The sequence below is a fragment of the Sorex fumeus genome, unplaced genomic scaffold (assembly GCF_029834395.1).
Source record: "Sorex fumeus unplaced genomic scaffold, SorFum_2.1 ptg000098l, whole genome shotgun sequence".
NCBI lineage: Eukaryota > Metazoa > Chordata > Mammalia > Eulipotyphla > Soricidae > Sorex > Sorex fumeus.
The window spans coordinates 14,200,574-14,344,752 of NW_026606155.1; positions in this window are offsets into that span (position 1 = coordinate 14,200,574).

Consider the following 144,179-nt stretch of genomic DNA (forward strand, 5'->3'; position numbering starts at 1 on the left):
ACACACACACACACACACACACACATATATATATATATAGATTATGAAATTAAACTCCTGAAATTTTCAGGTCTATAGCACAGCAGGTAGGGTGTTTGCCTTGCATGTGGCTGACCTAGGTTCAATTACTCCATCCCTCTCAGAGAGCCGGGCAAGCTACCAAGTGTATCCTGCCTGCACAGCAGAGCCTAGCAAGCTCCCCGTGGAGTATTCAATATGCCAAAAACAGTAACAGCAAGTCTCACAATGGAGATGTTACTGGTGCCCGCTCAAGCAAATCAATGAACAATGGGAGGACAGTGCTACAGTGCAATGCTGTAACAATATTTTTAAAATTTAAATAACAATGATCCTATGCCAAAGGATTGTGTTTTGAGGTAGGATCTTCTGATTCCCTTCATGTCTATATCACAACTCACCCTTGAAAGGTGCCACATAGACTTTCCATGTGAAACTACAGTCATGATGACAGCATTTTTCTAAATCTTAGATCTTGGAGTCATATTGTAAAAGTCATTTGTTCTATCTGTCCTCTACATCCCAACATATCTGGAATTTATTGTTTGTTGTTCGATTCTGGTGGGTGTAGGGGAACATATGGAGTTCCTGAAATCAAACCCAAAACACAGTGTGCAAGTCAAATGGCCTGCTGTACAATCTCTTTGGCACTCGAATGTGTATTGAGGTATGTTCTATACTATGGTGGCTCAGGAACTACTCTAGACTCAGATTCTTGAGGACATTCCCAGAATACTGCTCATTTCCCAGAATCCATATTTTGACTTCTACTATCTCAAATATGCCTTATCACTTTGACAAAATTTCATCCAACCATTTTCATCAGTTACAATAATGTTAAAATAGAAATCCAAGTTTTTACTGCTCATCTCACGCCTAGTTCCAGATATTTATAATTAACTACAATTAAGCTTAATATTTTGATAAATGATAAAATTGATAAAAAAAAGAATTTCAGGACTTGGGCTACATTTGTTCCTGTGAAGCCTATGTTGACCCTGGCCCCCAACACAAACACATACCCCAGGCCAAAGCCAAAGACTTTTGGTGATTTGCCCTACTGTCTTTTCAGAGTTGAGATCAGCATCTATTAACCAGGATTTTTTTTTTTTTTACATTTTCATCAATTTTTTTTTTTTTGTGAAAACACCATGAGGTACAGTTGTAGATTTACAAATTTTTGTGCTTGGGTTTGATTATACAATGATCAGATACCCATCCCTCCACCAGTGCCCATTTTCCACCACCATGGATAATATCCCCCCCACCCCCATCCCCGTATCACCCCCTGCCTCTGTGGCATGGCAATCCCCTGTGTTCTCTCTCTCCTTTTGGGTGTTGTGGTCTGCAAAAGAGGCATTGAGTGGCAAACATGTTCAGTCCATAGTCCACTTTCGACATGCATCTCCCCTCCCTCCTGGGAGGGACCTCCAAACACCCTTTATTTGGTGTTCCCTTCTCTATCTGAGCTGCCCTTTCCTCTAGAATGCCCAGCTGGCCACTAAGTTATGGAGTAATCCTCCTGGTGCTGATCTCAGCTATTCTTGGGTATTAATCTCATATTTTGTTACTTTATATCCCCCAGATGAATGCAATCTTTCTATGTCTATCCCTCTCTTTCTGACTCATTTCGCTTAGCATGATACTTTCCATGTTGTACCACTTGTACGTAAATTTCATGACTTCATCTTTTCTAAGAGCTACATAGTACTCCATTGTGTAGATGTACCAAAGTTTCTTTAACCAGTCATCTGTTCTTGGGCATTCAGGTTTCTTCCAGTTTCTGGCTATTGTAAAGAGTGCTGCAATGAACAAACAAGTGCAGATGTCACTTCGACTATACATTTTTGCCTCTCTGGGATATATTCCCAGGAGTGGTATTGCTGGGTCAAATGGGAGCTCAATTTCTAATTTTTTGAGAATTGTCCATACTGTTTTTTCCAGAAGGGCTGAACCAGTGGACATTCCCACCAACAGTGAAGGAGTGTCCCTTTCTCGCCACATCCACGCCAGCATCGGTTGCTTTTGTTCTTTTGAATGTGGGCCAGTCTCTGAGGTGTGAGATGGTATCTCATTGTGGTTTTGATCTGCATCTCCCTGATGATTAATGATGTAGAGCATTTTCTCATGTGCTTTTTTGCCATTCGGATTTCTTCTTTGAGAAAGTTTCTGTTCATTTCATTGCCCCATTTTTGGATGGGGTTGGATGTTTTCTTCTTGTGGAGTTTAACCAGTATTTTGTATATCCTAACCAGAATTTTTTTAAGTAAATAAAAAATAAGTCAGACATGATTTCCTTGTGCAATTGGGAAATATTCTCAGGCTGTGGTGTATTTGGATATGACTGAGAAATTTCACTGTCTTTAACCTCAATTTGCATAACAAAGCGAATGTTGGCTGCATAGCATAATAGGAAGATGTTCAGAATACCACCCACACTTGGGATGCTTAACAAAATACAGGCAGCACAGCTCTGAATCAGAAAACTTAGGATAAAGGAGGAATTCACCCTCCCTTGCCTCTTCCCACTGTGTGGAGGGCAGCCAGCCAGGGACACAGGTGTGCAGCTCATTAAGAACAGAATTAAACCCAACGGGAAAGGTAACAGCCGCATGAAGAATGCTCAGCAAAGAACAGACACTCTCCTCCCACTCTGACCTTGGGAAGAGAATGGGGAGGGGGAAATTCTGCCTCCTTCATTTACCTATTCTCCACTAGGCTATCAACCTCGCAAGAAGAGCCATAAAACTATTTTACCTCTCCATCTCGCTGCAAGTCCCAAGATAAGAGTTGTTTTTAATAATATTTTGTAGGAAATCTGCTGAGTGTCTATAGTATGTCAGGAACTGTCCTGAGAACTGAGAAGGCTAATGAAAATAGCAGAGAGCCTGCATTCATTCCGAAGGAATTCCAAACGACATGAAAACACTAAAGCGTTTCTTTTATAATAATGTTTCCAGCCAATAAATAAAGCACGGTGAGGATCGAATGACTTAATTTCTCATTTTCGCCTACATCAGTATCATAGAATATAAGCTTCAAATCAGGACCATAGCAAAATTAGAGCTGACTTCATGCAATAAACAGGGATTGCCATCAAGCGATAGAAACCCGAAACAAATCCTTAGTGTCAAATATCTATTCTATAGCATCGAGCTCAAGAAAAAGATGGGCAAAAGGAATACTAGCCTAAAGTAGCAAGCCCACCAGGGGCTACAGTTGAGAGTTCCTAAAAACAAACTATAGGAGGAACTAGAGTTTTGTTAACCTATTATCTGTATTCTAGAACACTGAAAACAGAAAGAATGTCTAATTCATTTTCCTCGAGAATTTTAGGAAGTTTTTTTTAAATTTCAATGAGAGCCTCGGGATAGGGTATCTAACAAGTAATGTCAAATAAAAACAAATTTGGACTTGGCAAAGAGAAACTTTAGTCGAGAGGATGACTGCAAGGAAAAAGGGTAGGATAGGGGAAAAATTCATAACAGGATATAATCATAATAGGAAATTTGAAGTTTAGTTTTGTTTAATTTAAAATAATTACAGTAGGAAGAATACCTTGACCAGAAGATCTTTGCAAGTACTATAAGCTCTACAAAAAGGATTATTTTTAAAGAGAGGATGCTTGAGCTCACAAGTGGTGCATGATGCATATAGGACTACACTGTCTAGGTGTGATTGATCATTTACAGTGGTAAAGCATTTTGATAGAGGTAATTATCTTGGAGGTATAAACTCAAGAAGATGCTCTGTCTCCCAGGGACTATCCAGAGAGATTCGTCCAGGGGAAACAAGCATTATATTGTTTTTCTCTTCTTCTAGTGATTAGTAAATAATTGAACAATTAAGTTTACTTCTTATTAATATTTGCAGTTATTTGGATAAACACACTAAGAGATATTGATTCCAAAACTTAGTTCTCTGGGCTTCGAGGACAAGCAAGGCTTTAACTGTAAATCCCAGAGTAAGTCCTCAGGTCAGTTCATCTTGTCTTTCCCAAGGCGATCCTGTCTCTAAAGTCCTGTTGGCTTGCATCAAGACCATGCTTTTATGCTTTTGAGCCTGTCCCATTTCAATGCCAGGTAGCTTTGCTGCTCGCCCTGGGTACCTCCAGGTCCCATAGTAGGAACCCTCTTTGGGGGCATTAGGAACTACAAGCCTGAGTCATGTAATTATGATAGATGCCAAGGAGCAGATATATTTCAAAGTCAACCAACACCCAAATATTAGGAGCATAGCATTAACAGTATTTCTGTGTTTAACCAAAGAACATTGCTCTGTAGTAAAACATGAAGCAGTTATAAGGGAAACAGGAAAACAAGTAATTCACTACAAAGACAAAGTCCTGAGTTACCTGAGGGTTTGACTCATAAGTAACCAATCCTGACTTGGGGCATTGTGACAATGAGAGGTAAAACACAAAGGCAAGGTTAAAGATGAACTCGGGGCATTAGGGGTATTTGTCAAAGCACTATAAACTTCTTTGTGTGGGGGGAGGAGGAAAAGAGGGAATTCACTGATGAAGCCCAAAATACTTAGGGTTAATCACTTAGGGTTCATATCAAACAACAATGGAGTAGACTCCAAAGAACAGAGTAAAAGTGGCATGGAATAGTGGTATAAAGTGGTAAGAGACGATAGAACGTTTCATCATACTCAGGGCAGGCCGTGTCTTGTCTTAGTCAGCTTAGGCTATTATAACAAAAAAAGTACAGACAGGGTGGTTTATACCCGATAAAAATTTACCACATTCTGGTGACCGGAAGGGCAGGGTACCTGAGGTCAGGGTACAGCATGTTGCAGTTCTGAAGAAATCCTCTTCTGTTCTGACAGTGGAGAAAGGAAGGAAACTCCATCTCACTCTTAGATACTCATTGCAATCATGACGATTTCACTCTCGGGACGTCATCCATAGGCTTCACCAGCTAATGCCTGATACGAAAGGGCAGGTTTCAATATTATAAATTTTGGGAGACACCATCATCCTGTTCACAAAAGTCTGTAAAGAAGGGGTTGTGTGTGAGGTAGGCAGCAAATTTCAGGAAGTCATAACACCAAGAAATATTTTTAAAAATAAGATAAAATCTGAAAAGGAATCATACTCTTGTCAGATTAGGACTAAACCCAGAACCATTCCAAGGATAATTCATAGGCAGGGACAGGGATGAGAGTGAGAGAAAAGACCATTAGAGTTCAAAGTTCTTTTTCTTGGCAATTTCCTAGCAGTTACTTACTTGCACGGAATCCAACCTTAGGAGGTTTAAGAAGAATCCTTTTATAATAAGGTTCCTAAAGCAACTCAGAACACTCCAGCTTTTGAAATGGCCTTTCTTGGCTATGCAATCTATTTCACTTTGTGGTGCTCGCCTTACTCGCTGGAGAAATCTGTGATCTCCCTCAAACTTGTACTCTTCTTTAACCAAACATTTTTTTACATTATTATCTAACTCATCCTGAAATTCTTTCCTGCAACAGGAGACAAGGATCTGTACCCTGTGTGGAGGTTGGGACTGACTTCTTCTTTTCAGGCAAAGAGTAACCATCTTACTCTGAGAACCATGGTTTCCTGCAAATCCAGATGTTAGGAATAAACACATAGGCCAAACAGATCAAGTGAGTCCAGTGAGGGCTCCCATAAAAAGGCTGACAGCACTTTCATGTCTACACTGTGGAAGATCCTGTGTAGACTATGACACAGCTACCCCGGAGAGAGATAACTCTGTTTTGCAGCCCCCACTGAGGCACTCTGACTCCTCTTTGCACTCTCCTTGTACAATCCACTAATAACATACACTCATGCTATCAGGTGGGAAATAGTTCTATGACCTGGAAAAGGAGAGAATAATATAAAAGTTTAGCTTATAAGCATTTTGCTTTGATTGATGAGAGGAACAAAATAATCCAGTTTATCTTTTACAATATGATGAAAGGTACTGGAGTGTGACAGTCTAGCCAAATCATGTGGGCTATCTGAGAGTATATCCTCTCATAAAGGGAAGAAGAGAGGGTGGATCTCTTTACCCAACAATTTTCAGGAACACAGGAACATAGTCAGGAGTATGAGGGGAAGGGATGTGTGTGTGTGTTGTGTGTGTGTGGTGTGTGAGTGGTGTTTGTGTGTGTGTGTGTGTGTGTGTGTGTGTGTGTGTGGTGTGGTGGGGGGGCCAGGAGGGAATAGGTTTTGTTATTTTCCTAAGGTTTTTTTTTTTAGCTCAACATTGTAAGGCTAATTATAGATGTTATAGAGTTGTAGCCCTAAAACCACATCAATCCAGAAATATCCTTCTTGAATGAAATCACTTTTAGTGTTTGGATATGGTAATTTGGTTCTTAAGCAACTGGCCATTTGCTTATTTATTTATTTATTTGTTTATTTATTTTTAAAGAAACCCACAATACAAGAACTCTTCCAGGGTGCCTTTGGAATACTTCATCAATCTAAAAAAGCTTTCAATTTAGATATATTATAGTGTAAAAAGTAATTGTCATGGTGAAGAAACCTCTCATTTCTCTCATTTATGACCAATTCAGTAAATATCTATTAAGTACCTTCAAAGGTCTTCCTGCTTATTATGTACATTTTAATGCAGACTAATTCTACCACTGCTAATTTCCAAACCCAACTTTTCAGTATAATCCAGCTTAAACAACTAATTCAAGTACTTGTATAATAAAATTGGAATTTATATATGTAAGGAACTCTATGAAGGAAAACTATCCCTCCCCCCCATTACCATATTCTTATCTGGACTGGTGCTACATAACATTTGCCAAGAAATATTTCTTAGCTACTGGATAATAATACTCAACTATCTTTAGAAAATTCTCTTTTAGAGAATACTGCAGGCTAAGTGGCATAGGGAACACATAAGAAATTTAAGCTATATAAAAATAATTACAAGTTAATCTCTAAAATGCTTTACAACATATATATATATATATACAATGTACTGAGCCAATATAATAAGCAGTGTACATTCAGATAATCCATTTTTAAATATTACTTCTTAACTGTAATCTCCCTGAATTATGGAACAAAAATAAAGCATCGTTTAACATGTAACAATGGAAGCGTGAACTGACTGGATTACATGTTAAAGAAGCAAATTCCCCTCCTCCAAGTAAACACTTTGCAAGGCCCTCCTGCCTCTCCACCTACCCCCTAATTATCTTTCTCCTTCTGCTCTTTCCACCTACCACCTAGAATTATTTCAAAGGAACTAAAGCTCTTATTTACTGAGTTGCCAGAGTGTTAATCATGTCTAATGGTTTTAACACAAAAGCAGCCAACCTTTAAATGTGTTACTTAAAGGCTATTAATGCCTTCAATTCCTTTTGTCCACTAGGATTTCTCCTATCCCTATATTCTTTCATGATTCCAGTAAACCTCCCTCTCTCCACTAAAATCAGCACCTCTCTTTTCAATGAACTCACGATGGTATGAAGAGAGCTATTTGTAGAATGAACAGCAACAGAGCAGACTATTGGCTTCAAAAGGCACTTTACCGCTCTCTATTATTAACCTCTATAGCCCCTCTCCCCATCCCCACTACAGGAAAAGCAAAAATTCCCCTCTACTCTTCCTGCTGGGCTTGAAAATGAAGTGATGTAAGAGCTATTAACAGAAGGGAAGGATAAGGAATCTTGCAAGTTTAAAGTGAGACAGGGATCCACCTAAGAAAATATAGGTCCAAAGAAGAGACAAAACCTAAATGTTTTTTATACTAGATTGAAAGAGACGCAACCATGGAAAAGTAACTAAAATATTACAAGGAGGCTAAAGGAAAGTAAAAAATATTTTGGTAAGTCTATTTGTTCAGAAAGCATTCAGTTTCTACTGCCTACCAAAATACACTTCTTTTGTCTTGGTACCTACAGGGAAAGCATCTTTAATGAGAGCTTTGATTCCCTGTTTTCAGTAAGCAAAGGGAAGATTAGAATGCCCTCCTCAAATCTGCTGATTTCAGTTCCTTTAGCTCAAAATAATTCCTATGGCCAAGTGGCAAATGCTGCCACCTTTTACCTATAGTAAGTTCTCAGTAAAATGGGGTGGGAGGGATACTGGGATCCGTGGTGGTGGGAAATGGACACTGGTGGAGGGATGGGTATTTGATCATTGTATAATTGAAACCCAAGCACAAAAATTTGTAAGTCTACAACTGTACCTCATGATGTCTCACTAATAAAAATTAAAAAATAAAAAATAAATAAAAAGAAAATAAAAGTGGGTAAAGAACCAAAAAAAAATTATGAACTGAATGGGGAAGGTAGAACTGAGGGAGAAGAAAGGAAGAAAGAAGTCAGGAAGGCAGGTGGAATGAGGGATGGAGGGAGGTGGTCATGAGGCAAAGGGAATGAAAGAGAGAAGGAAAGAGGGAGAGATAAAGGAAGAAAAAAATGAAGAAAAGGACAAAGGAAGAAGATATGCTCTCTTATAGGATGTTACACTCCCATTGGTTTTATCTGTTTAATTTTTGTTTGGGAGCCACACCCGGTGGTGCTTGGGAACTACTCCTGGCTCTGTGCTCATCTCTGGCAAGGACCATATGAGGTGCTGGAGTTTCAGGCCCTACATAGCAAGGATGTTTGCATCCCACCAACCCTACAAAGGCATCCATCGAGCTGCATCTGAAGTCCACTTCTGCATGGCACGAAGCCTGGGAGATATTCCCTGCCACCTTGGTTTCTCAGAGAGCTCTGAACTCAGGCTGGAGTGAGGAATTTCTCTTTGCAGGAAAAGAAAGTCAGTGCTAAATCTTATCCAGGATTTTTAAGTCTGTCACCTTTCCCTCACAGAGAAGAATCTCAGGAGGAGTCAGCAGTGAAGTGTAATAAGTTTATTAGGAATTAAAGGGAGGGAAGGAGAGAAGTAGATTTAGATCCATGCCCAAGAAAGAACACACACAGGCTTCTCCAGAATAGAGACAGCCAGCACACATACTCAGCAGAGATGTGTGGACATTTCCCCAGGATGGGAAAGTGGGTGTTAAAGTACGAAACTACACATCACAAGAGAAGAGATCTAGGTGGCATGTGCACGCATGGCATGTGTGGGGAGGCATGTGCGAGCTCTCTTCTGCCAAGCTAGTTTATATACAGTTTTCTCAAGCTGCTCCCCCTACTAAGTCTGTCGCTATAGTGCTGCCAAGGGGAAGAGCTGGGAGCAGTTGATGGTCTTCTTTCGATATTCCTTCCAGTTGGTAAAGCCTCCATCCCACGGATCCACCTTGGTGTTTGAACTTGGTATTCTGCATTTCAGAATTTTCTGGATGGGTCTTTTGTATAAACTGCCTACATGTCTCAAGGCTTCTGACATCATTTTCCCCAACAAGGACCCCTAACTTCCTGCCTAAAATAGGGTCTTGCAAAACCAGTGCTCTGCCCACTGTTCTATCTCTCTGGCCCCAGAATACTCCAGCTGTTATGGGCACAGGTTGTCTCTGGTGTATTATAGAAATCTACAAGTGGCCAAGGATTTGTTCCCAAACAAGGCTATTTTGAGGGATTATGCTTGAACACAAAGAAGACAGCATGGAAAACAATAATCTTCCAGCTGATCTCTCACAAGGAGCCTGATCAGGGACTTTAAACTTGCTAGCACAGAATTAAAGAACATCATTCCAATCCAGCAACTCTGCAATCCGTTGACAGAAGATGCTATGTTGATCTCCAGGAACTGCACACAGCCCTCTGGTCTGTACAGGGCTACTTGAGGTTCACTACACATCTAAAAACTGGTACATGCTGTTCTCACTTGGAGCTGGAGTGGTAGCACAGTGGATAGGGCATTTGCCTTGCATGCAGCTGACCTGGGTTTGATCCCTGGTGTCCCATATAGTCCCCTGAGCACTGCCAGGAGTAATTCCTGAGCGTAGAGCCAGGAGTAGCACTAATTGTCAGGTGAGACCCAAAAAAGAAAAAAAATAGCTGCTCACACTAAGGAGCATCAGACCAGCAGCACATGGAAATAGTCTAGAAGATCACGTAAGAGGTAAAATACCTAAAACTTATCAAGTACCAAGGGTAGGAACTGCCTCTCTGCCTTGCAATTGTTGGAGAAAAGGGATCATAGCCGAAGCCTTTTCAGCTTGTCCTGAGGAATACTGTAGGCTATTTAAGATTTTGGCATCATATATCAGGAAAGTTGTTGAACTTGGCTCTGAAGAATTCGTAGGTTAGGCTTTTGTGGGGCAGGATTGTGGGGGTAGGGAAAAGGTGCTTATACCAGGTGGTACTTGGAGGTTTTTCCCAGTGACACTTAGGGAACCATGCTGTGATCAAACCATGTTTTCTTCATGCTTTGCATGTGCTCAGACTCAGCCATTTGAGCTATTTCTCCTCGCTTTGGTTACTTGAGTGGTGTGAGAAGCCGATTCCAATCAGTATTCTATCTCACCACTGTCTTAGAGGTGTTCACTAACGGCATTAAGTAGATGGCAAGCAGAATAAAATAAAGACATGGGGTAGCCACAATAATTATCCACATTCCTGAATTTCCTCCCATTCTATACATTTTTCCTTTCAAGGAGAGCCAAGGGTAGATATATGATGGTTGGTTTAGGACACAAAAGTCAGCTCCAAAAGCCTCTGCTGCCAAGTCGGAATAGAATTAATTGTCTCCCTTAAACAAGTTCAGGGTCCATTAGCGCAGTGATGCGGCAAAGAGCCTCAGGCTTCCTTTCTCTGGACTCCTATACTGTCGTCCATCATCACTGGCTGGGGAAAGTTAAGCAACACAGGCATAAAGGGAACCCGGGTACAGCATTTGTGCATTTGTTAGTTACAAACACTAGAAACCACCCACAGGTCAGGCGGGCTTTATTTCCTGTTCTCCATAATTTTCTGAGAAGGTATGGGGTAATCAGTAATTAGAATACAATGGCCAGAGTTAATTGTTACTCTTCCAACTGTGTCAAAAAGAAAAAAACAAAAACAGGGACTTTGAGCCTATAAATGTTCTAGGTGTAGCAGGATGCAAATAACAGTACTTTTCTTAGGAGTTATTTTTAAAACAAAACCAAAAATACTTGACCGTTTACTGATGTGTTATTCCCACTGAAAACCCTGAGGAGATTGGTCTGGTCTTTTAGTAAGCCCTTCAAGTCTTTGCGGGAAGGAAACAGAAAAGATGAGAGAGTGTGGGGAATCCCAGACTCATCACTGTCACAGAATGAGTTATCTGTGCTTGTCATGGCAGTCTAATCTCCACTTCAACAAAGAAGCTGCATCTCGGAGCATCGATGGCAAGGGTTGCTCCACAGACAGGCCTGAAAATGCAGGGTTTCATTTGGGAATGCATGAGCCATACATTTTTGAAGGTTAGAATTGAGTTTTCCCCATGCTCTCATTCCACAGCTTCAGAACAGTTAAATCTTGGAGCTGCTCTTAGTTTTCTTATTGTTAGAGTTAATAATTTACAAGAAAATGTGGAATAGAAACATACGACATTGTAGATACTGATTTACAAATATATTATTCTATGTGCTTTTGCATAAACAAACATGCGCACACACACACACACACACACACACATACACGTGCATGCGCGCTTGTGCTTCTAAGGGACATGCCAATCTCGTAGCCTAAACTACAATGTCGAGTGTGTAAATACAAACCAAATCTTTCCAATATGCCCCTATGTAAAAATCTTTCTATATTAATTGTATCAGGCCTCAGTAAAGCATTAATCTCTCTTTATTACAGTCTGTGGCTGCAACCATTAAATAATTTATTTTTAAAATGTGTTCCTGTCGTAAGCATTAATTTCTTGTTAACATCTTGTACTTTTCTAATTGAAGATATTTTTCTACTTCTCCAGACTGCATCCAGTCCCTGAAACTTCAAAAACTCCTCCCTCACAAACTGGAAGGGTGATGGTTGGCTTGGAGAAGGGGGAGTGTGATATGATGAACAGACATGCTGTAAAAGAGAATGAAATCTCCCCTGAATCCGTTTAGCAAATTGTAGGCATCCATTCTTGGAGTGCCTTTTCCTGAGCATGTACTGAACCTTAAAATTTTTTATTCTAGGAAGTATGAAGAATACAAAGTAGAATACATATGTATATATGTATATACATATGACCTTTTTTTGTTGTTTTTTTTTTGTTTGGGGGCTACATCTGACAGTGTCCAGGAGTTACTCCTGGCTCAGTACTCAGGAATTACTTCTGGCACTGCCTGAGGGACCATATGGGATGTTGGGGATTAAACTCAAGTCGGCTGCATGCAAGGCTAGTGCCCTATACATTGTACTACACTCTGACATATTTTAAACCTCTTCATTAAAAGATAAATTGGTGTGGGGCTAGAGAGATAGTATAGCAGGTAGGACACTTGCCTTGCATGTAGCCAACCAACTTTCAAACCTTAGCATCAGAAATGGACCCCTGAGCCCCACCAAAATTGTAACCCCCATCCACAATAGAGATATCCTAGATTAAAAGAGCTATGCTAATTTCTTTTTAATCTCATTATACAATCACAAATTTTCTAATGCTCAAATAGAATATTCAAGGGAAAATACCTTAAATGTTGTTGATTACTGTATCACTGTCATCCCATTGTTCATCGATTTCCTCGAGCAGGCACCAGTAATGTCTCCATTCGTCCTAGCTCTGAGATTTTAGCAAGTGCCACATTGTAGACTTTTTCAGGGTCAGGGGAATGAGACCCATCACTGTTACTGGGTTTTGGCATATCAAATATGCCACGGGGAGCTTGCCAGACTCTGCTAAGCGAGCATGATACTTTCGGTAGCCTGCTGGGTTCTCCAAGAGCAAGAACTAGACAATAAGAAGTCGACGCTGTGCGCTTCTGGGAGCTGGGTTTTATAGTCTCTGGCTCTTAGTTGTTGATGGGATTACATGGTGGAGCCAGGGGAAGTTGGTGGGTGTAACGCCTAGCTACAGGAAGATGGGGGATCTGGGAGGAGGAGGCCCAGTCCTGATCCGAGCGGTCTTGGAGATAAAAAGTCCAAATTCTAAAATTGAGTTGTACTTGAGATCAGAGAGATAGTAAAGCAGGTAGAGCACTTGCCTTGCATGCAGCAGACCCAGATTTTATCCCAGCACCCCATCTAACCCCCTGCAATCCCACCAGAAGTGATCCCTGAGCACAGATCTAGAAGTAAGCCCTGAGCATCACCAGGTGTGGTCTCTCCCAAATAAAACAAAATAAGTGATCCAATATGAGAGCTACTAGCATCATGTGACTGGAGTTAGTTTAACTATACTACAAATCAGTAGTAATTTTAAAAATATGGTGCTAGAATAAAGACAGACTTCTAATCAGTGAAATAGAGTTGAAAATTCTGAGACAGACACTTAGTTATGTTATCAATTCATCTTTGATGAAGGAGCAAGGAACAAGGAAAGTTTTTTCAACAAGTGGTGCTGGAAAAACGGGTTGACGCCATGCAGGAAAAAAAAAAATAATAACTTCAACCTCTTCCTGAAGCCATGCACAAAAGCCAAATTAAAGTGGATTAAGGACCTCAATACCAGACCTGAATCTAAAAGGTAGAGAGAGCAAAAAATAAGAGATCTTGGGCTGCAGAGATAGCACAGCGGGTAGGGCATTTGCCTTGCACGCGGCCAACCTGGGTTCGATTCCCAGCATCCCATATGGTCCCCTGAGCACCGCCAGGAGTAACTCCTGAGTGCAGAGCCAGGAGTAACCCCGTGCATCGCCAGGTGTGACCCAAAAAGCAAAATAAAATAAAATAAAATAAAATAAGAGATCTCTATATGACACTGAAACTAGAAGTAAAGATGAAGTGTCACCAGCCAAGTAAGTGGAAGCAAACAAACAAATGGAGACTACATTAAATTAAGAAGTTTCTGCACCTCAAAGGAAATGAAGATCTGAGTACATACAGCTCATTGTCTGGGAGAAATTATTTGCCCACCACTCATCTGATGCAGGATATATAATTCACTGATAGAACATCATAAGAAAAATGACCCAACCCCATCAAAAAATGGGAAGAAGATATTAACAAAAAATTTCCCCAAAGAAGAAATCCAAACGGCCAAAAGGCACATGGGAACAAAATGCTCTACAACATTAATTATCAGGGAAATGTAAATCAAGACAAAGGGATATCATCTCACAACAAAGAGGCTGATATTAATTACAATGAACAAAACAACCAGTGCTGGTGTGGATGGGGGCTGAGAGAAGTGACCCTCTCTCATTGAGAATTGGAATGTTGACTGATCTGGTCTTTTTGGTAAACAATATGGACATTCCTCAAAAGACTAGAAACTGAGCTTCCAAACAGCCTAGAAATTCTGCTCCTACGAATATATTCTAATGGCTCCAAAGCACAATACTGCTCTCATTGCACTATTTACAACAGCCAAAATCTGGAAATAATCCATGTGCCCAAGAACAGACAAGTGAATAAAGAAGCTATAGTACATCTACACAATGAAATACTATGCAGCCTTTAGGAAAAAATGAAGTCATGAAATTTACTGGTACATGGATAGACATGCTAATTGAAATGAATCAGAAGGAGAGGGATAGACATAGAATGATCCTATTTATTTGCCAGATATAGAGAAACATAGTTGGATAATAATACCCAAAGGCAATAGAAAGGAAAGCCAGGAGGATTGTCCTTAGTGAAAAGTTTGCCACAGTTGGGGGAGGGCGATTAGGTTAAAGAAGGGACAATGAGAGTGGGAAGTGATCACTCTGGACAAGAACTCAGTATTAAAAGGAAATAAATGGATATTCATGAAACCCTTCTGGTAACAGTATTGCAATGCAGTATGTAAAAGTAAAAAATGAAAAGGGTCTGCCATAGAGGCAGGCGGGGTGAAAGTGGGTGGGGGCGGGGGGAGGAGAAATTGGGAACATTGGTGGAGGTAAGTAGACACTAATGAAGAGCTGGGAGCTCCAACATCATATGATGGAAACTCAATTGTGAAGAACTTTGTAACATTATATTCCTGGGAGTTTAAAGTTGATTAAAGATTCAATGTACCCTAGTTGCAATAACCATATTTAAAGTACCTAACAGTGATATGGGCTTAGTGGTTTTTATTTGGGATGGTGGTATACATAATATTTTCCATATCATAGAAAGTGATATTAGAGAGCACTGTTCTAGAACAGAGAGGTTTTTCTAGAAATACTTTGTTGTTTTATTTGTTTTGCTGGCAGAGGATGGGGGAATGACAGTTCAAGTGGTACTCACAAAACCATATGATTGTGGAGAGCAAATCTGGGACTCATTCATGAAAGCTGTGCTCCAGCCCTTTGAACTGTATCCGAGACCCCATTCTAGACCTTCTTTTCAATCTGGATAGATCACAAAGGGTTAAAGAAAACAATTTCAACTTGCTATGGATACTGATATGATCATGATTCTGATAAAATGAAAAGTAGGTGTAACTGAAGTGGATTGGCTTAATAACTTAACATGAAAAGGACAAATTGTTTACTAGGACACTGATAAGTAGATATTCTGGAAGAGATAAGTAAAAGTCTAACTGCACTGATAGAAAAAGTTCATGACATGAATAGAGGCTTTGAAAAGACACCTCTGCAGCAGCACAGATACAGAGCTGAATTAATCTGAATTAAGGATTTTGATTTCTTTCCTGTAGCTTTCCAAAACTTCTACGGAACCTCAGCACCTGCTGTCAGAGGCTTTGCCCAGAAAAGCTGAAACTTTAAAAGAAATTCTGGACCAACACTCTATAACTTTTTAGCTGGTCTCCCAAAGCTGGTCTTAGTCGTTAGCATCTTTTCATTGCCCATTGAATTTTATCCTTATATTTTTATACATCTTAGTGTAGAGTTTTCCCACAATAAATTTAATTCTAATTAGATTCAATAGACTTGAATTGTTTAACTTTGAGATGGGGAAGTTTGAGCTACATTCAGCAAAACTGGGGGTTCCTGCTGACTCTGTGCCCAATGAGCTGCATATAAAGTTGCTCAGAAGATCACGTGGTGGTGGGGATCTAAACTAGTACAGCAGAATGCAAGGTGAAGTGCCTTAATCCCTGTACTATGTCTTCAGCCTTAGACCTGAATTATTGAAACTTTTTCACCTCAGTGGAAATTATCACATTGAGATCCAAACCTTATTTTATACTAGCACTGTAGCACTGTAAGCACTGTCATCCCGTTGTTCATCAACTTGCTCGAGCGGGCACCAGTAACATCTCCATCGTGAGACATGTTGTTACCGTTTTTGGCATATCGAATATGCCACGGGGAGCTCCCGTGTGGGCGCGATAGTCTGGGTAGCTTGCCAAGCTCTTCGAGAGGGATGGAGGAATCGAACCCAAGTTGGCTGCAAGCAAGACAAACACCCTATCTGCTGTGCTATATCACTCCAGCCCAATAAATTAAGTCACGACACTTAAAGAACACTAAGTTATCCTAAAGTCAGAACCATTGAGACATTCATAAGACAAAATTATAGCAAAATTAAAAAATTTTTTTTCTTTTCTTTGAAACCATACATGGTGGTGCTCCGGGCTGACTCACTTATTTACATGGCAAGATGAATTCACCAGAGGATTGGTCTTGGGAAGATCCAGACCGTCAACAACATTCTTATGAACATATAGGATCATCTATATTGACAAACTGAAAAAAGAATTCAGGAACATCTCATGGAAGGCTTGAAATACAGGATTTTGGGGATTGAACTCAGATTGGTCACATGCAAGGAAAGCATGCTACCCACTCTACTACTGCTTTGGTCCCCTAAAAATAAAATTTCACAATAAAGTTAACATTAAAGAAATTATAGGCCAAAAAATCATGTGTTTAATTCTCACACCTATACTAATAGAGAGAATGTTGGTATACACATAAAGAGAAAGAATGTCATGATTTATAGGACTCAGTATAAGTGCAAATTCCCTTTCTCATTTTATATTTGTATTTGTGGGTGGGTGGGGGATTGTGGAGATTCAAACCCAAGGTTGCACCTACCACTTCTCTTTTCGATTAAAAAAAAAAAAAGGATGGTGCTGGAGCAATAGCACAGTGGGTAGGGCCTTCTCCTTACTCGTGGCCGACCTGGGTTTGATTCTCAGCATCCCATACCCTGAGCAATGCCAGGAGTAATTCCTGAGTGCAAAGCCAGGAGTAACCCCTGAGCATCACCGGATATGACCCAAAAAGAAAAAAAAAATTGGTAAGGCAATGCCACATTCACATCAAAGCAACTCAGAATTCAAAGTTTATAAGTCTGTAACTATCTCACATTGATTCATTAAAAAAAAAATTAAATAAAAACTAAAAAAAAGAGTTGTGATAATAATTTTACAACATGCTATGAGAAGAATGAAGAAATGTGAGTTGAAAAATTGTAATCTACAAACTCTCTCCCAGTGTCATCTGAACATTGCTCCCTCTAATTTTTTCATAATCTTAATACCCTAATTAGATATGTTTTCCCTTACAATAATCTCGAAGGGATTCCCTTTAAAAAATCCATTATTTCTTCAGTTCCCTTTCTCTTTTGGAAGTCAGGAAAGTGCCTGCCATCAGAGGCAGGGGTGGGAGGGAGAGAAACTGGGGGTATTGAAGGTGATTTGAAGTGTACACTGGTGAAGAGAATGATGCTGGAACATTATATGACTAAAACCCAATCGTGAACAACGTTGTAACTGTTTATCTCATCGTGAGATGAGTCCATTAAAAATAAGTAAATAAATGATGATATTCAGAGTAAAAGATTTAGAGAGGCACACAGAGGGTGATTCTTACCTGAGCACAGGAAAAAGAAGAGGAAAAAGAGCTCTGATGTAAAAAAAATGTGTTAATTGGTATGATTTAAATTCCAAATGCAAGAAGCAAATAAAGTGCTTGACAATTGAAGTTTATATATGGAATAGAGATTTTCATTTACCCCAGAAAAGACTGATAGAGGACATAATGTTGAGTTTCAGCTATTTAGAAGGCAATTATAAGAAAGATGAATTAAATCTATTCTGTATTACTCCAGAGGACAGAATGAAGGCCACTGGGTAAAAGTTATGGGAAGCATATTTCAACTCAATAGAAAGAAGGATTTCCTAATAATTAGCTCTGTCCTAAAGTGAAATGAGATCCCTCAACAGAGCAATGATCATTCTCGACGGGATATTCAATAGAAGCCATATGTCGGTGACATTTGGGAAGGATTTCTGCTACTAGCAGGAAATTGAACCAAAATGACCTCTAAAAACATTTCTATTTCTGAAAGTCTACGACTCTATTTCCTATTTCTCACCTGCACTGATTCCACTCTGTAGTTGATAACTAGGGAGTGGCCAGTCTACTCAGTAAGGATCTAAATCAGACTTGCTTTTGTAATCTGCCCCCTCACTGCCTCCAAGCAAGAAAATGTAGCTACCCTCTTAAAGCCTTGCAATGGTGTGGGAGTTCCTGATATATTAGACATTTCTATATTTTATATTTCTTTGGTTTATATGTGAACAACTGAATGTGTCTCTCTCTCCCTCCTCCCATGGACCATTGGTTTAACCCCTTTTTAAACATTAAAAGTACCCTGGAAAGCACAAGAAGACCTTATAGGACAACATGAATTTAATCTGTGATTGTTTATTCAATTGAAGCATTTGAAAAGCAATTGCTTAGGAATTTATGTTCAATAACTTATAAAATATATTTTCTGAAAAAACAAACAAAAAAATAGCCAGTTAAGGATTTACTTGAGGTTTCTTTTCCTCCACCCCTCTAGGAGAGCCCAGCAAACTACTGAGAGTATCTCGCCTGCACAGCAAGGCCTGGCAAGCTACCCGTGACTATTCGATATGACAAACACAGTAACAACAAGTCTCAAAATGGAAACGTTACTGGGCCGACTTGAGCAAATCAATGAACAACAGGAGAATAGTGCTACAGTGCTACTATGTTTCTCAATGTGATGTACAGAAATTATATTCCATTAAAAGTAATCTAATTGATAAGGTTTATTATAAAAGAGAACAGAAAAGTATAAATGAGATAAAGACTGCCACAAAGAAGCATATAATTTAAAACATACAAACAATTTAAGTAAGAGAAAATGAAAGTGACTCCACAGTGTTCTGTATTCCTTTAGAGAAAAAGTCCATGGGAAAATAAAAGTAGACTTGATCAAAGAGAAGAACAAAACAGCCATGCAATGAAAAGTGATTAAACCTAAAATGCTTGTCCCTCATTCAGTGAATATACAGAAGCAAATGAAAGAGGTATCATATAAGAGAATCTCATAACAGGAGTTATATTTAGAGATTAATTCAAAAGCAATGTGTTCAGAAACTAGAGAGTGGAAGGAATAAGCTTGTTTGTCCTGGCTTATTGGAAGCAGCCAAATCTATAAATGAAATGATGGAAGTAGAAATAAAAGCCATAGGGGGTGGTTAACCTGAAGACTTTATGTGTATCAATTAATGGCATTTGGAATTTGATAGGAAAGGGTGCAAAAATCTACTCACTCAAAATGAAAAGGACAGATTGAAATTCCAGGCATAATAGGCCTAAGAATAAGGAATGTACTGGGTGGAGCAGATGGTGATAAAGATTAAATTGCAAATACCAAGATTTAAAGAAATAAATCAGAAATGAGTGCGAAGTAGCACTAATCTAATGAATTGCTTCATATTGATAACGAAGTAAAGATATTAACCATTGAAACTAGAGGATGAAGAGTATTGGTAGAAACTTATATTTTCAATATGAAATAAGAATATCAAGATAACTGGATAGGAAATAAAAGGAGATAATTAAGTTAGAAAGAGAGAAATCTAATCCAAGAATCTAAAAAGAATCTTGGTGACTAAAGAAAGTAATGATGCATCTGTATTTTCTGATGCTTTGATATCTGGGGTCTTGCTAATCTTGAGATACTTAATCTCCCAGGGCAAGCTAATTTCTAGGGCACCTCTGCCAAGTGTTCATTTCACATTCAAAATATCTGATCCAAGGTTTGGGCAGAGAGAGAGTTCAACGTGTCAGAGTATATGCAGTGACCTGGGTTTGATTCCCAGCACTATAAGGTTCTGAGAGTACTGCAGGAGCAACCATCAGACATGGAGTTGGATGGAGCTCTAAATTATCACTGTATCACTGTGTCACTGTCATCCTATTGTCCATCAATTTACTGGAGTGGGTGCCAATAATGTCTACATTCATCCCACCCCTGAGATTTTAGCAGTCTCTCCTTACTCGCCTTTCCCAATGTATTGGAGGCTCTTTCAGGGTCAGGGGAATGAGACCCGTTATTGTTACTGTTTTTGGCATATTGAATACATCACTGCTAGCTTGCCAGACTCTGCTATGTGGGCGGGATACTCTCCGTAGCTTGCCAGGCTCTCTGAGAGGTGTATATATGTACATATATGTGTATATATGTATGATTTAGCCCTAAATTATAACCCACCAAAATCCAAAACCTTTTGCACTTCTACTCATCTACCTCTTGCATTCTAGAGAGACACTACCTAACTGCCTAATTATCCCAAGCCTCATTTGATATCGCTCAGGTGCACACACCCTCACTGACTCCAGAGCCCACTGAAATTATTCAAATCAGTGATTCTAAACTGCTCACTATCTAACAATAAAGGTTCCTGCCCCAGCATTCCCTTGCTCCCTCTGCCTCCTAATTAATTAAAGCTTCCCTGTATAAAGCTGGAAGTATGGTATACCCTTTAACCTTGGGAACTGTAACTATTTTCATTGGCAGTTTCTACTGATTTGATGGCTTCATCATACCTGAGTAATAAAAACTACATTTTAAAACACTGGAGATGAATAAAATGAGAAGAGAATGTAAAGTAGATGTCAAAGAAAGGTAAAATTTTAAATGAAGATATTATACTAAGGAGAGCCCATAGGTTTCCAGGAAGTCTTTTTAGAAAAATGGCATTTGAGAAGTACTGGAAGGGTAAAACAGATAATTGACACTGTAAGAAATATGCCAAACTTGAAGCCAGCCCTTAAAGTTCTGGTCAACATCAAGGGATTATTGAGAGAAATAAGAAATCAAATACTTACCTAGCATCTGCCATGTGGAGGAAATCTGATGTTTAAACTAAACTGCAGTAGAAATTTCAACAATGTGTGTTAGATTAAACAAGATTTAAGGGTTACCAGTAAAAATGGTAGGAGGAAATGGAAATTTAGTTTATTATAACCAGAGTGAAGAATTATTAGAAAAAAGGTTTCTGACTCAGGTAAAATAAAGCAGCAAATACTGCTGCATGTGTAGGATAAGAGTATGGAAGGAAATGTCTGGGAACAGAAAATGGGTTGGTAACTGTACTTAACTAAGTGGGATTACAGAAGTGAAGTAAGGGTGGCTGGGGCAATTGGCTGCAAAGTGCTTTGAATACAAAGCAAAAGTTTTGACCCTCAAAGAATTTGTGGGCAATTGTTTTTAATAAAATAAAACATGTACTACTTAGAATCCCTGTGGTACAAACATTCTAACTCTCCAAATGACAGACCAAGACCGAGAAGAGAGATTACGAACATCTTTGATTCAGTTGAGGCCCCAAGACTATTCATTTATGTATATAAATATAATGTGGGTATAATAAGTGTTTAGTGGTAACCACAGTTAGGTTCAAAGAAATTAAACTTGGGGGAGGAAGAATTAAAGGCATTATAATGTCACTAGATATTTATCTGGTATTTATTTACCCTGTGGAAGCAGTTTGAAGTTTAAATTAAAGTTCTGTAGTAGCTTCAACTATGATGCTATAGGAATGTACTTAGCTTGAAGGATTTTATTTGTTTTTAATCTGTGAAAGGAAAAAAAGCCAAAATTTTCATGGAGAGTGTCTCTGACATTTTCAGGCCGTACTCTTTCTCCAAAATACAAACTAATTTGCAAAGCAAATGTACTATATCAGAATTTTTGTGATCTACTAGGTTTTGCCATTGCTCTCTAGATGTATAATACCACACTCACCATCAAAGATCATCAAAGTTGGTTACTTCCACCAAAAAGATCCCTATGTTCATTTCTCCCACACTCTACTATTCCTCCAGTACCCACTATAGCTTTCATTGAATCTGGTGCAACGTTTTGAGCTCTGTCAGTTAATTTGGGTTAGCTATTTAAATTTTTCATATGAGTGAAACCATCTAGCAATTGTCTTTCACTTCCTTATTTATTTTATTTAGCATAATTCAGTGAAGTTCAATCCATTTTGTCCCTATTGGCACAATTCTATGTGTTTTGATGAGAAAGTGTATTCTTTTGAGTACATATAATACAGCTTCTTAATCCAATCAATTTTCAAATGGCATTTAAGTTGATTCTATGTTTTTACTATTGTGAATAGCACTGCTATGAAGAAAATGGTGCAGGTATTCTTTCACAATTTGTTTTCGTATCATTTAGATAAGTGGTTAGCTTGGAGTATCACGTTTTACTCAAATGAAAGAAAGAATCCGGAGTACCGACCTTCGTCGATGATCAAGAATCAGGGACACTGTCTCGTTTGCCAAAGCGTCACAAATCAGATGGGATGGACATGTAATGAGATTTAGAGATGACCAATGGACTAGAGCTGTTACTGAAGGGATTCCACAGGAGGTCAAAAGACCATGTGGCCGCCCACCTACCAGATAGTCAGACATCTTCATCAAGATCATGAACGATCGGTTTGAGGCTCTTTGCGTTTCTAGAACAAACAGATGCCATTGGGCTACACTAGACGCAACAGGGACAAATGAAGATGTTACTGGCACCCACTCAAATCAACGATTAACAGGAAGTCAAGTGATCAAGGGATCTCATTAGGATTGCCTCCATGTCCCTCTGGGACTCCAATGATTATCTTTATCTCTTGAATTCATTCCATACATCTTTTACCCAATGTTGAGCTATTTTTAGGTCTTTTTCCATCTTCAGATGCTGCCTATATGCTTTCTGGAGTGTGTCTTCAAGCTCACTGATTCTGTCTTTGGCTGTTGTCACTCTATTGTTGAGGGCACCCACTGAGTTTTTCATTTCATCTATCGAATTTTTTTATTGATGACATTCTGTTTGTAGTTTTCTTATTTCTGCTCTCATATCCACCTGTATTTTATTGGACATCTGTTCCACTGCTTCTTTGAGCTCAATGAACATTCTCAATGTTTGAGAATGTTTCATCTCTGAATTCTTTCATTTTATCTCTGAATTCTTTATGAGAAAGACTTTGTATGTGAATATTCCATTTCAGTACTCCTATATTCCTCCCCTTCCTGTGGTAAGGTTCTGTGCTGTCTTCCCATAGTGTTTGTGGCAGTCTGGCGTTGGCGATCTCTTTTTTCCCCTTCTAGAATATTCCCTTCCTTTTTGATGCTCCTTTGTAACTATGTGAAAATGGGTCTCATGGGTTTTACTAAGGGAGTGTAACTGGCTTTGGAAATGGGTCTTATGGATTATACTGGGAGAGTGTAACTGGAGGCCACATTAGCAGTTCCCTACTCCTTACCCCACTGGAAAAGCCACACCCTTCACCTTTATATCCTGTGCGAGGGGTTTAGCAGGGTTCCATAGGTTTGAGTCCTGCTCAGTCACCTCCCTAGGAACTCACCCAGACTCCTGCAAAATGCTGCTTCTGACCCCACAGCCACTCCTGCCGCCCTCCAACTTTTTTTATTTTTGTATTTTTTAAATATTTTAATTTTATAAAGTAGTTCACAATATTTGATTCCCCCAACTTTTAAACTTTATCTATTCCCTTTTTGTATATTTTTGAAGTCAAACCCAGAGTTTATACGTGGGAAGGATGCACTATGTTACTAACCTACATCCCTAACCTATACCTCATTTTATTTTGTTTTGTTTTTGTTCCCAAAAGGTAATTGGAGTTCAGTCTCTAGAGTTCTGGAGTTTACTATGTTTTCTTTATGATTTTAATGTTTTAGGTTTGAGAGTCATATCTATAATGCATTTTTAGCTAATTTTTGTGTATGGTGATAGTCTTTTTTCTTTATATGCATATGTGTGTCCAATTATCTCTACAACCTCTCTCCCTACCTCCCTCCCACCTTCCTTTTCTCTCTTCCCTTCTGTGCTGTCTTCCCATAATGTTTGTGGCAGTCTGAGGTTGGCGATCTCTTTTTTTCCCCTTCTAGAATATTCCCTTCCTTTTTTTGGTTTTTTTTTAAATTTAATTTTTATTTTTTTTATTTTTTAAATTTTTTTCTTGAGATAAATCCCTGCCTTTACTAATTTATAGATAACACTGTACATGACAAACTGGCAGGCTACCAAATGTAGCCTGCCCACACGGCAGAGTCTGGCAAACTCCCTGTGTCGTACCCAATATGCCAAATACCAGTAACAATGATGGGTCTCATTCTCCTAAAGAGCCTTGAATATAATCTCAGGGCTAGGATGAAGGAGACGTTACTGGGGCCTGCTTGAGGCAATCGACAATTAACAGGATGATTTGTGATTTGTGATTGTACATGAAGTAGACGAAGTGCATGATATTAATATCCTAGTTATATTTCTTTTTTTTCTTTTTTTTCTTTTTTTATTAGTGAAACACCATGAGGTAGTTATAGACTTACAAATTTTGTGCTTGGGTTTCAGTTATACAATGATCAAGTACCCATCCCTCCACCAGTGCCCATCATCCACCTCCACGGGTCCCAGCATCCCCCCCACCCCCAGGGTTCAATTCCTCTATCCCTCTCGTAGAGCCCAGCAAGCTACTGAGAGTATTTTGGCCACCAGGCAGAGCCTGGCAAACTCCCTGTGGTATATTTAATATGCCAAAATATCCCCCCTGTCCCACCCTGCCTCTGTGGCAGGGCATTCCACCCTGTTCTATCTCTCTTCTTTTTGGGTACTGTGTTTTGCAAGAGAGGCATTGAGTGGCAATCATGTTTGGTCTATAGACTACTTTCAGCATGCTTCTCCCACCCTGGGAGGGTCCTCACAACACTCTTTATTTGGTGCTCTCTTCTCTATCTGAGCTTCCTTTTCACCTAGCACGCGTGGCTGGCCTTCAAGTAATGAAGCAAAAATCCCTTCCTTTTTGATGCTCCTTTGTAACTATGTGGAAATGGGTCTCATGGGTTTTACTAAGGGAGTGTAACTGGCTTTGGAAATGGGTCTTCCCTCCCTCCCTCCCTCCCTCCCACCCTCTCTCCCTCCTTCCCTCTTCTATTCCTTCCATCCTTCCTTCCTTTTTTATTTTATGCCACACTTGGTGGTGCTCAGAGCTTTCTCCTGGCTTTGCATCACTCCTAGTGATGATCATATAGTGTATGGGGATTGAACCTGGATTGGCTTCATGAAAGACAAGCATAGTATTCACAATACTGCCTTTCCAGCTCCATCTTCTTTACATTTTGATTTCTTTATACCATTTTATTACCTTGTTGCCCTGACTCAGACTTCTCAAGTCTATTAAAAACAGGGCTGGAGTGATAGCACAGCAGGTAGAGCGTTTGCCTTACACATGGTCGACCCAGGTTCAATTCCCAGTATCCCATATGGTCCCCTGAGCCCCACCAGGAGTAATTCCTGAGTGCATGAGTCAGGAGTACCCTGTGTGCATTACCAGGTGTGACCCAAAAACAAACAAACAAAAAAGTGGTACGAAGCGGGTGGGTGGAGCAATAGCACAGCAAAAAGGGAGTTTGCCTTGCATGCAGCTGACCAGGGTTCAATTCCTCTATCCCTCTCGTAGAGCCCAGCAAGCTACTGAGAGTATTTTGGCCACCAGGCAGAGCCTGGCAAACTCCCTGTGGTATATTTAATATGCCAAAAACAGTAATAACAAGTCTCACAATGGAGACATTACTGGTGTCCACTCGAGAAAATCAATAAACAACAGGAGGACAGTGCTACAGTGCTACAGGAAGTGGATATGAATATGCTGTTCTAGAACTTAAATAAAAGACCATCCGTTTTTCATCAGTGAGTATAACATTAGCTGTCAGTCTCCCATATGTGGCTTTCATTAGATTGAGATATTTTCCTTCTATTCCAAATTTACTGAGTGCTTTTTTAAGAAGTGAATGTTAAATTGTAAAAAATGCTTTCTCAGCATCTATTAATAAGATCGTATTTTTAATCCTCTTGTTAATGTAGTGAATTACTTTAATTTATTCTTGTATGTTGAATCTTTTCCACATCGCCAGGATAAATTCCACTTGGTAAATAATTCTTCTGATGTACTATTGGATTAGGTGTGCTCAGATTTGGTTGAGAGTTTTATGTGTACGTTTATAATAAATACTTATGGAATTCTTTGGGAGTTCCCTTTTATAATTTGTCCCCATAGAATGTGTTTGGCCGTATCGTCCTTTTCAATTGTTTGGAAAGAGTTTGAACAGGAGAGGTATTCAGTGTTCTTTGAAAGTTGTGTGGAATTCATGGGTAAAGGAATGATCCTGAGTTTTTGTTCTCGGGGAAATTTTTTTCTACTCTATGATTTCTGTATTTGTGATTGGTTTCTTCAATGTTTAAACAAAACCTACAGAATGACAGAAAAACAACCAGGGCTAGACAAGTGGGTCTGAATTGACAAATGGATGGTGGTGGAGAGCAGGTTCCTGAGGTGTGAATCAGGAGCTGCAGGGAAATAAAAAAACAACACTTAAAGTAGATGAGGGTATGGGTCAAGTACATACAGGAAAAAAGCACTTTTTAGTGCAGACTCTGTGAAAAATTATCTCTAGGCATTATCTTCCTTTTATTCCTTGAAACATTTACGTGCATTATCAATACTTGATAGATGAGGCTAACTAATCTGACCAATTCGTTTAGCTAATTAGGCGAATTGGGGCAAAATGAGAATGCAGACTCAAGTAGCTTGATTACTAAGGATCATGATCTTTTCAATACTCTTTCGTGTTATTTAAATTCAGACCTAAACTTTATAATCTGGGTCTTACTACATGGACATGGGCAAGTGAAACCTCAGAGAAGAGAGTATTAAGTATTAGTGAGCTGTTTAGGAATGTTATTCCTGTGTCAGTTCACAGCTTGTATTGTAGGGAAAGAAAGGCCCAAGCACCAGAAAGAGACTCCCATAGCCAGGCTGTAGACTTCAGTTTACCATGATATCACCAGTGTAAATGTGACCATGCAGTGTCCTGGAAACCAACAATGGAGATTAGGGAGTGCCTTTTCCCTGGGATGAGGTAGAGAGGAGAGGAGCACAGGAGAGGATATTCTCTTCATCTTTCAAAATACCCCATTTTTCTACTCTAACATGCTTTTTATTCATTACTTTATTGGTTCTATAATGTTTGCTTCCTATCTCCACTGCACTAATTCTATGTGTGCACAATAAACATGGTCCCTGAGTCCAGGTTACTTCCGATATTGACGGAAGAAGAGGGTAATGAAGTTATGTCTAATGGAGAAGATGAAATCAGCAGAGACATTTGGGAACTATTTATTTGTAGCCATTGTGTGTGTTTGTTTGTATGTGGATTTTGTTTTGGTGGTAGGGGGTTTCAAATAGTATCACTTAAGTGTATGCAAGGACAGGTGAATACATTATGACTCTGAAAACTGCAAAATTAATCATTCATTTTAGACCAGAAACATTGTATATTAGTCACTTTCAAAATCTGACCATAGACTATAATGTACAACCTGGATATTAGTTTCCCTGAGTGGAAGTCCTACTGTCATCTATCCCTTAATGAAGGTCTTATATTGTGCTGGAAATAATAAGGGTAGAAAAGTGACACTCCTACTATGCCCAGTAGATTATCCAATAAGCTTAGAAGAATCATAAGAGCCTATAAAGCCAGAATTTACTTCCAGATGAGGGTAAGAAAGTGAAACAAAAGGGATTCAAAACAAGAGAAAAACCTGGTATGCTGTTGCTGGCTTTATGATGTAGGAGCAATGCTATGGGAATGCTGGAGACTTCAAGGTGTTGAGGAGGTTTCCTGACCTATCACCAGCAAGAAAATTGGGAAAAAATACATCCTGTGACCGCAGTAACTAAACACAGCAAGATAATGTGAAGGAACTTAGAAGTATATCCATCCACAGGCTCTAAAAATAAAGACAGTATCTTGACTTTAGTACTGTGAGACTCTATACTAAAGGTCTAGCTGAGTCAAATTGTACCTAGACAACTTACTGGTATACAGAATAGTGATAGAAGACATGGATATTGTTTTAAACTGCTAACGTCATAATAATTCATTATAGCAGCATCCATAGAAAGTTGATACATAAGTTATTGTAGGACTGTGAAAAATTCGCTTCTAAGTTCTCATAGGGTCTTAAGCTCATAAGCTCAAAGTGTTTGACAAGACAAGAAACAACTCCTCTATAAGCAGATTCAGGATATTAACCCCTGGTAATTTCCTTAAACGAGTATGGCTTCACTATGAGAATTAAATTAGTGAGATGTAAGAAACGGATTACTGTACCATAAGCTATGTTTTAATTAACTAAAGTTAACAGTTTATTTGAATTTATTTGGCTTTTATCCAACAACCCTTTCAGTTCTAGAGTCTCATCCAGGATTTTACAGTGCATTCAGCTATTGAGGTTTTTTTTTTGTTTGGTTCGGTTTGGTTTTGTTTTAGTTTTTCAGAACACACCCAGTGATGTCGATGGATTACTACTGACTCTCTGCTCAGGGGTCACTCCTGACAGTAGTCAGAAAACTATATATGATACCATGGATTCAAACTGGGGTTGTACATACGCATGGCAAGTATCTTACCCCCTGTACTCTCTCTCTGACCCATCAGATGTTGGGTTTTTCTTAGCAATTTTTATGAGTGGCAGTTTCTTAGACTTTCCTTGATTTTGAAGATCTAGACAGTTTTGAGAACTCATTAGGTATTTTGTAGGCTGCTTCTCTTGGAATTGTCTCATATTTTTCTAATGACTACTGGAATAATGAGGATTAAGGAGAATTTCACTTTCATAATTATATCAAGAGCACATGCTAGCAACATGATTTAAGATGGTAGATTTTGACTTTATTCTCCTAGCTGAAGCAGTGTTTTTGTGTCCTGTAAGGTTACTCTTCTTTCTCCTCTCTCCATTTAGTTCTCTATAATATCTCTCTGTGCATAGCTCAAACTTCAGGATTAGAGAATTATAGTCCAGTCCTTGAAGGTAATGCATCTACATAAATTGTTCTCACATAATCATGAGATATTTTATTATAAACTTTTTTGATTTCACATTTAGGTCTTAAGGGCCTCCAAATTCTGATTCACAATTTTCATTATCTTTCCTTTAAATAAAAAACAAAACTCTTGCAGGAAGCAAGTTTAATATTGAAGGGTAGAGTTCATTAGACTTCTTGGGAGTTGGAAAGAGTATTGTGTAGACATCATTTTCAGATGACACTTTTGCTCTCTTCATTACATTTCTCCCATCAAAAGTACATATGATTCAGCTCATGCTTTGAAGAACAGGTGACTCGACTGTCTCTCACCATTCAGTACACCTATTTCTCATGCTCAGCTTGCAGAGATGTCATCAGTATATAAAGATAAGAATTCTCAAGATTTCTTGAGAATTCAGCTATAAAGACAAGAATTCTCAAGATTGCTTCAAAGCCACACCCCTGTGACTTAAATAGGACAATAAATAGCCACAGTTCTTGGTTCTCTCTGTGTATTAGTTTAGAATACAGTGGCCATTCTTGGCACAACTGCAACAAGCAGGGAAAAGAGTAAAATTAGAGATGGATGGAAAAGTGTAATTAAATTCCCAATTAGAGGGCAAGATGGGTAAATGATCATTGTACTGATTTCTACATATCAAGCTACTATTCCAAGTCACCACCCAGAGAATAAAGTATGAAAATCCCACAAGGGAGGTAACTACTGTGGTAATTCTAGTACTAGAACTCTAGTTCTGGAACACTAGAAAGACTGGTAGACTTTTGAAGCCTACAAAATTATTTTAGCCTACTATTATATTGGCAGAACACTAGATGAAGGACAACCATGCGAGTAAGCCGGGTTCCGCAAAGGATTCAACACTAACGACCATATCCACATGATAACCAAGCTCATTGAGGTTTCTCGGGAGTTCAAGTTGCCGCTCTGTCTAATGTTCATTGATTTAAAGAAGGCCTTTGATTCTGTTGAGACAGAAGCGGTCATTGAAGCCCTAGCCAATCAGGGCATTCAAACCCAATACATCAAGATCCTCCGTGAGTTGCATTGCGGATTCACTACCAGGATCTCACCATTCTACAAAGAAACAATCATCTATATCAAGAGAGGGGTTCAGCAGGGTGATACCATTTCACCAAAACTCGTCAGTGCCACCCTTGAGAATGTCATGCAATGACTGGAATGGGAAGGAATGGGAATGAAGATAGATGGTCGGCAACTCCACCACCTCCGCTTTGCTGATGACATCATTCTAATAACACCAAACATTAGCCAAGCAGCACAAATGCTGGCTGACTTCGACCATGAGTGTGGAAAGGTTGGACTACAGCTGAATCTTACGAAGACAATGTTTATGAGAAACAGTCTCATTCCTGATGTTCCATTCACTCTCACTGGAACAAACATCTCTAAATGCAACAGTTATGTGTACCTAGGTCGAGAAGTCAACATGACGAGTGACCTAGCACCTGAGTTGTGCAGAAGGAAGAGAGTGGCTTAGAATGCCTTCAAGAGCTTCAAAGAAATAGCTAAGAGGATGAAGAACCTCCAGCTCCAGGCACATCTCTTCAACTCCACTGTTCTTCCTGCATTAACATATGTCTCAGAGACCTGGACCCTACGAAAACATGATGAGAATGCTATTCAGGTCTCCCAAAGAGGAATCGAAAGAGTTATGCTTGGAGTATCACACTTCACTCAAAAAAAAGAAATAATCTGGAGTTCCAACCTCTGTGGACGGTCAAGAATCAGGGACACAGTCTCATTTGCCAAGTTATCGAAAATCAGATGGGCTGGACACATAATGAGATTTGAAGAAGACCACTGGACTAGAGCTGTTACTGACTGGTTTCCAGAGGACGTCAAAAGATCGTGTGGGCGCCCACCTACAAGATGATCAGACCTCTTTGTCAAGACCCTGAACGATTGGTTTGAGGCTCTTCATATTCCTAGAACAAGCGGACACCACTGGGCTACACTAGCTCGCAACAAAAAGGGGACGTTACTGGCACCTGCACAAGCAAATCGATGAGTAACGGAATGTCAAGTGATCATGTGATAAATTTTATATTACAGAGTCCAGTCAGCTTCAGCAAACTCCTAGAGGAACATCTGAGCTTCAAAGACTCAGCTGAGCAGATCCCAAACCCCACATTCATGGTGTTAGTAAGCCAGGATGCAGACCAGCATCAAGTGTTGACAGCCTCCAAGATTTTACCACCACAAAGAAAACATGGAAGCAAACTTGGCAGAGTATAGGAAATAAAAGAGTGGTGTTGAATAATGGAACATGCAATATAAACAATCCCAAATATCAAGTAGAGAAAATTGACATTGAATGCTACTCTGGGAATGAAAACCTATTAATGGGTAGAGCAGAGGAGAAAGAAAAGTGTGCAGACCAACATTACCAAATCATCCTCAGAAGTATACCAACAATTATCCCCTTGTTTCCAAAAATCATAGGAAGTACTTTCAAAGGCCATCTAAATACTTGTCACCAGAGAGTGAGCCAAGACTGATTCTGTGAACACATTATTAGTATCAGAGTTTTGTTAGAGACCTTTTAAGTCCCAGGAAAATATAAAGAAGAACAATGTGACTTACTGATTTACAACTTTTCTTGAGTGGAATAGCAGAAGATAAAGCATGTGGGTAACAAGTAGCAAGGATTTACATAGATATATAACATAGTATAAGAAACTTTTTCATCCAGTACAACATTACTTACTCATCTACAAAATCCAACCCTCCACAATAAAGTAATCAATCAATTATAACATGTTGTGAGGAAGGTGGAGAAAAATATAATAAATGGGTTCAACTGTCAGCTCTGTACTACAAAAACTCTTTACCTTTATTCTAGAAAGTTGCTTTCAAGTCCTTGTGGGACTCCTGATATCTTGAGAGATGCAACCACATTAATAATTAAATACAAAATGGAATACTATGCAGCTGTTAAGAAAAAGAAATCATGATAATTTGCCCATAAATGAATGGACATGGAGAATATCATGCTGAGTGAAATGAGTCAGAAGGAGAGGGACAGATATAGAATGACTCATTCATTTGTGGTATAAAATATATATAGTAGAATATTAATATCCATGATCAGGGAAAACATGGGCTAGGAGGACTGGTCAGTGGTTGGAATCAACCAAAAGTGTGTGTGTGTGGAGAGGGAGGCAGAGGGTAGGTAAGATAAAGAAGAGGTCAGTATGACAATAATTGTTAGGAATGATCGCGCTGGACAAGAACTGTTAAAAGTAGGTGAAGGAATATTCTTGACAATAAGATAATAACCTTTCTATATCAATATTGAAAACCACAATGCTCCAAAGAAGAGAGACAGAGAGAATAAAATCGCCTGCCATAGAGACTAAGGGTTGGGGGCTCGGGGGTGATGGGAGGGAACCTGGGAACACTGGTGCTGGGAAATGTACACTGGTGAAGGGATGGATGTTGGAATATTAAAGGTAAAGGCCCTCCCGTTGATCATCGATTTGCTCGAGCGGGCCCAGTAATGTCTCCATTGGAGACTTTGTTGTTACTGTGTCTGGCATATCGAATACGTCACGGGGAGCTTGCCAGGCTCTGCCGTGTGGGCGAGATACTCTCGGTAGCTTGCTGGGCTCTCCGAGAGGGGCAGAGGAATCGAACTCGGGTCGGCCATGTGGGCTGCGTGCAAGGCAAACGCCCTACCGCTGTGCTTGTATGACTGAAACCTAATCATAAACATCTTTGTAAGGGGCTATCTCACAGTGATTCAATCAAGAAAAATTAAACAAAAAAATAAATAATTAAAATACAATAAAGAAAAATTACAATATCACAATGCTTTTTTATTTTGGGGTAAGGCCACACCCAGAGAGATGCTGAGGATCAAACCTGGGTTAGCCACATACACGCAAGCACCCTACTCACTATCACTCTGGCCCCAATGTCACAATATTTTCACAAACATAGTGTTTGTATGAGTTAATTCATTTAAACTTTATGCAACAATCTTAAAGGAAAAAAGTCACTAGTTAGCTTTGTTTTACAAAGGAAAAAAGTAAGGCTAAAGAGTTAATTAACTTGAGCAAGATTATGTAACTAGTAATTGAACAGACTAGGTTTCCACTTTGACAATCTGGTGTGAGATTCTATGTTCTTAGCCATTATATTATCCTTTCCCAAGAGCTAATATTATTGGTCATCTGATATGAAAATGAATCCATGAAAAAAATTAAACATACATCACTGTATCACTGTATTACTGTATCACTGTCATCCCATTGTTCATCGATTTATATCTGATAACATCTTATTTGTCCCAGCCCTGAGATCTTAGCAGCCTCTTCTTACTTGTCTTTCCCAATGCTGCCATATTGGAGGCTCTTTCAGGGTCAGGGGAATGAGATCGTTTATCATTATTATTTTTGGCATATCGAATATGCCATGGGTAGCTTGCCAGGCTCTACATTCATATGAATATATAACAATACCAGTGAATATATGGAAATATGGACTTTAAGTAAATAATTTAATTTTCAGCTGAAGACATTCTAAAACTCCACAGTCAATGATAAGTAATAATCTCAATCTCACTTGAACATAGTCATGTGCAATATAACTATTCTGTATTTTCTCCTCGGGCTGGAGCAATAGCACAGTGGGTAGAGTGTTTGCCTTGCACGTGGCTGACCCGAGTTTGATTCCTTTTCCCCTCTTGGAGAGCCCGGCAAGCTACTGAGAGTATCTCGCCTGCACAGCAGAGCCTGGCAAGCTACCCATGACGTATTCGATATGCCAAACACAGTAACAAATCTCACCATGTTACTGGGCCCGCTTGAGCAAATTGATGAACAACGGGAGTACAGTGACAATGGCAGTGACAGTATTTTATTCCTCAGATTTTATTTTTCATGTATATCATATATTACATGAGTAATAGACTCTCTGTACAAATATACAACAGACAGACACAGTTTCCCAAATTGTGTATTGATGAGAGAGAGGCAATCATCTTCTGTTGGGTAGAGAAATTCTGTTAAAAGATGTATTTACCTAAATGAATTAACCAGAAAATATTTTAGACAGTGCCTGCAAGTCTGGATAATGCAGGCCTTAATGAGTATATAGCAACTGAGAGCACTGGTCATGGATTCTGGAGATAGAAACTTTTGTCATCACTTAGACAACAGAATCTGTAAAATAAGAAGTGACAGAGAAAACATAAGGCTGTCCTATGCATCCATTTTCTTCTGTATAGCAAGTAAATGTTTGTTTTGTTTACTAATTTATCTACTTGGACTGGAGCGATGGCACAGCAGGTAGGGCTTGCATGCAGCCAACCCAAGTTCGATTCCTCCATCCCTCTCAGAGAGCCTGGCAAGCTACCAAGAGTATCCTGCCCGCACAGCAGAGCCTGGTAAGCTCCCCGTGGCGTATTTGATATGCCAAAAACAGTAACAACAATCCTACAATGTAGACATTACTGGTGCCCACTCAAGCAAATCTATGAACAATGGGAGGACAGTGCTACAGTGCTAAAATCCTCTTACCAAGTATCTAAATCATACCTTAAAGTCCTACCACTGCCTGAGACTGATAAGAAGTTTCAGTCTTGTCTCAAAGCTGTTCTTTGTCTTTTCCTCTACTACATATACCTTTTTCCAGATTGAGTTCAAGATTAAATATCAGTTCTATTTTCATAGAACCACTCTTCTTTATGGTTTTAGTGGAACAATGAATGTTGGTTCACTATAAACAACGTATGGATGGGAGATGACAAAACTCAGCCTGCAAATTTGGACTGCTGGTTCCACAGTCAGATAGAAAGTGAGCATGGGACATTTTGTATAATTGAGAGAAGTGTGTTTTCTAACATGGAGAACCCTGAGCACATCTGCAGTGAGAGAAAGCTGGGGTCCATTTGTTGGAAAAGAAAAGGATATCAAGGACAATCAAAGAAAAGTTTGGTGACTACTCAAAGAATTGAAGAAAGAACGAAGAGTTAACTTTTGAAAGCAGAAGATAGTATTGCTATAATCTTGAAGTGAAGATCCACAATCAATTAAACAAATAGCAAATACCCAAGTAGTAAACTTTGATACCCTCTCTGACATCCCAAACCAGAACTTCTAAGAAAATGTTATTTTCTCACTTTCATTGCAGGAAGAGGTAAAGGTAAAGGTAAAAGTCCTCCCGTTGTTCATCGATTTGCTCGAGCGGGCCCAGTAACGTCTCCATTGGAAACTTCGTTGTTACTGTGTTTGGCATATCAAATACATCACGGGGAGCTTGCCAGGCTCTGCCGTGCGGGCGAGATACTCTCGGTAGCTTGCCGGGCTCTCCGAGAGGGGCGGAGGAATCAAACTCGGGTTGGCCATGTTGGCTGCATGCAAGGCAAACGCCCTACCGCTGTGCTATTGCTCCAGCCCGCACGGCAGATCCTGGAAAGCTCCCCGTGACGTATTCGATATGCCAAACACAGTAACATTGCAGGAAGAGTAAAAGGTAAAAGATAAAGGTACTGGTTGGCAGATACACCTCAGGGGGAGAGCACTTGGCTGCCTAAATGAGACCTTGGGCTCAATCTGCAAGAGAAATAGATATTCATTCTTACCTCGGGGGTTAAAGATTAAAATTATGCTAAATTAAACCAGGTTATTTAAAATGCTTAACTGAAAGCTTCATAGACTTGAGCAGAAATGTAAAATGCTCCGGAAAGAAAAGATACAAATGTTTTCTCTTTAAAAAAAAAACATAAATAAGGTATAGATGCCTTTAAATGTATATAAATCAAGGTAGGAACAATACAAATAAGAAGTATAGACTTTTGTTTGTTTGTTTGTTTGGAGACCACATCCAGCAATGCTCAGATGTTACTCCTGTCTCTGTGTTCAGGAATTACTTCTGGTGATACTCAGTGAACCATATGGTATGCCAGAGACTGGACCCAATTTGACTGCATGCAAAGCAAATGCCTTACCCACTGTACTATCTCTCCAGCCCCAAAGCATAGAGTTAGGCATCATATTCATTGATTTTTTGCAGTGGTCTAAAAATATCTGTGAACTGCCCTCATAAGCCTGTGAATATTTTCATTTGCCATAATAAGGAAAGCAAGTTATTGGAATTTTTAAAAACCTAAACCCTGAATACATAATATATATCCTATCCTAAGTAGTAAAACTGCACAATTTCACAGAAGGGAAAATTCTGACCTTAGCAATATGTGATATCCCAGTGGACACGAGGATTAAGTGTCTGAACAGTCTGTTGTAATACAGCAAGGAACTTAAAACAGCCACTGAGGCATGAAATGTGAGAGGAATAACAAAGCGTGTTTGGGTTATAAAAGGCAGCATTAAATGTTTGCTGATGCGATTGTAAGAGCAGAAGGTTTAGTCGTATATACTCGACAGATATAAAAGAAAAGTAAGGATGAAATGCTATTGAGTGTGACACAGCTCAAATATGAGTCAAAGAGAACAAGGGGAGACAGAGGCACAATATGCTGAATAGGAAAAAAAGCAGCAATGGTGGGATTCATTTGGTAGCAACAGGAAAGAACCCAGATGGCAATTTGAGGATTTGTAAGGCTCTAATGGAGCCAAATGGAACTGCCAGAGGAGAACATGCCCATCTGGCAAGACAAAGCAGAACGATGGGAGACATGACTCAAGCTCCATGGTACCCTAAGCCAGATGCTATTGCTAGTGCCTGACTGGTGTTCCTGACCTGATCCAGTTCTAGAATGCATCCACGGACTGACTGCATAATGCTGAAGTTGGACTTGGAAACACACCAGATCATTCTATGAGCAGTGCAGTTCAATGCAGGCAGGAGATCGGCAGTATAGAGCTAGGCTCTTGGAGCCAGTAAAACAGAAAACTTTGAGTTTAGTTCTATCTAGTCAGCCTACTTATCTTTGCTTTTTTCGCTAAGGACAAAGAGGATTGGTAATGTGTTCCTGCAGAACAAAGACTAAACTGAGGTGGTTGAAAAAACATTGCCTACCCAACTATTTTATTCCTTGTTTAAAGCAGGCAAAATAGAAGAGTGAAGAACTCCAGCAATACCACTTGAAAAGTGAGTATGACAAGATTTCAAGATTAAGAGGAAAAAAGTAGTCCTAGTCCTCCTCTCTGAATATGGGGACCATGTGAGTCAAAGGAAGTAAATTTTAACAATGTAGAAATTTTGAAAGTAGTTTTGCTACATTATTCTGTCTCAGTGGTTGTCCAGGCTTCTGATGAACAGTTAATCCTGTGGGAAATCTATCTCAGCAGCCAATATAAAACAGTTGTTCATTCTTACTGAGAAAAGACACAAAAGGGAGAATCACATAGTACTTCTCCATTGGAAAGGATACTTCTTTTATAAGCCACTAAAACAAATATGGATAACTTAAAAAGAAAATGCATTAGAAGGATGTTGATAGGGATTAGTGAACAAGGTTTATGTTGAAACAACTGTGAACTTTTGTTACTTAATCAATATCAAGGGAGTTGGATATATCTACTGTTGTGGTTCACTTTATAATCAATTTGACTACGCAATGTCTAGAAATCTGGTCAAGCATTATTTTCGCTATGACCATGGGATGTGACTTGGTGAAATTAATTGTTAACTAACTTGCATTCATTTGTGTGGGTGGGACTCCTTTAATAAGTGTGAACCTGATTGCAACCAAAAGGCAGAGGAAGTTCTATCTTGAGCTGAGATATAGGTTCTTGCCTGTCTTAAGATTTGAACTGGGGGGCTGGAATGATAGCATAGCGGGTAGGGCATTTGCCTTGCAAGCGGCCGACCTGGGTTCGATTCCCAGCATCCCATATGGTCCCCTGAGCACTGCCAGGAGTAATTCCTGGGTGCAGAGCCAGGAGTAACCCCTGTGCATTGCCAGATTGCCAAGTGTGACCCAAAAAGCAAATAAAAAGAAAAAAATTGAACTGAAGCATCAACTCGTACTTATTCTTTAGATAGATAGGATGCCAGAAGTCAGACAGGAATTCACATCATGTCTTCTAACTCACTAGACTTGTTCATAATTACATAAGACAATTCCTTATCAGTGATAAACTATCTGTTCTGTTTCTCTAAAGGATCCTAACGTACCTATCTCCTCAAACTGGAGATATAAAGTGCATATATCTCCTTTTCTTTCTATTTAGAGTAGCTTAACTTGTCTATGGTCACTTCATTAATGTGCCTCACTGTGTTTTTTTCCCTAGACACAAGCAATTGAAATCAGGAAACTAATTGCAAGTACTAACTATGACATAAATTGAATCTTGGGGAAATTGCAAGAACCTTCAGTCTTAAGTTTTCCCATATACAAGTTTTGTACACTAACACCTATTAAGCCTGAAGACATTTAGGAACAAATGGTATAATTAAAGTCAAAGTAGCTGATGCCTTTGTAAACAGTAGGGGATTAATGAATGTTCATAACCTCCATTATGAAATATAAATCAGGGCAGAGTCCATGTTATGTACTTTTTTTTTGTCTATAATCCCCCAAATACTGGGCCTAGCAGACATTTGATAAATGTTTGTAGGCAAAAATTAAATATGCTAATTTAACTTTCTTTGGCTTCTGAAATTGAGATTATATACACTGCGATATACAGGGTCTGAAGAGTTTGAAAAATTAAATTTGACCAAATAATGTTAGCCACCAAGATATCAAGATATTGCATATGTTCTCAGCACAAAATGAGCAACGGGCAAGACAACTAGTTTTTTAAGAAAAGGACTTCAAATACTGCTGATGAAGTATAATGTCAAGATAAATGACAGGGCTGATTCTATGTGGGATGATATGTCTTAAGAGAGAATTTTCTATCGTCGTCAAAAAGAGGAAATCCAAGCCAAAGCTGATGACTTTTTAAATGTTTTTGACAAACCCTAGTGAGCATGTCATATTTCACTATCATCACTAAGAATCACTTCTCAATGGAAAAATAATCTGCTGACAACTGGAAAAGTAATATTTGTCTCTCTTATCTCAGGATGTTAAGGGTCAGGATGTTAATTTAATCTCTTCTTTATTCATTTGCATCAAGTCAAAATCACCTGAAAATAAACTTTTTGTGATGTCAACTAACTGAAGGAATCATTTAGTTATTATGACCTTGTGAGGACACTTACATTGAAAAAGTGCTAAACATTCCCTTCAATTCCAATATTATGATTTTTTGGTATGTCTAGCAAAGTATGAAGTCAGTAGAAAAATCCTATAGATAAAGCACAAAAATATTTTTAAGTTTCTATAATCCTTCCTTTTTAAGAACTCTGAAGCCCAGAAAAAATAAAACAATTTCCAATTTTTACAGAGCTTATTTTGAACATGATGTAGATTATCTGACTCATTCTTTAATTTATTCTTTCAGAAAATACCAATTAAGTTCCATCATGTGCTAAGCATTGTATGAAAGCTTTTGACAGGAAGAACGGTACAGTACTCTCATAAAACATATTTTAAAAGTCAAAGAATAAGCAGTATAAAATACTAAAAGTCCTAGATAATAAAAATGCTACAAAAATAATTGAGGAAAGTTTATCAGAGATCGATACAGAAACCTCTCAAAAATCTGTCAGAAAATAACTCACCAAGAAAAAGATACTCAGACTTAATCATTGTTCACAAAGAATCAGTCTTTTAAAAACTTGAATAAAGAGCATTCAATGAGGAAGTAGATGGAAGGTCCTAGGAAAGGTTATACTTGACAATGACTCAAGGTACAAAATAAAAATTAATTTAGCTAGACTTTACGGATGAAAGAGAACACAGAATGAGAGAGAGAGAGATGTTTACAGTCATGCCAAGAAACTGAAATCTTATTCACAAAGCTAAAGGATATCCTCAGTCCTGTGTTCTCACACTCCAGTACTGTCATAAAGCTGAACTTTTTCTGGCAACAAATGTTTCTATTTCTGGAAAAATAACTACAAAACAGGTTTGGCTCCTTTGCTGTAGGATTTCATTTATCTGTAACATGAGGCTGTTCAGTAAGCCAAACGATACCATAAAACAGATTCCCTTGGATGGCCCAATACATTTAATCTACCAAAGGGGTGTCATTTGTTTCCCCTGGGCTGATGTGGAGTTGTGTGTCCAACTTGGACATTATGTAGTTGTCTAGGAAGCAGAGGCCCAGTGAGAAAGTAATGATGGATGGCTTGCCTCTGAGGAGTACACTTCCTCAATGAATCCGCATTAGCAACAGCAAGCCTTCCAGCTTCTTCTCTGGAACAGGGGCCAACTCCACAGGCTCCTTAGAGACAAGAATAATTTTTGCTTGCATTTTTTTTTCTTGCCTGAGAAACACAGAGAGACAGCTCTGCTTTAAATCAACCCCAATTCAAGGCTTGCTCCATCCTATAGTGGAAACTACATGAAACCAATTCAAGTTGTTTTGAGTCACACCCAGTGGACTTAGAAACTCATTCAGGCATCCAAGGAGCAGTTGAGGCAGGAGGTGGTCATGCAAGTGACCATGTTAAGATCATCCTTTTTCTGATCATTCATTTTTTTACCAGCTGGAAATTCTCTCTTAAAGCAAACAGAATCCACATACATGTCATGTATCAATTTTCTATTAGATTCCCATCCTGTTTTAGTCCTCATAGCACCAATTCCAAAAATGTACATGAAGATCTATTTTTTCAGTCTTCATTGCATATATCTCTGCTGGGCAAGAAAATAGGTGACTAGGAAATCAAAATCATGTATTTTAGTATTTTGGGCCAATTTGATTTAAGAAAACAAGAACATTCCTTGCATATCTACTTGCATATCATATCTACTCTAAAAAAACTAATTTTCAATGACATAATGTCTCAGAAGTAAATCATACACCAAATAAAGAGAGTGTTAATGCCAAGGAAAGATAATCATAAGACAATTCAACAGAGAAGAATAATATCCTTTATTAAGTACTTTCAAGATGCCACTCACCATAGTATTCGTATATTTCAACATAATTTTAAATTTATTTCTCATGAGGATCCTGTGAAATGAATAGCCTGAAAAGTGTCAAAATGAGGGCTGGTCTTTGTGAGAGCAAGATCTATATTCTAAACCTGAAGTGGAAAATATGTTACCTATAAAATTTTTGAGGTTAAAATAATTAATGAAAATTTAAGAATAGCAATAAACTGAGTACACAGATTGGTCTTTTCTGTTTTATCCCTTATACCAAAGTATAAGGGATAAGCTACTGTCTGTGTCAAATCTGGTCCCATAAGATGTTTGTAAATACAGTTTTATTGGGAAAATGCCTTAGTCCATTTGTTTATGTATTGTGTATGGCTGTTTTAATCTTATGTCAGCAGAGCTGAATAATTGAAAAAAAAAAACACCATCTTATCCACAAAGTTTAAAGTATTATCTGGCCTGCTATGGAAAGTTTTAAATGACCTCTTCTTTATCTCTAAAAATTGTATTCAGGTTAGAGTGATAGTACATCGGGTAGAACTTTTGCCTTGCTTGCAGTCAACCTGGGTTAGATCCCTAGCATCCCATATGTTCCCCCAAGCACTGCCAGGTGTAATTCCTGAGTGCAGAGTTAGGAGTAACCCCTAAGCATTGCTGGGTGTGACCCAAAAAGCAAAAAAATAATAAAAATTTAAAAATAAAATAGAATTGTATTCATGCAAATATAATTTATAATCTTCAAATAGGTCCTGTCAAATACCAATTATTAGGAAAGCTGGATATTTTTTTTTCTTTTAGCCCTACATGTTGTGGATTTAGTTACAGATGCTTCCTTCTCATGCTTGGTCTTCAAGAATTTGACAATAGCCAATCCCTGAGTCATGCCAAGGACACTGCACTCTCCTTCTCGGAGAACCCACCGCAAATGACTGTGTACTATAATAATAGCAGCTTCTTGTTCCATGCTGGGACAAGCACATGGTGTCATGGTGCATGACTCCCTTGGGACCTGGCAAAAATTAGATCTACCACGTTTTTTACCCCATCTTGATTCCTTTGTGGGTTTCACCTGCAGATCTCCCTTCTAAAGCTCCTTGCAAAAAAACTCAAACATTTTTTGCTCCACATCATTAATCATCAGGGAGATGCATATCAAAACCACAATGAGATATCATTTCATACCACAGAAACTGGCCCATATCCACAAGAACAAAAGTAACTGGTGCTGGCGCGGATGTGGCGAGAAAGGGACACTCCTTCACTGCTGGTGGGAATGTCGACTGGTTCAGCCCTTTTGGAAAACAGTATGGACGATTCTCAAAAAATTAGAAATTGAGCTCCCATTTGACCCAGCAATACCACTCCTGGGAATATATCCCAGAGAGGCAAAAAGTATAGTCGAAGTGACATTTGCACTTGTTTGTTCATTGCAACAATCTTTACAATAACCAGAATCTGGAAAAAAACCTGAGTGCCCAAGAACAGATGACTGGTTAAAGAAACTTTGGTACATTTACACAATGGAGTACAATGTAGCTGTTAGAAAAGACAAAGTCATGAAATTTACATACAAGTGGTACTACATGGAAAGTACCATGTTAAGCGAAATGACTCAGAAAGAAAGGGATAGACATAGAAAGATTGCATTCATCTGGGGAACATAAAGTAAAAAAACAGGAGACTAACACCCAAGAATGGCCGAGATTAGCACCAGGAATTTTACTCCATGGCTTGGAGGCCAACCACACATGCTAGGGGAAAAGGGAGCTCAGATAGAGAAGGGAACACCAAATAAAGGTGTTGAGAGGATCCTCCCAGGATGGGAGAAGCATGCTGAAAGTAGACCATAGACCAAACCTGATTGTCACCCATTGCCTCTTTTGCAAACCACAACACACAATAAGAGAGAGAGAGCAAAAGGGAATGCCCTGCCACAGAGGCAGGGTGGGATGGGGGGCATGAGAGAGTGGGAGGGATACTGGGATCAGTGGTGGTGGGAAATGGGCACTGGTGGAGGGATGGGTATTTGATCATTGTATAATTGAAACCCACGCACAAAAATTTGTAAGTCTACAACTGTACCTCATGGTGTCTCACTAATAAAAATTAAAAAAAAAACTCAAACATTTTTTAGATCCTGCTTCTTAATTAGCTACTGAAGGCACATGGTGATTATATATGAATATTTATTACGTTCATATAAAAGTCAAGAGAACGTATGTGGAAATATGGTGGTTAGTATTCCTTCAAGTTGGAAAGTTGGTATTGAGAAAATAAATTTCTGCTATGCCTAAAATTCAATGATAGGGGTGTGCAAATTAAACTAAGAAGATGATATTAACTAGAGAAGATTTTTTGTGCTCACAAGCCCCATAAATGGTTGAAGAAGACTCTATACCTAACTTAGTAAAGGAAAAAAGAGAGAAGGAAAGGCTTTTATGAAATGAACAGAAAGTTTTCTTTGTAAGATAAGTGCATTTTTATGCAACTAGTAGAGGCCTGGGGGCTGGAGCGATGGCACAGCGGGTAGGGGGGTAGGGTGTTTGCCTTGCACGCAGCCTACTGGGGTTCAATTCCTCTGTCCCTCTCAAAGAGCCTGGCAAGCTACCGAGAGAATCCTGCGCACATGACAGAGCCTGACAAGCTCCCCGTGGCATATTCAATATGCCAAAAACAGTAACAACAAGTCTCACATTGGAGACATTACTGATGCCCACTTGAGCAAATCGATGAACAACGGGAGGACAGTGCTACAGTGGGGGTCTGGAATGTATTTCAGTAGTAGAACACTTGCCTTGCACTGGGTGAGACCCTAGATTCAATCCCAGTGTGAGAGAATGAGAGAGAGACAGAGAGACAGACAGACAGACAGACAGACACACAGACACAGACACAAACAGAGAGATTAAGGAATTGGGGAAAAAGTTTTAATGTTTGAATCTATACCGATGCCAATGTCTCTTTCAGGACCAAGAAACTGGCCCCAAAGAAGGCATGCCAGTTTTGTTTTGTTTTTTTCTTGCTTCTCCTCCTGGGGAAGATGTGGCCGCAGAAGGTATTTATGGGAATCTCATTTCCCAGACAATGCTTAAGCATTAAGGAATCCCCAAGGAGGTTTCATTCTGCAACTGATTCTCAACCACCTCCGTCTCAAAACCATTCCTTATTCCAAGGTGTGTATTCTGATTACCTTCCACTTCAACTCTGGGTTTGCAGTGGAAGGAACCCCACACTGCAAAAAAGGAAGATTGGGGAAGGGAGGGGCACAAAGGAAGTGGGGGAGGTGGCAAAATTAATACAATCCTCTAAAAGAAAAATGAAGGATTCTGACCCCTCCCTCCCACTGCTCCTTCTTTACCTCCTAAGCAGAAAGGCAGAGACTGCTCCTGAGAGCTGCCATGGCAGGACAAGCTCTGAAAGAGAGTGGAAACTTTAAGCAGAAGTGTTTTCCCTGTCTTTGCTTGGAGTACAGCACCTTCCATCCCTCTGATCCTTCTAAAGCCTGTGCTCATTTGCTACATGCTCTGCCCTTATTCTGCCAGTATGTACAGACCAGCCTGACAAAGTCCTTGTGCAGTTACAGTGCACAGATGAGTATAGTCACAGTACCAAAGGCAGCTGCCCATCACTGGTCGTACTTGCTTGACTAGTTTGGCTTCATCTGCTGGTTCCCATTGCCATTTACCTTGCTAGATGCTTCCTATAGGTAAACAACATTTATTCCATGTCCATAACTACTGCCTTCAAATGTTTTCTTTGAAATTGGTAGCATTATGCTCAAGCTCTCATAGATCTGGGCTTGCAGCATAACAATTTATTATCACTGTCACTGTCACTGTTCTCCCGTTGTTCATTGATTTGCTCGAGTGGGCACCAGTAATGTCTCCATTGTGAGACTATTTGTAATGTTTTTGGCATACTGAATATGCGATGGGGAGCTTGCCAGGCTCTGCCATGCGGGCAGGATACTCTCAGTAGCTTGCCGGGCTCTCCGAGAGGGAGAGGAATCGAACCCAGGTAGGCCGTGTGCAAGACAAATGCCCTACCCGCTGTGCTATTGCTCCACAATTTATTATATAGAAAATAAATATTCTTCCTTTTCCACCAGGAACACAAGCCACAGCAGAGCACATTTTCTGGTTCCAGTTTGAGTGCCTATAGATGCAAAAAAAAAAAAAAAGAAATTTCTTTTGAGAACTTTTCATCATGCTAACTTAACTGACCACCATCACAAGCTTTGTCAACACCCCACCTCCTGCCAGCCTGCAGGGAACTCAAAAAAGAGCAGCAAATGGCAACTGAACATGAAAGAAATGGTCCATTTAATAATGTATTTTGTGGCTACTTTCTAGTCTGACATGGTCTTTGCCACGTGACCCTCTGCTACTTACTGAAGTGAGGAAAATAACAACTGCTTCTTTCTTTAAAACTCTGTATTACTTGTGACATATGTTTAGCTAAATTGTGTCCTTTGCTTTGTATTTCTCTGAGGTTTAAAGAAAAAAAAAACTACCTTCTCTGAGCTATAGAGATAGCACAGTGGGTAGAACACTTGCCTTGCACACACACAAGCCAAGTTCCATCCCCAGCACCTCACATGGTCCCCCAGCCCTACCAGGAGTGATCCCTGAGTGCAGAGCCAGGAATGAACCCGGAGTGCAGTTGGGTGTGATCCCCAAAACAAATCATAACAATAATAATGATAACTATTGAGTCCCTCTCTCCTATAATAATCACACTCACCCCCAGCACCACCCCCTTGCTGCACCCTCTTTTCAATACACCCCAACACCACATGGCATAAATGCCCTGAGGCATTCTCTTTAGCTGAACAATTAAGAAAAATTTCTAAGAGTCTGAACCATGTGTGACCTAAATTGCCTTTAAAAATGCTTTTCAGAGCAGAGGGAGAAGCATTTGCAGCATAATCGCCTTCCACCTTGACATTAATTATGCACTGTGGTGTTCAGAGAGCAACTGAGAGCCAGGGGTATAAGTGTTTATAAAGTAAACATGTCAAGCAAGGCAGAACATTGTAAAGCGAAAAAAAATATTAAGTCCAATGTTGTTCCGATTCATTTCTCTACTATCTTTTCCTCACGAATTTTCTACATCCAGCCGACAAGGGGATGGCATTTCCCTCTTCAAAGAGAGATAAGATGACTCAACAATGCTTACAGTTTGGATTTCTTCAAAGAGAAAAGGAGAAAAGTAGGTGCTTTTTTTCCCCCCACTTTGTGATTGAAAATAAAAGGAGCTTGCTGATTTAAAGAGCTGCACAGCCTTAGGGAGCCTTTAGAAAATCTTCTCTATAGGAAGAACTCTGTTTCTACACAAGCATATGAATTGTAATTTCATTTCCCTTGCTTCATTATCAAGGACATTTGCATGACAGTAGGCGCCTAGCAGCTCCGAGTTTACTTATTCCTATTCCTTACTTCTTCATTTAGTGTCATTAGCCTAGGCAGGTGGCATCTATATTAATTGTTATGAATACAATTCTAATGCTGCAAAAGCTCCTAGCTTTTTGCAAGAGGTTATGTGAAAATTTTCTACCATTCAAAAGAAAAATCCCTAAGGCAATTTCCAAAATATTGAGAGTCTAGTCCTTTACAAAATAATTTCAATTAAAATGATAAAGGTCAGTTTACTCTTCTGTCTCTCTCTGTCCTATCTCTCTGTTCTCTCTCTGTTCTCTCTCTCTTTCTCTCTCTGTTCTCTCTCTCTCTCTCTCTCTCTCTCTCTCTCTCTCTCTCTCTCTCTCTCTCTCATTAGTTGCAGTCATAGAAGAATTCCCAGATGGAAAGTATGACACAGTAGGAAGTTAACGACAATGAAGAGGCCCTGGAGTGATAGCACAGCGGTAGAGCATTTGCCTTACAAGCAGCCAACATGGCCGACCCAAGTTCGATTCCTCCGCCCCTCTCGGAGAGCCCAGCAAGCTACCGAGAGTATCTCTCCCGCATGGCAAAGACTGGCAAGCTACCCATGATGTATTCGATATGCCAAACACAGTAACAACAAAAGTCTCACAATGGAGACGTTACTGGGCCTGCTGGAGCAAATCGATGAACAATGGGAGGACCGTGACAGGACGGAAGAGGCCCTGTCTACCAGATCAACTACCACAGCTTCTTTTATGTTGTTGTCATTGGTGTTGGTTTATTGTTGTTGTTTTTTAATTAAATCACTGTGAGTAACACAATTAGAAAGTTGTTCATGATTGGGTTTGTTATACAATGTTCCAACCTCCTTCCCTTCACTAGTGTGTTTCCTGCCATCAATGTCCTCAGTTTCCTTCCCAGGTAACCCTCATGTAGGCTTCTCCCTCCCAGCTTGACTCTAATGCAGACACTTTATGTCTCTCCATCTCTTCCCCCTTCACCTCTCTCTCTCTCTGTCTCTATCTCTGTCTGTCTGTATCTTTCTCTCTCTCTCTCTTTCTCTCTTTCACACACACACACACAAATGCACATACCACCCCAGATGAAAATGGAGCATCCCTAGTAGAGATGGGTGACACTAGTTGTATTAACTCTATTATCTTTCCCAGGTCATCTTGTGTGTGTAACTCAGAAAGCTGCCAACTTAAGGTAAAGGTAAAGGCCCTCCCGTTGATCATCGATTTGCTCGAGCAGGCCCAGTAACGTCTCCATTGGAGACTTTGTTGTTACTGTGTTTGGCATATCGAATACGTCACGGGGAGCTTGCCAGGCCCTGCTGTGCGGGCGAGATACTCTCGGTAACTTGCCGGGCTCTCCGAGAGGGGCGGAGAAATCGAACTCGGGTCGGCCATGTTGGCCGTGTGTAAGGCAAACACCCTACCGCTGTGCTATCACTCTTAGTCAAATTTACTGTTGTTGTCTCAATTAGGTTTTCATGCTCGCTGATATAATTATCTTATTAAGAACACTTCCTTTAAAAAACATACTACAGAAAACCATCTCTAATGAGATTACTGCTACTGCAATATAGGTAACAAAGATTTCTGTGGGATACCTGCCTTTGTTTTTGGAGACATTGGCATCAACAAAACAGTTCTGCCAGGAATCTCAAATGGACAGAATCCTGAACACAACATAAAAATGCAACATTGAAACAAAAAAAAAAATCAAGAAAGAATTTATCATTGATTTATTGTTGAATTTATTGAATCTCTTAAGAGAAAACTCTTAAGGAAGATAAAGCTCTACATGAGTCAAAGATATTACTTTCTTTCCTTTTCATTAATTTATTATTGGGTACAATATTATGGTACATGAAAAGTTTATCATTGCACAGTGTCCTCTCCCTGCCAGAAAGATATCTCTACCCATTGCTTTTAATCATCCTTCCTTTTCCCTCTGGTACCCACCACAGTTTTTACCAAGTCTAGGAGTTAGTGTCACTGTTTTTTGGCTAGCTCATTCACATATGAGTGAAAGAGTGGAACCATGTGGTTAACTGTCATTCACTATTTCAGTTTATAATCACTTCAAAATCCATCCATTTAAAGAGACATATCATCTCTATATTTTTAAAGAGATGAATATACACAGCACAGAATTCTTTTGTCCAGTAATCTGTCAATGGTCATTTGATTTGGTTATATATTTTGGCTATTTTGAGTTGTTGCTAGGTAGAATAAATTAGTGCTTCATTTATGTAGATAAATGCCTTGAGTGACAGCACAGGGTCCTATATTTTTATTTTATTTTTATAAGGAATTGTCGTCAGATTTTTTATAGATGCTATACAATTTACACCACCAGCATCAACATATATCAGGGTACTATTTTCTTTTTTTGAGACCACATTCAGCTGATGCTCAAGGGTTTCTCCTGGTTCTGAGCTAAGGAATTACTTCTGTCAGTGCTCAGGGGACCACATAGGGTACTGAGGATTGAAAATGAGTCAACCACATGCAAGAAAATCACGTTACTTGTACTCAATACAACCTCTCCAAAAGTTTTCATATGAGCCGCTCTCACTATTGTGAGATTATTTCTCACTATGGTCCAGAAAAGATCATGATCACAATCATGATCATCCTGTTGTTTGTCGATTGCCTCAAGCAGGCCCCAGTAACATCTCCTTCATCCTAGCCCTGAGATTTTATAGTGCCATATTCAAGGCTCTTTCAGGATTAGGAGAAAGAGACCCATCATTGTTACTGGTATTTGGCATATTGGGTACACCACACAGAGTTTGCCAGAAAAGACAAGTACCAAAAAAGAAAACTATAGACCAATACTCTGATGAACATAGATGCAAATATCTTCAGTAAAATTTTGACAAATAGAATCTCATAAAGTATTAAGAGAATCAATTATTCAAAACCAAGTGAGATTTATTCCAATAATACAAAGTGTTCTAACATATAATAAAAACATTAAAAACCACATGAGCATATCATATGAATGGCAACTGAAATAGCATTTACAGGCTGCATACTCAGCATTGCACAGAAGCTATTCCTGGTTCTGTGCTCACCCCTGCAGATGCTCAGAGGACATATGTGGTGTCAGGGATTCAAGACTGGTTGGCCACATGTAGAACAAGTACTTTAGCTCCTGTACTATCTCTCCAGTTTGAAAAATCATTTGAGAAGATTCAATATCCATTTCTGATTAAAAAACAATCATAACAACAATCGATTGGTAAAAGATGGAACATGCTTCAACATAATGAAGGCCATTGTCAGACATAGCCCTAGTGTCAGACATAGACCTGAAGCAGGGATGAAGGAGGATTAAGGAAAGAGAAATAAGAGAGAAAAATCTTGAGGTGAGGGGTCTATCATCCTCCTTTACTGAGAGCCCTGAGTGTTCTCCAATTGTCCTGACTGTCCACGTTGTAGTATTTATTGTTTAAAACCAGTAATCATAAAAAGGAGAACAATTTCTTTTGGTCAAATACCAACTACCTTAGACTTTTACATGCCTGAGGGCCTTAAAGGTAATCGGCTTCGAAAAGGGGTTTCAAAACAGGAAGTTCTTCTAAGGAAGGAGACAGAGAACAGATACTGGATCCCTATCTGCATTCCAGAAGGGGAGCATTCGACCTCTGGGGCCAGTATTCTGGATTGAAAGGTACCATAAACTGCCCTTCCAGTCCAGTTCCTCAGTCTATCGAATTCCAAACAGACCATATATGACAAACCCCACAATTAACATACCCAAAGATATAAAATAAAGCTTTTTCCTTATGATCTGAAACAATGCAAGAATGTCCACTCTCACTATCTATCAATAGTGCTTTGGAAATCCTAGTAGCAATAGCAACTAGCAAGAAAATGATATAAAAGGAATATAAATTGGAAAAGGAGGAAAACTACCACTATTTATGGGTGACATGATAATATACGTAGAAATTCCTAAATACATCACCAAAAAATACTAGAAATACTTCATGCATTTAGAAAAAACAACTTAATAGTAAAATAAATACATATGAATACAAAAAATTGGAAGGAAAGAAAATTAAAACATTCCCATTGATAATACCATCAAAAAAGATAAACCATCTGTTGGATATTAACCCTAAGTGTTTTAGGCTTCATCAGTGAATTGTCCCTTTTCCTCCTCCCAGAGAAGCTTACTGTGCTCTTGCTAGCATCCCTAACTTAAAGTTTATCTTTAACCTTTCGTTTGTGTCTTACCTCTCATTGTCTCAGTTCCCCAAGTCAGTCTTGATTACTTAGAAGCCAAACTTTCTGGTAATTCTGGACTATGTATTTGTAGTGCTTTTAAAGCACTGTGTATTTGTAGCTGCTTTTCTAATTCCCCTGTAGCACTTTTATATTTTACTATTAGAGCAAAGATCTTTGGTTAAACACAGAAAGACCGTTAATGCTGTGCTCCTAATATTTGGGAGTTGATTGACTGAAGTATATCTACTCCTCGCATTGGTCATAATTACTTGACTCAGGCATCAGTTGCTATAATTTCTAACACCCCAAAAGGGATGTCCTCCTGTGGGACTGGGATGGAGCCAGAGTGAGTAGCAAAGCTACCCAGCATTGAAATGGGACAATCTAGAAAGCATAAATGCATGGTCTTTTAATTTTTGTTTCAATTTTTATTAGTGAAACACCATGAGGTACAGTTGTAGACTTACAAATTTTTGTGCTTGGGTTTCAGTTATACAATGATCGAGTACCCATCCCTCCACCAGTGCCCATTCTCCACCACCAATGATTCCAGTATCCCTCCCACCTTCCCATTCCCCCTATCCCACCCCACCTCTGTGGCAGGGCATTCCCTTTTGTTCTCTCTCTCCTTTTGGGTGCTGTGGTTTGCAAAAGAGGCATTGAGTGGCAATCATGTTCAGTCTAGAGTCTACTCTCAGCATGCATCTCCCATCTTGGGAGGATCCTCCCAATACCCTTTACTTGGTGTTCCCTTCTCTATCTGAGCTGCCTTTTCCTCTAGCATGTGCGGCTGACCTCCAAGGCATGGAGTGACCCTCTTGGTACTTATCTTGGCTATTCTTGGGTGTTAGTCTCCTATTTTGTTACTTTATATTCCCCAGATGAATGCAATCTTTCTATATCTGTCCCACTCTTTCTGACTCATTTCACTTAGCATGATACTTTCCATGTTGTACCACTTGTGTATAAATTTCATGACTTCATATTTTCAAACAGTTGCATAGTATTCCATTGTGTAGATGTACCAAAGTTTTTTTAACAAGTCATCTGTGCATGGTCTTGATGCAAGCTGTTATGAGTTAAGAGACAGGACCCCCATGGGGAAGCTGAACTGGCCTGAGGAGACTTAGTTTGGGATTTACGGTAAAAGCCTTACTTGCTGTGAGAGCCCAGAAAACTAAGTTTTGGGATCTTTGTCTCTTACGGAGTTTATCCAAACAATTGCAAGTATTGATAAGAAGTAAATGTAATTGTTTAACATGTACAACTAGAAGGAAAGACAAAAGCAATGTAGTTGTCCCTGGGAGACTTAATCTCCCCAAGAGATTAACTGCCAAATGTTTTATCTCTGTAAATGATCAATCCCACCTATATCCTATATCTCAACGCCCTTAGCTGTTCTATAGTATGCTAGCAGCTCTTTAATAAATGTGCCATTTTCATCATCAGACTGTGGTCCCCAGTCTCTCTGTCTCTCTGCTGGGGAGGCCTGGGGAGGACAGGAGATGGCCAGGCCAGTGAAAGCATCACTAGAAAACACCAGAAAGTGAAAAATGATCTGAAAAAAAATAATGAAGAGCATACTAGAAAACTGTGGGATGAGTTCAAGAGGGACAATGTAAAAATCACTGGAGCCCCTGAAGAACAGGAAGGCAAAAGTAAAAGAAATGAACATCTCTGTTTCAAAAGTAAAATAAGCGGCATTGACAACAAACCAGATTTGCAGGAGTCTTCAAAGTAATGGAACATAATAAGCAATAAGCATCTAATAACAGTGATAAAAATAGAAAACAAAAGGCCTGGCGAGCTTCTCTCTCATAAGAATGTGTGTTTGGTATACACAAGGAAGAGATCTTTGGTATATCAGACCTTCAAAAAATTTCACCAATGCTTAATTTATGTAGAGCAGGCCTTCCAATAATGTATTTCATTCAATATTATTTTATTCAGATCTGTTTATTTGTTCTACTCTTGATGAAAGAAAAAAACTGCTTACTATCATGACTCACCAACTGTAGAGTTTGTAAATTCTCCCCTTATTTGCATGTGTTTCCTCCAAATATTCCTAATTTCTTCCCCCATATCAAAGATGTGCATATCAGCTTCTGTGACATGTTGAAATTTGCCCTAGTGTGAGTTTGGTGTGTGCGGGAACACGCCCGTGCTAGAGGTTCAGGGTTTATTCTAATATTATGCCGTGATCTGCTGGAATAGGTTCCTAGCACTAAACCCTGAACTAGAACAGTTGAAAAATAAACGAATAAATACAAAATATTGTATAACTTTTGGAATATTTTTGTCTAATTTAGAATTTTAGTGATACCTTTTTGTGTTTGTTTGGTTTTTAACTTTTGGGGGCACAATGCTTAGTACTTAAGGGAAACTCCTGACCTAATAGGGAGACCATGCAGTGACAGTGATTAAACCTGCATCTCCCACATGCAAACGATGCTCAATAGTGCATAGAATTATCTCCTGGCCCCTGGAAATTTGGTGCTGATTTATACCAATCACACATTTTGGTGTGATTGGTATAAATCACAGTTTCCAAAAACCTATCTATGAGATCTAGTGGGATTCATTCTATATAAAGAGTTTAAATTAATCATACTAAAAGATAAACATGTGTATTATACCTAAAAGTTTATTTTAAATATACTTTTATACTTGAAAAAAATTGATTCTAACTGGGAAGCCTCAAGTAAGATTCTTGTGGATAAAATACTGTGCTGATGGAAGCTGTGGAAAGTCTTTTATCACTTGATCACTTGATCACTTGACATCCCTTTAACTCATCGATTTGCTCAAGTGGGCACCAATAACATCTCCATTTGTCCCTGTCATGTTCTAGTGTAGCTCAATGGCATCTGCTCATTCTAGGAACACAAGAGCCACAAACCATTCGTTCGGGGTCTTGACAAAGAAGTCTGACCATCTTGTAGGTGGGCGGCCACGAGATCTTTTGACATCCTGTAGAATCCAGAGATGTGCCCAGAGCCGGAGGTTCTTTATCCTCTTAGCTATTTCTTCAAAGTTCCAAGCCGCTCTCTTCCTCCTCAGTAGCTAAGGTCATTTGTCATGTTGACTTCTCAACCTAGGTACACATAACTGTTGCATTCGGAGATGTTCATTCCACTGAAAGCGAATGAAATGTCAGGAACAAGACCATTTCTCATAAGCATTGTCTTTGTGAGCTTTAGCTGCAGTCCGGCCTTTCCACACTCATGGTTGAAGTTGGCCAGCGTTTGTGTTGCATGGCTAATGTTTGGTGTTATTAGAACAATGTCATCAGTGAAGTAGAAGTGGTGTATCTTCCGTCTATCTTTACTCCCATTCCTTCCCATTCCAGTCCTCGCATGACGTTCTAGGGTAGCTCTGAAGAATTTCAGTGAAATGGTATCACCCTGCCAAACCCCTTTCTTGACATGGATGATCATTTCCTTGTAGAATGGTGAAATCCTGGTAGTGAATTCCTAATATAGTTTATGAAGGATCCTGATGTATTGAGTTTGATCAAACATACCCTGTTTGGCTAGTGCTTTGATGACTGCTTCAGTCTCAACAAAATCAAAGACCTTCTTTAAATCAATGAATGTTAGATAGAGGCATCTTGAACTCCCAAGAAACCACAATGAGCTTGGTTATTGTGTGGATATGGTCGATCATGCTGGAACCTGGCTTGCTCGCATGGTTGCCCTTCATCTTGCCCTTCATCTTCTGCCAATCCTATTCAGGATGACTCGAGTGAACAGCATATAGACAACAGACAATAGGCAGATCGGGCAATAGTTGCTAATGTCATGGATGTCTCCCTTCTTGTACAGTAGCACAGTCCTGCTGGTTTTCCACTGGGACGGAGCCTTGCATTCAGATAGGTAGCATGTGAAGAGCCGAGGTAGTATATTGATGAGTACTGACGTCAGGTTCTTCAGGTGTTTGGGTCTGACCTTGTCTGGGCTGGGTGCTGTTCTCTTCTTTAACAACAAAATAGGTGTAGAATTTCGGAAAGGAGAATGTTGGGAATGACATATCCATTCTGTGGAATTTGGTATGTGGGCAGGTGGACATGACTATTGAAGAGATCTGAGTAGAAGTCATGGATAATCTTCTCCATTGCCCTTCTGGAAGATGTAAGAGATCCATCAGAATGTTGGAGGGCAGTCATCTTGGTCTTGTAGTTGGCAAAGTATGGGTGACTGTTGTGAATGCTTTTCCCGGCCGAACTAGGCTGCCAAAATGAAGAACAAAAATAACTGTCTGTACTTTCAATGCCCGTACGCTGGCATCAGATGCATCCATTGAGGACCAGATGGTACAAGCGTGAAAGATCAAGTACGACATCATTGATCTGACAGACAAGAAGGCATCAATCACATCATGCCATTTTTTTAATTATTTTTTTTTATTAGTGAAACACCATGAGGTACAGTTGTAGATTTACAATTTTTTGTGCTTAGGTTTGATTATACAATGATCAGATACCCATCCCTCCACCAGTGCCCATTTTCCACCACCATGGATAATATCCCCCCAACTCCCATCCCCCATCCCCCCTGCCTCTGTGGCAGGGCAATCCCCTGTGTTCTCTCTCTGCTTTTGGGTGTTGTGGTCTGCAAAAGAGGCATTGAGTGGCAAACATGTTCAGTCCATAGTCTACTTTCGACATGTATCTCCCCTCCTGGGAGGATCCTCCAAACACCCTTTATTTGGTGTTCCCTTCTCTATCTGAGCTGCCCTTTCCTCTAGAATGCCCAGCTGGCCACTAAGCTATGGAGTAATCCTCCTGGTGCTGATCTCAGCTATTCTTGGGTATTAATCTCATATTTTGTTACTTTATATCCCCCAGATGAATGCAATCTTTCTATGTCTATCCCTCTCTTTCTGACTCATTTCGCTTAGCATACTTTCCATGTTGTACCACGTGTATGTAAATTTCATGACTTCATCTTTTCTAAGAGCTACATAGTACTCCATTGTGTAGATGTACCAAAGTTTCTTTAACCAGTCATCTGTTCTTGGGCATTCAGGTTTCTTCCAGTTTCTGGCTATTGTAAAGAGTGCTGCAATGAACAAACAAGTGCAGATGTCACTTCGACTATACATTTTTGCCTCTCTGGGTTATATTCCCAGGAGTGGTATTGCTGGGTCAAATGGGAGCTCAATTTCTAATTTTTTGAGAATCGTTCATACTGTTTTCCAGAAGGGCTGAACCAGTCGACACTCCCACCAACAGTGAAGGAGTGTCCCTTTCTCGCCACATCCACGCCAGCATCGGTTGCTTTTGTTCTTTTGAATGTGGGCCAGTCTCTGAGGTGTGAGATGGTATCTCATTGTGGTTTTGATCTGCATCTCCCTGATGATTAATGATGTAGAGCATTTTCTCATGTGCTTTTTTGCCATTCAGATTTCTTCTTTGAGAAAGTTTCTGTTCATTTCATTTCCCCATTTTTGGATGGGGTTGGATGTTTTCTTCTTGTGGAGTTTAACCATTATTTTGTATATCCTGGATATCAACCCCTTGTCAGATGTGTATTCGGCGAATATCCTTTTCCATTCTTTAGACTGTCTTTGTATTTTGGTCACTGTTTCTTTTGAGGTGCAGAAGCTTCTTAGTTTAAGATAGTCCCATTTATCTATCTCTGTTTTCACTTGCTCAGTCAGTGGCGTGGCATCTTTGAAGATACCATTAGCTTCAATGTCATGGAGGGTTTTGCCAACTTTGTCTTCAATGTACCTTATGGTTTCTGGTCTGATGTTGAGGTCTTTAATCCATTTTGATCTTACTTTTGTACATGCTGTTAGGCAGAGTTCTGAGCCCATTTTTTTGCATGTAGCCGTCCAGACATCACGCCATTTTTGACACTGGAGAAGAACTGTTCCTCGGAACATGCGACAAAAGAGGGGTCGGATACGTCAGTGTCCTTGTCAACACAAACTTGGCCATGAGCATCGATTCATTCAAATGCCTAACAACCCAAATCAGATGATTACAAATGAATAGATGTGGCTCACTGCTGGCAGTTTCTATCTTCGTTATGCACTACATCCAATTATGATGAAGAAGAAATTGAGAGTTTCTACATGGAGCTGGAGAAGTTCTATAAAGAAGACCACACCTTCTACAAGGTCATTGTTGGTGACTTTAATGCCAAGATAGGACTGAGAAGATCAGCTAAAAAAACTCCACATCAAGACCCATGGCCTAGAATGGAATAAACAGGGTGAGAGACTGTCTGAGTTCATCATGTCAACCAAGACCATCCATGGTAACTCACAGTTCCAGAAGGCTGAATCTAATCATTGGACATGGGAGTCTCCCGGTGGACGGTTCCACAACAAAATTGACCACATCATATTCAATCAATGGTTTTGCCTGATCTATGTTGCTGTTGTCCCAAAATTCCAAACAGGATCAGACGTCCATCTCCTTCATGAAAAATTCTACTTCACGAAGCAGGGAGAAAGGGCTGCAAATTTTAAGAAGAGAACTCCCAGAACCACCACCAACTGGGAGCTCTTTAGCACTATTGCAGCAACATGGGAAGATGCTGTAGTTGACAACATTGACGAGGAATACTATTGACTGGTTCAGCACCTCCATGATTGTTCAAGGAATGCCAAGAGAGAGATAGCCACAAAAAAAGATGTCTGTCTACGAAAATTCTTGAGTTCGTTCACCAATGTGGCTTGGCGCAAGCCTCAGGCAACCACAAGCGAATGTCCAAGTTTGCAAAGCAGTGCAGAGAACCAATTAAGAAAAGTCTTTTATAAAAAAAATGCAGAAACAATATTTAAAAATCTCTGATTGTCTATAGCTGTTCGCAATAGGTTTTCCAGGTTTGGATTTTTACCCCCGTGGTATTTGCAGCTCTGGATTTGGGGGTGCTTTTGCCAGACCCATGACACTAGGGGAACCTCTATTTTATAGTGTCCAGGCTAAATTATCTTAATAACTTCTCCTAGAAGCAAAACATATGCTTCCTAATATCATAAATAAGACAACTATGAACCACCAAGAGTGCAAGAAATCATCAATTTGATAGATTCAGAAAAATCTACATGTAAATTAACAAAGGAAAACACTAGGTATACATGAGAATTATAATATGAACTCCCAAATGGTTATAAATTAAATTTTCTATCAATATTTAAAAACCTCATATTTGATTACAATACATTTTAGAAATAAAAATGCTAATTCTATGCTGGATTTCAAATATCTTATGCATGTACTTGAAAACAAACATCTGAAGGTGTTTTCTTTCAGAAACAACATTCTTTGCATAACAGAAAACAAACACACACACACTTGAAAAATATAACATTAAGTCACAGACTCTCCAAATTCATTGTTTTATTCTTTTATGTTTTTGAATTTTAATTTAATTCCATTTTTGCCCTCTTTTCCATCCTTTTATATTAAAAGTAAAAGTTCCTTTCCCGGAAAGCACCTTATTATATTCAAATTTCAGTTCCAAGTCAAACATGTTAAATGTCTTCCTTAGAGCTTTCCTATTCATTCAATTTAAGGAAATACCCCTTACTGCATTCATTCATTATTTATTTGTTCATATTCATTTCCTAAATTATTGATTTATTTTCTTAAACTCCAACTATGTGCGGGATTGAAAGTTTCACATATGTTCATTGTAAATTCAACACCAAGGCCACAGAAGTCTCCATAACTATTTGGAGAGAGGATGAACAAGTACAGCAGTTTTTAAAAACCTGCCTTATTTTCAAGTGCCATTTATTTTCAAGTGCTCTTGAAATTTTGTTAGATATTCCTCTGTTTAAGATTCATTATTGATTTATTTGCACACCAACGAGTTAAATAATGATTGTGGGCCAGTGTTGTACTAGGCATTGTGTAGTATATTAGTAAATATTCCAAATAGCATCTACTCAAAATGTACACTCTATTTGAATAGATAAACTATACTTGAAAAAACTCTGTGAAATTAGGCAATAAATCATATTCTACAGAAAAGAAACCTGGAACCATGTTCTAATAGAAGAAAAATGAGAGATAGCAAACATGTTTCTAAGGTTTCAATTTGTTTTCATCTGTAGAAATATATATACATATGTAAGTATATGTATGTATATATGTGTATGACTACATATGTGCACATACATGTGTGTGTGGTATTCTATATGTATAATAGCATTATTTCAAAAACTATTACAAGGTATGTACAATAAGTGCTACATAAAATTATATAATAATTGAATATTTTATGTAATTTTCAACTGGTCTGTCGTCTTCAATGGTAGACTCCTTTAGAGCAAAATTTCAAAAAGGTGTATAAAATTTCAAGATACATATTTTTATTTACTGTTATCTCTCAAACTTAGAATTTTCATTTGTGTAGCCAATATTTTACATTGAAAAGAGAAAAGTACTCCAACTAGAAAAAGACCCTTAGAAAGACACCTGAATGATACATGACATTTTTCAAGAACATGGAGAACTAAGACCTGGGCAGGAACATTTGAAGTAGAAAAAAAGGAGTTGTATCCCAGATAGAAAGAATGCCACTGCTAAAGAGAGGAAGCAATGAAGAATAGCACTTCTTTCAGAAATTGAGAGAAATTCAATTTGACTGATGAATACTAAAATAGAGACTAGTAAAATGCAGATGCAGCAAATGATAAAGCTAGAGGAGCAGCATCCAGATAAACCTTCTTTAAACCCAAGGTCAAAGTTTAAAGGATGTTAGCCAAAAAAAAGAGTTGTTGTGAATGCTGTTTTATCTACCATGAGCAGTAAAGAAACCCATTTCTTACCAAGAAAACTCTTTCTTCCTAATTAGGTTATAATGTTTAATAAATTTTTAAAGGTCTGAAATGAAAAATGTTCCGATTTACTCAAACTGATTAGGGTTTTGAATAGTGCTCTTCATACTTTTATATTTTAAATTTGCATAACAAATTTAAGGTCCAGATTGATACAAAACTTAAGTTAATCTGAACTATAAAGGCCTTCCTTGTTTTTATATTTACAAAAGTACAGATATAAAAAAGGAAACTCACATGAAGCCCAGAATTTAACTCCTAGAAGTCTTGGTCTTTATAGTTGAATACTACTTATGCAAACAAGTGCAGCTAAAATAACAAGATTTCTTCTTCTTCTTTTCAGTTTTTGTGCCATACCTGGCAGTGCTCAGGGACCATTCCTAGCAGGTCTTAGGGAACAAATGGGGTTCCAGGGATCAAACCCATGTTAGCTGTAGCACTGTAGCACTGTCTTCCCATTGTTCATCGAATTACTCGAGCAGGCACCAGCAACATCTCCATTGTGAGACTTAGGTCTGTCTGTCCTCCTGTTGTTCATCAATTTGCTTGAGCAGGCCCTGTAATGTCTCCATAAGTGATATTTGTTGTTACTGTGTTTGGCATACTGAATGTGTCACGGGTAGCTTGCCAGGCTTTGCTGTGCAGGCGAGATACTCTCAGTAGCTTGCAAGGCTCTCCGAGAGGGGCGGAGGAATCGAACCCAGCTCGGCAGGGCTGGCTGCGTGCAAGGCAACCGCCCTACCACTGTGCTAATCGCTCAAGCCCTGTGGAATATGTCACGAGTAGCTTGCCAGGCTTTGCCGTGTGGACAGGATGTTCTCGGTAGTTTGCCGGGCTCTCCAAGAGGGGCCATTTAGCTGTATGTAAGATAAACACCTTAACACTGTACTACACCCTGACCCCAATAATATTTCTTATGTACAGCAATTGATAATTCTAACTAGTTCATATGAGTAGAAAAAGTCATTTAAAGACCACAGGAAGGTAATTCTATACCCTCATAATATATCTACAAACAGACTATTGAACAGTTTTCTGACCTAAGCATTGAACCATTGTCACTGCTGACTGAATCTTTACCAAACTGGAGTCCTGGCCTCTGAGGTTAAGAAATGTGGAAGGACAAACACTCATCAGCCTTTCACTCCAGTTGTAATCACAGTTTTTGTGCATGTATGGAAAGGTATATGCAGAGTTCTTCCACTATCATAGTTTCTGAACTATTTTAATTGCCTGCCTGGGAATTGAACCTAGTGTCTCCCACAAGCAAAACAAGTGTTCTCACCTCTGAGATACACTCCAGCCCTGCTAAGTGTCATCCCAAGATATAAGGAGATTTTATGGCTGGCATAAGGGAGCTTGACCTATGTAGCAGGAAACAGCTCATCACTTTAAGGAGTTCCCTTTCTCTCCCTTTAATGAACTTTGGTCTGTGCTCAGAATTAAAGAAAATTGAATGTTTCTTCTTCAAAAGAAGTATCATGAACTTCTCACTATTTATAATTCTCAGCTATAAAATTATCCAAATGATTAGGAGTCTTCAAATGACCTTGATAGTATACCAACTCCTTGAGTGGGCAGATAACAGAGGACTTTCTCAAATGCAGCAATCAACATACTTCTCATAACAAAGTAGAAGCTCTATGGCTAGAGAAAGTGCAGTGGGATATGCTTTCCTTGCACACAGCTGACCCAGGTTTTATCTCCACTACTACATATGGTCCTCTAAGCCTGCCACAACTGATACCTGAGCACAGAGCCAAGAGTAAGCCCTGAGTACTGCCATGTGTGGCCTGAAAACAAAGAACAAAGTAGACACTCAGTAAATGTTACCTAATCTCCATTATCATAAAATTATTCTCTTCTTTTTCTCATAGAATTGAGCTTTGTGGAAAACCATTGCTTAGTCAGACATTGGCAAGTATTTTATACCCAGTTGGCTTGTGGTTCTGTCCCATTTCAAAGGTGTTTCTTTCAGAATAAATCTGCCGGAACAGAGTTTAGGCGTTGACAGCCAGTTGAATATATCCATTTTCATCTGTTGAAGAACTTCCAATGTGGTCAAGGGAATGAGTTGAAATTAATGCAAACATTGTTTTCCAATGTCTCTAACATTCACAGAAAAATATTAAAATTAAAGCTTTGACATTTGATGAAAAGTATAATGAATAAAATGTTCCAAAATAAATCATTGGCTAATGTTTTTTTTTCAAGGATCGTGAGAATTCATTCTTTATCAGCTTACTTAAAGCAGAAAATATAAAGTTTAGAATTCCTTAAGAAGCACAACTGAAGAGGCCAAAGAGATAGTACAACAGGTAGGGAGCTTGCCTCATTCATAGCCAACCCCTGTTTGATCCCTGACACTCCAAATGGTCCTCCAAACCTACAGGAGTGATCCCTGACCTTAGAGGCAGGAGTAAGACCTGAGCATCATCGGGTATAATCCAAAAGCAGACAAACAAATATGTGCAACATAGGGCTTATGTTTTCTTTTATTCTTCTAAACATGCACCTATAAAACCATAATAAGATTGTCTCACTAGTTTTATAAAGAAATTAGTCCCACTGTGGTCACAGAAGCAGTTACACTTTCCAAAATAATATGTTAGATTTATTTCCTTTCATTTTAATTTTATTATTTCCTTTGTCTTGTCATGTATGAATTACCCTTGTAAATCTTCCACTCATCACTGTCAAAACAATAAATATACCTTTAAGTAAAATGTATCTTAATGCTACCCAAGGGAATCTCCATGAAGCCAAGAAATGGTAAGTAGTCTTACCAAAAAAAAGAGATGAAAGGAGAAATAGGGGCTGAAGCGATACCATAGCAGGTAGGGCATTTGCCTTGCACGCGGCAGACCTGGATTCGATTCCCAGCATCCCATATGGTCCCTCAAGCACTGCCAGGAATTATTCCTGAGTGCACGCACCAGGAGTAACCCGTGTGCAACGCCAGGTGTGACCCAAAAAGCAAAAAAAAAAAAAGAAAGAAAGGAAGAAAGGAGAAATAAAGCTCTCCAAAGAGATAAACACAGAGAGAAACACAGAACAACATGACACAGAGATGCCTCCAGACCCCGTGCCAGGCTGTCTCATCTAGGGCAACTCAAAGTAGGGATGAGTGAGTTCTCCTCCCCACCCCAACAGAGCCTCAGCAGTTGAAAACCTCCAGTACTCAATTACTGTCATGCACATGGTCTCTCTTCACAGACTTGGACAAGCCTCACCCATGACTGAATCTATTGTATTTAAAATTTTAGAATTCCTGGTCAATACGCCACATGACATCTCATGCTCTACACCACTGATGAACACCATGTTTGATGGGGTTTAAAGAAGGTGACCAATCTCTGGGGGAAAATCTCTTATACAAGGAAACTTCATGGACCATTTTTAGTGAATTATTCATAACAAGTAATACAAAATTAATCATTTCAGTTCTGCTTCGAGGGAACAGTTTGGGATTTGGGGTGGAAACAATTGAAATATGGTGGTGGGAAGGTGCAATGGTGGTGGGATTAATATTCAAACATTAAATGTAATGAATTATTGTGAACAACTTTATAAAAATGCAATTATTTTTAAGAAAGATAGATGGGGCTGGAGCTATCACACAGTGTGTTAGGGCATTTGCCTTGCATGCAGCCAACCCGGGTTTGACTCCCAGCATCCCATAGGATCCCCTGAGCATCGCCAGGAGTAATTCCTGAGTGCAGAACCAGGAGTAGTCTCTGTGCAATGCCAGATGTGACCCAAAAAGAAAAAAAAAGAAACTAAAACAAAAGAGATGAAAGGTATTTCAGAAAAAGCTCTGACCAGCACATGACCCAAATTTTCTAGCACAGTTTGGGGAAAAGCTGAGGGAAGACAATGCATGGTAATAACTATGGGCAAGGAGTTGCAGTGATTTTATGGTAGGCTAGCGAGGTTAAGAAACAATCATCTGAATCATCTGACCCTATCTTTTGACCTCTTCTTATACCATTGTAACCATAAGAAGCACAGTAGTCATACTGTCGCACTGACCTCCCATTGTTCATCGATTTGCTCAAGCGGGCCCAGTGATGTCTTCATTGTGAGATGTTTTGTTACCGTTTTTTTGCATATCAAATACGTCATGTCACAGATAGCTTGCCAGGCATGGATAAAATGGCTGAAAGTGGAAGAAACTTAGGATGGAAGAGAACTAGCTACAAAATAATGTTTTACTCACTTTAATAAATAGTGATGAAATTGTCAGTTTAAAAAAGCACTCTTGAGATTATGCACATAGAAGCCCACGTTTGACTATGAACCACATGGTCCCCTGAACACTGGGAATGATGCTGAACAGGGAGCCAGGAATGGCTCCTTTGCATCACTGAGCATGGCCCCAAGCAAAGTAAAAAAATCCTCTCTGATTGTGCACCTGACTACTGACAGTATGATGGTTCCAAAACTACAGTACATGGTATAAAGGAAAGGTCGCCACAAATCTAAGAAATTTCTATTCCCTGTGTTGACTTTCCTTGGAAAAGTGTTCTTTCCTCATGAATATTCACCCCTGCACTTAGTGAAACCCTTTAAAATCCTCACACCCCATCCCACAAAAAGAAAATCATCTTTAAGATATCCCATTGCATCCTGTATTCCTTAGAGCATGGCATGTACTGAATCTTCAATAAAACTTACTTTGGGGGGCCAGAGACATAATACAGAGGGTAAAATACTTGCCTTGAATCAGCCAATCCACTGCAATCCCTAGCATTCCATATTATCCCTTAAGCCCACCAAAAGTGGTCCCTGAATGCAGAGCCAGGAGAAAGTCCTCAGCATAGTTAGTGTGGCCCTAAAATAAACAAAACAAACATTTTTATCTTTTGGCTTTACTATTTATCTTCTTCTAAAATACTTTTCTGTGAAAGGAGGCTTCTGGACCTGAGTAGCAATTGGACTCATTCTCTTTTTCCTGTAAAGAGTGTAACCTTGCCTGGGTCTGAAGACCACAGCACCCTGAAATGCAAGCGGCAGGAATCAATTTCCAGGTCAAGCAGATCAAAGAGAACTCAGGTGCAGTCTGACTGCTACTCTAGTGATCTGGCAGGACATCAGCGAGCATGCTGGGAAGGAACCCAGACAGACTTTACCAGGCCTGACCTTTTCAGACATCCTTCACTGGAGTCAATTTTAATGAGAGATTGGAGGAATATGGGTGGGGTGGTGGGAAGCGGCATCAAAACTCTTCAAGATTTTTTTTTTAGAAGAGGCAGAAGAATAAAGAGAAATCAAACATAAATTGCCTTGGAAAATCAATCTCCAAGAAACAGAAAGAAGAAATGGGTAAAAATCCAAAACGACTTCTGAAAACATGCAACAATATTCCCTATAGAATCTAGACAAGATTCTACTGCATAATTCATCGTTTATAAATGATTTAAGTTAATTTTTAAGTATAAATAAACATAATATTTTAACCCATGTGAAAAATATTAAAGCTATTTAGAGTAGCTATCATTTAATATTCCAGTCATCTCAAATTATTTCTGTAAGCATTGTTCTGTATTCCTTCCAGATATAGCTGTTTATTCATGTTTCATGTTGAGATCATACTGAATAATAATCTTTGGCCTTATATTTACTTACTTTTTTAGTAACATTAAAACATCTTTTATTGCATCAGTATATATTACACTTTTATATATTTAAATATTGCTCTATATTAAGTGGTTTTGTTACTTTCAGTAATTCAACTACTTTAAAAAAAATCATTGGGAAAGCTTTGTATGCAGGGATTGTGGTTTGATCTATGGTATCACATAAGGTCTCCTGAGCATTGCCAAGAGTGACCAATGAGCACAGAACCAGAACAAGCGCAATCCTCCACCCCTACTGTGAGTATATATTCACAAAAAAAAAAACAGAAATAAGAAGCTGTCCTTCAAGGTTAATATATAAAATGTGGCACTTCCATACAATGCATTGCTATTCAGCAACAAAAGAAATAAGCTACCAAGCCACTTAGAGAGGTGGCTGATTCTTAAACACATAGAACTAAATGAATGAAGCCAGTCAGAAATAGTGACACATCAGATGATTCCAGTAAAATTACATTCTGCAAAAGGCAAAACTATAGAAATATTAAGTAAATCAGTTGTCTTCAGAGTGCAAAAAGATGCAGTAAGTCAAGCACATGGGAATTTTCAGAGCACACTGTATATATGTGTGTGTCCTTTATTATACAATTATTATGGATACATGACACTGCATTTCTCAAAAGCCCATACACTTTATAGCACAAAAGCAAACCTTAAGATATGGAATAATAAAAATGATTTTAAATAATAATAATCTTGAAGGTTGAGCTCTCATGATAGAATGCAGACTGGTAAAATAGTCTAACTAGCACAGCCGTATTAAATAACCTCTTGGAAGGAGGTGGGAAAAACACTCACTGAAATCATTCTGGAAGTGAGCAGAGTCTCTAAGACTAAAGGCAAAAGGAAATATCCAAAACTTTTGGTTTTTGTTTTAAGAAGGCCTTGAAGCACCAGCACCACATTCGGAACAAAGTCAGATCTTGTTTCCACAGACCACTCTTTTAATAAAATGAATGAGTGATACAGTAGAAGTGGAAGGGTGAAATGCCAGGTGAATTAGTCAGTTTAATTGGTCACTTTATTTCACCTGCCAAAAAAAGGCATCCAGTCCAATTAAGTAATGGGATGTCTGGGGTAAGAGATAGCAGGAGCTGAAAAGAAGACCCCAGCCAGGCAATCCTACCCATCACCTGTGCTCAAAAAGATTACAGGTTGCAATGAAAGCAAAAGGTAACAGAAGCCAAGTACCCTTGAGAAAAAGTATACTTAAACCAGAATTTAAAGGACTTGTGATGTCTAGTCAATAGTAGGGCCAGAACCATAGTACAGCAGGCAGGGCATTTGCCTTTTACGTGGCCAACACATTTTATTTTCTGGCACCCCATTTGGTCCTCAGAGCACCACTAGGAATGATCCCTGAGCACAGATCCAGAAGTAAGCCTTTAATATCATCAGGTGTAGCCCAGAAAACTAAAGCAAAAACAAAAATCTAGCCAGTGGCAGGTTAGAGTGTCCACTAGGGTGGAATATAATACAGGATTTCTTTCCAACATCTTGTACACCATCACTACATGAGAACGTTGGTGTCTTGAAATGAGCTAGGGGAAGAGTATGGACATTGTCCACTGTTGCAATTCAGCTTCTTCCCCATTCTAGAAAGGCCGTTGTGAAACATTTACCAGCATATCACTGTTTCAGTCAATCAGGGGAACGGACACACAGAGGGCCACAAAAAAATAAATTGACCTAAAAGGAGTTTGGCTTAGCAAGAGTCTGAGCGTCATTAGAGGTGAGTATCACTAAAACAGAGAGAAAAATGGGAACCAGACCAGGGTTGAAAGTCATCTTATGGAGGTGAGAATCTACCTGGACACAATGAGAACCACTGGAGAGTATGGAGCAGGGAGGGACATAGTTTTCATGCTGATTCCTGCTGGCTTAAGAAGACAGAGTGATTTTGAAAATAGATATGATGCATTGAAAACTATATTTCATGGGACCACTGATGGAGCTCAAGTTGTTGAGTGTATGTTACAGACATGAGGTCAGGAGTTTGACGCCCATTTCAGCCTAGATACCTAGTATGATTGCAGGAGCACTGCCATTTGGGATCATCAGTGTGACAATAATAGTGTATGATCCCCAAAATGCCACAATGAAGTATGACTATGAACTGCATTTGAAACTGTACAACATCCAGGAAGCATCACCACAGAGAATGCGAAAGCCCTGTCATCACAGCAGCAGCGATGACAAAGGGAACGGTAGGAAATAAAATTGTCATTAAAAAGAAAATTTTAAATTGGTTTCTCTGGGCCTGTCAGAAGTGAACCCTGAGGAAAAAGTCAGGAATAAGCCCTAAGAACAGCTGCATATGGCTCCCAAACAACAAAAAAAAAAGTAAATGAATAAAACAAAATTTTATTTAAGACATAAATAACTTGAATTATCCTGGACAATCTAATAAGTAGAAATAATAACTTAAATTGTTGTTCTTGTGATAAATTAAGTGTCATTTTCAGTTATCATGTCAAAATGCCTGTACTTTTTCTTTGTATTTTCTTTAGTTTCTTTTTTTTAACAAACATACAAAATAGTAGACTATGGCTTAGCACCTTTGACAGTTTATTATATCTTTAATAGCTCCAAGAAATTTTTTTTCTTCCCAATCTGTAAGAAACAAGCAAATAAGTAAGACTGAAACAAATGAAGGGAGTTGTTGGTAAAGAAAACAAGGTAAGTAAACAGAATGTGGATTGAATTCAATGTGTGACAGGAGATTCCCCCTCCACCCCCACCCCAGCAAGCAGATCTCCATGACACCAGCTATGTATTTTATGATTTAACTCAGCTCTGCAGTATCTGCCTAAATATAGTGCCAGATCTTTTGTAACAGATTAAGGACTCATCCATGACTTCTCACAACAGTCACAAGGTCAAGTTGTCTCTTTTGTTCTGACCAAAGGGCTATTGATAAAGGTAAAGGGTAAAGGTAAAGGCCCTCCCGTTGATCGTCGATTTGCTCGAGCGGGCCCAGTAACGTCTCCATTGGAGACTTTGTTGTTACTGTGTCTGGCATATCGAATACTCTCGGTAGCTTGCCAGGCTCTCCGAGAGGGGAGGAGGAATCGAACTCGGGTCGGCCATGTTGGCCGCGTGTAAGGCAAACGCCCGAGGTTCTAATGTTGCCCTCTTTAGGTTTAATCCATTTGTAAGAGAGGCTAAAATACAGGTTTACTATACTAGGAGATGGTATGATACAGACGAAGAGTCAAATGGAAAAGAACCATAAGGCAAGGAAGGTTGGAGTTTCCATGCCCTCTCTGGCATGCCACTCTCCCAGCACCTCCACAGTTTCACCACCCAGAAGCACTCCAATTGCTAAATGTTGGGGATTTCATGGAGTCTTCACCAACAGATAGGATACCAGCTCTTTCTATTTTCAGCCCTTTTCTCTTTGGTGAATGGGAGCAGAGCAGAAAATTCTAATCAAACTTCTGACCATGATAGGTCTTATCAGAACAAAAGACACCCTACCACTCAGAAAATGACAGGTTTTCTGTAAATCCTGTGTCAGTACCAGGGTCAAAGACCAAATATTAGACTAAAATTGACCAAATTTTAGAAGTCCTATTCTAGGACCTGAAGCAAAGAGATCAAAATATATTTTTCCTATTCTGTTACAGTAAGTGATAGAAACATTTTTACTGATCGTAAAATAATAGCACTCTCTAGAGAAAAAACATTTTGAAATTCTCTGGGAATATTGTTTCATGATAATGTAGTTATCTACACCACATGTCACATGTCCCGCGCCCCACCGAGGGGCAGGGATTCGGCGCTGGGCTCTTCCCTGTTCACTCACCGTTCAGAGACTATAAAACCCAGCTCCCGAAAGCGCGCAGCTGCGCGACATCTTATTATCTCATTCCTACTTTGGACAAACTGGCAGGTCACCGAATGTAACCTGCCCACACGGCAGAGTCTGGCAAACTCCCCGTGGTGTACCCAATATGCCAAACACCAGTAACAATGATGGGTCTCATTCTCCTAACCCTGAAAAAGCCTTGAATTTGGCACTTTTTTAAAAATCTCAGGGCTAGGACAAAGGAGACATTACTGGGGCCTGCTTGAGGCATTCGACAAACAACAGGATGGTCGTGATCGTGATCGTGATTCTGTTACAGTGATATGGGTCTAGACATGGGCGGTAGTGTGGCTGGGACCAAAGGCTTTGGAAAATAGTTTGGAGATAGTTAACTGTGATTGAATGAACGAGATGGTGAAAGAAAAGATCAGATATCTTGCAGATAAGGGTTACTTACACCACAAATTAGGAATCACAAGAGAAATTATAAATGAGGGTAAGGGTGATAAAGATAATCCAGAAAATGAGTGGGTTATGGTCATAAATGAGAATGGGAAAGAAAGAGATCAATTTATTTTTTTAATTGTTTCTGAAACTTGCAAGAGCCAACCCTTTGACTCAGGAATTTAAGAAAAAAGAAAATCAGGTTAAAAGAAAAATGGCATGAAGTGCCTTCATGCAAAACTGGAGACAAAGCAAGAGTCGAAGGAAGTTTAAGGAGTCAAAGGAAGCAAACAAGTCTTCAAGAAGGAAGGGACAGGCAGCAGCCTTAAACTCTACAGAGAGATCAAGCAAAGCTAAGGACTAAGATATTCTATCTTTGCCACATTTTAAAAAAATGAAGACCATATTCAGAAATCAGGCTGTTGATGTTTCAGAAAATGTAGAAAGAAAAAAGAGGGGGAGAGGCAGAGAGTATATGCAAGCAAAAGAGAAAGTAGCTAATTCATACAGTCCTGCCAATTTTCAGTTTATCTGCCTCTAAATTGAAATAATAGTAACAGATTATGGAAACAGATTGAGAAAAATACATGAAAACACCCATCCGAATGATGAGTTATAGTAGATGCTAAAGGAATGCTCATTGAATTTTAATCTTATGTTCTAAAATGCATTATGAAGTGGTGCAAATGACCAGTTACAAGATAATGATAGTCTAAAATTAAGTCACTGTTGGAAGAAATAGAAAGTTGAAATCAACAGAGTTTAGATGAGGAATCAACTAAATTTGCTCACTAACAGAGTATGGGAAATGGGGGAGAAAGAAAAGCTGAGTTAGCACTGGGGGGGTTCTTGCACAGATATACAGAAAAAGGAACTTTCTTGTTATTATGTTAGAACACAGGAAAAGAATCAGTTGACAGTCACACATTTGACACTCATTGAGCCAAAGGTACAACCAGGGACCCTAGCCTTGCAAAGTTTAAACAAGGATCTAAGAAAGGTGATCTGGCCTATGTAGCGGATAAGGCCAGTTTGGGGCCAGAGTGACAGTATAGTGGTAGGGACACTGTCTTGCACAGGGCCAACCTGAGATGAATCCCTGACATCCCATATGGTACCCTGAGCATTACCAAGGAAAGTAATTTCTGAGTTCAGAGCCAGGAGAAACCCCTGTGCACTGCTGGGTGTGGTCCAAACCACCTGCACCCTCCCTCCACCTCCCGAAAAAATAATAGAATAAAGATAATCCACAGGTAACTATTCAAACTCCCTGGATCAGCCACAAGTAATCAAACAATGGTGGTTTCTACTCCATTGTCAGATACTTAAATTTAGTGTAGTGGTCAAAAGAATTCATGTAGAAAGACTAATTTTTGGTAATTCCAATCTCAGTTTGGGTGTTCTTCAGACATAGCCTAACATACATGGACACTTTAATTTATCCATGCAGAGAATGTGACAATAAGTCACTGCATTTATCCAATCTTTGACCAGGGTCTTGATTTCTTAATTTGCCAAGAAATCATCCCTGGTGTTTGTAATAAATACAAATTTCTAAATGTCTTCTATATAAGATTTTGATTCAGCAACAAACTAGGCTCCCCAAAAATGTAGAGGTGCTTTTACTCAGGATAACAGTAAGCATCAGATCAAATGAACCAGCAAGGAAGTGTAGTTTCTCTTGCATGTTTGTTAAGAGTGGAGTTGAATAGAAATCAGAAGAAATTTGTAAGAAATTGACTAGGAATCATCACAATTGATGTGAATCCTCTTTGAGAGCTTGTATCTATAGACCACGGTGATCCAGGGGATTGTCTGTAAACAATAAATAACTATTCTGCTGCAGCAATATTCATCCTCTGCTGCGTTATAGCATTTGAACATTAATGCTTGGGATCAAATGGAAGACTCCTTATGAAGAATAACAATCATAAACTACCTTTAGAATGGCCAAAGAATGTCATATAGATCTTAACAAATAAAATCTTTACAATTATTATTTTCACTGTCACTGTCCTCCCGTTGTTCATCGATTTGCTTGAACGGACCCAGTAATGTCCCCATTGTGACAATTGTTACTGAGTTTGGCATATTGAATACGTCACAGGTAGCTTGCCAGGCTTTGCCATGCAGAAGGGATACTCTCGGTAGCTTGCCGGGCTCTTTGAGAGGGGCGAAGGAATCGAACTCGGGTTGGCCATGTTGGCTGCATGCAAGGCAAATGCCCTACCCACTGTGCCATCAATCCATCCCAGTTATTATTTTAACAGATGAGATTTGTTGAGGGTGTGAGGGAGGTTTGGGCCCTTCTGGTGATGGTTAGAGGTTATTCCTGGCTCTGTGTTCAGGAATGACCACTAGCAGTTTTGGGAGGACCATATGTGATACTGGAGATTCAAGCAGTGCTAGCTGCAGGCAAGGCCAGTGCCTTTGCTCTTGTACTATCTCTCTGGCCCACTAGCAGATGAAATGTTAAGACTTACAGCTATCCAATGATGGGCCTGAATGCAGATTTTAGCAAATAAATTTTGTGCTAAACAAATTATCTTTCTGCTAGCTGTGCAAAAAGGGAAAATCATTTTTATACTGATCTATTCATTAAGATTTATTTATATGTAGCACTGTCTGTAGCACTGTCCTCCCATTGTTCATCTATTTGCTCAAGCGGGCACCAGTAACATCTCCATTGTGAGACTTGTTGTTACTGTTTTTGGCATATCGAATATGCCACAGGGAGCTTGCCAGGCTTTGCCGCGGGGGCGAGTTACTCTCGGTAGCTTGTCAGGCTCTCTGAGAGGGATGGAGGAATTGAACCTTGGTTGGCCATGTGCAAGGCAAATGCCCTACCCACTGTGCTATCACTCCAGCCCCTAGATCATTTATTTTCCACTGCTCATTTTGAATATCATGAGAGCTTGCACAATCACAATTATAAATGTGAATTTCTAGATTGTAAATTGTTGCATTCCAGAGACATCTCTATATGGCAGAAATCCAATTATATTCTAATTTGAAAATAGAAGAAATGATGTCCTAATCATCCCTGATAGTGGATGTGCATTGATCAGAGTTTAGGAAAAGGTAGACAATACAGAGTTTCCAAGAACTCTAAAAACAGGGGCGCATACCACTGAAAATAGAGAACTGGGAAGCAAAAACTTTGATAATCAGTCATGATTATCACCCTCAGAGTTTCATCAAAAAAAAGGAAGCAGCATATGATGAAGACAGCCCGCCATACCTGTGCCTTTGCCTCACTCACATGAAATGAGACACTGTTGGGAAACTTAAACATTGTTTATCCAATGGTGATAATTTGTGAAGAACCTAAATTCCCTCCTAATGGATCATTTTTCTTAAAATAATTATCTGAAAAGTCACTGAAAAAAATTTTTGAACTGTTTCACAGAGTATCCCAACATATGGGCGTGTATAGACTTTCATTCCCACTTCATAGTATATAGGGCCTGCAAGTCTTGATTCCAAGATTGTGCTAATGGGTCATTATAGACGGCCTTAGGATCCAAATATGAACTAAGTAGAAATTCAAGACTAATCTGTCAGAGCCAACAAAGACAAATATCCCCGTAGCATTGCCATATTTCACAGAGCTTGGTGGTGACTCTAGATCTCCCGACATGATAAATCTTACGGCCAAATGTGGTGGCATTTTGCAACCCTGCTTCAACTAAGGATACTTGGTCCTTCACTAATAGGGTCAATTGTGATAAATTGTCCATTGAACTCCCATGAAATATGACATTTCAGGTTAACAAAATTCTCTTTGATGTGTATGTTCCAGTTAGCCTCAAGATAGTTACAGATGAGCTTTTCTAGTTAGAAAGGTTGAGATGCTTCCAGATAGGCCTGTCTTATCTTTCTTATTATTTTGTCAGCCATGGAGAGGAATTTATAGAGTCTCTTTTTTTGGTAATATTGTAGAAAATTTCCTTCTGGTGGCAGGTGGGGGAGGGTCTTGCCACAAAGCAAGAAATAAAATCATCTATTCAATTCCCTACAACTTTTGTTAATTGCCCTGGCATGGAGTCATCACTTGGTTTTTCTTTTGGGTTTTCTTTGTCCATGCATAGAAACCTGAACAGTACGTGAATTGCTGCTATATAATCTCAGTGAAAAAACTGTCACTCATCCTGAGAAAGCAAGATTGATATTTTTATACACAGAATTATTTGAGTATCTTGCACAAAGAAAAAAAGACCTCTAATTTTATATGGGTCGGCCTCCCCTATTTTAGCTTTTTAACACTGGTTTAAACAGCAGCAAAAATATATAGTACCTACAGGCTAATGTCATTGTAACCTGTTTCCAATTAATTAATCCTTGTAACTGAGAGCATAGGTTTGTCATGATTCAAACTCTGTATCAAAATTAACTATGCCTCTGGGTAAGGCAGAGAGTTCCTCCGGGGTTTGGGTGTTGTACCTGTAAAGTGGGTTATACTATACACTGCAATCCCAAAACTCCCTTACACAGAAAAGCTACTAGTAGGTATTGCAACAGAGAGCCAAGCACATAAACCCTGGAGATGGACTATTTGAATAAAAATATGATCCTCCCTATAGCTAGTAGCTGAGTGCCCTTGAGCAGTTTATTTCATCTCACTTAGCTTCATTTTCCTCCTGCAAAATGAAGACAACACTATTACCTTCCCCATAGGACTGTCATGACAGTGAAATAATTTAATTCACATAAAGAGCATATAATTGTGGATAGCAGATTCACTAACTGTTGACTATAAAGATACTAAAGGTCAATGTTATTAAAAAAAAGTGACCAGTCAATATATGAGCTATTATATAGTGAAATAATTAAAACTGTTCAGTCCTTTACTTGCAACTGGGGTCCTACTTATTTTCCCAAAAAATAAAAAGAGATTATTTAGGTTTTTTCCACTACTATGGTAATAATTCTATTTATTTTTTTCAGCTTGTTCACAAATCATATTCATAAAAGTCAAGGTTCTATATACTCCTCCCTTTTATGAGTGCTACCTTCATCCCTTTACCCGATGAATATAAATGTGTGCATATATATTCACCTCAACAATCACATAATGATAAATTTCAACTGTTCAATGATACTTTTTAATTTACTTTTTTACGCCAAAACTTTCCACTTTTCTTTCAGTTCCCAAGTTATTTCTTAAACCCTGCCATCTTCTCAGATAATCTTACTTTCATTGTAAATATCCATTAGCATTATTTTGTCTGTTCATCAATTTTAGACGCTTATAAAATACATGAGTGAAATTATAATTTCACCATACATGAGTGAAATTAGCCAATACTTATTTCTTTCCTTCTGATTTAATTTTCAGCCTCCCAATATTTTTGCACTGCATTCTTTCTTTTCCATTTATAATATAGTTGCATTTGAGATGAATTCAATCAAATTTCACTGGTGATGGAAGTGTAACTGAAAATGAAGGAAATTATTTTAGATTAATGTCATGCTTATTATTTAAGGTGTTTGTAGAACACTTTACAAGACCTCAAATTTTATCTACATTTTAACCGACAAATTCTCAATCATTATTCTACAGTCGATCCATACAATATTCAATTTGTAAGAAAAGAATCACTTGTAGAAAAAAAACACTACTATTGAGTTACTACTTGCCTTCCTTAGGACTCTGGTTCATATTTAGACACTTCTAGTGGAATTTTCTTCTCTGACTAAGAGTGATTCACTTGCTAACCTCAAAACCAGCTCCTGTTCAATATTCAATGGAACAGAAGCAAAAATAGTTCCATATGTCTAGGGATAAAGAAAAATAATACCTAAGGAATGAAATGCATTCTAAAATAAAGATTAGCAAAATAAACATAGAACTGACCATCTTTGAATACTCAATGTGTGAATGAATATTATTATCATTATGCTCCCCTGTCTCTCCTTTTTCTTTCCTGTTTGGTTGCTTCACTATTAAATGGGCTGCAAAAGGAAGGAAGTTGGCAGCGATTTCCTGGAATTCTAAGTCTGGATTGGTTCTGAGGGGCTTTTCCTACCTTCTAAGTGGTTGGGGAATCAGTTAAGTAACAACTAGTAAATAAAATGGAAAAACACAGGCTTTAAGTCTAAAGACTATATTGTAAGTACTCGGTTTCCCTTTAGCTCTATATCCAACTAAGGACAATGCACATAATCCTCTCTAAGGATTAGATTGAGTATGCCTAAATTGCAGACCTAAATTCCCAAATAGTGGACACTATCCTAGATTGTCTTTTATACACATTCATGCAAGATAGATGTTTTTACACATTATTTTCCAGTTAAGGAGCTAGCAACAAGTGAGGCTAAAAGAGACGGTATAAGTGAAAGCAGTTGATGAATTCCAAGGTCCTATATGCATTTTTCTGTAGTAGTTGTGACTGTGAGACCACCGCATCAAAATTCTAACGTTGTTTTGTCTTGTTTGTTTTGTTTTACTCTGTTCTGTTCTTTGATGCTAAGGACTGAACCCACCAGATATAAGAGCTTTATGTCGGGTTGATTACAGCAGCATAGACAAAATAAGTTTTGATTATAAGCAAATTGCTTTGTTCTCTTTGATTTGAAAGAAATAGAGGTCTTAAAGTGACCCTCAAACTATTGGGGTCTGAGAGAAAGAATATAGTCCTTGCTCTTTCCACTAAACTTTAAGCAGGAAAAAAAATGTCCTTAGGCTATCTTATTTACCAGTGGGTATCTCTAGCAAATAGAATAATACTTGGCAAATAGAAGGAGTTCAGTAAACAAGGTAAAACCCTTCCAAATAGTGATGAGAATCGAGTGTTTCTCTTACATAAAATGTCTGATCAGATTACTGCAAGATTAACAAAATGTCCATGCAGTTTGCCAGCTGGGAGCTTGAAGCTTTGGAGTATGCAATCCAAATCTATCCAGTCCCATGACTGTAGCTTGGTTCTACTTTACAGTTATCTGCTCTGCCTTAAATATTGATTCTAGCTTCTCTGGTTGGATGAGATTTCCGGAGAGCAATACGAATTTTGGGCTTACCCTTTTGGCCCCCAACACAAGCAATAACGGGATAACATTAGAAATATGAGGACCCAGAATTCACACTATCCATGAAAAAAATCTCCATCCTCTTTTTTTTTTTTATCTAAACTCACACCTTATCCTTCCCTCCTATCTCCTCTCTCCATCTTCCTTGAATGAAAATTATTCTGTTTAGGGGATGGACAATGAATCAACAAAAATTACCAGCCACTGTCACTGTCACTGTCCTTCCGTTGTTCATCGATTTTCTCGAGTGGGTCCAGTAACGTCTCTATTGGAGACTGTTGTTACAGTGTTTGGCATATCGAATACATCATGGAGAGCTTGCCAGGTTTTGCTGTGCGTGCGAGATACTCTCGGTAGCTTGCCGGGCTCTCTGAGAGGGGTGGAGAAATCGAACCCAGCTTGGCCTTGTCTGCGTGTGCAAGGCAAAAACACCCTACCAGCTATGCTATCGCTCCAGCCCACCAGTCACTAATTATTTCAATAAATTGATATGTTTATTCTTTTCTTTTGTTGGGGGCACACCCAGCAGTGCTCATAGCTTACTCCTGGCTCTGCACTCAGGGATCATTCCTGGTGGGGCTCAGGGAACCATATGGGGTGCAAGAGATGATACCAGGTAAACTGTGTGTAAGACAAGCACCCTCCTTACTATACCATCCCTAGAGTCCCATGTTTTGATTTTTTTAGGCACCCATCTCTCAAGCTCATTTTTTTTTAATTATAATTTTTAGTATTTTATTTTTTGGATTTTTGGCCACACCAGCAGTACTCAGTTCTTACTACCAGTTCTGCCTTAGGTAGCACTCCTGGAAGGCCTGGAAAATTTTATGAGGTGCAGGGATCAAAGTTGGGCCAGCCACATACAAGGCAAGCACCATATCCACTGTACTATAACATATGTATTTTCATACGTTAATAAGGGCTACCTTACCCACATTCCTCAGCCACTGCCACGGAAACAATGGCTCAGTTTCACAGCTTCAGGCCTAATCTTATATAAAATGCAAGCTAAGCCCATGGAATTCATGGGTGCACATCTCACATCTTCAGGCTGAAAACTCTGGGGCCCCCTCAGGAGGGGAGAGTGGACAGAGTCCCCACCCTGCCAAACCCCCGGCAGTGTACTTACACCCTATAGCTACAGCCATACAAATGGCCCAGCCTCACGGCTTTTATGACAAATCTCTGCTAAGCCAACAAAACTTCAGGTACACTGGTTTTGTGGCTATAGACTCTCGAGTTTTCTTAGAGTGGACATGGGCAGTCTTCCTCCACCCCCTGGACTGCTGGAAGTCCCAGCAGCAATACTCCCATCCCACAGTCACCAACATAAAAACAATGGCCCAGTTTCACAGCTTCACAATGAAAGACATGCAAGCCAAGTGGATGCAACACACGGGTACAAGGGTCTTCAGGCTGAAAAGTCTGGGGCCCCCATGAGAGAAGAGCGGGCAGCAGAAAATCACCTTAGTTCTATTGACTCTGGAGCTTCTGAAGCACATGGCCATTATCAGAGGCTCCGTGACACCTCCAAATTTCACAGCACTGACATACCAGTAGGAACTCAGAAAATTAGATATGAAAGTAGCATAGAAGTCAACTAACCTCAATTAAGGGGAAAAAAAAGTAACACAGAAGGCTCAACTCATAACAAACAGCTCAGTAAACCCTCAGACAATGACTTTAATAACCACGTTGTAAGATATAATAATCACAAATTTTCTTTTACTGAACTATTTTTCGATAATTCCACTTGCTATTTTGTTATAACAAGCAATATAAAACAGACTATTTTTGCATGAACATATCTTTTCCCACTACACACAACATGTCCAAGACAAGAGACAATGAGAGCAGGGGAAGAGTTAACTGGATCATAATAAACACACGAATAGTGTTTATACTCCAATTTTGAACACATGAATAGTGTTTATACTCCAAGTTGAGGCTGGACATCTTAATAAATTTATCAACAGTGAGCTTCCATAACCACTATAAACTGTTTTGATTTATCCCTTCATCTTTAGCAATGATGGTTAAGAATAAATTTGTAAGTATTCGACTTTGAAATACTGTAGTGGTCTCATGAGACTGGAACATGAGATGAAAGAATCTAATTTCTTTCAGATTTGATTTTAATAGGAGTCCAGACTGATAAAATTTTTAAGCCAAATGAGACCACTTTAAATACCAGGATATGATGATATTTTTCTTACTGTTTGATTTTAATATTTAATTTTTATCCAGAAACCATAAGGCATCATTGAATAAATATTTTATAAGATATTATAAAATGGAAGCTACTTACTTCTATAAATTCTGCTAAAGATATAAAAGTTATTCATCTAATTGTGCCATATTATATACTCATTTATACCTATAAGTAAAAATACATTTATAAATACAAATATATTACATATAGTATATATTCATATGTATATATGTACATGTATTTATCACAAAACATGATAACATATACTTGTCCTTATAATAAGGAAAATATGTAAAAGAGAGATTATAAAGAATGGACCTTCCAAGCACTACGAATATAGCCTTAGTGGCCTTCAGCACCATGTCATCACTTTGATATTTTAACCCTTACAATTTACTTTATCATCACAATACTTTTCTTCCTCTCAAATTTCAAACAGAATGATCATAGTACTTATTTCTATGCTTTAAAGAAGCAATCTGTTAATTAATTATTTGCCTTTAATAAGAGCTTATATTTATTGATAACTGCCTACTAAGCTCCAAACACCTTCCTAAGTACTTTGCAAATGTTATTTCATGTAACCTTTATAAATCTCTGTGCTATAGCCATATTTAATTTTAAAAGTGAAGAAAATAAGCCTCAATAGGATTAAATAAACTTGTCCTAGATTGCATAGATAGCAGTAAATAGATGATCCAATCCAATAGTCTGTCTTTTAAAGCATTATGTCATTGTCTCAATTTAAACATGCTAGTTCAATTTTTTATTTCTTTTACCAAAGATATAAATTAATCTCAAGATTCTAGCCTTGATTATAACTTGACCATGATGACAATAAATTTTACTTTTCCACTGGAGCCCAATTTGTACCACCAGTTGTGTAGAACTACTGAACAGTAAGTCATACATCCTTAATTTATTAATCTGGATTATCTGGTATAAATATAGGTTCATCTCTGCTACATTCCTCTTGACCTTCACTAGTTGTTTAAAATCTGTCTTATTTTTCTCATCTTAATTCAGTACTTTTTATAGAAATGAAATGATCAATATAAAAAAATTGCTGCCACAGCTCGAGCTCGAGCGGGCCCAGTAACGTCTCCATTGGAAACTTTGTTGTTACTGTGTTTGGCATATCGAATACGTCACGGGGAGCTTGCCAGGCTCTGCCGTGCGGGCGAGATACTCTCGGTAGCTTGCCAGCATCTGGCACAAATAGTAAACATTAGATATTATTACCCTTGTAGCTCATATACTGTGCTTAATTGATTATATCACAATGTTCTGCTTGTCTGTATCTCATATTAAGCCATTGTTCTCAAGAGGCAAAGATAATAAGATCTTCATCTATGTAACTTTAATGCCTCACACTGCCTGAAACACAGTAAGAGCACATTAAATATTTAAGAAATCGATGGATAAATAAATCCTTAACATTTTATGGCAGGTAAGGACTTCGGCCTAGGAAAGGACAGCCAGGTGGTCTTTGTTAGTTCCAGAATATGAGAAGTGGTAGTCTCATAACTAAGACAGTAGCCTGGAGATGGAAAGAGAACAGGAATTCTGCAAGCAGAAAGAGAGAGAAAACAGAGGAGCTAGAAGAGGGGAACTCTAGCTCATTAAATATCCTCAACAAACTTAGTTTATGAAGATCCAGAAAGGCTAATGAGAAGCAATGAGGGCTGATGACCCAGAAGTTCTCTTGAATTCAAACTAGTCCACACCAATCTTACTTTGAGCCAAACCACAAATACATATGGCTAGTTGTAGGCTAGTTGTAGGCTTTGTTTGATTAATTTTTTCCTCAGAATTAGTTATTTGATCACGTATCACATTATGCATCATTCCACCTTCTGCTCTTCTCACATCTTTTTTTTTTTTTGCTTTTGGGGTCACACCTGGCGATGCACGGGGGTTAACTCTTGGCTCTGTACTCAGGAATTAGTCCTGGTGATGCTTGGGGGAACCATATGGGATGCTGGGAATCGAACCCAGGTCAGCCATTTACAAGGCAAACGCCCTACCTGCTGTGCCATCATTCCAGTCCCTTTCACATCCTCTTATGGTCCACAGATACTCTATAATAAATATGTCCCTTCATATGCCTTATTTGCCTCTGGAGAGGGCCTTACGTTAAAATTTTTATTTATTATTAAGCGAGAAAAATCAAACTGGAAATATAATAGCCATGTAGCACAAACAACATGGGGATAGGGAAGAATTGGCCTGTTGGCATCCTTGGGAATTCAGTCTAGCAAATATGAAATAATACCACATGGGTTTGAAACTCAAATCCTATATTTGCTACCTGTGTCTCTTTTCATAAATCACTTTGATGTAGGCAGGTAGATAGGGAAAGGCTCTCTGCAATGAAACAAAGTCTCATAGAAGAAGAATTCTAGGACCGAACCACCCTGTGGAGACAGAGAATAAGGACTTGATAAGACATCCCCAGACCTTGAAGATATGGGCCTCCTCCCCATGAAATTCCTCCATTCCGAGAACCCCCTTTTCAATCCGGTTGACTCCAGCTACCCAGCCCCAAGGAGATTCCAGGGCATTCCAAGTCAGATGATTCTCGAACCCCTTTTCAATCCGGTTGACTCCAGTGACCCAGCCCCAAGGAGATTCCAGAACATTCTGAGTCAGAAAGATCTATAAGAACCAGCTCGAGAGCCCACTTGGCGCTCTCTTCACCCTCGGAGAAGCCCACGTTCCCTCTGGACGCGTTACTCTCTCTCTCTCACTCTCCATTCCCCCGCTTATCTGCTTATCCCTTTCTCTCCCTCCAAAAGCCTCCAAATAAAACCTGTTACTTCACTGCTCGTCTACTCCTGAAATTCTTTTCTGCGAGCGAGACAAGAACCCCAGAAACCTCGGGTAAGGCTTGGGACTGGTCTCTCCTTTCCTGCAAAGAGCGAATTCTTGCCCCAGCTTGAGTCCGTGGCTCCCCGAGCAATCGGGTGGCGGGGATTAACTCCCGTGCTGAGATCAAGCGGACTTCAGGTGTGGCTTGACGGCCACCTTGTGGGGCTGGCGGGGCTTAGGCCCATGCCGAGCAGGTGCTCACTGCAGACTTTACCAGTCCTAGCCTACCCAGGGTCCCGGGAGACAGAGGTGGGTGGGGAGAAAGTGACTGTCTTTCTCCTCCCCACTTCACATAAGTCACCCGTGGGGCCCACCGACATCAACTTCTTAAAACTTTTATTTTCTTATCTCTAATAAGGAGATAATAGTACCTTTTTCACTGGTTGTTGTCAAGTTTAAATGAAATGATTGGGGAAAGCATTTTCACAATGTTTGGCATAAAATGAACTATTACTAGTATCATTACGGTATTCTATTATATGTTAGATCTGGTGAATATTTACAGAAATGAAACAAGATACTTAAAATGGAAATATAGAAACAGCACTAAAGAAATACAGATGAGATAACAAGAAAAGGAAAAAGGCAATATTAGTGTCATTCTCATTTCACAAATGTGGAAATTGAGACTGAGAGTAGCAAGTAACTAGCAATAGGTTAATGTTCTTAAGATTAATTCAGCAAAACCCAACATCTTAAATGTGGAATCTGTTCTACTTGTCAATTTTACTGGTTTAATGAAAATGCTTTTTACAGCCTGAATACATAAGGAAATTGAAAGTTAAAGAAGAACATTTTAAGAGCTTAAAGAAAGGTTGAACTTTAATTTTTGCTAATAAAACATTTTAGTGAAACAGACTTGTCAGCACTTAGTATAGAATTTTAGTTTTTTTCTTAATTTTTAAACTAATTTTAACATCATTTCTGTTTTGTCAGATTTTAGCAATTTTAGGAAATTTTAAGTATTTTTAAATGCTTCCTTCTCACTTCCTTCTGGATTTTGGTGAAGGTATATTAGAGGTACTAACCATATGATCCATTCTAGCAAAGTATCCTAAGCAATCCCAGTTTCACTACACATTTTTAACATTTAAATCTGTTCTAGATGGCTTATGTGAACCGAGGAGAAGGAGAAGAGAGATGGCAGTCTCAGGTGGGTGTCTACTTCCTTCCTCATTACCTTTCCCAGTCACTGAGAAAGTACCTGGGAGATTCAGTAACTATGAAAGTTGGCTATGAGCATCCTACAGGCATAGATAGGCCTTGTGTCTCACCAGATCCATGCAGCAGTCATCAAACTATGCCCCAGTCCCATTGGTCTATACAGCACAGAAATCCTTCCCCCTCCCCCCCCCCCCCCCCCACACCACCACCAGTACTCCAGGATTTCTCAGGAAGCACGGGCTTAGGCTGGTGTGAAGAACTGTTCTTTGTAGGAAAAGGAAACTCATTCCTGACTTCTGCCCAGTTCATTGAGTAACCTTGCAGAAAAGAATTTCAGAAGGAGATGGATAATGAAGTATGTAATTTGGCAAACATGAGGGGAAAGAGTTGCACAATCAAGAGAGATGGGGGGGTGCTTCTCCAGAAGGAGAAAACTAAGCACACACCCCAAATAATGTATGGGTGAATCTCTAAGACGGAGAATGCACCCCATAAAGTAAAAGAAAAGAATTGCACATCACAGGAAGAGAGATGTGTGATTCCAAGCTTGGGAAAATATAAGGAGAATATACATTTCAAGCAGAGACACAGGAAACCTTCTTTAAAAGAAAAAAATATGTGTGGTAAAGGAAAAGAAACAGAGACATATCTTAGTCAGAAAGATAGGCAATACCCATAATGGGGAAATGGTCCTGCATTTGTTTGTCAAGTTAGTTTTCATACAGTTCTACCAAACTGTCCTCCAAGTCACTTCCTAATATAGACCTGGGGGACTGCTTGGAACTGTTGATGGTCTCCTTTGATATTCTTAGTCTTTGTTCCTGCGGCAAAATCCTCTCCCTACAAACTTCAGAGGAGGCTCTGGGCCTAGAATTTTGCATCTGAAAGGTTTTCCCAGCTCCTCGCTTGAGTCCTGTATTTCAAAAGCCTTCATGCCTAGGGCTGATTTGGGTTCCAGAAAGTGTCTTTTCCCAGTCCACATTACCAAGGTTCCTTTATCTCTCTACCTACAACAAATTCTTTTATTGTCCCCTTTTTCAATAAACTTATACACATTGTTCTCTGCCAGTATCAACAAAGTTTCTTTATTTACTATGTAATGGGGCATTTTCTGTGTGGGAGCAGTATTTTTGCTTCTTTAAGATGTTTTTTTTGATTTATGTTTAAAACCTTAATTTAATTAAATCCTTTAATGTAATCAAATCTTTAGTTAAAATAACTAAAAATTGGACTTAATTCTGTTGAAAGTAGAAATTTAATTTAAAATTAAAATTTAATTTAAAATTGTGATTATATTGCATGCTTTTGAATTTAAATTTTAAATGGCTACAGATACAAACTGAAAGATGATTTGACATTTGAAATGTTGGCAAAAAATACTGAAAGTACTTAAATGTTTTAAAAAATACAAATGACAGCTAAAAGCTTCCAAATTCAAATTCAATAGTAGAAATTGAAATAACTCTAATTTGTATGAATGTCAATTTTTTAGTTAAAAAAACTGTTGTTGTTTTTTTTCTTTTAGGAACATTCTATTTTGGAGAGGTTGGAGAGTCACACCCAGCAATGCTCAGAGGTTACTCCTGGTTCTGGACTCAGGATTACTCCCAGCAGTGCTCAGGGGACCACATGAGTTAGGGGCAATTGAACCTGGGTTGGATACATGCAAGACAAATGGCCACTCACTGTAGCATTATCTCCAGCCCCATTGTAAGAGCATTCTATCCTTTAAAAAAAAATGACCAGTCCCTTAGCTAGCTTAACAACTTTAGTATAATTCATATCTTTGTTAAGCTTAGTAATATTTTGTTAAAATCATCAAAAGTAAATTTGGCAATAACTGATTATCTAATTAACAGATCATAGGGAGAATTGTCCTGCTTCCTAAATAACTTTGCCAAACATCCTTTTAATCGTGAAAGAAAATTCTATTCCTTAGTTCTCTGGAATTTTATCAGAAACTACATTATTTTCTTGTTCAAGCAGTCAGATTTGAAAGATGCCATAATATTATTTATTGTTGTTTTCACTCCTTAAAAAGATTTGGTAAAATTCTTTCTTTCAGGGAAAAAAAAAATAAGATGCAACATTACGAAGAAAAACATATTCAGATAACTAGCCCAAAGAAACTGAAAAACAGTTGCCTTTTTCTTCTAAAATTTAACAAGTTTGTCTCATTATTTTGAATATATGGTCCCTGTTTACAAAACTACTGTCACGAATATTTGTGATAAAATATTATTAAAATACATATTTATAGTACTTTCTTTCATGTGTTATATAAATCCCTACTTACTTACCAAAAAGAAATGTAATTCTTTTCAATGATCTGTTGCCTTTCTGGAATAAAAGGAATTTTAGAAAAAGCCAAGAAAATTAGGAAAGGACAAGAAATGGAGCACCACACATTGTGTGTAGGTGTTCAGTAAATGGTATTTCATGTTGATAAAATAGGAGAAAGAGACAAAGGAGGGGGCAGTGTAATTCTAATCACACTCATTTTCTTAATTTATGCTGTAGGACAGAATTATTTAGTCACACCTCTGTCTTTAATGTAAATCAGTGATGAAGCAATCACTTAAATGCAAATCAGGCAGAAAAGATTAAGAACTAAGTTTTTTTTTTTATAAATTTTAACCATGTTCTTGCTGAGCAGAAATGAAAGTATTTCACAGTACATGATTGATGTACTTTAGAATTCAGAGAGTTGGGCATTTGTTTACACTCCAGTGGATGCCAACATGACTGTCACTTTTGTTACAAATTGTCAAGTGCTTACACTATGCCTGCAATATATTTCAGATAATATTACCACCAGTTTTACAGATGAGGAGACAAAATCAAAGAGTTTAAAAATTTTGCCTAGATCAAAGGGTGAATAACCAGAAGTATCAAATATTAACAGTCATAATTCTAAAACCTGAAAGGAAGAAGAATTCAAGTCACCTCAATAAGCGGTGTAGCCTAATGTTTAGACATGGTGGACTCTAGCCCCAGATTACCTGTATCTGAATCTTGATTTCACCAGTCATGAGTTGTCCTGGCAACCAATTTATCTTTGCTCTGCTTTAATCTCTTCAACTATAAAATGGGTTAATCTGCAAATTAGATACTTTGATATAGCAAAAGCCAGAAGATCATATCTGGCACTGAGTAAGCATGACTCAATGAATCACCCAGAGTCTACTCCCTTTTGTTCTGGAGAATACAAAACAATTTCTCCATGGGGAATCAGTCATCTACTAGTCTTAGGCCAGGTGACTTGTATAGGGTAACACCCTCCTCATTTCTGATGTAAGCACACACTAACAGACTAAGAGTCTCCATGTTCACTGCATCAGGAGTGGGCTTAGGATAAAAGCTGGTCCAATGAAACTTTGGGAGAAGGTAAGAGGAAAAGAAGACTTTAGTTAGATGAAGGACATCAGAATTCAATATGATGCTTCCAAGAGTACCTTGTAGGGAGTGTAAGGAGAAAACCTGGGAGAATCGATTTCATGTGGGATGCAGCATAAATAAATCATAGGAGATCTCTAAATACAAAGGCATAATCTAAGTCTCTTTAGTCAATTTAGACTCACAAGAGCAACCATGCATTTCAGAGGTAAATGAACTATTCTTATTCTTTGGTTAAGTCCATTTGAGTTGGGGTTCCGTCACTTGCAACAAAACATATTCTGTTTGTTGTTTTTTGAGTTGCATTTAATGATGTTCAGGGGATACTCTTAGTACTATGCTCACAGGTGACTACCAGTGCTGTTGCAGGGAACCATGTGGTTCCAGGGATTGTCTCAGGGCTGTAACTGGGTCTCCTGTGTGTAAAACATGAACTCAGCCCACTGAGTTCTCTCCAGCCCCAAGCAACTATATTCTAATAATAGTTCTACTATTCTCTTGAAAATATAAACATAGAAAAATTTAATTATCTACACCTTTTATATAACTACTTCTCTCTACCCTCCCAGCAGCAAATTTTAGCCATGCTAAATTTTTTTGTCTACCCTCTACCCCAGCTCACTCAGCTCCTGGGAGAGAACAAGACAGAGTCTCCTACCCTATGCCTGACTGTCTCCACCAGGGCCCAACAACTGAAGACCACTGAGGCCCAACCAAGGCCTTGCTGGGAGCACTCTCCACACACTTGGATGAGCCTCACGCATAAAAGAACTGACAGAGGAACCCAGGTGTGTGGGACCCGGGGCTGAGATCTCCAAGCCTGTACAGTTTGGGACTGGACCTGCCAGTAACTAGACAGTTACACCCACCAACTGCCGTGTAACTCCAACAACGGCCAGGATCCAGAGATCATCACACTCAGCTCCTGGGAGAGAACAAGACAGAGTCTCCTACCCTATGCCTGACTGTCTCCACCAGGGCCCAACAGCTGAAGACCACCGAGGCCCAACCAAGGCCTTGCTGGGAGCACTCTCCACACACTTGGATGAGCCTCACGCATAAAAGAACTGACAGAGGAACCCAGGTGTGTGGGACCCGGGGCTGAGATCTCCAAGCCTGTACAGTTTGGGACTGGACCTGCCAGTAACTAGACAGTTACACCCACCAACTGCCGTGTAACTCCAACAACGGCCAGGATCCAGAGATTATCACACTCAGCTCCCGGAAGCGCGCGGCCGCGAATGCTTATGACATCTTATCATCTCATTCCTAATTCGGTCAAACTGGCAGGCTACCAAATGTAACATGCCCACACGGCAGAGTCTGGCAAACTCCCCGTGGTATACCCAATATGCCAAATACCAGTAACAATGATGGGTCTCATTCTCCTAACCCTGAAAAAAGCCTTGAATATGGCACTTAAAAAAAAAAAATCTCAGGGCTAGGACGAAGAAGACGTTAGTGGCACCTGCTCGAGGCAATCGACGAACAACAGGGTGGTCGTGATCGTGACCCTCTACCCCACCCCAATCCTTACCTCCACTGGATAAAGGTGAAAACTGGGGACTTGGGTCATACACTGATATATTAATACATTATTTTCTGTTTTAGGTACCTAAAATGAGTTATTCAGATGTAAATAGAATTTAAAAAAAGAAGTTCTCTAATTCTGCTGAATTATCAAGTGCCCAATCTTCCAAAAACAGAAAGGAGTGAAAGATATAAGAAAGAATATTGGGACAAAGAAGTTGTCTCAATCATCAAACATAAAAAATGTCAAGATATTTTTCTCTCTCCTTTTCCACTATGCCATGAAATTGCCTCCCTCTTTTTCAATTTTGTATCCACTGCATAAAGAAAGATCATGGAGCAGAGAGTCTTACAGCCTAGGTGTGAGCACATAGTATTTGACTATCACATATTGACTCTCAAGAGCCACAGAAATGAAGGGTTTGGAAGCATAAGTCAATTTGAAGTTCCAAATGCTACCGAAGCAGGAATTCATTTTCACGATTACTTCTTAGTATTACTAGATATCAGAAAGCTAAAATAAATGTGAGATATCTGATTCCTGGCCAGACTGAAAAGTCTATGACATGATGTGAAATTTCTGGCTATTATCCTATCTCTTATGCCAGGGAAACTATTCCTTACACAAACCAGTGATAACACTCAGGCACACAACTCTAAGCAAATATGTTTTTTTCTCCTTTTGAAAATAGCTTACATAATTTATGATCCAAAACTCATCTACGGACTATCATGAAAATAATTCCCTAATAATTAAGACTGTTTGCAACCAGTAGTGAGGCCCTTCCATTCTCTGCATCTCAGAGCAGCTGTGATCAAAATGCTGGAAGTGCAGCAAGGAAAAGAGGAATGATAAACTAAGATAGATAAGGTTATTAATAGCTTCAAAATTAGTGCAGCTGAAAATAAGGGACAGAGCTGGCAGTTTCATAATTGCCTCTGATTGACTGATCTGACAAATGCAACAATAGCAGATGATATACAGCAGAGCTCCAAGCAGCAATAAGTCACTTACATCAAAACACAAGAGCAAGCATTCCTTCTTCTTTTCAAATAATAGCTTAATATGCGAAAGTTTACATGATTCACTGACCTGCAAGTCTAATCGTTTTTCTCTGGAGAAGGGTTTCGTTGGAGCTGTGGGAGAAATGCATGGCTAGAGCTTTTGCCCAGAGCAGTGGGTGCTTTGGTTACCCAGAATCTCATGAAAACAAGAGTTAACAATGTACTGTATAAAGAACTGAGAGAGTGAACTGGGAAAAAGAGACCAGGTCAGAAATATGGAAGTTGAAACATGGGGCTGGAACAATAGCATAGCGGGTAAGGCCTTTGCCTTGAACACAGCTGACCGGGTTCCATTCCCAGCATCCTATTCGTTCCCCAAGCACCTCCAGGGGGTAATTCCTGAGTGCAGAGACAGGAGTAACTCCTGTGCATCACCGGGTGTGACCCAAAAAGCAAAAAAAAAAAAAAAAAAAAAAAAAAGTTGAAACAGAAGTTGGGTCTTGAAGCACAGATTCAGAGGAAAATTGACAAGGTCAATTTTGTCAAAACTGAGGTAAAACTAAAATCAGGAAAGGAAAGAGTAGGGGCTAAGATTAATGTCCTGCATACCACCACTGAGCTTGGCTAGAGTTGTGGCACTGTGTGGTTTCTGGAGCACTCTTGGGTGCAGTGATGGAGTTCCTGAAGCACAGCACAGAACTCAGATAGCAACATTTTCCTGGGACCTTACACCAAGAACTAGGCTGGTTGGCCATGAATTGCTGGGAGGGGGTCTTGAGCTTCCTGAGCACCCCACTCCCCTCTGGTAAGAGTAAAGTAGAGTCAACAAAAATGAATTCTGGAACAGGAATCCCTGTCATGTGCATTCACAAAGGCCTGAGGCAAGCATGGCTGGGTTGTAATGCATAGACGAGACCAGGAGGGATCCCCGACACCACAATCAGGTATGTGCAAGTTACACACTTAAGTGTGTGACTCTTGGTAAGCTGGAAAACAAGTGTGCAATTCTCTAGTTCTCATAATAATAACGACCAAAATAGAAAAAAAAAGAATCAAGAAGGAAGAGAAAGGGAATGAAATACAAAAAGAAAAATAAAAGTTTGCTGAAAAAAAGAAGTCAAAGCACCAGGAGACACAATTTTTAAAGTAAAGATATCCTATCATTCCCAAGTTTATGTGCCAATGAGAGAGATTTCCTAAAGGAGATATTTCAGAGTAGTGACCAAATTTAATTTCTCAGTTATTTTTTTAGGGGACATAAAATAGTAGATGTATTGCTAAAGACCCAAGGGGGTGAGGGTGGGTGTGAGGAGCGGGGTCCTTAAGGTTCTTACTCAACCCAGACTAGAAGATTCTAAACCAGAAAAATGAAGGGAAAACAGGCCTGGAAGGAACTGCACAGTAAAGTTTCAAGCAAAGAACCTGGTTAGTGAAAATACACATAAAGGAAACAGAGACTGTGAATAAAGCATCCCACACTGGCACAGGGTGTTTCTATACCATTCTTGTGAGGTGGCATTTTGAGGTCAGTTTCTTTAGCGGTTGACAGATGAGCTGAAGATGTTTAGATCAGCTTCTATTCCTGCACAATGTTAAGATAAAGCAACTGGCCATGTGGAGTTCCTTTTTTCCCGTAAGTCTGCCCTCAAGGGTATAATGCCCCCAGAATGGGTCCATTACAACCCACTGCACCAAGGACAGTAGAGATAGGGCAAGGAATATTGCTCCATGATTGGTAGCCTGACTTATGTGCTGGGGGAGAAGGCAGCTGGAATAGAGAAGGGATCTCTAAGTCAATGATGGTTGGAGGGATCGTTTGGGATGGGAAGATGTGTGCTGAAAGTAGATAAAGGACCAACCTTGATAGCCTCTCAGTATCTGTACTGCAAACCATAATGCCCCAAAGTAGAAAGAAAGTATGGGGGAAATTACCATAGAGGCAGGGGAAGGGGTGTGGTGGGGGGAGGGATACTGAGTACATTGGTGGTGGAAAATGTGCACTGGTGGAGGGATGGGTGTTCGATAACTGTATGACTGAGACTCAAACATGAAAGCTTTGTTACTGTAACTCACGGTGATTCAATAATAAAAAAAAAACCTACAACTTACAAAAAAGTATACACTTTTAAGTTGTAGAATGACAAGCTGTGATTACATATATAAATATGTATAAAATATTTATAAATATAAGTAAATCCAAGCCATCTCCACAATTAGGAAAATAAACATACTTATCATTGCAAAATTTTCTTATGCCCTTTCTCTATTTCAAATCTTCTGCTCTTCCACCATCAATCCCCCCGCACCCATCCTAAGCACAGTCTTTTTTATTTATTTGGGGGCTTGTTGTTTGGTTGATTTTTCTTTTTTCCAGTATCAGTTGTGCTCAGTGCTTACTCCTGACTCTGTACTCAGGGATCATCACTGTCAGTAGTTGGCAACCATAAGCGGTTCCAGTATCCAAACTGGGGTCAGCCGTGTGCAAGGCAAGTGTACTGTCTTTCTAACCCAAGAAACAAATTATTGACCCACATCCCACAGCCACCATCATGGAAACGCTTCAACAGTCCTGCTCTTCAGATTCAAAACTAAATCCTGAATAGATTCAAGCCAAGCCACTACATTTTATGAGTACACAAGTCTCTTGGTTGAAATATCTGGGTGCCCAAGGATGGCATCCATGCCCTGCCAAAGCCCCAGTAGCAGCTCAACACCACATGGCTACAGCCATGCCACTGGCCCAACTCCACTGCTTCCTGATTAATCTCTGAAGATACCAAACCAAAGAAATTCCAGGTATACTGGTTTTCAGGTTGAGAACTGTTGGGTCTTCACAGAGTGGGGACAGGCAACCTCTTCCTACCCCTCAGTACTCAATGAAGCCCCCGAAGTCACACCCACATCTCAAAGCCACCACTATGGAAACACATGGCTCAGTTATACACATCCTGGAGTTCTCAGAATATGTGGCCATGTATGTAGTCAAATAACGCCTCCAAATTCCACAAGAAGTAAAGGAGGACACCATAAGAATGGGGGTGAGAGCAGGGAGAGACATAGAATCCAGCTAAGCTTAATAAATAAAACAAAAAAACAGAAGATTCAACTAACAACGAACAGCTTCATAAACCCTCTGACATGGACTAAATGATTCCATGGTGAGATAGAATGATATTCACAAATTTCCATTTACTGTAGTATTTTCTTGATAATTTCATTAGCAAATTAGTTGTGACAAGCAATATAAAATATTGTGTGTCGGCTAACGGGGCAGGCATAGAGGATGGTTGGGAAAATAAAGACATGGTAGACGGAAGGTCACTCCAGTGGTAGAATTGGTGTTGGAACATTGAGTGCCTGTAACAACTGTATTATGAACAACTTTGTAAACCATTTTGTTTAAATAAAGTAAAAAATTCAATTTTAAAAAAGAACAGTATTCTTTTCATCACCATATATTAGCTCTTTTTTCTTTGAGTCAAATATAATATAGATATGCTATGTATTATAAATATAAAATCTATACATACATGGGTAGCTTGCCAGGCTCTGCCATGCAGGTGGGATACACTTGGTAGCCATTTGGGCTGGAGCGATAGCAAAGTGGGTAGAGCATTTACCTTGCACGTGGACGACCCGGATTTTTCCATACATGCTTTTCTGTAGCATGTACCCATGTAGCACTGTAGTACTGTCCTCCCATTGTTCATCGATTTGCTCGAGCAGGCTCAGTGGTGTCTCCATTGTGAGACTTGTTGGTACTGTGTTTGGCATATTGAATATGTCACTGATAGCTTACCAGGCTTTGCTGTGCAGGCGAGATACTCTTGGTAGCTTGCCAGGCTCTTCAAGAGGGGCAGAGGAATTAAACTCTGGTCGACTGAGTTGGCCATGTGCAAGGCAAACGTCCTGCCCACTCTGTTATAGCTCCAGCCTACTACATACATACAACGCATAACAATACTATGTACATATTACTAATAATATATTAATATAATATGAATAATAATACAATGAATATGCTGTCTACTATAACATACTATGCTATATATTATTTATACTGTTTTCTCTTATGACAATAATCTTTCATAGTATCCCAGTTTCTTGATATAATTTGGCAGAATTTAAACTGAACCCTCAAAAACCGTATAACTAAATCTATTTAGCCTCAATTAAAAATTATAATTGATTAAAAGGTTGAGCATAATTTCTGGTAGCATAAACAGAGAAGCACAAATAGCCTAATAATTAATGTGTACCTAATAATTACTGAAAACCAGTGAAATGAAAATCAGTACTTCGAACACTTTTCAAAGTCTATATTAGATCAGTAAGACATGGTAGACAGCCTGAATGTAATGCAGTGTCCTTACTTCTACTGAAAACTGAAACCCAGATTTAAGTAACAACTAAGTGACAGAGTTGATGATGATTAAAATGGATACAAATACAAAATGTTTTACTCTTCATATTAATTCGCCTTTTTTTTTCAGAATAAAATTTCTACTTCATTAAGGAGTCGCTCCAAATTACAATAAGGGACTCTGAGAGAATCCAACAATGATTCTCCATTTATAATCACATGTCACTGGAAAATGACCCATGATAGATATGTCTTTGATCACGATCACGATCACGACCATCCTGTTATAGGTCGATTGCCTCAAGCAGGCCCCAGTAATGTCTCCTTCATCCTAGCCTTGAGATTTTTTAAAAAGTGCCATATTCAAGGCTCTTTCAGTGTTAGGAGAATGAGACCCATGACTGTTACTGGTATTTGGCATATTGGGTATGCCACAGGGAGTTTACCAGACTCTGCTGTGTGGGCAAGTTACATTCGGTAGCCTGCCAGTTTGTCCAAAGTAGGAATGAGATAATAAGATGTCGCTTCTGTGAGCTGGGTTTTATAGTCTCTGGGTCTTGGCCATTGATGGGATTACATAGGCGCTAGGGGCCAGTTGGTGGGTGTGACCCCTCCCTACTGGAATTTGGAGGATCTGGCTGGAGGGTGCTCAGCCCCGATCCGAGCAAGCTTGGAGATCTCAGACCCGGGACCCACATGCCAGATATGTCTTAGGTTACATTAAAAAAAAGCTCATTAATTCATTTAACAAAATTTTTGAGCATCTCCCCATGCCATTTACCAGCCGAGGAGCTAGTAAAACAGACAAGTAGACAAGATCGTACTCTCAAGGATTTTACCTCTTAGCACAAGTAAGCACAACATGGTAGTAGGTGATGACAAAAAATAAAAATGTAAATATTAGATAATATTAGAGCTCGGAGTGAAATGATAAATAGGGGGGAAAAGGTGATATCAAGAAGAGTAATGCAATGTATGGATCTATAATATCATTGGGTATAAATCTCATAAATATTTGTTATTGGCATCATGTGTAATCATCCACAGCCATTCAGGGAGAGAGCAGGCAACACTCAGTAGTGCTTGGGGGTCATGTGGTACTGGGAATAAACTCAGGGCCTCACACATGCAAGGCCTGTGCTTTATATCTTGAGTCATTTGCCTGAGCCTTCATAAAAATTTTTGAGTAAGAGAAGGAAAGGAAAAAGCAGATATTCAGTGGGGAAAGAAGTTGTAACAAAGAGGGAAAAAATAATGACAACAATTCTGTTTGGACTTAATTATGAGGAGGCTCTCAGTAATCATTCTCAAACTTTATTTGTTATGGAAATTACTAGGGGATCTTTTAAAAATGTTGATGCTGAATCAGTAGGTTTGAGGTGGGTCCAAGATTCAATATTTCTAACATTTCAGGAATAGTTTCAGTGACACCAATACACAGATCTTGCTCTGAGAAATTAGACCTCACATCAACAAGCACAGTAAGGCAAAACTGAGATCTGGATCTCTATAAAATGGCAAAGACTTGATTTATAAAATGTGGGAACCTTAGCCTTATTACTGAGTGAGAATATATGAAGGAATTTGTAACCACAGACCTTAAGGGAAAGTCTTAGACCATTTAGCAGAGAAGAATCTGGCATTTGTTCTTACATAGAATGTGAGTTTATCAGATAAAAGAGAGAGAAGTTTAAATATAGGGTTCAGGGACCCAGAAAGATAGTACAGTAGTTAAGGCACTTGCCTTATAGGAAGCCTACTTTGGCTCAATCCCAGGAACCATCTGTGATACCCTGAGCACCAACTCCCAAAATTGTAGAGTCAGGAAACAGAGAAGGGGGGGGGGGCGGGATTGAGCATCCTACCACAGATCAATAGAGAAGTAAAGTGAAAAAGATTCCCAATGCTTCCTTTTCGGCCAATCCTATCCCGATCCACCCTATAAGTATCATTTGAGGGCTGAAGAGATAGTAGTGTGTAAGGTGGTTGTCTTGCAAGTAATTGACATGGGTTCAATCCCCCACATTCCATATGGTTCCCTGAGTTCCACCCAGAAGTTCCACCCAGAGTGATTCCTGAGCACAGAGCCAGAAATAAACCCTGAGTACAAAATCAGGTGTGGCCCTAAAACAAAACAAACAGACAAACAAACAAACAAAAATCATTTAATATTTTAGAGCATATAAAAGAAAACAAAAAAATCTTCCAGGGAGAAAGCTGAGCAATGATTTATATGTGTGAGGCCAGGATTCCATTTTCTGAGTGCCAACAGAAGCAGACTCCAAGTACAAAGCTAGGAGTAGCCCTCAGTTCCACAGGGTTGGCCCAAGATAAACAAACAAACCTAAGAGGGTTTGAAAGATGAAAGGCCATGTCAAAAAGTCATCAGCATTTTGATTGGTTAACGTTAAATACAACACAATTTAAACTTTAATCATTAGACTAATGGTTGGAGGTAGAGAATGGGAAAATCAGAGCTTATACAAAGAGTGGAGAAGTGAAATCCATTATTGAATTTTGACTGAACTCCCAAGTTAAAAAAGCAGAGGAAGATCCCCCAAAGGGCCATGCAAAGCACTTAAATTTGCGCTCACCAAAGCAAGTACAAATGTTTTAACAGCTGAAGTGGTTAAGGATTCTTCTGTTTTAGAAGTTTTAATAGCTGATGACAAGAGAACAAGGTTGGACACTCAAATAGCCCTAGAGCCTTAAGGCAACATCTGAAGTGAGTGAGGTCTGTTTTGATGGGACAGTTGACTGTATACCAGAGAACAAAAATGTTCCCTTGTGTGCTAGATACATTATGTGGATTTTCTCTTCACTTAAACTTGATGGGTTGGACTCATAAAAACTTTAAGCAAGATGATGGCAATTGCGGGGTTACAAAAAAGGAAGCAGACGATTATCAATAGACACATATCTTTTGACTACAGTAGGGACACCCATCTTGTCTGTGTTTCATACACACACCACAGTAGAGCAAGAGGGACCTGGGCTGGCCATAGAGGAGAATAGGGATTTAGCAATTACCTGCATCATTCAGTCAAAGCAGAAACCAAATTGGAAAACTGAAAAACTCAATTAGGTTCTTGTTCCCATGCCTCTTTCTTCCGTAAACCCTATGCCCTATTCTCCCCATTTAAATCCGAACTTTCATATTTCAATGTCTTTATCTTTGATAAAGACTTAAAAATCAAATATGGCACAGAACCCTCCCAGGAGCATGTTAGTAAATGAGGCAGAGGCTGCACATTCCCAGTGTAAATGAGACAAAACCACTGTTTTAGAGCTGTGGTGTTCAAATCTCAGAATCACCTCCTGTGCTTGCTAAATGACAGGTGGCAGAAGAATTGACTTCTCTTCTGTTTTTAAGTGCTAAAACACTCTACCATGCTTTCCTTAGGTCAGTTTTGAGTTGGTTTCTGTCACTGACAAAGACAGGAATCATTAGGTAATAATCAGTGTACATCTGCTTTTGCAAATGGTCACCAATGAAAGGTTAGCTTTTCGGGATCTTAATTTTCAGGAAAATCACTCTTTTCTTCCAGAAAACTTCTTTGTGTAATAGGCAAAGACTTTTTGGGTCTCCCTAAATGACATTATTTTCTCTCCTGTGCAAGTAGAAGAAACTATTGGAGTCAACAGAAAATAAAAGTAAGAGAGAGAAAACTGGAGAGGGAAAGAACAAGCAAAAACACTGAATAGGATTCACTGCCCCCAAAATATTATTAAACAATGACTGACTTTTGTCAAAGGTGTGAAAATTTCTCCAGTGATTTACCGTATATAGCACTGTAGCACTGTCCTCCCATTGTTCATCGATTTGCTGGAGCGAGTACTTGTAATGTCTCCATTGTGAGACTTGTTGTTATTGTGTTTAGCATATTGAATACACCACAGGTAGCTTGCCAGGCTCTGCCGTTGGGGGGGGGGGGGGGGGGTGGAGATACTCTCGGTAGCTTTCCAGGGTCTCTGAGAGGAACGGAAGAATCAAACTCAGGTTAGCCGTGAAAAAAAGAAAAATAGAGATACAAGGCCACCATATCTTCTTGCATATTGCTATCAGCCCATGTTTCAAAAGCTAATACATCTTCTATAAGCTAACCAGACTTGCAAATTGAGCTTTTGTTCACAAATGATACTTTTTAGAACAAAGGGGTCCAGAGCCCACTCTAGAGCCTTATTTTCCACTCCACCCCAAAACTATGCCACAATGCTGCTCCCTTCCTCCAGGCTGTGACTGACCTTATGCCAATTACAGTTCAAATTAATTTTCCCTTAAGCCCTTCTCTCAATTCCCTTGCAAGTTCAGCAAACACCAAGTCTTCTCAGTCACAAAATACTTCAGCAAGAGAGCGTGGCTCCATCAAGCCCTGATAACCTTTGTTGCTGCAAGAATAATAGAACGGTGGCCTTCCTGGGCCATTGCCATCAATTTCTATTAAACGTATCCTTCCTAGCTGTCAAGCTACTCATTTCCCGTTCCTCCTACAGAGATCCAGGGGATTGGGGGCAGCAGGGAAGAGGTGAAAAGTATGGGGTAGATGAGGAATGTTGAAGGGACTGCAGGTACTCACTCATTGAGAGACGGAGAAGAGAAGCATCAAACCCTACTCTACGTGACCTGTATGCGAGGACCACAATCACAGAAACTTCACTTAATCTCACCAAGGCTATTAGGAACTGCGTTTCTAGGTTGCATCTAGCTGCTCAGAAAGATAACTGCTTTGCAGACTTCAATATACCTTGAGAGAATTAGATTTTTCTAAGCCAAAGATTGAATTCCTTTCTGCTTGCCCCTCCTTCACTGTAACCAGGGCCTCATGCAAGCAATTTTATTTTCCTTGTGCACTGGCAGATGACATCCTGCTAAGTATGCCAGAAACAGGGAACACTGAAATACAAGATCTGTGACGTCGCATGCTTGCCTGCTTGCTTTGCTTGCCTATTTTATCTGAAGGAGATGCTGGAGAAAACCTTAATCAGAGAATCTATAAAATTAAGTGCTCTTTCCAGTATCCAAGAAGGAGCCGGGGCCAGGAAGCAAAGAGTAGCTTTCTCTTTTAACTCTCCTCTTTCTGCATTCATGCGTTTCAACTGATTATAATAGTGTGCTATGTTATAAGGGAGCAGGAGAAGAGGGAAAACTCATTTCTGACCCCTAAGTAATTCAACGCCATTTCAAGGTGAGAACGACAATGTGCTATTTAAATTTTGTGACTTCATCTGCAGAGAGTATGTTCTCCATGAAGCTAAGTCCCCAGCACCTTACCTATTCTATAGCTGCCTCTCTTCTGTCACTGGTAATTCCGTGTTATGATTACCTGCTTGCAAATCTATCTCTTCACTGTATTAGAATCAGAGGCTGTGTTTTATTTATCTTTAACTTCAACTCCTACTTGAGTTGGAGATACATGTACCATGTATCTGGGTTGAATAAATGGGACTAAATCAATTTCTCACAAATTCCTTCCTAAAAGACCATAAATTGGCTAGAAACAATGTTTTTCTATCTGGTAACTGAATCAAACCTAGAGTCCATGAATGCATGTGTGGCAGAGAGTCTTTTTGTTTATTAATATTTTACAAACGAAAACTAGTAAAATACTGGATGTCATTCACATTAGCTTTTTTGGCTGAGAAGTTTAAAAAGCATCATCTGGCAAATCACCAGATATCCTTTAGGTTCAACATGCCTGCTGCTGCATTTTCCTCTTTCCACCTCAAAGAGTCTTGAACAAAGGTCTAATAAGATAAAAGTCTTAACCTAAAGTTTAATGATCAGGCTCTAAAATTCCCCAGAAATTGAAGAGGATTAAGGGTTCATGAGACTTTCTCAGAATCCTTGAAATAGTGAAACCATGGCCCAGAAAGAACAGGGTTACCAGGTACAGTTAAATTACATTTAACAGAAAAATCTTAACTCTTTCTCACTGGTTTGTAGGAAGCAGTATATACCATAAGCAGTATGTTACAACTGTTTTGAAGGAGGAACAAGTGACTAGTAGAGACAATCCCTTTACCCTTGCTTCTGCTTGCCTCTTACCTTCAAAACTGTCTGCAGAATCTAGACCATTACAAACTACATTTTAAGAGAATATACAAAGAAGATACATTACCATCCTATTTATACAGGCAATCTGTTTTTCTCAAAGATCTTCATTCTGTCTTGAAATCCACCTCCTGTTTTTTTGAGAACCAGACAAGATAGCATTTTCAAATCACTCCCTCCACCAATATCAGTACCAATATGCTATGAAATAAACAGGAAGGGAAGTCCCTGGCAACTACCATTATAGTGTTCCAGACTAAAATATTGCATCCCATCCCCTTCTTGCAAACACTTGTGGGACAGTGACTTTCTAAGAGAAGACAGTGGAGCCTCTTTCTTTTATTGGGGGGTATTTTCAAAGTGCAGCACACAGCTAAGCAGTACTCAGGGCTTAATTCTGGCTCTTTACTGTTTTTTTATGATGCTTGGGGAACCACATGGATATCAGGGATCAAACCCAGATTCGCTGTAAGCAAAGCAAGCACCCTACATACTCTACTATTATTGCTCCATACTGATGACCCTCTTTTAGCTTAAATAACAGCATAGAGAACAAAGAGAATGATGTAACTAGATTTGGCCTTGGTTCTTAGGACAAACTGTCATTTAAAACAACAGGGCAAGAATAATAGCTGTAAGTTAGAAGAAGAGATCACTTGCTGCATTTTAAAGGTTAAGGAAAGAAGAGACAAGATGGAGGAATTAGGGTCACAAAGGAAATGTGGTTCCTATTAGATAACTCCCTTTCCATTGGTATTGCAAAGAGATTATGAGCTCTCCTATAAAGAAGACTGGCATTTTGACCCATGTATATATATGAATGGTCAACAAATATTTCAACAATAGCCAACAAATATATCTCAAGTGCACAGTATGAACAAGACACCATGCTAAATTTGACATCTGTTTCTCACTTGGCAAGGTAATTTAGTTGTTGGAAGCTCAAATGCTGCCCAGAAACAACAAATTAAAAACTTTGAATTATGCAAGCAATTTATATTGTGGTTAATGTTTGTTTAAGTTCTGAAATAAGCTTCCATCTAGGTTCAAATGCAAGCTCTGACATATCGTGTTACTGGATCTCTTTCAACCTCAATCTCCTTTTCTGTAAAATGGAGATTATCATCATTATAACCTCACTCCACTGCTGTATGGATTAAAGGAGATATTGGCTACAAAGCAACTGGGGCACTTTGGGGGCACAGAACATTTCAGCCTGGACTAATGATTTTTGGTTGAGTAGAGGGAGGCAAAAATCTGAGCTAAAGCAACCCATTCTACTAAAAGACAAGAATGAAATGGAAATGAGAAGTTTCAATATCACTTTATTTCCTAGCAGCAGGAAATACCTGCGAAATTTAGTGAAACAGAAGAGAAAGAGGAAAAAATCAACATATATAATGAAGGTTTGGGGTTATCTTTGGGCTCTGAATAACTATACTCATTATCACCGAAAACTCAAGAGCTGTGCTTCTCAAATTGAATGCATATGAATCACCTGGGGATCCTATTAGGATGCAGGTTCTGATTTAGTAGGTCTAGGGATGGGACCTGAGATTCTGCATCTCTAACAAGCTCCTGGTGGTGATAATACTGCAGGTCCACAGGCCACACTTGGAGTTGTATGTGATTATATAAAATTAGAATTCAAGCTATATTTACATAGAGCATATGCAAATGTGTGTGCTTGCGTGCAATTTATTGCTAACACATAGGAGTCTATGCTAGCAATAAACTAGTAGCTGAGGTTTCCTAGATTTTGCTCTGATTCTGCCACAAATGAGTGACATGTCTTAGTTGCTTTCTTTGGGCTTAGTTTGTTCACTTTCGTAAAGGAAGGGATTGAACTACCATTTCTAAGTTTCTTTCCAGCTTTAACTCCCTCTTTGTACTTTTCATCAGGGTCGGGGAGAGATTTACTTACAATTGGATAGGATTTAACAGATAGAAAGTCATTTTTGATCCACAGATATTTTCTCACCTAGCCCTCAGGAAAATTTTCATGGAGCCCACTGCAGTCATTTGAACTGTGAAAATTTGTAACAAATTGTTTTTTATAACCAAAATATGAATGTCAATGAAGTGAGCATGCAGAGTATTTCAAAAATGCACTTAACCTCATTTGAAAATATACATTTTAGCTCAACGTCATAAACAAAGCCAAAGCCAAGTGTTCAGCTTCTCATCTTCAGCGATTCCAAGGAATTTACGGGAAAGAGGGAGGTGGAATGGAAGAGAAATGTAATAAGAATCTTGAAATATACTCCTCCCCCACAAGGAAGTCACCTTGGCAAATAGTCCAACTCACCTCTTCAGCCAGAGTAAATACTTAGGCACTCTTGTTCCTGCAACATGAGCTATGCAAATCGTTCACACTTTCTTTTCATGATCCCTGTCAAGTTTGTATTATTTATGAGCTAACTGACTTCAGAGCTAGCCTTTCACCTTGTCATATTTTCCTGCATACTCGGAGCTAAGTCACTTTGCTTTGCATCTTTCCTGGCTGCATTGTCTAAAACAAAGATGGGGATACTCAAAGCATTGTCCCTGATAGGAAGGGAACCCATATCTGAGCAAAGGGGTTTCAGTAATGATGTGGAAACTCAAGACCATTCTGGTTTGTTGAAAGGATTTTATGAAAAATGTGATTTTTTTCTAGACACTGTGCAAAATATTTAGAGGAATCTACAACATGCAAATGGCTTGACTATTTTTTAACTCCAAAACTACTGAAGATGATAAAAAGACACTGCAGGTGACCTTGTCTAAATCAGTGCACAGTCCCTTCTTTTCTTTCTTTTTTTTTTATAGTGGCTACACGGGGCTGTGCTCAGGATTGAACTCAGGGCAAGCACATTCTATGTACCCACTTGAGCTATAACTTGAACTATCTCAAAGATTGCACACTTCCTTTTTATAAACTGTAAAACATCTTTGGCAAATATGCAGCTGGAATATACAAGGCCACTTGTATAAAGATATATTTATCCATTTCATAGGCTAAGAATCAACATTAGGTGCATTCACTACCCTGAAGATTGGCCCACATCTCAACTTGAGGTGTGTATGCTCAGTGTGTTTCCCTCTGAATAATGCTGTTTTCCCTTGCACATATCTCTCTCTTTTCCTCCTCTCACACTTCTCTAAGAAAAAATAAAATTATTTTATTAAAATAAAAAATCAACATATTTGTGTTCAAAGTAACAAGTAGATAACCATAGAATTCAATGGTTTTTCCCATTTCCTACCAAAAAGACAGAATACCTTAATGGTAAATATTATCCCAAAATTGAGATGAGATATTTTGAAGATAAAGTACCTTGATGCTTTATAAATTATTAATGGGACTTAGAGCAATGTATGGATAAACTAGAAATATCTCTGTGTATAATTATACAGAATATATTCATATAATTTTCCTTTAATGGCATTTATGGCTATAGTGGAAATTCCCAGATGTTTTCAAACAAAATAAGCTTTGTGATGTCATATCTTGAATAGAGTCTTGTTGCCATGGGAATAGCAAAACTTCATTTCACAGTAACATTCTGTTCTGTCCATTGACGAAGCTAGAGAATTTCAATTAAATCATCACCTTAGCATCTTCCAGCACCTATAAATTTGAAATTACCAATTTATGAAGTGTTGCTAATTTGTCATAGATGTTTTAGTCATGTTTTAAAGTAGTAGATATACAGAAATAAATATCCGTTTGATCCTTTATCATCTAATAGCTATAATACAGAAATATATTGCTAGGTCCTCCCTACTCAAGAACAACTAATAGACTACATTAGATCATTCATTACTTATTCACCGAGAGAAAAAAATCTGATATATATTTATAGTCAGTTCCCAGTGTAACTGATGGCACTTGAGATAACATCATACGTGTTATATACTCTCAATGACCTTGAAGCATAGTAGGTAACCATATGAATTAAAAGGTAGAAACATAAGGATATAACATGAAGGGAATTTGGAATGGGAAGACCAAATGACTCTGGATAATGGAATGTATCTTGGAAGATCAAGTGAGTTAGAAACTGTCTCTGGCATGACTTCAAAAGCAATGATAAGATGCTCCATCATCAGTCAAAGCAACTAATTCCCTCCCTCTGGCCACACAAAAGAGAACTTAGCATGCATAAGGGTCTCATGTTAAGAATATATTTAATAGTCCATAGCTGTGTGGCCCACAGCTCCCCAGATGGAGAATCAAGTTGCATTCACAGCTTAAACAACCAAGAATCAAGCCAGAGCTAGCAAAAGTACAACTATAGGTGGAAGAGCTAATGGATCCTTAAGAAAAAGCTGGATGAACTTCCTGGTTGTTACCAGTATTCAATGCTTGCCATCAAGACTGAGAAGTTGCACAGAAAACAGCACTTTTTTCTTCTTTTATTTTTATAAATTTGTTCATGATGATTTATTACATTCAATATTTCAACACCAATCCCACGACCATTGCACCTTCCCACAAGCATTATTTCCAATTTTCCCAATCACCACCCAAGCCTGCCCCAATAGCAGTCCCTACATAATTTATCTTATATTGCCGGTTATGAATAATTCACTATAAATGATCAAAAAAGATTTCCTTAGGAGAAAGTGTGTGAAAATTGTTGGATCTCATTCTGGAGCCATTAAGACCTTGTATAAGAGATTACTAACATGTTACAGTTAAGTCTTGTGTATTAATATTTTTTAATCAATATTGGTTACCTTCTACTGTACATCCCATCCAATGTGGTGTACTACTCCTAGCATATCAATGGTGTAAAGGTACAAAAGGTAAAGTCCTTCCCGTTGATCATCGATTTGCTCGAGCGGGCCCAGTAACGTCTCCATTGGAGACTTTGTTGTTACTGTGTTTGGCATATCGAATACGTCATGGGGAGCTTGCCAGGCTCTGCCGTGCGGGCGAGATACTCTAGGCATCTTGCCGGGCTCTCGAGAGGGGCGGAGGAATCGAACTCGGGTCGGCCATGTTGGCTGCGTGCAAGGCAAACGCCCTACTGCTGTGCTATCGCTCCAGCCCCCTGTCAATGGTGTAAAGTTTGAAATGTTACACAGCCAAAATGCGGCTGCACACACTGGGAATTCTAAAATTTTGAATGGGGTCATACAGCTAGAGTTAAATATTTAATTGGATGGTGATTCCAGAAATGATCCAGAGGCATCTCTGCAGATTATTGATCTCTTTTGAGATTTATTTGTTAGTCTCTGGATCATGGCCAGTTAATGAATTTATATGGTGCCAGAGGCAGTTCATGAGCATGACCGCCAGGCTCCCAGAAGCACAGGGAGATAGAGGGAGGTTGCCCATTCGCAACTATGTAAAATCTGGGAGATTTTGGTGACAAAACTCACATATATGAGTTTTTCAACAGATTCATTCCTAGATGAAACTTGTTTGAGCTTGTGGATTCTGGCCATGAGTGTGGCAGCGATTGCAGTGCAGAGATTTTTGGCTACTGTGGCTCTTTGAATTGGTGGTAGGTTCACCGGCCTCCTTCAGCTTACTTTAAATGAGGTTCAACCTGGTACGAGGTCTGGAGGTATCTCTGCAGTTTGTTGATCTCTTTCAAGATTTGTGAGTCTCTCAAATAGCATTTTATTCAAATACATCTGTGTCTCACCAACTAGTGGATGAGAATGAACTTGTATAGCTGGAATTCTGAGTGCCTAGATGCCTAGTCAATGTTTCTTCTGTAGCATTTTCCATTCACTAAATTTCCACATAGACTCAATGGTAAGAGTGTTCGTCTTCCACTCCTTCACTGTTGGTGGGAATGTCCACTGGTTCAGCCCTTCTGGAAAACAGTATGGACGATTCTCAAAAAATTAGAAATTGAGCTCCCATTTGACCCAGCAATACCACTCCTGGGAATATATCCCAGAGAGGCAAAAATGTATAGTCGAAGTGACATCTGCACTTGTTTGTTCATTGCAGCGCTCTTTACAATAGCCAGAAACTGGAGAACACCTGAATGCCCAAGAACAGATGACTGGTTAAAGAAACTTTGGTACATCTACACAATGGAGTACTATGTAGCTGTTAGAAAAGATGAAGTCATGAAATTTACATACAAGTGGTACAATATGGAAAGTATCATGCTAAGCGAAATGAGTCAGAAAGAGAGGGATAGACATAGAAAGATTGCATTCATCTGGGGGATATAAAGTAACAAAGTATGAGATTAATACCCAAGAATAGCTGAGATCAGCACCAGGAGGATTACTCCATAACTTAGAGGCCAGCCGGGTATCCTAGAGGAAAGGGCAGTTCAGAAAGAGAAGGGAGCACCAAATAAAGGATGTTTGGAGGATCCTCCCAGGAGGGGAGATGCATGTTGAAAGTAGACTATGGACTGAACATGTTTGCCACTCAATGCCTCTTTTGCAGACCACAACACCCAAAAGGAAAGAGAGAACACAGGGGATTGCCCTGCCACAGAGACGGGGGGGGATGGGGGGATGGGGGTGGGAGGGATATTATCCATGGTGGTGGAAAATGGGCACTGGTGGAGGGATGGGTATCTGATCATTGTATAATTGAAATCAAAGCACAAAAAAATTGTAAATCTACAACTTTAAAAAAAATAAAATAAAATAAAGGGAAAAAATAAATAAATAAAAAAAAGAGTGTTCGTCTTCTCTTTTTGGACATTTTTTAGCATAAGAAAGAAAATCAAGATCAAATCAAAAAAGAGAAGTGAATAAAGATTCATTCATTGCCTACCTTCAAATCCCTGATGTTTGGGCAGCAGAAAGGGAGAAATGGGAAGTTGAACCAACCCCCAGGTCTGCAATACAAGTGGGAAAATTCAAAATGTTCACACTGTTTGTTTACTTTTTTAAAAAGTGGTATTTTTCTCCTCACTTAATGCTCACTTGACTATTTTTGTCAGAACTATGGTGTAAAGGATAAGACCTCAGGATATTATTTTGGTAAATAATCTGTGGCTGAGCACTACCAGGGAAGAGTGTGACCTCAATGAGCACATGTGAAAAAAAACACAAATAAAAGGAATGTGACCCATGTTTAATACCAAAACCAAGTGTGTGAGCACTACAACCTATATGCAAACCCCACTGAGCACCACAACTAAATGCACAAGTACCACAACCAAGCATATATGTGAACCTCTGACCGTTGTGATGACATCAATAAAGAAATGGCAATGGTATAGGAAAAAGTAATTCTGGGATAGAAAAAACTCCCACAATCTCAACAAAATTATTCTAACTCAAGGTTTTCACACCATTTCTCTAGCCTTTCCATGCTGAGAACTATGTCCTTATGATTAATTCTCAATAGGAATCTCTTGTGCCAATTTACCACGATAAAGCCAACTGGATAGGAATCTTCAACCTCCATCTTATGGGGGTCAGTGGAAGAGAATGAAACAAACCCACAAGGATACAAACACACAAGGAATGTCCAAGCTTTAGGGAAGCCTGGGCAGCCATCAGGAAACTCAGTAGCAGACAATTTATGCAATACAATACATGAGGCATTATTTAAGTTGACAGAGACACTACGGACATTTAGTAAGCACATCAACATTCAATGGGTACATTCAATGGGTACATTCAGAATTGGGAATACTTCACATAGACAATCAGCAGACACCCTCAAAGTATAAAATGTGACTGCTTCCTATTCTATTTTTGCCTATTTTGCCCTTTTACATATAAAATATCCTGTTATTTTATACTGTTCTTTCCAGAGTACATGCTTTCTTGCCGTATTATTCTCTAAGACCTAAACTATACTGCCCAGGGGACTATCCCCTGACCTTGGGGGTTTTTGTTAGAAGGATAATTTCCCACATATCCTTAAGAAAAAACTAAGGATGTTCCCTTCATTATGAGCCTTATGCTAATTTTAGGGATTTCAGATTCTTATGAGTATCCGATAAGGTCATGAACATATTTTTAAAAGGGATCTTTTAAAGTAGATTAGCTTCCCTTGCAGGGCAGAAGGATTGAAGGAAAGAGGGTAGGGGTCTATAAATATTGTTTTAACCCAAGATTGCCACAAAAAGCACCCAGCTGGAGGGAGGATGAATGAGAGAGGTAGGCAAGACTTTTCTCCCTAAACTATCAACCCTGACTTAAAGCTGTGTCTACCTGGAAGGAAAGCACTTTTTCTCATTTGCACATAGTTACCACAAGTGCTAAGGAGCCCCTTTTCCAACTTTACAAGCTTATAGTTGATTTTTTTGTTTGCTCCACTTTTCAATTTGTTTTAACAACCATTCTATACTACCACCATATAATGAGCATTAATCATGTGCCATAGTGAATGCCCTTGATTCTTCCTGAAATATGTGAAACCATTAGTGCTACCAAGAAACTCTGATCCCAGGGCATCGTTCCAAACTAAATACAGAATAATGATCTCTGTGCCTATGCCTTAAGAGAGTGAGAACAATTCACATCATTAAATACTGTTGAGTCATTGAAATCTGTTTCACAAATCTGTGAATGGAAGAATATTTTTAGTGCTGAACTAAAATATTTCATGGCATGTGTATCTTCATCCTAGATCGTGATTTCTCTCAGCCATATTTCCTCACCAAGTACTATCACCTTAAGGCAGACACTAGGTGAGAATTTTGAACACTGGAATTCAAGCAATGGCTTTACAACTTGACTCACCTTTTGACCTGAAATGTAAGTCACTTGAGTTCTCAGGGCTTTGCTTTCCTTTTGGATAGTGAAAATAAAACTAGCCACTAATTCCACAGAGATGTTGTAAAAGTAAGTGAGCTATAGGTCTACAGAGTCACTGTGAGCTCTTAGAATGAAAGAGCTTAAAAAGATATAAGATTTCAGTGGTTACTTTTTCAGTCTTACAAGTGAGAGAGAAAAGTTCTACCTTGGTAGGTTTGGAAGAATATGGTCTCAATTGCTACTCCCCCTGATATGTTGTTTTATTTTGCTCTTATAAAGTCACAACATCTATTATAATTCTGACTACAAAGGAAAATTAATAAGAACCTGTCTTACCCTTGGTAAGATACATAATCGTACTTTATATGAGATGAATTTTATGCTACCAGTAGGATACATACATGACCCTAGTGTCATACACAGGATACATACATATAGTACACGACCCTACAGAGGCTAGGGGACAATAGAATACTCCAATGAAACAAAGAAAGTGTTCCATGCAGAAAAGAGGAAGTTGGAAAGAGAAAATTCCCAACTAGGATTCTGAGCTGACAAGAGTCTAGAAGTCCAGAGAGAGAAAACTTCCAACAATATCTTTTATTGTATATACTCTTTTCTAATGTCAAGATATCTCTGGAAGAGAATCACAAACAGCTAAGATTTCTTTCTCATACTCTTCCGTGCCCCGTAATGAAGAATCCCTGACAATCAATAAAGATATATATTGTAGAACCTGTCATTTTATCTGCTTTAAGTGGCTTAATCCATAGAACTCACATAAGCTCTTCCATGGTTTTGATCCCATTCTGAAATTTGAGAGAGACATTGATCACTATAGATGAAAGGAAAATACTGAGATACTTAATAGGTAGCTATGACTAAAGATGTATTTGGGCAAGAATTAGCTGGAAAGACATATTGACATATTGACATGGGTCTCTAAGCTCGTGGATCAATCTAACATCTTTGTCTTGATCTCATTGGGACCCACATTTACTTACAGACTTTGATTTCCTCATTTACTCATTCAACAAATGTTGATTGAGCATTATAATGGAAATTACTGGTGGTTCCACAAATCAATTCTGCTCTTTCCAGAACAAGTAGTTATCCCCTTAACACCTACATTTTCCAGTTCCTATTCACAAGGTATACTGAGATAGAGAACTTTAGCAATCCTGCTTTAAAAGACATTTTTACGTGGACTTCTGCTCCCTTCTGAAAATCCTGCTTATTAAAAATGGCAAAATGAAGGCTACCAACATGCCATGGCTATATTTAGAATCACTTTGTGTCATCAGCTGAGCCTGTATCTTAACAAAACTGCTTCCTAGTACCAAATCCTAAGTGATATTCTTGGAATTCGTTTTGCCCAAATAAATACAGTATACATCCCTATGAAACAAGCACGCTACTCTTGCCACCAAACTGTGGACAAAAGTCCCAGTTCAACAATCAAAATATAAAAGGGTATGGAGTAAGAGGAGAGCTGTGGACAAGGATCTGGGCTTTGGTACTATGTTCTGTTTTCATCAGGTTATTGAGAAAATCATTACACTTGATTAAACTTAGCTTTCCTCCTATGAATCTGGAATAAAAAGAAATAATGTATACCTAAAAGGCCTGTGGTGATGATCAAAAGAGTAGTGCAAAAAATGAGTTAAACAAGGGCTTGAGCATTTATAATATTTCTGTCCTTCTGCTTTTTTGTATTTTAGACCACACCTGATCATGCTCAGGACTTACTCCTGACTTTTTGTCCAGCAATCATTCCTGTCAATATTTGGTGAACTAATCTAAACCTAATCTGAGAGAGAACATTTCTTAGTAAACAGCAGACTCAGAATTTCTTTCAATGTTTGTTTTAATTCCAAAGCCCATCCTAGTTACCAAGTGCATCACAATCAAGGGCAGTACCCACAGTTCAGTTGTTAGTCCAATTCTTCTAGGCCATATCATAGAGTAGGGAACTACTCCCTCCCTAGATCATCCCAGTGCCATGAAATTTCCAACTCTGGATCCAATGTCTAAATTGGTACCTTTTCTAATGTTTTTATGGTGTTTAGTGCCTCTGACATAATTCAGTAAGCACTAACTTATATTTGCTCACCTGGAAGCTTCTACTACAAAGAGAACTTTTGATATAAGAACTACTTCTGTAATATTTCTGATTCATGACTTACTATGATACCTGGCATGTATTGAACACTCTTTTAATGATTTCCAAGAATATTTGCCATGTGAATAAATAAGATTATTACTCAGAGCATAAATAAAGAAAATCCACTAAGATAGTTATTTGATACAAAGGAAATTGAGAAAGCTTTTTAAATAAGTGAACATGACTATTTAATAAAATATGTCTAATATATGAAATACAGAAAGACCCCATGATGGAAATATTTTCCAATAGTTATGTGACAACTCTTTGTTCTCAAAAACATCATGAAGGCCAGAGAGATAGCTGCAAGGACAAGAGCACATTCTTAGCAAATGGGGCCAGTGTTCAATTTCTGGCACTACATGGTCCACCAGTGGGCACAGCCTGGTCCACACCTCACAAAAAATAACAACAACAACAAGAAACACCAGAAAATATACCATGAAATGTTACTTATCTATATTTTGATCCAGTTTGTGAAAGACATTCTTATTTTTATTTTTTTTATTTTTTAATGAATCACCATGAGGTACAGTTATAGACTTAAAAACTTTCGTGCTTATGTTTCAGTCATACAATGATCGAGTACCCATCCCTTCACCAGTGCCCGTTCTCCACCACCAATGTTTGGTCTATAGTCTACTTTCAGCAGACATCTCCCATACCAAGCGGGCCCTCTAAGCACTCTTTACATGGTGTTTCTTTCTCTATCTGAGCTGCTTTTCCCCCTAGCATGTGAGGCAGGCTTTCAAGACATGGAACAAACCTCCTGGTACTTATCTCTACTATTCTTGAGTATTAATCTCCCATTCTGTTACTTTATATTCCACAGATGAGTGAAATCTTTCTATGTCTGTCCCTCTTGTGAAAGACCTTTTTAAAGCCTTAGTGGAAAGTGAAATCTTATATAACTGTATCAGAAAAAAAAATATAGCAAACAATGTGGAAATTTGGGGGGGGGGCTTGGTTAAAAGTAAATTTAATTAGAGAAGGATTGAAAGAAAAGGTTGACTTTCAAAAGTAACTGAATCCATTTACAGTGCATTTTCTGCAGGTATAGAGGTCCAAGGTATAGGTTCTTTGTTTTTTTAATTCCACACCAAAGTATCCAGCTTTCATTTCCTATAGAAATATTACTTCCAATACTATTTTACTTAATAGTCTGGATTAGCCATATATTACCTCATGTGTATAATAAAGAGCAGAAGACAAATCTTCCCAGGATAACTGAAAAGGATTTTTTAAGAAAAAAACTATTTCAAAAAGAAGATTAAGAGTAAATAAGGAAACTTTCTTGAAATATAGTGTCAGGAATCAAAGTTGCAGACTTAAATAAAATAGTAAAATAGTAAGATAATGGAAAGACAAAAATCTTCATGTTTTTTTAAGAAAAAGAAAACAAAAACAACTATAATTCTACTTTTTTAAGATGGCCAATAAATATCATCAACACAAGGATGGTTGGGTGATTTTAAGAAAGACTGTAAATTCATTACCTAGCTTGCTGTTGGGAAGAAAAGGAGGGATGAGAATTTTTCAGTACTTGAGTTGTTAGGTACAACTTGATTCATTTTTAAATCTAGAGAAACTGAACTTCTGTCTGTTGTGTCTGTGGACATCTATTATAAAAGACTCTTTAAATTTGCATTATAAGGATAAACTCCTTCACATGATCACAGTCACGATCACAGTCACGGTCCTCCCATTGTTCATCGACTTGCTCGAGCGGACCCAGTAACATCTCCATCATGAGACTTGTTGTCACATGATGTACATGCAAAATTCATTATGGCAAACTGGAAACAACATTAAAATCATTTATGAGAAGTAATTTTGGACTCATTATGGAAAAACTTGATCTTTATTAAAAAGAGACTTAAGGGCTGGAGATTCAGTTCAGTATACTGCACATGAGACCTGGGCTCCATCTCAGCTCCAGAGCACCAGGAGAGAGGAGAGAGAGAGAGAGAGAGAGAGAGAAAGAGAGAGAGAGAGAGAGAAGAGAGAGATTATAAACTTAATAATGTGAGAAAACTTCAGAGCTCTTTATATGACTTAACTGTGTAAAAAATATATACTGATCAAATCACCGAGACCAAATTTTTTCTTTGTCTTGAGCCATGCTCAAAACTCCCTCTGCTCTCTTTTGCTGAACATTCTCTTCTCTCTTTTTCACCCTCCACCCACCATACAACATCAATGCAAAACTAACTCCAGCACCAAGGACAGCACTTCTCAAATTTATACAAGCGTCACTGACCAATAGAAACTGAATATACTGGATATACATTTTCTGAAGGACCGTATTTCCTTTCGGATAAGAAGTCCTTAGAGATTAGTTCAAAGTTGTAAGCAGCTGAAATATAGTACTGTGTTTCTTCTTCAGAACATAATAATCTATATTTACTAAAACAAAGGACATTTCATTACCAATTTTGGGGAAAAAATGAATGTCATAGGCTACCAGAGCTAAAAAAAAGACCATAAGAAATCATTAGCCCAACTTTCAGAGAGAGTCTTCTCACCTCCTTGTAAAAATGAGAAGAATGAGGATAAGAGATCATGCAGATAAAAATATTGGGATTTAAGTTGGGATATTATGGAAAATATAGTAATCAACAATTTTATGTACCTAACAGAAAAACTGATGTTAAAAAGATCTTTATTAATGGTACCACTGGTGGGAAATGTACACTGGTGAAGGGATAGGTGTTGGAACATTGTATGACTGAAACTCAATCATGAACAACTTTGTGACTATGTATCTCACAGTGATTCAATTAAAAAATTTAAATATTTTTATTCAACTAGACTCCAATACTCATTTTTCACATATAAGTGATAAACTTAAGGGCTATAGAGATATTACAGTGGGGAAGGAGCTTGCCTTACACATAACCAAGTAGGGTTTAATTCCTGGAACCCTATATGTTCCTCAAACCCTGCCAAAATTTCCCCCTGAGCACAGAGCCAGAAGTAATCCTTGTACACTGCTGGGTGGGGCCCCCAAATAAAAATAAATTCTAAGATCAAAACTGCAATATTTATCCCTTTGCTATAACATGATACTATTTCATAACAGTAATTTGACAATATATCAGCTTTTAGAAGTGTCTTGTTATATGTGTTTTTATAGACAAAACATTACCAATGAACTCAAACCCATCTTCCACATGTCAAATATTTTAAATATTACTAGAGTTTGGGAACATAATGATAGTACAGAAGTTAGGGTGCTTGCTTTGTATGCAGCTGATCTGGGTTCAATTATCAACCTCCCATAGGGTCCCCTGAGACTGCCAGAGTGATCCTTGAGTGCAAAGCTAGGAGCAAACCCTAAGCATTGCTTGGTGTGACCCAACTCTTCAAAAATTTTTACTAGAGTTTATCCTTAATTTTTGTCATATATTTTCTTATTTAAAATTGCACCTAGATTTTTAAAAATAGTATAAATGCAACCGAGAAGTCAGTGTGTTCACATTTGATTCAGGCATCTCTTCTTTTAGGAGTCAAACATGTTAGTAGTGTGTATTCCTATCCTTTACTCTCATAAGGTTCCACACCTTCTATTTCCTAGTGTATTTATCTTATTATATAAGAGTAATCATTTTAGAAATTTATTCTCCAGTTCTATGAGAAACCTAAGGACACATGCAAAGGGTTCTCTTTTGAATTCCTAAAAGTGTTCTAAAAAGTTGTTGCATGAGGCACTAGAGAGGTAAACAATATCTCTTACCTAAAAAAATAAAGATAAATGAATAATAGAGAAAAGAGCAAACTGAGGTGAGATAGGCTCTAAGTTCAATGTTCAAATCTTAGTTTTTCATTCCTAAAGCCCCTGTGAAAATTTATTAAATGTAGCTGAAAATGAGATGACAGTTATATCTAATACTTAGGGTTATTTTTAAAGATTAAATTACAATGAAAAAAACTATCCCTGGCCATAATAAAGAAGTAAAAAATAAGCATGAGGAGATGTACACAAAGCTATAATATTGATGGTGTATGCACAAGATACTGACAAAACAAAAAGCACTTGTGTATAGATTTATTATACTTTAACTCAAGTCTTAACTACAGCAGAGAGATGTAAAGGTGTGATAAATGTACTAGGGAAGGAAGAAATAAATCATTTTATTTAATGAGAAATGGTGACTTGATTAATCTGAGGAAGACCGTCACTGTGTAGAAATTATAGAAAGCTTCCCAAAGGAAGTGGCACTTCAATTAAGGCAGAAAGATGAGTAGAAACAGACCAATTGAAGAAAGACAAAGGTAACCCAGGCTCGGGGAAATACCTTCTATAAGGACCTAGATATAAGAAAGCACAGGATGATTTTCAGCAATTCTAAGTCATTCTGGCATCAACTCAGAAGAATCCTAAAGGTGGGCAGAAGGTGGCTGGAGGGTAGGCAGCTGCCAGCTTGCAAGAATCTCTGACTTCCAAGAAGTTATCACGGTAACCTCTAGGTAACTTATAATCAATATAGAATTTTACTCAAGGAAGTAGCACTGTAGCACTGTCCTCCCACTGTTAATTGATTTCCTCAAGTGGGCCCAGTAACGTCTCCATTGTGAGACTTGTTGTTGCTGTGTTTGGCATATCGAATATGTCATGGGTAGCTTGCCAAGCTTTGCCGTGGGGGCGAGATACTCTCGGTAGCTTGCCAGGCTCTCCGAGAGGGGCAGAGGAATTGAATTCAGGCTGATGAAGTCGGTCGCTTGCAAGGCAAATGCCCTACCTGCTGTGCTATCATGCCAGCCCTATCATGACATAACTTGGAGTTTAGAAAAATAATTCAACCTGAATATGATGAACAAGTTGGGAGAGGTTAAATGTTAAGAACAGAAGAAAGAGTAAAAGATTGATACAGAAATCTAGGAAACAGACCAATATGGCCTAAATATTTCAGATTCCAAATACTTAAAGCACAGTTTTCTGGCCAAAAATAGGTGTCTAATAAACATTATTTTTAAAGTTACTGGATAGTTGGTAAAGGAATTAAGATACTATGCTGACAAGGATACAACATTTCTTGCAGGTTTTATGACTGTCCCTATCTCTTTTCACTTCATTGCAGGCAGTCCTATATTAAAATTTAGATAGACCCCTTATGATACGAAGATAAGAAAATAAAATGAGAAGTGTGATCACAAAGTTTTATCACTTTATATTACTAGTGTTTAGCAGTTAGGATTAATACCTACTTTTATGCTGAAAATTATCTCTTAGGTTTTTATATGTGCGTATAACATTTCCCAGGTGCACGAAATAGCAGAAGATACTATGTGCAAAAGTCTATTTATATATGCCATTGCAAACATATATGCACATTTCTGCCTCCATATTTATACATCATAACTAAGTTTTTATCTTATTTAATCATCCTGAGATATAGTTACAAGCTTTCATGTTTGAGTTACAGTCACAAAATGATCAAACACCCATCCCTCCACCAGTACACATTCCCCACCACCAATATCCTCAGTATAACCCCCCCTTTCCCACCCTCCCACTGCCTCCATGGCAGACAATATTTCCCATACTCTCTCTATTTTGGGGCATTACATCATAACTCATTTAAAAATTAAAAAGATATATTTTTTTAAAATAAAAAGATTTTTTAAATCAAAAGTTTCAATATATTTTTAAAAACAGTAGAAACATTGTCTCCATCACTTTCCTGCTAGTTCAGGCTCCTTAAATATTTATTTCCTTCACTACTCAGTTCATTTAGGCTGCTGATTTGTATGGGGATTCTCAAAGCTCATGACCACAGCCAAGGGTATCTACATGGGGCACCACCTCCTTGTCCAATCTATTACAATTCCAAAGGACTATTTCAAAGGACCCTATGACTTTTTAGTGGTTTCCCAAAGCTGCTATGTGTCTAATTTCTTCCAAATCCCCCCATTCTTGGCATCTGTTTTAGAACAGGTGTGAAGAGACACAGGCAGGTCCATGGAGCCCAGTGTTCAGTACTGGCACAAGAACAGTGTTATATCCATGCAGGAAATGACTCTGACAATGTTTTCCAAGATGCCAATTTCCAATTAGTGTCATCTTTTTCTCCAGGTCCCAGAGAAAATGTGCAGTGTATAGTGAGTAGGTTCAGACTGTTCTGAGAGATGGGCAGGTGTTTAAGCTAAAGAATAGATGCATTTCAGCTTCTCTGCCACAGTCAAAGACTGGTCGGTCAGCAAAAGACACAGTCACTTATAATCAGTGCAAGGTCAACCTCTTGGTTCAGAAACACAGACGCTAATTTATTTTCTGATAATATAGCCAAATGTGTTTCCAGATGTTGAGCTATGAAATAATTCTGACTGCTATACAGACATTAGAAAGGAAAGAAAATCCCGCAGCCAAGACCTGCAAGTTGTCCTTCAAAGGCCATCTGTACAGACTGTGTCAAATGCAAGACAGAAACAGAAAATCTTTTGTCAACCAGAATCAGAATGGATAGCAATCCCTCTATTAACAAGAAACCATCCTTATCATAAATATGATTGCTGTAGAAATCAGATTTCACTCAAACTAATGCACAAAAAGGAAAAAGTCAGAGATGAGGATGTAAATCCTTTTCAGAAGACCATGTTCACAAAATGCCTTAACAATACTGTTAAGTTAGTTTAACACCAAACAATATTGAAAAGATTATTGGATCAAGTCAATAACATGCTTGTTTTTACTGAATGAATGGGGTAAGACTCAGCACAGGATGAATCACTGTAGACAAAAAATCCAACACAAAGATTTCTAATTCAAATTTCTGTCAATCTTGAGTGAAGACCTGACTGGGTTTGATAAAAAAAATTAATCCAGAAATAGATAATTTTGCCCATTCCATACATGAAACTGGCCTACATGTACAGAAGTCTGACCTAAGGTAACAAATTCCTGAATTATATACAGTCCCGACTACTGGTCAACTTTTCAGTCTTCATTCATGTCCTTTTATCTGATTCTAAAGATACTTTTTATAATTGTTCAACATTAATCCCTGGTAAATCTCTCATATATAATTTTATAAAACACAGTCATACACACAGTTTTGAATTATTGACATGTTTCTACATTCTCACAGTCCTAATATTCCAAGAACAAAATAGATTATCATTCTACTTTGCATTTTTCAATACACTTAAAAAATTTTAATCACCAACTTTTGTGAAAGACTAATTTTCCATAGATGTACAGGTCAGGTCTTAAAATCTTTGGCAACCTTTCTTAACTTCCACATAAAATCTCGTCTAAATTTGACACACTTTCAGAAATAATAATAATATGCTGATGATAAGAAAGCTGAGACACTAGAGGAGTTTTCAGAGTGAGGTAGTGTGAATTAGCAGAAGAGGCTTGGGCTTTGAAACTAAACAGTCTTGATTCTGACACTCACCTTCCTTTGTAGACCTGCTTTCTCTGAGAGTGCGTATGAATTACCTGAACCTCCTCTGCCTCAGTTTTCTTACCCCAAAAAATTAAGATTTAATAATCAGGTAAGGCATTAAGCAGAAAGGGGATATACAATGACATTATTACTTTCTTTTTAAATTATCTGTTAGGATAGGAGTTCTAATTCAGTGATAATGTGTCTCTTATAACAGGGTTATGTAAGTACTAGTTATCATCAAATTACAGCAGTTTGGATCTCCCAAAATTTGTCACAGCAATAGTTTCAGTTCCAGCAGTTCTGCCTGTATCTTACCAGAACTCCTCCAATAGGTATACACTGTTTCCTTTCCCTTGAACTAGACAAATTTATGTGACTTCCTGTTAAAAAAAAGAAAAAAGAGGAGACACATCGCAGCAATTCCAGGAATGGTTCATAAAAAGCAATATCGCTTCTAAATTGTTCTTTCTACTTTGCATTGGCCTTTGGAACCCAACTATCCTATTGTAAAGAGGCTTAGAACACATGGAAATCTCATATATAAATGTGTCTATAAGTAACCTTAGCTAAGGGTTCAGGCTACAGCAAATACAATTGCCAAGTGCATCAGTGAACAAGACAATCTTAGCTTTGAACCCCCTTAGCAGAACTTACATGAAGTAAAAGTGACTATTCATATCCTTTTTATCTAAATTAGTTTATGTTTATAAGAATAATTCAATTGTTATTGTTTTTTAAAGAGTACTTTATTATTTATTTATTTATTTGCTCTCTGGGTCACATCCGGCGATGCATATGTCCTGGCTCATGCACTCAGAAATTACTCCTGGCGGTGCTCAGGGGACCATATGGGATGCTGGGAATCGAACCTGGGTCAACCACATGCAAGGCAAACACCCTACCCGCTGTGCTATCACTCCAGCCCCCAACTGTTATTGTTTTAAGCCACAAAATTTGTAGCAAACCACTATAAATCAAATATACCACTTAATCAGGTCAGAGTAAAAATGAATTTTCAAATGATGTCATCGGAGATTGTTGGACTATAAACTGAAACACTTCATCATAAACTCCACAGTCCACCTTCTTCATTAGCTATATGGTGGAAGCCAAATCCACTTCAATACCACCCTTTCTACAATATGACCATGAGCACCTAACAAGATTGTTAGATTCAAGGGTCAACTCACCAATTTAGAACAAATATTTTCCAAGTCTACCAGAACTCAGTGTGATGTTTTAATGCACCTCTGTGCTTTCTTTCTCTCTGCTTCAGAAACTGATCTCAACTTGGTTGATTAAGTGTGCAAGGTTAGGGTACCGGATGGGACCTAACAGTCTCAATAGAGCTAACAAGAATGAAAAAATGTGTCAAATTACAAAATCAGCAGATGTGACTTGAGGTAAAGGAGAGAGAGAGGGTGAATGTGCTGAGTGTGAGGTTGCTGTTTTTCCACCGTCACTTCTGGAGTATAAATGCTTAGGAATTCTATAACATTGATCAAATGGTTTGGCAGCAGCCTGCATTTGGCAGGCAGAGAGTTTTCCACATGATGGTTTTATCTTATTAGAAGCTAATCTATTATGATAGACTTACATACACATAGAGCCCATCAATTAGACAACATTATAGCACATAATTGATTGCAGACTCTTCAGCCGTTCAAGTGGCAGAGAAGAGGAGTGTTGACACGAAGATCTGTCTTTCTTCATTGCTGCTAGACATGCAAACTATTTAAATTGGCTAACTTTGTTTCTTGAGGTTTAAGAGTTTTTCCACTTACAGTCCAAATGAAAGGTGAAGTAGTACTAAATGCTAATCTCAAAATGATCCCAACATGCTGCCCAAAATCTCTCATGGATTAGATATGTGAGTGTAACATGCACACGAGTTAAAAGACTATGCACAAAATAAAGGAGAAAATTGGTCTGAGACAGAAAAAGGCAAAGAGCAAAAGGAAGGGTTAGAGAATCAGGTTAAGTGGATTCATTATATCCGGGATTCAGTGCCTTTCTCTTATTCCAAAAGCACAACTTCTTAGCCAATAAGGCTACAATCCTGTGGATGAAAGCATTTCTTCCTGAAGTATTAATTTTGTTTATTGTCCCCCGTTCCTTTTTTCTGTTGTTGCAATGACTGTTGGTTGTACACTTTGTTGCAGGGCATTCACATTTTAGTTGTGGTACTCATACATCTTCTTGCTGTGACTGTGCACATACTTGATTATGGTGCCAGGGATCATAAATGTCATGTCTGGTTATGCCAAGGACCAAACTCTCAGCATCAAAGGAAAATATCCCACCACTGAGCCACACTACTAGGTGCCATTTAGTGTTAATTCAGTACCTATGGTCACTAAACTACAACCCTTAAGTTATATCTGTCTTGTAAAAAAAAAAATTCCAACCTGGGGGTTGGAATACCACCAGATTCATTTATTTGGAATAATCTAATCTATAGTCCCTTGCAACAGAGATACAACAGAAGCCTTATAGCCACAAAACTGAAAATACTAACTTTGCAGTCCATTTAAGAAAAGCTTTGGAGGATCCTGCATTTAGATAACCAGGCATATATAAGCTTGTGCTGCTCATTCTACCTTCAGAGAGTTTTATAGACCTCTTTGGTCATAGCATTATCCTATTTTCTTATTGATGGAGGCATCTAGTTATAAAGGTCAAACCATATGACCACTATTCTCAATGAAATAGAGAATTTCCTCCATGGAAATTCTTCGCAAAGATTCACTCCTGAACTGGCCTATAGTGAATTCGGCTGAGGTTTTTCCTAACCGAATTTTCTTCCGTTTGAAACATTTCAACATTTTGTAAAGGCCTTGTTGAGCAAGAATTGATGGGAATACCTTCTGCGAGCCTATCTTTAGCTGTTAGCTACGGACAACAAAACTACTACTTCTATTTGAACAATTCTGCTTCAATAACAAAGTGGGATTTCTTTCTCATTGAGCCACAAACCACTGATTTTCTTGTTCTAGGAAGGGAAATATGAGAAAGATGAAAGTCAAAACATGGTGTCTCATGTGATTTGGTGCTAGATCTTTTGGGCTACAAAAGTCCTGGAGAAAAATTTAGATGACGAAAATAGGGAAAAGAGTATGAGAACAGAGAATAAAATTCACAGAACAGAATGAGGCTGTTAATCATTTTTACTATTCTTTCTCAGTTCTTCTAAAGAGTCACATTAAATGGTTATTTAGAAAATGTTAGATTTTCTAGGTTTACAGCAAAATGAAAGGTTTATACCAGCAACAGCTAAGGGACATCTGAAATTGCCTAAAGGGTGCTCAAATGTATGGAAGAATGGAGCCAGGGAAAGGAGCAGGAATGTTGGTATCTGATGCCTAGACACAAAAGAAAATGGCTTGAGAAATGAGCATCAAGCCAAGAAATGTAAACAGCAAGTTGAAACATGAAGGATGAGTAATGAGGAGGCTTAGAGAGACTCCCTTTTTGTTTTCCTTTATCTGAATTTATAGTGTGATTTTATACATCACTCTGAAAGGGGAAAAAAACAGGTTAGAAAAGCTTTTGAAAATATTTCCATATGTAGCTCAGTGTTCTGAGACCTTTCCAACACATGCAGGCTGGGTGCTAATGGCTCATTATAGCATGCAAGATGCATGTATGTTCTCGTAATTCACGGGCGGTTGCTCTCTACTTGTCTGTAGATGGTGAACTTCCATCACATTTAATTACCAGTTTTGTCAACCCCAGGGGTTTGCATTCCCAGATGTTGACTAACTGTAAAGATTGATTGTCTTCCAGATGTGCTAGGTTTTCGCACATCTCCATCAGTTCCGAGAGAATATGAGAATGTATGTTTGAATCTGTGACCCCTGATAGGTCTCTCCCAGCTGTCCTTTTGGCAGAAGTGCTCCTTTCCTAGAAAAATCAACTTTAACAGTGGCTTCTATAAATATTAAAGCACATTAACGACCAACCCCCTCCAATGTCACCAGTTGGCTTTAGAAAAATGATAAACAGGCAAATAAGCAACAGATAATACCTGTCCCACCATATTCAGCATCTTCTATAATTGAGATTTGATGCTATAAACTAAAGCTGGATTAGGCTATCCAGATTTAAATTCAAATGAAGTAAAATCAGCACCAGAGATAGGCAAAGTGAACTGAATTTCAATGAACTTCCAAAACTGGCACAAAAATAACTTGGAATACATATCATGGAATATTGATCAGATTTTTTTAATAGCCATTTTTAATTTTATTTGTCTTTGAATTTCTTGATTCTAGGCAGAAAGGTCACATAGTTTTATATGTTTATAAAGTCCCAAACCAGACACAGAAGTTTATACAGGTTTCAGCCCAGGATTCATACTTCTGAGTACTTAATGAAACTTGGTTAGAACTCTGGGTTTTTGCAAATCCTCCATTTATTTTATAAATATGGTAATGTTCCCAGCAAGACAACATAAGTCATCTGCAAATAAAGCAAAACTTGAAATACTCCCAACAAGCCTAGAAAAGTTTTTCTTTTTCAAAGTAGGATAAAAACTTGGAATCAACGTAAAGTCACCTCAACAGATCACTAAAGGAGCTGGGGTATATAAACTCAATGAAATTCTACTAAGTTCTTAACAAAAATGATTTCAGGGAGAATTGAGGTTATTATGCAAGACAAGGTAAGTAAAGAAAATGGCAATCACCGAAGTGGTTTACTCACATGTAGAATATAAATAACTGAAGCATACAAGTGGCATAAAACAACTGGCATACAAGTGGCATAAAACAAATCTCAGACTTGATGAAAACTATGGTGATTACCAGAGGGAAAGGGGAATGAGTTGGGAAGATAGAGAATAGTGATTGCGGGTGGGTGGATAGCGCGAGAAATTTGCTGGCCAATGTCATGAGTTCTTACCCATTTTCTTGGTAAATACAGTTACAGATCTGGAATCAAGCAAGTATACTATAATGATACCATGTGATGAAATAGATTTGCCATTTTAACAAATGAACTATATAATGCAGAACATCTGGATGGACAATGAACACCTTCATTAATTCTTTCTTTTTTCTATTTTTTCTTCCCTTTAGTATTATTGCCATGACCAGGAGGTATAAAGACCCTCAAAAGTCCTTGAATATTGAGTTGTGGTGCTCACTTGGGGTCCACACAAAGCATGGTGCTCACACACTCAGTTGCAGTGCTCACCAGAAATCACTTACTTTTGATACTTGCTCCACTCTGGTTGTAGTGGCTGCTAGGAGTGACATCCCTTGGATTGTAGTTTTTATGCCTATCCAGTTGTATTGCAGCTAAAATATAATTTGCAGTACTGAATATCACATATAGCAGGTCTTCCAGACAAAATCCCACAAAGATGACAACCATTAACATCCTTCAGAAGAAGAGTGGAAGAGTTAATACCAGATATAAGGTATTTGCTTTGAATGCAAATGACCCTTATTAAATCTCCAGAACCACATCAGTTCCCATAAGCATTCTCAAGGGTCAGTACTAAGCACAGAATCAGAAATAGCCACTCAGTACTTCCCAGGCTATTCCTGGTTTTGGAAAATACAAATATATTTCAGAAGTTCCCATCAAAGTAGAACACAGAGTAGGGAAGAGAAGAGTACCTTGTTGCTGTATCCATTTTTATCTGTTTCATATGTAGACTTTTTTTTATAAGAGTTTAAATAAAAATGGATGAAGTCAGTGTATGCAAATAAAGACATTTTAAAAGTGGCCCTCCAAGAATGAATCTCATACTAACAGTTCACAACACATAAGAACTTGCCACAAATGCAAAAAAGTTCCATGTCAGATCTAGAAAGTCAGAAAGTATAGTGGTAGGGACCAGAAATCTGTTCTAACAATCTATGTATCCAAATAATCTGACACAGGCTAAGATTAAGACTCACTGCATTATAGCAGGGCGCTGAATAATATCATTTCCTTTTGTTACAATATGAATAAGAAAATGAACAATCCCAGTGGACACTGAACTAAACAAAGTTATTCTAAGACCTGCTTTTGAATTTCATCATTTTACTTAAAATACAGCTTCCAAGAACCTGTCAACCATCCTAATAATGACTTACTACCATATTTCACCACATAATCATTGCAGAGTTTATGCCTCCTTTGCAAAAAAAAAAAAGAAAGAAAAAGAAAAGAAAAAGTGCAGCATGACCATTATATGAGGCTTTTATTTTAGAGCCTGTATTTCTGAAAAGTCATTTATTACTAAACTATCTTTGGAGCAAAATTAGAATACACAGAATACCTCTGAATATATATTAAGATTGAATTGTCCAAATCAACACACATCATTTTTTCATGACAGTTTTGCAAACATTTTATCATTCCAGGAGAAAATGTTAACATCTTAAGTTGCTTTTGATTTGTGTATTATAGTCAAAACACTACAACTGAAAAAATTTACTACACACTGTGAGTGCTGCAAAGTATGGCCTTACAAAATTTAATCTTGTCTCTGAGCCACTATCATTGGATTCATTATCGAGGTATCTTCCTCAGTGATACATTCTTCAGATGCATCCAGTATATTAGAAATTCCCACCTTTTTTAAGCTTTTTAACAACTGTTTCACGTGAATTAAGATTCCAACTCTTAATTACGTACATGCATAACAATTCCAAAGATATATTTGTTCCCTTACCTTTACACATGCACTTCCTATCCAGAGTGTTTATTTCTAACCATCATTGTCTTAGCTCTCCCTTCTCTACCCCAACTACCAAAAGGTGTGACTGAAACCCAATCATGAACAACTTTGTAACTATGTATCTCAAGTGATTCAATAATAATAATAATAATAATAATCACGGAAGATCACGGTCCTCCCATTGTTCATCGATTTGCTCAAGCGGGCCCAGTAATGTCTCCATCATGAGACTTGTTGTTACTGTGTCTGGCATATCGAATACATCACGGGGAGCTTGCCAGGCTCTGCCGTGCAGGCGAGATACGCTTTGTAGCTTGCCGGGCACTCCGAGAGGGGCAGAGGAATCGAATTCAGGTCGGCCATATTTGCCGCTTGTTAGGCAAATGCCTTACCGCTGTGCTATCGCTCCAGCCCCAATAATAATAATAATAATAATTATTATTATTATTATTCCGAAGATAGGCACTTAAATTTCCAGTGGGCATCTATCAGTGATCATCACTCATCATCTCCTCATTGTCGAAATGGTGCAAATGATCTACAATGGGTTTGCTTATACCTTGCTCTAGTGGCTTCAAGATAGATGTTAGGCCACTGAGAATGAATTCCTGTTACATCTTATTTTTACAGAGAAGTTGCTTAACTTTGTTCACAACGTAGCCTCACAATCGATTTAAAATATGCAGAACTGGGTCTTTCAGTATATAGCTGGCAGATGAACTGCTCAGATGAGCTACCAGAGGAAGAGTTGAGTCTTGCCATATCATGTAGTCCTCATGATATGGTACTTAATCATGGCAGTAAGGCTGCCAGAAGGCTCCCCTTGCATCTATGGCTCTTAGTTGGATTGAGGAATAAAACTGTTAGTACTACATCACTCTAAACAAACTACACAATTTGGCTTTCAGAAACATCAATTGACAATGTTCATGCACGAGACTTCTAGACTAAAGGCTCACAAGAAGACAAATGAGCATCCATATGCCACTGGTGAATGCATTACAGCTCTGTTTACCTTTCAAGCAGCTTGAAGAACAGAAAAATATCTTGTCATAAACATGTGATGTAAGGTCGAAAACCAACTTCTTTGACTGAGAAAACAAGGTGTAATGATTATGCAGTGAAACAGGGTATGTATGATTCCTGTATTGTACAAGCCACAAACACGATGCAAGCTGCATTGATGCTAGGTTGGGGTGTACTTTAATTTGTTCAAGATGCAGTATATAAAATACAACATAAATTGGTTGGTTGAAACAACACTTCCAGCTACTGTTCCATTAGGAAGGAAGCTGAAAATCAAGATGCTGGCGGAGCCCCTGCTTGTCAGCGTCTGGTTCACAAGAGCCCTCTGCTCTCACCTCCCCCACTGCAGAAAGGTCATAGTTAGAGGAGCACTGATTTCCCTTACAAGTAGGCTCAACTCTCAGGACCTAATCCTCTCCCATCTCTCAACACCATCATTGGAAAATTAGATATTCACATGAGGATAGGAGACATTCTGTCCATAGCAGTGATTACCTAGATGTATGAAACTATTTTTGTTATTCTTTATTTCATTTGTTATTTTCTTATGATTATTTCATTAAGGCAACAGTAGTTTACAAGAACATGAATGTTTTAGGATTAAAATATTACGACACTACACCACACTCACAACCAAATGGCCCACAACCCTCTACCACAATCCACAGGACCCTTTCAGCCCACTGCTCCTACTTGGTAATCTCAGTTCTGTGGTCAGAGTCTATAGCCCATGGGTTTGCTTTCATTGAATATTGCCTTTTCATTTTCTTTGTCTTATTTTATATATTATTTTTGAGTGAGATCATCAGTATCTTCTTTCAGTGCACTATTAATTATGTGTCTGTCTCTCTATTACCCTATAAACTCATCAAACTGATCATAGGATTCTCCTTCTGTTTCTAGCAGATTTTTCTTTATTTCTAGCACTTTACTTAGTGGACCACATGAAATAGGTTCTCCAAGGAAATGTGTTAAATGAACAATAGATACAGGGACACTATAGATTTGATTTATTAAAATATATATTATACCTCCTTCAAACAAATGGCTTGGGGTTTTCCAATTCACATAAATATAATATGACCAAAATTAATGCAAGTAACCAAGAAAAAAAACAACCAAAATCAGCGTATTCGATCACTCTATGAGTAATTCTTTTAACTTTAAGTATTTAGTCCTTGTCGTTAAATCTTCTAACCCTTGGGCTTCTTAGGAGAATGAGAAATGTTCCGTGTGCATATAACATTTTGAGGTAACTGTTTCATTAAAAATTATAACCTTAAGAAGGGAGATTCAGCTTCATGCCCAACCAAGGCCATGAGTCGCCCCCCACGAGCGGCTCTCTGGCACAGCCATGGCACCAGAGAAACATGGATCTAATCCAGAGCCCAGCAGCTTGCAGGAGAAATGTGAATGGACTATGTGTTAAACCCCGGTGCAATGCCCCCCTGGGATGGAAAGTGTGTCTGTCTCTTCCACCTCCTCCCCCCTACCCTGACAGCATGGTGGCCGCCACCTCAGAGCCTATTGGAAAGCCAGGTATGAGCCGGCAGTGATGGGACAACTGCAGTCTTATGTGAAGGAGGGGGCAGAACTGGCTCATCCTCCACACCCAACCAAGGCATGAGTTGCCCCCCACAAGCGGTTCTCCGCCATGGCCATGGTACCAAACGCACAGAAACCAATCTCGAAATTATCTGGCCCTTGGCAGAAATCCCTCCAGATTCAATTAATAAAATATCAGAAATCCAAAATATTACAGCCACAAGACATCATATGGTTTTCATAACTAGAAACAAATTATTTCACAATGCCTTTTCAGCAGTTCTGATTGTTGGGGGGAAATTCCAAACAATAATGGTGCATCTTTTGTCTAAATAATGAATGTATTCAAAGTAGAGGGAGAGTTAAGTAGAAATCATCTGCCTCAAAGGCATCGGGATGGGTGGGAGGGGGGGTATATTTGGATTCTTGGTGGTGAAAAATAATTACTGATAAGAAAAGGTGTGTTTGGTTATTGTAGCACCGAGACTTAAACCTAAAAGGTTTTTAACTTTTCTCATGGTGATTCAATAAATAATTTTTTTAAAAAATAAGGAAGATTCAGAATATTATAAAAAATTGACTAAATAAGAAAAATAATTTCATGCTGTTCACTGCCACCTGGATAAAAATGGAGAGTATCTTGTTAAGAAAGTTAGAGGGAGAAAGACAGATACTGGATGTTCTCACTTATCTGTGGTACACAGAGTAATCAGACAAGGGAGTGGATGGAAAATGATGGCAATGATGGCAAACTCTTGGTCCTGGATTATAGAAATGAGAATTCCAAGTAAGTGTGTGTGTGTGTGTGTGTGTGTGTGTGTGTGTGTGTGTGTGTGTGTGTACACAGACAGCTAACAGCTAAGGGAAGAAAGAAGAAGCAAGCTAGCGATAACATAAGGGTCATAGACGTTTAAGTGGTTTAGAGGTGAGGTAACTATGTACTTCAAAACAATGAAAGTCAACATTACTGTGATAACATAAACCTAAACTTTAGTAATTTAAATGAAAATTGGTTTGCTAAGGAGACAGAGTGAAGATAGGGAGAGAATCTTGGGCCACTGATGGAAGGACATTGACACTGGTATTGGGTTGGAAGATGAAACACCAAATGCCCCAAAACTCTGTTATTAAAGCCATGTAAATCATTGTGACTTATTTTTAATTTAAAAAGTATATCAAGCACTGAGAATGTTACTGAGGAAATTCTTATTCTCATTTTCTTTTTATCATGACCCATAATAAAAGAATACATTTTTATTCTGGCCCCATCCATACATACTTAGACATACACACATTGTTAGAAACTATTCATCCTTACTTCATCTGTTACCCTCTGCTATTTTCTAGTTTATTTAATTCTGTTTCATTAAATTTAAATGTTTGAGGTAATAAATAAACTTCATGACCTACGATTAAGTTGCAAGCTACAGTTTAAAAAGTACTATACTTTCAGTTTATTTTAATGTTGTTAAATGGCTCTGGTTTTGTATTCCTTGTTTTTAACTAAATCATCATGTTTCAAGTTATCTTCTTAAATTTAATGTCTTCCAAAAAAGAGAACACTAATGAGTTCCCCACCACTGCCAATTGTGAGGTCACTTTTTCAGGAATCCCAAGTCTATAGCTTATATCTTATGGACTTCAGATAAGTTACTTGTTCAAACTGACTGTTATTTGTCTAATCTGCAAAACAATGGTCCAAATGTAACTCTTGTAAACTGGTGATTAGGGAAAAAAGTATTAGGGAAAAAAGCATATAAAAAAATCTGGCCTGAAGCACTCAATCAACTTTTATTATTACCCCCATACCCCTAGGTAGAGAACCAGTTTATATTTTCAAACACTCATGTAAGAAGGGAAAAAAAAGAATAAACATCAAAATTCTCACTACAGATTGAACTCTGCAGAAACGGAAGTTTCTACCTAAACTGTGATCCCATCTTTCAGGAGCAATTCTTACAACTCTAAAATAAAAGAGCCGGTAAAGCTTCTTTTGGTGAACAGAAGCTGAATCTCGTAGGCCTTTCCAAACAGCCTCTTGCATCAGCAATAAATGTAGCATCCCCTCTCTCCTGAGAGATTTGGAGGGAAGCTTAAAAGACCATGTGCTGCCTAATCATGTGCTATAGCTACTAGCACAAGTTCATGTCTTCATATGGTCTATCAAATTTAGTGCCTGAAGATTACTATTACCTTTCATTTGCAGAAAGGTAGCTTTCTTTAATAATAAAACGTTAAGGTTATATATGCTTGTGTGATTCTGAGATGTTGGATATTTAATAACTGAGCAGAATTTAAAGCATCTCCCACTAAAGCAGATGAAAATAAATAGGAAGAAAATTGTACTACATGCAGTTCCATTACCTAAAAACTCAGGACCTAAAATATCCCTTGAAAATAGACACTACTACTGTTGAAGTCCCAAATGATAAATATTCCCATTCCTCTCAGCTTCTCCAATTTAGGAACCCCTCAGAAAACAATAACGTGGAGAGCCAGAGAGATAGTACAACAGGTAGGGTATTTGCCTTGCATATGGCCAATCTGGGTTTGCTATCCTGCACTCCACACGGTTCCCTGAGCCTGCCAGGAGTAATTCCTGAGCACAGAGCCAGGTGTGGACCAAAAACAAAAGCAAAGTAATAATTACAAAAGAGAAAAGTCAGGTTCAACAAATAGAGGAAAGAAAGGTTGAAAGCATGAATAGTTTAAAAATACCAATATCAAGGGCTATATACTTAGGCAAAAATATACCTGATAACCCAGCAAATACAGTAATCATGCATTTTTCCCTATTTTTCCAGATGATGACTAGCTAGCTTCCTTTATCATATCTCTTGAAATTTTACCAGAGATTTTAGTAGTTTACCAAGCAACATTTTTAAGAGAGAGATTTTTCAATTATTACACAGGCATATATTAATACATAAAATCAACAGGAAATGTCTCCTCATAATGCCCAGCTGAAATCAAGCTATGAATTTAAGAAACTATGAAACAGTAGTGCTTCCAGAGTTTCTAACATTAACATGTTCACAAGATTGAAAGCCTAAAGGAGATCACTGCTTCACTAGATCAGCCAAGCACTTTGAAGGGGTGACAACAGTCGGAACAAGTTAATTCATAAATGCATAGCGATGGCAGAAGTCAATAAAATTGGTTTTTATTAAAGCCAAGAATCTCCTGAAGCAAATCTAATACAAAATCAAGTTCTCAGGACCACTCAGGTTTGGAGAGACTTGCCTCTCTTCTACCTGTGTCTCTTCTCCATGTCCTAACAATTAACACAATAACAAAATAACTAACACCGATTGAGAATATTCTATGTGTGTGATTCTCCGGTAGTAGACATTTCATACAGGGACGCTCATTTAGCCTCCACCATAGTCCTATGAATATGCATCTTTATTTTCCTCTACCTTGCAGAAGAGGAAACTAAGATTTGAAAGGTTACATAATAGGTCCAATGTTGCACTGGAGGTTCAGTTCAGAACCAATTGAGATACAACTTCCATTCCACATGCTCTCAGGAGGGATGTGTAAACACATCCAGAAAAGAAGATAAAAAGTAGCAAGGTTCACTTTCAGGACACTAGTTAGACACAAAGATAGATGAATACTGGTCTCCTAATGATGTTCATGATAATCCCCCCCAACATGTGAGTATGTCATCATCTATGGCAAAGGGGACTCTGCAAATGTAATTAAATTTGGAATCCTGGTATGAAGGAATTATCAACAGATTATCATCAGTTATCATCAGGAAGAGTTCCATAAATATCAAGTAGTAAAGCAACAGCCACCAGAAGCCAGAGAAGGCAAAGAAATAGACTCTCCCTTAGAACCTGCAGAAACTCAGTCCTGCTGACACTTTCCTTGGGCAATGCCTGCCCTCCAGAGCTATAAGATAATAAATATGCATTGTTGGAAGTCACTGAGTTTGTGGCATGTTGTCAAGGGCAATAGGAAATGAGTACATGTACCTTTACAGAGAAAACGCAGTCTCTTTTCTCCAGGCAGCTTTGTTTACGTTGTCCCAGAAGGGAGCAGTTAAAAGGCAGAGATACCAGGCCTACTTCACAAGACAAAGGCATCTTGGCTTTCAGTCACCACACTGAGAACAAGTTCTGTGCTTAGGGATCTTCCCAGTTTGCTAGGGTCCTTGACTCCACAGATAGCCGTGCTTTCACAGCAGGAGTTAGTTCATGTTTATAGTAGTATTAAGGACTTCACAACATTTCTATTACTTCTCCTCTTCCACTGACCTCATCCTTTCAAGAGGAGATACCACATAGTTTTCTTTCTTTTTTTTTTTCTGACTCTCCAGCATCTATCAAAATAGTAGTATCCAGGGGCTAGAGCAATAGTACAGTGGTAGAGTGTTTGCATTGCACACAGCCAATCTGGGCTCAATCCCCAGCATCCCATATTGTCCTCTCTGCACCGCCAGGAGTAATTCTTGAGTGCAAAACCAGGAGTAATCCATGTGGATTGCTGGGTATTACCCAAAAAGCAAAAAAAAAAAAAAATAGTAGTATCCAACCAGTTCATTGTGTCTGGAGGGACACAGTGATCCAGAAGAGAAAGGGTAGACTGGGTAGGAAGAATGCCTGCCTTGCAGGTGTGATACCATGAGTTTGAGCCTTGCCACTGACACACAGTCTCATACAATGTGAGAACCATGGCTGCCTGTGATCCCCACTGCCACAATAGAGTAAAATCTTCAATGCACTACAACCAAGTGTGTGTGACCTCTTCATTACAACATCACAAAAGAAATAGAAGAGCCTTGAAAGTTAATTAACTAAAGATGAATATGGAAAGATGGTTCATGGAATCAGACATGGACTTTGCTCCCACATACGTGCCCTAAACAATGAACCCCTCTATACTCTGATTTGAAAAGTGTCCCCACACCCACCTCCATAGTGCTCAGACCCTGCCATAAGTTTCACTGTTGTCCATCTATAAACTAAGCTTGCAGCACCCTAATTTATGTTGCTTGCAAGGAGACATATAGCCAAGATTTGTTTAGACCTTTTGCTACACTTTGAAATTGATTTCTACCTACAGGATCCCAAATTAATTTGATGCATGGATTTTAGCCATTTCAGGTAAATTTCCTTTCTACGGAAAGCTTTACTTCACTATTGCTCAAAAAGGACCACCTTCTTGTGAGTTCTAAAGCAGCTGTACTTAGCTCGCTGATTCAGAAGCAATTTTAAAGAGCTTGCATTGTTAGTAATCTTTCATTCATGCCTTATCTCCATCAAAGCAAAATTAATCCCCCTCATGAATGCACAGACATCTTTGGGAGAACTTCTGCATATCAGGCACTGTGACGCCATGGAGACTTGAAAAAAGTCACAGTTGTGTTTTATTCAGAATTAATGAAAAGCAAAACACATTTTTTAAAAATCTCCTCATATCTTTTTCATCCCTCCACAGTCCACAGCACAGAGAAAGAAGCGATCTTGCTTGGTTTCATTACCAAAATAGGGAGCAGTGGGAAGAGACCTACTCAGAGACACATGACAACTCAGCTATTTAGCTAGAACTTCAGGAAGTACAGTGCTTCTAGCCCCAATTTTTGGTTTTTATAATATCATGAAGACACTGATTTTAAAAAAAAAGTTATGGAACAAATTATATGGCCAAAGACACAAAGGTTTTATCTCTTTATTCCAACTCCTAATCTACTGTGTCTTCTAATAGGATCCGGAGGTGAGACCACAACTGAGTTCTGGGGGGACAGTTCCATTTAACTCAGTATGAACACGTCACACATGCGCAGGCTGCTAAGCTGCACAATGTCTGATTTCCAGGGTCTCACTCATATCCTTTGTCCCCACTGTCATTGTCTCAGCAGTAGGAAGTCAGATCAGGCTTTCATAACCTTCCAGGTCACTGGAAAGCAATTTATTTCACTTTTCCTTCCAAATAAAGGAAATGTGAATATCACAAGATAGATGTCTAAAATGGCCCGGGGCTGCCAGTTTCTTCTCTGACTTTATTCTCTCTCATTTTCAACTTCCTTCCTTTCTTTTTCTTTTTCTTTTTTTTTTCTTTTCCTTTCTCCATGTCAAGCTGTCAGAAGGATTTTGATCTCAGAGACATCCTTTCCTGCCCGGCTCACTCTGACAGAGCTCCTGCCTGCCATCCCTCGCCAGAGACACAGAATCCTATTCATCCTTTCAAGTCTAAGATCAGTCCCTCTGCTCTCTACATGGAGGGCGGAGGTGGGGGGGGGGGGGGACTCAGCCCAACACACAAGAGAGACATAACCTGCAAGAAGCATGTTAAGCGTGAGAGCTTATCAATGGGTGGATAAAAACCCAAAGCACTGCTCCTTCATTGAACCCGGACTTCACAGTCTCCTAGACTTTCTATCTGAAAACATCCTTGGAAAAATCAACTTCCCTCCCATATGGGACATAGGGAGTAAAAAAGAGATCTGTGTGCTATTCACTAAAGTGCCTGCACCTCTGAGCTATGGCCCAATTACTTTCCGTTGATCTGAACTGCATTTCAAATGAAGAGGGTATGATTTCAGCTTAGGGAAGCCCTTTGGTTCCCGGAAAATAGAACTCACTGGGAACTCGTCTCTTTTCACCTTCCTTTTTCATAAACATTAGAGTTAATTCTGGGTAATAAAAATGTGAAGTATAATCAATGGTAAGCAAACATTTTGGCAGGAAACTGAAAATGGTTTATTGGAGAGAAATAAACAAAAGAGCATTATCCATTTAACCGTCGAACGGGTGCCAATTTTTCCTTTACACCTTAATTTTTTAACTCTTCCCCCACATGCCACATCTATTCCAGAGGACACATGAGGACAAGAGGAAAAGGAAGCTGCATTTGGAAAGCAAATGGAACTCCATGTAAGGCTTAGCTTTCCAAATAATAAATTTCTGTTTGTAAATTACCTGCTTGGAGAAAAATTCTGTTCATTTAAAATACTTAATAGATGCAAAGCACTCTGAATTCCATAGAAAGAAAGTGACTAAGTCAAAACATCTTTGAAAACAAACAAGCAAAAGGGAAATGTCGTATATTCTGGTCCTTTCCATCTCGTAAGTGGTGGCAATCTTAGGTCCTGGGAGGGGGACCATAATTTTTATTTGAAAACCTTTAGGGCGGTTCTTTCGTATTTCCCTTTCTTTCTTCACCGATCACAGCAGCAATTTTCTTTTATTGTTAGCTATTTATAGTTTCCTTTTCTCAAAACCATGGCCAGAAAGAAACTGGGCAAAAAGCATTTCTTTCAAGAGTCATATTATTTTGTAGCACTCTTCACGATTATTAAGTACAATCAAAAGAGGCATATATATATATACATATGTGTGTGTCAAAAGGAGCATATATACACACACATACACACATGTACCCTAAAGGTGTTCAACAAATTTTCTTCTTTTTTTTCCAGTTGGTTTGTTTTACCTAACAAAGTGGAAGACAAGTAAATGTTCTTTTCCACTTCCAAGAAGTGTTGGAAATGTAGAGAAAAAAGCACTTTCAAATGTTTCTTCCTATTCTAAAATAAAGATGTGATAGCACAAGAAGAAATTTGGTAAGAATCTCAGTCCTGTGTCTTAAACGCTTTCCATTAGCTTTAACATGCTCTGGAGACACTGGGATCAAGATTTAGAGACCCGAGTAAGTGGAGGTGGAACATGGGGTGGGCAGGTGTGGGGGAATAGGGAGGAGTACAGAACTCCTTGAAGAACTTAAGACTCAGGATTTCTATTCCTGCCACCTCATGCCCCTAAGCACCATCACCATTGCTTGGGTGTCCCTGTGCCCCCACTGCCCCTGGGGAAATCTGAAAAGGAAAAAATTAAGGGCCAGAGTGATAGTACAGCAGGTATGGTGTTCACCTTGCACATGGTCAGCCCAGGTTCAATCTCTGGCACCCCATGTGGACCCCCAAGTCTGCCAGAAATGAGCCCTGAGCATAGAGCCAGGAGGAAGCCCTGAGCAACACGGAGTGTGGCCAAAGAACAAAAAATAACAAAATAAAAGAAAAAATTAGAAGATTTCTAGAGCTATCAACCACTAAGTCCCTTGAAGTCATAGTAGAGTGGTTAAGAGTTATTTGTAGGCAGACATACACAATTCTCAATTTTAGTTCTACCTCTTAGTAATTTTGTAACATTGGGTAAAACACTTGATTTCTCTTAGCCTAAGGTACCTGCTTATAAACTAGGACTAGTCTAACCCTTACCAAAAAGAGAGTGCTTAGATTCCACAAGAGGCATAAACCAGGCTTAGTCCTGGTTCCATCAATCCATCCTGAGTTTGTACCTAAAAGATCACATAACACAAGTAACTATGACTGAGTTCAGAACAATATGATTTTGGCTGAATAAATTTAACTCACTTCTAGAAAAAACTATTACATTTCTCTCTTTGCCCATATCTTTATGGCAAGCCTGAAAATCAGGGATAGACCAAAGCCTTGTTAGCTGGACTGCCTTAAAGGGATACCGCCTACCCGAGTCCACCCTCCACTGGATGTGGTCCAGGGGAGAACTTATAGCACAGCGGTAGGGCCTTTGCCTTGCATGCAGCCAACATGGCCGACCCGAGTTCGATTCCTCAGCCCCTCTCGGAGAGCCCGGCAAGCTACCGAGAGTATCTCGCCCGCATGGCAGAGCCTGGCAAGCTCCCCATGACGTATTCGATATGCCAAACACAGTAATAACAAAGTCTCCAATGGAGACGTTACTGGGCCCGCTCGAGCAAATCGATGATCAACGGGAGGGCCTTTACTTTACTTTACTTTATTGAGATTCAGAGATTAATCTGTTATTCAACATAGTCGAGCCTACCCTAATAAATGTTCTCTGTAGTCAGTTCGATTCTTCCAAAAGTCAACATTAAGACAGGAATGAAGAGAGGTAGTGGAGGGAAGCCCTACTATAGAGAAAGAAGAGAGGAGCATGGAGAGCAAGTCTTCACATCTTTAACAGGTCAGATTTGGGAAGGGAGGGAGGAGGGAGCAAGGAAGAGAGTGAGGAAAGAAGGGAGGAAGAAAGGTACAAAGAAGGGAGAGAGGGAGGGAGGGAGGGAGGGAGGGAGGGAGGGAGGGAGGGAGGGAGGGAAGGAGGGAGGGAGGGAGGGAGGGAAGAAAGGGGTAAGGGAGAGAAGAGGAGAGAAGGAAAGGAAGGGGAGGGGAGGGAAGGCAGCAAAATCTCAGTTTTGTAACAACAGCTCTTGGAAGATCTAGATCAGCATATGGTACAGCCCCAAGGCAGATTGCCCCTTTTAGGAGTCCTATATTAGCCCGAAAGGTCCACTGATATTTCCTTCGCTGTCCTCAGTCACTAATCAGTAGCAACCTGGGGACGGACAGTGGCCTCAAGTCGACAGTATAGTGAATTCTAAAAGTTATGGCAGCTGGAAAATCTGAAGTGTGATCTTTGCCTCCAGGTGTCTGGAAAGGGCAAATGTCAGTTGAGCACTTCAAGGTGTCCATGATCCTTCACCAAGTAACAGATCTCTACCAACCCACTAATCTGTGTACCTCGCGCTTTCCTGTGGCATTCATCAAGAGAGTCTGCCTCCCTAAAAGAGGAGCTCTTGGTGGTGGGGGCTGGGGGACTTCAGCAATAATTTACCCATCATTCTGTGAGTGTTTGGTTGGTATGCAATGGCACTTCCCAAAGTAGATGATGCCATCCAGCTACAACATAGGACCTTGAGGGAAAGGAATTGAGAATGGCAGTTATGGAAGGTTCCCAGGGAAGGCAGAGTCACTAAACACATTCACATTAGGTACATAAAACAGAATAAATTCTGCCTTATTCAAGGAAAGCAGGGAGATTAGGTCTTTCGCAAACAGGGAGACTCCCTTAGAGAGAGACTTTCTTTTAAAGGTGTAAATGTCATTTACAAAAGACACCCTCCACTTAACCTTCAGAGCCCAGCCTAGCAAATATTTCTTATGACAAAAAGGGGTATATTTTGCAATGGCAGATTTTTGTTCCCCTATGTTCCTATGTTAATGAGGTTAATGTGGTGACTTTTGAGTTTTGAGTGTTGTTTTGTTTTGTTTTGGCAGTAATAATACTATTAATAATGGTTTCTCCAACAGAGTGCCCAAGAACAGATGACTGGATAAAGATATTTTGATACATCTACAGTGGAATACTATGCATCTGTTAGGAGAGATGAAGTCATGAAATTTGCTTATAAGAGGATAGACATGCAGAGTATCATGCTAAGTGAAATGAATCAGGAGAGGGACAGACATAGAAGAACTTCACTCATTTGTGAGATATAAAATAACATAATATGAGACTGACACCCAAGGATAATAGATACAAGGGCCAGGAACATTGACCCATATTTGGAACATGGGGAAATTGTCTGCCATGGAGGCAGGGGGAGGGTGGGTATGGGGGGGGTGGTATACTGGGGACATTGGTGGTGGGGAATGTGCACTGGTGGAGGGATGGGTGTTTGATCATTGTGTGATTGTAACCCAAACATGAAAGCTTGCAACTGTATCTCACGGTGATTCAATAAAAATAATAATAATAATAGTTTCTCATGGAACTAATTCCAACACCATACCCATTATCAGCATTCCCATCTTCCTCATCAATTGGAAATCATCTGGCGATGGGGGACCAGCTGCCAATGGAGCCAACCACAGGATTAGAATCCAAACTTTCACTCTTAGTCCCCCAACCTAGCCAGTGGAGATCACCAATGACCAGTGATTTAATCAAGGAAACCTCCATAAATCCAAATGGAGAGGGTCCAGTCAGCTTCTGGCTTTATATATAAGTCTGGGAGAGGGGTTCTATGGAAAAGTCATGAGAATTAAATACCCTTTCCTCTACTTTGCCTTGTCTGGGTGAGTTCCTGGCTGTTTCTAAGTCTACTACCCTTTGAAATAGACTAACAATCTGAAAAGTAAAATGTTTTTATGACTTCTATGAGCCGCTCTAGCAAAGACAAACTAGGACTCATGGTAACTTCTAATGTAGTGTTTCTCAAACTTTTTCTGACCCTGGCCCCCTTCCAAACTTGTTTCCTTCCTGTGCCCCTCCCACCACCCCATCCTATAGTTTGGGCCCCTGGCTCATGCCCTGTTATGCTCTAGGTGTATTTTCACCTTTGCCCTCCTTTGGATATGACCCCCATTGAGAAATCCTGCTCTACTGTATAGCCATTCAGTCAGAGTGTAATAACCTAAACTTGTAATTGGTTATCTCAAGTGGAAGATACTTGAATATATAAATATATATACAAAATGTGTATGTTTTGAATATATACATCTATACATACTTGAACAGTTCCATGAATATATACATTGTTCATGTACGCCCTTAACCTGTGAAATCTGATGGCATTTCCAGGTAGAGAGTATCAGAACCACATGACTTTCAAGATACCAGTGGTCAAAGCACTGGCCGATGGTATGGAAAGACCTACACACACACACACACACACACACACACACACACATACACACACACACACACACTGATATCAGGATTTCTGTATATTTACTTAATTTCCTCCATGTCCATTTCCCCTATTTTATTCATATCAAAAGCCTTAGTGGTGTGTTTGAGGAACATAGTAATTCACAATTCACTACAATACATAAATAATGAACTATTGCACCGTATTCAAATATCTGGCACATGTATACTATTATCAAATAGTTATCTCCTTTCTCTTGTTCAGTGAGTCACATTAAATGAAAGAAACAGGTGCCTGGGTGAGATAAAATAATTTTTAAAATACAATATTTTATATTTAGTTATGGGCTGGAGTGATAGCACAGTGGTAGGGTGTTTGCCTTGTGCGCGGCCAGCCTCACCGACTCGAGTTCAATTCCTCCTCCCCTCTTGGAGAGCATGGCAGGCTACCGAGAATATCTCACCTGCACAGCAAAGCCTGGCAAGCTACCCGTGACGTATTCAATATGCCAAACACAGTAACAACAAGTCTCACAATGGAGATGTTACTGGGCCTGCTCGAGCAAATCGATGAACAACAGGAGGACAGTGCTATATTTAGTTGTGGAATATTTTAGCCCTAAGAATTCTTTTCTTTTCTTTCTTTATTTCTTTTAATTGAATCACTGTGAGATTCAGTTACAAAGCTTTCATGATTGAGTTTCAGTTTCATCAAACACCCATCCCTCCACCAGCATAGATGTCCCACCACCAATGACCCCAGTATCCCTCCTGCCACCCCACTACACTCCACCGCCTGCCTCCTTCTTAGCCCTGAGAATTCTTTTTAAAGACAGCAACAATCCCACATCATAAGTCTTTAAACCCCATATTGCTTACTGTTCAACACATTTTGGGAAAAGACTATCCCTTGTTTTAAAGTCCAATAAAATACAAGACATGTCTGCTCTGGTCCTAGGGTAAAACCACCTCTATTCTCCAAGTTTTTATTTTAATTTCACCAACCCTATGGGTTGCCCTCTGCATAAAAGCCTTCAGAGTTCATAAACCCTGTGCAAAAGACACGATTACTGCAAACAATTGCTTAAAATCAGAGCTTTGCATAGAGTTATTATGGAATAAAAAATTTTAAAAATCTAGGCAGTAAGCACCTCCCTCTTTGAAGAGAAATCATACCTTCCGTACCCTTTTAGTGCTTTGCCGATTAAAAGCTCTGAGCCAAGGCTGGTTCCTCAGTCTCTGCAGTTTAACTACTTCATTCCTACCCAGACTTAGCCCTGCTAATATGCTACTGTTGCCTGACTGCACTTAGTCCCCAGTTTGTACAGAAACCTCTCAGCAAATCTGGAAATGCTTCTGAATCTAGCTGCTCTGCAAAGAAAGACCCTTACCTGCTTGTAACACCGGCCAGGAACTGGGCTTTTACTCAAGAGGAAAGACAAACTCTTGTTTTGACTCAAGACTTGTTTTACTTCATAAGCAAGCAAACAGAAACTAAAAATAGAGACCTCTTTTCTGCCCACCTCCCTTCTCCACAGCCCCCTCCAGTTTTAAGTTCAGGCACCTGAGACTCAAGTGCGGGTCTAGGTCCATCCCACCCACAGACTTCCCATGCTAAGAGCCTTGCCATGCTTCTGCCGACTACTGAGGCAAAATAAATCTGGGAGAAGTGTGGTTCTTTTCCTTAGGGTGATCTCACTCCCCCTTTATGCAACCGGTTCCTTTTCTTCCATTGTGTGAAGCCACTAACCAATATAAGCATTGTTCACTCCTGAAATACTCTAACCCCCGCAGTAGGCCACGAAATATTGTTTCAGGTGGTCTGAGGGTCACGCAGGAGCTCCTACAGGCCATAAAATGACATGGAAGAAGCTGGCGTTATAACTACAAATGCCTGGTGTTGCCTAAATTAGGATCCGGCCTCAAAAAGCTCACAGATGTTGTCACCTTCAAACGATATTTTTCCTCCATTTATTTTGGCACGGAAGATTTTATTTTTAACCCTCCGCATTCATGTCCTCTGATCCTTCATTTATCTAACGGGTGAAATACAATTCTTTGGTAAAACTAAATTTATATGTCATGAGGATGAATAAACTCATGCTTTAAGAGGCACCATGCACTGTGGAAAGAATGCAGGTGAATAGAAAGCTGGACCAGGACCCAAATTTCAGGATGGGCTCTGATAAGAATCTGATAAACAAATTGGACAAGAACCTAAAAATCTATGAGTTTAATTAAATCCATTTCACTGTAGGGTGATAAGACTTTTCCTTCTCCCATTATATATATATACATATATCTATAGTGATAATCAATGGGAAACAGCAACTAAATTACATGAGAATGAAGGAAAAATATAAATTCAAGGTTATATGCTTTTCATCATTATCATCATTAACATCATCATCATTATTATAGTCATCTTGTCATCATCATCATTGTCTTTGCTCCAGTTCGTGCCTTGGTGCTTTTCATGTTGTGTTGCTGCCACCTAGTGGTAGAATTCAACGGATTGGACGTTTTCTTCAACGTTGCAGAGTCCAGTTTCATAGATTTGCTTAACTACAAATTTACCTGGACTGATGTCAAAAAGTGTGCAGTCTCAAAAAAAAAATTAAAACAGAAATGATTGCACTTGTTATGTTTGGCAAGTGGTATTCAGCCCCGACCTTGAATAAATGGGGCAGAAATGAGCCCTAGGTCTAGATTAAAGAGAAAGCCCACCAGGTGGTCTTATTCATTTTTTATTAGACCAAATGTGTTTTGCTCATAACAAACCATGCTCCTATTAACTTCCAGACATAAAATGAAAACACTTGTCAGAAGTGGACGAAGTGTGGCATTTTGGAACTCCTGAGAGAGCAGCCCAGGTCTATTGGTGTAAGACGTGGCTAGCAGCATGAAGAACAGCAGTTACATTTGTAGAATAGCAGAGCATCTTTCGGAGGGGGTTCAGCCTCTATTGTCAGCCCCAGCGGGGCAAGAATTTCTCTGCACCGACTTTATGAAGAGACACATGCTTTCATTCCTCTTTGGTCCCCTTCTCAAAACACTCTGGTTAGACATTCCATAGGGCAATAAAAACTAATAACTAGCCAATTGCACTTTCCATTTCCATGGCAACTTTCCTGTGGAGGGAGTCCAAGGTCCTTACAAAAACAGGGACTGCTGATTGAGCTACATCCAGGAAATGAGGCGATGGCTTTATTTCAGGCCCATAAGCAGAAATCTGCCCATTTTCATATGAATATCTGTCTGGAGAAAGTCTGTGGGGCTCCAAGTCTGAGACAATGTTACTGCATACTTGGTCAGAAATAAGTCTTCATTAAAGGAGAAAAGGGGAGACTACTTAAAATCATGCTTTTCTCCAAATGTGCAGAAAGCCCAACTCTGTATGATGTGAGTATACTCCTAGTCACTTCATATAGAAGGGAGAATGTTTTTTGAAGAATGATTAGAGGTACTTTGTCTTTGATAAAAGAACTTCATGTAGGTTACTATACCTCAAACAAAGAGTACATTTTCAATATGAAAGCCCGAATGGAAAACAAAAGCCTTATTAAAAAACAGTAGAAGACAGAAATATAAGTTGTTAATTTGGAAAAAAAACTTAAACTTATAACTTCAAGCAAGACATAAATGTTCCAACTCTGCCAACGAGTCTAAAGCAGCAGCATCACCATTTCACAGCATTGAAATAGAATCTTGGTCTATACAACCAATTGGTCAACAGTCTACACCCACCATGTTGGTCAGTCTGGGGAAAGTCTATCTTTTTCTTTTTTTTTTAAATGGAGGTGATTTTTTATTTTATTTTTTGCTTTTTGGGTCACACCGAGAAATGCTCAGGGGTTACTCCTGGCTCTGTGCTCAGGAATTACTCCTGGTGGTGCTTGGGGGACCATATGAGATGCTCGAGATTGAACCAGATTGGATGCGTGCAAGACAAACACCCTACCGGCTGTACTATCACTCCAGCCCGGTGAGTTTATCACACACAAAAGATGCAAACAGAGCAGATGACACATTTACTACAAAGTCTAGAAAGTTAATTCTAGTAAATAATGAAAAAAAGGATAAGCATTGAAAAAATAAAATAAAAATAGACATAAAATTAGGATTAGAAACAGGATAAACATAAGAATATGAATAGAGACAAGTGAATAGCCACCTTTCAATTCATGCCATTTGGATCAGAGGAACTATGTTTTATTGTTAAGTATAATAATTTGCACATTGTTGTCTGTATCCTTGTATGTTTGAGCATTTTTTAAAAACTTCTAGAGATTTGTTCTTTGCTAGATGTCTCAGTTTACAGTCAGTGGCTAGGAATTTGGGGAAATTTATCTTGTTAAATCCATACATGTTAATTAATTATGATCAAATAGCATGTGTATATGTAGAACATTACTTAAAACTTATTATTTGGTAAATTTGTAACATCAATGATTTAGTTATTAAGCAAACATCAAAAAGGTAATAAGAGGCTGGAGTGATAGTACAGCAGGGAGGGCATTTGCCTTGCATGTGGTCAAACTGGGTTCGATCCCAACATCCCATATGGTTCCGTTAGCACCGCCAGGAGTAATTCCTGAGTGCAGAGCCAGGAGTAGCCACTTAGCATTGCCGGGTACAACCCAAAAAAGAAAAAAAAAGAAAAAGAAAAAAAAGTAATAAAAGTCCTTTCTACATGTAAAAGCTTTTCTGGGTATTAAACATCTTCTCACGCTGGTGCTTGAGATATCTCAAGTGGTACAGCACATGCCTAGCTCATGAGGCTTTGAGTTCCACCCCTGGCACCATATGCCTCTGCCCCCAGCACCTCCAGTTGTGGCCCTGATGGTCTCTAAGCACCGCCGTGCCTGAAAAGTAATGCACTGTTTGTTATATGCTTTTATTTTTAAGCAGAATATTTTTTCATAGATAATTAGATAATAGCCCCAGTAGAGCACATACTCTGTAAGCACTAAGCTCGTCTTCATAAGTCTGGTAGGAGCTTTGTTTAGCTCATATATTTAAGCAAGAAATCTCCCGTTATTCCCTTCTCCTGGCAGTTCTTCACCATTAGATGGTACTTTCTCAGTTGCGGGCCTTTAACATCTTTATAAGATGTCCAAATTTGTGTATCTATCTTTCTAACTGGATCTAGGTTCCAGTGGTGAAGAGGTACCTGGTATGACCAAACCAGTCACTCAAGTGCTGCTGGCTGTCTGATCTCTAAATACTGGCTCCATCTTCTCTTCTCATGAACAGGCTACCCATGAGGGAACTGTGGCTGCCTGGATCAATGGGTGCCCAGTCTAATAGTTGCATGCTTGATTCTGAGTTGGGGTTGAGTACGCAAGGTCACATGAGGACCATGGTCTGATGATGATGTCTGGAATCTGGATAGGACCGGCAGAGGACTATTACTGGCTCACTTTGCCTCCTATATAATGCCTAAATTCTGTTTTGAAAAAAAAAACAGGGGAACTCAGCTATGCTCACCCAGGAACCTGGATAGGCCCAAGTGGAAAATAATCATTGGAAAATCCAATTTGTATTGAATTATGGGTGATCCCTAACCAGGCAGTAGCATAACATGGTTAGAGATCTCAACAACGACAGCATCTTCTGTTGGAAATTAAGGCCCAAGATGCTCAGCATGTCCACCTCACCTATGGATATTTTAATAAGAAACGGGTTAATAATCCAAATACTATGTCCATTTCAGTTTATTGTAATAAACATATTTGAAATGTGCTCATGTGGCTCATCTAAAAATGCTTTTTCTTGTGTATGAAGGAACAAATTTTCTATTTCTTTTCCTTTTGGGGTCACACCCAGTGATGCTCATGGGTTAATTCTGGCTCTGCACTCAGGAATTACTCCTGGCAGTGATGGGATAACCATATGGGATGCTGGAGATGAAACCCAGGTTGGTCATGTACAAAGCAAACGCCCTACCCACTGTACTACTGCTCCGGCCCCAAACTTTCTATTTCTGAGTTGTCATTTTTATCTACAGCAGATCCCAGAGCCTGAAAGTCTAGGAGACTGAAACAATATTTTTTAGCTTCTGATACTTCCAAGGCCTAAATCTGAACTGTAATTAACTGGACTCAATACTTTAGCTTATCTGTTTCTCTTATAGCATATAATAAAACCTGATATTCCATTTAAATGTAATAATCTAAAGATAAAAATTTAAGTTGCATCAAGTTCCTGAGGCTCCTTTTCTGGACTGAAACTGGGAGAGAAAATTAGGAGAAAA